At 46.2% G+C, this 144,179-nt stretch overlaps 1 protein-coding gene and 1 long non-coding RNA gene across 2 annotated transcripts; one reads left to right on the top strand and one right to left on the bottom strand.

Moving 5' to 3' along the window:
* The first annotated feature begins 46,423 nt into the window (after positions 1 to 46,423).
* Positions 46,424 to 81,551, top strand: LOC137340200 (transmembrane protein 26-like). Its single transcript, XM_068002605.1, has 6 exons — positions 46,424 to 46,669; positions 74,583 to 74,712; positions 79,802 to 79,855; positions 80,160 to 80,365; positions 80,460 to 80,536; positions 81,219 to 81,551. The coding sequence occupies exons 1-6, from the start codon at positions 46,479 to 46,481 to the stop codon at positions 81,542 to 81,544; spliced, it is 984 nt and encodes a 327-aa protein (XP_067858706.1). The 5' UTR covers positions 46,424 to 46,478; the 3' UTR covers positions 81,545 to 81,551.
* On the bottom strand, positions 79,857 to 126,151 carry LOC137340201 (uncharacterized). The gene is made up of 2 exons (XR_010966738.1): positions 125,896 to 126,151; positions 79,857 to 81,836 (listed from the first exon to the last, which is right to left on the bottom strand). It is a non-coding gene; the product is annotated as an uncharacterized lncRNA (long non-coding RNA).
* Between the last annotated feature and the right edge of the window lie 18,028 nt (positions 126,152 to 144,179).

The raw sequence follows: 144,179 nt of genomic DNA, 5'->3' as shown, positions 1-144,179 counted from the left end.
GTCGACAGTGCTATCAAGCAGCACTTACTCACCAATAACCTGCTCACCGATGCTCAGTTTGAGTTCCGCCAGGACCACTCAGCTCCAGACCTCATTACAGCTTTGGTCCAAACATGGACAAAAGAGCTGAATTCCAGAGGTGAGGTGAGAGTGACTGCCCTTGACATCAAGGCAGCATTTGACCGAGTGTGGCACCAAGGAGCCCTAGTAAAATTGAAGTCAATGGAAATCAGGGGGAAAACTCTCCAGTGGCTCGAGTCATACCTAACACAAAGGAAGATGACAGTGGTTGTTGGTGGCCAATCATCTCAGCCCCAGGGCATTGCTGCAGGAGTTCCTCAGGGCAGTGTCCTAGGCCCAACCATCTTCAGCTGCTTCATCAATGACCTTCCCTCCATCATAAGGTCAGAAATGGGGATGTTCGCTGATGATTGCACAGTGTTCAGTTCCATTCGCAACCCCTCAGATAATGAAGCAGTCCGAGCCCGCATGCAGCAAGACCTGGACAACATCCATGCTTGGGCTGATAAGTGGCAAGTAACATTCGCGCCAGACAAGTGCTAGGCAATGACCATATCCAACAAGAGAGGGTCTAACTACCTCCCCTTGACATTCAACAGCATTACCATCGCCGAATCCCCCACCATCAACATCCTGGGAGTCACCATTGACCAGAAACTTAACTGGACCAGCCATATAAATACTGTGGATACAAGAGCAGGTCAGAGGCTGGGTATTCTGCGGTGAGTGACTCACGACCTGACTCCCCAAAGCCTTTCCATCATCTACAAGGCACAAGTCAGGAGTGTGATGGAATACTCTTCACTTGCCTGAATGAGTGCAGCTCCAACAACACTCAAGAAGCTCGACACCATCCAGGACAATGCAGCCCGCTTGATTGGCACCCCTTCCACCACCCTAAACATTCACTCCCTTCACCACCGGCACACTGTGGCTGCAGTGTGTACCATCCACAGGATGCACTGCAGCAACTCGGCAAGGCTTCTTCGACAGCACCTCCCAAACCCGCGACCTCTACCACCTAGAAGGACAAGAACAGCAGGCACATGGGAACAACACCACCTGCACGTTCCCCTCCAAGTCACACACCATCCCGACTTGGAAATATATCGCCGTTCCTTCATCATTGCTGGGTCAAAATCCTGGAACTCCCTTCCTAACAGCACTGTGGGAGAACCTTCACCACACGGACTGCAGTGGTTCAAGAAGGCGGCTCGCCACCACCTTCTCAAGGGCAATTAGGGATGGGCAATAAATGCTGGCCTCGCCAGCGATGCCCACATCCCATGAACGAATAAAAAAAATATATATATCAAAAAAAGCAATAGTCCTAATACTGACCCTTGGGGAACACAACTGTATACTTCCTTCCAGTCTGAGACACAACTGCTCACTACTACTCCCTGCTTTCTGTCTTTCAGCCAATTTCCTATCCATTGATTAAGTTCTTTGAGAAAGTATCGTAGAGGGTTGATGTTGCGTATATGGACTTTCAAAAGGCATTTGATAAAGTACCACATAATTGACTTGTTACAAAATTGAAGCCCATGGGATTAAAGGGGCAGTGGCAGCGTGGATACAAAATTGGCTAAGAGACAGAAAGTAGAGAGTAGTGGTGAACGGTTGTTTTTCAGACTGGGGGGAAGTATACAGTGGTGTTCCTAGGGGTCAGTATTAGGACCACTGTTCTTTTTGATATATATTAATGACCTGACCTTGTATAAAGGGCATAATCTCAAAGTTTGCAGATGTTACAAAACTCGGAAATGTAATAAACAGTGAGGAGGATAGCAGCAGACTTCAGGGGGCCATAGACAGACTGGTGAAATGGGCAGACACATGGCAGATGAAATTTAGAGCAAAGAAGTGTGAAGTGATGCATTTTGGAAGGAAGAATGAGGAGAGGCAATATAAACTAAATGGCACAAATTTAAACGGGATGCAGGAACAGAGAGACCTGGGGGTGTACGTACACAAATCGTTGAAGGTGGCAGGACAAGTTGATAACGCTGTTAAAAAGCATTTGGGATCCTGGGCTTTATAAACAAGAGGCATGGAGTACAAAAGCAAAGAAGTTATGCTAAACCTTTATAAATCACTGGTTAGGCCTCAGCTGGAGAATTGTGTCTAATTCTGGACACCACACTTTAGGAAGGATGTCACAGCGTTGGAGAGGATGCAGAGGAGATTTACTAGAATGATACCAGGGATGAGGAACTTCAGTGGAGAGACTGGAGAAGCTGGGATTTTTCTCCTGAGAGCAGAGAAGGTTAAAGGGAGATATAATAGAGAGCAGGTCAGAGACTGGGTTTTCTGCGGCGAGTGACTCACCTCCTGACTCCCCAAAGCCTTTCCACCATCTACAAGGCACAAGTCAGGAGTGTGATGGAATACTCTCCACTTGCCTGGATGAGTGCAGCTCCAGCAACACTCAAGAAGCTCGACACCATCCAGGACAAAGCAGCCTGCTTGATTGGCACCCCTTCCACCACCCTAAACATTCACTCCCTTCACCACTAGCACACCGTGGCTGCAGTGTGTACCATCCACAGGATGCACTGCAGCAACTCTCCAAGGCTTCTTCGACAGCACCTCCCAAACCCACAACCTCTACCACCTAGAAGGACAAGAGCAGCAGGCACATGGGAACAACACCACCTGCACGTTCCCCTCCAAGTCACACACCATCCCGACTTGGAAATATATCGCCGTTCCTTCATTGTTGCTGGGTCAAAATCCTGGAACTCCCTTCCTAACAGCACTGTGGGAGAACCTTCACCACACGGACTGCAGCGGTTCAAGAAGATGGCTCACCACCACCTTCTCAAAGGCAATTAGGGATGGGCAATAAATGCCTGCCTCGCCAGCGACGCCCATATCCCATGAACGAATAAAAAAAATAATAGAAGTTTTCAAAATCATGAAGGGTTTTGATAGAGTAAATAAGGGGAAACTGTTTGCACTGGCAGGGTGGTCGGTAACCAGAGAACACAGGTTTAAGGAAATGAGCAAAAGAACCAGAGGGGAGATTTAGGAATTTTTTTTTTACACGGCGAGTTGTTATGACCTGGAATGCACTGCCTGAAAGGGTGGTGGAAGCAGATTCAATAGTAACTTTTAAAAGGGAATTGGATATATACTTGAAAAGAAAAAAATTCCAGGGCTATGGGAAAATAACGGGGGAGTGGGACTAATTGGATGGCTCTTTCAGAGAGCCGGCACAGGCCATGATTTATACAGCGCCTTTCACGACCTCAGGATGTCCCAATGCGCTTTACAGCCAATGAAATACTTTTTGAAGTTTAGTCAGTGTTGTAATGTAGGAAACGTAGCAGTCAGTTTGCGCACAGCAAGATCCCACAAACAGCAATGTGATAATGACCACATAATCTGTGTTAGCAATGTTGCTCGAGGTATGCCAGGACACCGGGATGAACTCCCCGATCTACTTCAAAATATTACTGTGGCGCCTCAGTTTAACATCTCATCCGAAGGACGGCGCCTCTGACAGTGCAGCAGTCCCTCAGTAATACACTGGAGGGTCAGCCTAGATTTTGTGCTCAAGTGGCTGCAGAAAGAGTAACATTTTATAATACAGGCTGTCCTGTGATGTTGATGGGGAGCTGAGGAGGAGGTCGGGCCATATGTATACAATGCCACAAGGGTGTCATTTTTTTTTCAGCCAGGTGTGTCATTTGGGACCTCTAAGGATGGAACAGTGAAGGAGAGTGGCTTAAGGGTGGGCAGGAGAGAGAGTGTCGCCTAGCTGGGGCACTCGAAGTGGACCTGCGAGGGAGGGAGCAGAGGTGGAGGTGAAGTAGCCAGAGCAGGTGCAAGAAGAAAGGAGCAGAGAATGTAGCTGGAGCGCTGAAAGTTCAGGAAAGAGCAAAGCAGATGAAGGCCCTTGAATCAAGTCAGAAACTTGGGGAGAGGCTCTACGTCAGGGTGAATAAACAGAGCTGCAGCTTTGTGCTGGTAAATCCACCTACTTGGAACAATGCCAGCAAGTCATTGCAGTTCTTCATGGACCATGTGGAGGCCAATCTGATACACGCGCTGCTCCCGCAGTTCTCACCTCCTGTATATCATGCTTGTCATGGTCTTGCACCCAAAGCTTCAAGAGCCAAGGGTGTAGGTTGGAATTGTATCACATTGCCCATGTCTGCCCTTCAGACACGCTGTCTTGCAATGCCAGGTTCTGCCCAGCGAAAGTGGCTGAAACCTTTCCAGAAAACTTTGCAGCCTGCTGTCTAACTAGAGCAAGCAGACCCACAAAAGAACTTGCTCTGTTCCCAGCCGATGTGTCTTTTTTGAGAACTGCCTTCCCCTCCGCTTGAGCAAGCAGGATGCATACAGCTATCTTGTCGCGAATGAGATGTGGCATTGATCAGTTATCGTATCACATTGGGTTGGTCGCCCCTGACGATCCAATAACGTTCTTGGGATAAAATGATTTTGTGAGCTCAGATTGCATTGCATAGTCAATGCTCTTCACCTTTCTCTACATGATCTTGCTTGTAGGATCAATTGGTGGGACCTCTGCCAGTCTATTGAGTTACCCAGACTTCTCTGAGCATCCATATACTGAGTGACATTTTGCAAGTCCTCCCACACCTCCGCTGTGTTCAGGGTCACTGCAGCAGGACCCTTGCCTCTGGACAATTTGGTCTCCTGACCTTGTTCAGGATGATGAAGATTCTGCTCCTACACAATGCCACTGGTATCCACCAAAACCTACTGTGCTGACTTTGCATCTGATTGTCTCTGTTTTCCAGCCCCAGCCCCTGTCAAATTCAACAAGCTAACTACAGATTCATCACCATTTAAATCAATTCCCCACAGAACATCAAAGGCATCAATGATGAAACTCTTACTTCTTTTTAACCCATTCACATTGGGTACTCTAGGCACACTGTGATCAAGGACATCTACTGTCCTCACAAAACCATGAGTCTGGGCACTTCTTCCCTTTAGATATTGCACCTCAAGTCACTGCCCATCTGGCAATCTCATATCTCACTGCAGCATTCAGTCTCCCCAACTGTGCCCCTGACTCTCTTTTGGCATATCGACTCTTTACTTATGGTCCCACCTTATGACATCTACAGCATTTGATTTCCCTTTAATCACCCCTTCGTGACCTGCTTGCCTGCACAAACACAGGTTCAAAGTACGGCAACAGGCCACCTGTTTCAGTGTCGGCCGTCTGCTGTCCCACCTGCTCATCCGTTCCCTGGTGCATGAGATGTTGTGTGGTGATCAGTTCACTCAGCCATCTGACTCGGGGTCCTGTGCACCAGATCAACCAACATATCCTTAAATCTGGAGTCATCTCCAGAAACATGTATCTCTCAATGATTATCAACACAAGAGCTGCCAGTGTCAGGATACCTAGACAGATAGTCTACCATATCAGGATACCTAGACACATAGTCTACCATGTCAGGATACCTAGACACATAGTCTACCATGTCAGGATACCTAGACACATAGTCTACCATGTCAGGATACCTCGACACAAAGTCCACCATGTCAGGATACCTAGACACATAGTCTATCATGTCAGGATACCTAGACACATAGTCTACCATGTCAGGATACCTAGACACATAGTCTATCATTTCAGGATACCTGGACACACAGTCTACCATGTCAGGATACCTAGACACATAGTCTATCATGTCAGGATACTTAGACACATAGTCTACCATGTCAGGATACCTAGACACATAGTCTATCATGTCAGGATACCTAGACACATAGTCTACCATGTCAGGATACCTAGACACATAGTCTATCATGTCAGGATACCTAGACACATAGTCTATCATGTCAGGATACCTAGACACATAGTCCACCATGTCAGGATACCTAGACACAGTGGGGGGAAAATTGGATAGGGCGTTTTTGGGTGGGAGTAGCATGATCCGCTATTACCCTGCACCCAATGGTCCCTGCGCAGGCAGGACGAGATTTTTGTCAGGCCTGAGGACTCACCTGTAATCTGCATTGGAAATCAGCGTTGAATAAGGATTCCATGCAATTCGCACTTTCTACCAGCAGTGGGAGCTCCAATCTCTTAAAGGCAGGCCGTCTGTTAGAAATCTCTTAAAGGTAGCTGGTACCAGTTATTTGCTGAATATAACAGCTTGCTGTCTGCACGGAGTCTGAACGGAGATCAGACATCACACACGTAAAGCACAGATGCAGGTCCCGTCTCTATGTTTAAAAACTGTTGAGTTATGTTAAAACATTGAATAAAAGTTGGGCATCACTAAATCCCACATCCTCCAATCTGCATGCCAGAAGGCAGTGGGAGACAGTGGGGGACGAAATCAATGCCAGGCACACAGCATCATGAACATGGATGCAGTGCAGGAAGAAGTTCAAAGCTTTGACATGAGTGTTCAAGGTGAGTGAGGTCAACTGTCAAATGGTGTCTCCTACCAACTGCATCACTCTCTACACCCCCCATCCCTCACATACCAACAAACTCTTTCCATCATTACTCAACTCTTCCAACCAAATGCTTCCTCACACCCTTACACATCACCACTGTTGCAAGCCGCCCACCCACAACTCACAGGCCACACACACTGGCAGGTATTCAACCATGACAGGCACATCACCCAGTCCCACTTTATTGCAGGAGAAGGTGGCGCATATCAGGAGGCAGTAAGTGGCCGTGGCATTTAGCCCCTCGAGCCTGTTCCGCCATTCAGTGATATCATGATGGACCTGTGACCTCACTCCATATACCCGCCTTAGCCCCATATCCCTTAATACCCTTGGTTCACAGAAATCTCAGATTTAACATTCACAAGTGAGCTAGCATCAACTGCCGTTTGCAGAACAGTGTTCCAAACGTCTCTCACTCTTTGCTTGTAGAAGCATTTCCTAACTTCACCCCTGCACGTCCTGGCTCTAAATGTTAGACTATGTCCCTACGTCCTCGTATTCAAGTGCAGGAGACCTCCACAAACAGCCAGAAGCAATAATCCAGCCACTAAACTGTAAATCCTGCATTGTCCCTTTAAATAGTGCCGTTGGGGCGTGTCCTGCGCTAACTCCTATACCAAGATGGCATCCGGCGCATGTCATGCTGGAAACGTGCGTGCGCATCCAAGACGCCATCTTAGATGTCAGGGAGGCCGTGTAGCACCGAAACAACGGGCGCTACATGGCCCAATTTAGCGAGTTGCAGCCGGCGGCCATTTGGACCTTTAAACCAGTGATTGACAAATGGGGATTAAAGGTGAGTTTTTGCAGCAGGGCAATCAATTCTCTCGGACAAACCTTTGGCTGGGAATTCTTTGTGTTTAGGCTGAGATTTCTTGGTTCACACTCAGAATTCTGTGTTCAGACATATTTACCTACATTTTGGACCCCCTCAAACTGACAACTTCAGGATGGGGGGGTGCAATGGATTTATCCCACAGTACATCTGAGGAGGAGGCACATCACCATCCTCGGCAGGCTCGGTGTGAAGTTCTGGGAGTTGCAGGTGCACGTGGCAGAGGTGCAACACAAGGACCTGGAGAAGAGCAGAGAGAGACCAACAAAGGGGCCAATGTCTCAGGAGGCACTACCCACGTGAGAGGGTCTACAGGCAGAGGCTGAGCTTCCTGGACCTCTCTGGGGAGCAGTGCCTTCACAGGCTGAGATTGAGTCGCAAGGTGGTCGCAGACATCTGCACGCTCCTTCATGCAGAGCTGCTGCTGGCTGGGACTGGTGGCCACGTATTGCCCGTTGCAGTTAAAGTCACCACTGCCCTCAATTTCTTTGCCTCCGGAAACTTCCAGGACGCCACCGGTGACATCACCCGGGTTTCTCAGTTGTCTGTAGATAAGAGTATACAACAGGTGATGGATGGCTTGTTTGCAGGGCACCGGACTACATCAACTTCCCCCGCAACGACATCAGCCAGACTGAGAGGGCCGTGGATTTCCACTCTCTGGCTGGCTTCCCATGGGTGCAGGACGCAATTGATTGCTCACACGTAGCAATCCGAGCACCTCCACATGAGCCAGGACTGTTCATCAACCAAAAGGGATATCACTCCATCAATGTTAGTTTGCGACCACCAGAGGAGGTTTCTCCAGGTGCGTGCCAGATTCCCTGGCAGCTGCCATGATTCCTTCATTTTGCACGAGTCCAACATCAGGGCCCTCTTCCACGCACAAAACAGACTTAAAGGCTGGCTCCTTGGAGACAAGGGATACCCCCTGCAGACGTGGTTCATGACATCTGTGAGAAACCCCATCATTAGCAGTACAATGACAGTCACATCACCACCACATCTGTCATTGAACAAGCTATAGGAATACTGAAGATACAATTCAGGTGGTTGGATTGATCTGGGGGAGCCCTTCAGTACTCACCGGCGAGGGTGTGCAGAATAATAGTCGTGCGTTGCATCCTGCAAAACATCGCTCAACAGAGAGGGTTACAGGTGGAGGAGGTCGAGTGCACTCACGAAGCATCCGCATCTGCCGGCAACATTGAAGAAGAGGAGGAGGAGGGGGAGGAGGGAGAGAAGGGGGAGGAGGAAGATGGGCAACCCATCGGCAGAGCAGCGGTGCACATGGCTGCACTTGATGCTAGGGAGTCATTCATATCTGATAGATACTCATAAGGAGATCTGCAAACTGAACCTGGAACAACCACCACCAACACCAGCACCATCCCACCCCCCGGCCCCCTCCGCTTGCACAAAACAGTCCTTCAACCATCCATACGCCCATTGTAAACATGCCCAATGGGTGGCATCAAGTCTTGGCGTTCATGATGAAGCACATGAAAGGGCACTTTCACAAAAGGGACTCAAGAATGGACAAGACGTGACAGTGGTGGTGACAATTATAACATTTAGTATGCATGTAAGAAAAAACAAATATAAATGAAAAACATGATATTGCGTCAGACACCCTTGTGCGTTCCCTTGGTGATTACAAAACATGCGCCTTCCTCTTCCTACTGCTTCTAGGTGGTGCATCTCCTGTGACTTTAGCAGAGGTAGTGGCAGGTGGCTGAGGTCCCTGCCCTGACTGCTGAGATGCTCTCGGCCTAGGTCCTCTGGGTTTTGGAGCCCATGAGGGCCCTGCTAAAGACTGCTCCATCTGCACCTGTGCAGGAGCAGACTCAGAGATCGGGAGAGGAGGCAGCATTGCAGGTACTGGTTGAGGCTGGGAGGGGGGGGGGAATGGGTAAGACGCAGGAGCGCTTTGAGTGGAGTCCCCCTTTCGGCATCATCCCTCACCTGGGCCAAGGCCACATCACTTCTGCCGTTCTGCTGGACAATTGCTTGCAGCACATCTGCGATGCGATCTAGGGCCACGGCTAAATATCTGTCTGCCTGTTTAAGGCGGCAAAAAAGTTGGCATCCTGAGTCCGCACGGCCGTTGTCATGGCCTGAATGGACTCATTTGTGAGCCGTGCTTGAAGCGCAATGGAGGCTGCCGTTCTCTCCATTGCAGGCATTCCCACAATTACCTGAACCACCATTCCACTAATGCCGGAGTTGGACTCCTCCAACTTCTCCGCTATTGTGGAGAGTGTGTGTGGCATGTTTTCCAGTACCTCTCAAAGGTGCAGCTGTACCTCTATCATTCTCATTCTCAACGATGGCCCCCGGCGTTCAGTATCTACGTCCAGCTGAGCAGAGCTTGGAGAGGAGTGCGCCCCTTGGTGTGGACTCTTCACAGCTGCCCCTGCCACCAGTGTCTGCTCGTGCTCACGTGTGAGTGGTGAATTACCAGGTAACAACCCAACTATCTGCCTTACACGACACACCGAAGTGCGAGTATCTGCGCTGGCGCATGGCTGGATATGATGTGACGGTGTGCCCTCAGAGAATGGAGCTCCTCTGGGGAATCACCCTCTTCCATGGGTGTGCCTCATCGTCAATCCTTGAAGGCCCTGGAGGAGAACATAAAGCAATATTAAGAAACATTGCAGAAGTTAGTTTGCAATGAGCACACTGAGGTGTGCAACAGGTCAATCATTGATAACATCAATTCATGATGTGTGTGAAGGATGTTAAAATTCTGTCACCAGCCATTTGCGGTTGCCAGCCTCACCATCTCTGATGGCCAGGCATTCAACCGTACTGCTAAGGTCCAAGACCTTCTCCTCTGCCTCTGTCAGGGCCACTATTTGTGGAGGCCCCCCTCCGGTATTATTCCTTTCCTGTGCATTTTGCGCTCTCTTCTGCAAAAGGGGAAAGAACAGATGAGTAAGTGAGAGTGAGGGTGACGGGATCACCTGATGAATGCATTGTTCTGGGTGAGGCTGCCAATGAAACAGATGCATCAGAGGGTGAGTATCAGACAGATTGATCACATTGCATCAGGATTGGGGTGAGTGAGAGAGGTGGGTTCATAAATGGGGAGGTGAGGAAGTGCACAGAAAGTGAAGGTAAGTTGATACTGAGCCTTAAGTGGGTGTGAGGAGTGATGTGATGAAATAGGTTTGGCAAGACAGAGTGAGGGGGATAATGTACACCACAGGATATAGGTGAATCAGTAACTGTACTCACTTTTCTTGACCTGGTTAGGTCATTAAAGCCCTTCCTGCACTGCCCCCATGACCGTGCCACGGTGCTCCTGCTGCTCAGCTCCTCTGCCACCACGAGTTAGGCCTTCTTGGTAGCAGAGGCAGGGAGCTTTCTCCGATCACCCAGGTACAGTATGACCCTCCTGCTCCTCACATTGGCCAGTAGCAACTCAAGCAAAGAGTTGTTAAACCGGAATGCTGGTTTAGTCCTTTGGTGATCCATATCTGCAAATTCCTCCTTTCTCCCTCAAAATCTATGGTTGCAATGGCCCTTTAAATACTCCAGTTCCCAGCACGTCATTTGGGTGCGCAATAGCCCGCTGCACAGCTTGGAGACAAGAAACCCGAAAGTTACATTAAGGGCATTTAATTGAGTCGCGATCGCTCGAGCCAACGCACACAAAATTTTTCAGGGTTTTCCCTCGCGACTGTTCACCACCCCACAGAGTTCCCACTGCCATGTTAAAATCATGCCCATAGTCTACCATGTCAGGATACCTAGACGTATAGAGGCTGTAAATTGGGCCACGTAGCGCTCGTTGTGTAGGCACTACGCGGACACCTAAGGATCCAAAACGGCGTCCGGAATGCGTGCGCACATTTCTAGCGTGACGTGCGCCAGACGCCATCTTAGTAAAGGCTCTCGCACACGCATAGATAACGAATGCCGGCACTATCTAAAGTAGGGAGACTATGCGGTAGATCAGTGCGCAACGCTGATTTAAAGGCACAGAGGCGATTTTGGAACTCAATGCTCCAGCCAATGCACTGTCTTAATCTCACACAGCTGAGCAGGTCATAAACAGCATGGAAGACCCCCCCCCCCCCCCCCACCAGCACTATTTAAAGGGAACATGCAGGAGGTACAGGTTAGTTGCTGGATTATTGCTTCTGGCTGTTGATGCATTTGTACCTATTTTTGGAGATCTTGTATACTAGGACTAGGGGACATAGCCTAAAAATTAGAGCTAGGACTTGCAGGAGTGAAGTTAGGAAATGCAAGGGTGGTAGAAGTTTGGAACGCTCTTCCGCAAACGGCAGTTCATGCGAGCTCAATTGTTAATTTTAAATGTGAGATTGATAGATTTTTGTTAGCCAAAGGTATTAAGGGATATGGGGCTAAGGCGGTTTATGGAATTAGGTCACTGATCAACCATGATCTGGAGGGGCTAAATGGCCTACTCCTATTCCTATCTTCCTATAGAATAAAATTTCAACACTCTACAGGGAGTGGGCTGGCTAGCTAACACGCAACAGCAAGGGCACTGGCGGAGTGGCAGGTGTGGGACAGAAATGCTGTCATCCTGAGAGAGGACAGCAGGTTCATGTTCCATGGAGCCACTGCCACTTGCTGCCTCCTGTTATGCGCCACCTTATCCTGCAAGAAAGCGGGACGTGTGTCGGTGAGTGTCCTGCAGGATGTTTGGGTGATGTGCCTGTCATGGTTAAATAGCTGCCAGTGTGTGTGACCTGTGACTTGTGGGTGTACGGCTTGCATCAGTGGTAATGTGTGAGGGTGAGAGGAAGCATCTGATTGGAAGAGTTGAGTACTGCATGAAAGAGTTTGTTGGTATGTGGGTGATGGGGGGTGTAGTGCATGGAGCAGTGGATGTGGCCAGTGGTACAGTTGGTAGGAGACGCCACTTGACAGTTGACCTTGCTCACCTTGACCACTCACGTCAAAGCATTGAACTTCTTCCTGCACTACATTCATGTTCGTGGTGCTATGCGCCTGGCATTGACTTTGTCCCCTACTGCCTCCCACTGCCTTGGGAGCATATGCCTGGAGGGCCTCTTGCCCCCTCCCCCCCCGCCGATATAGGATGCCCCTCCTTCTGTCCACCTCTTGCACCAAGGCCCCTAGTGCATCAGCAGAGAACCTTGGTGCACGCTGTCTCGCTGGCCTGGTACAAACTCAGATCGGCAGATTGGTGAGGTCTGGCATGCAGATTGGAAGATGTGGAATTTAGTAGCGCGCAACCTTTATTCAATGTTTTAACATAAATCAACAATTTGTAAACATAGGGATGGACCAGCATCTGTGTTTTATGTGTGTGATGTCTGATCTCTGTTCAGACTTCGTGTGGACCTGTATCTTATATTTTGCAAATATCGGAGTCCTGCAAACCTTTAGCAGCCCAGTTGTTACTCATTAAAAATTCCACATGTCCCATCATCACCATGCTGCATTATATTTCAGCACAGATTCACTTTTACGACTTCTTGCAGACACACTACACCTCCCCTTTAAGAGGTGCAGGCTGCCTTTAAATGGTGCTAGCCACTCGCGATATCGGGGCCCCCTGCTGGTGAGCAGCCACTCAACAGCGCAAGTAGCGCTGGCTGGATGCAGCAATCACGTAAATCATTTGGCAGCACGAATGTTACGAAGGTTACGTGCTGCCTGCATCGCAACAACCAGGTGGGGGTTAATGGTGCACCACGATCCCCGGACCCGGTTTCGGGAGTTTTCCAATATAACCCCCATAGTCTACCATGCCAGGATACTAGGACACATAGTCTATCATGTCAGGATACCTAGACACATAGTCTACCATGTCAGGATGCCTAGACACATAGTCTATCATGTCAGGATACCAAGTCACATAGTCTACCATGTCAGGATGCCTAGACACATAGTCTACCATGTCAGGATGCCTAGACACATAGTCTATCATGTCAGGAACACCTAGACACATAGTCTACCGTGTCAGGATACCTAGACACATAGTCTACCATGCCAGGATACCTAGACACATAGTCTACCATGTCAGGATGCCTAGACACATAGTCTACCATGTCAGGATACCAAGTCACATAGTCTACCATGTCAGGATGCCTAGACACATAGTCTACCATGTCAGGATACCTAGACACATATCTACCATGTCAGGATACTAGGACACATAGTCTACCATGTCAGGATATCTAGACACATAGTCTACCATGTCAGGATACCTAGTCACATAGTCTACCATGTCAGGATACCTAGACACATAGTCTACCATGTCAGGATACCTAGACACATAGTCTACCATGTCAGGATACCTAGACACATAGTCTACCATGTCAGGATACCTAGACACATAGTCTACCATGTCAGGATACTAGGACACATAGTCTACCATGTCAGGATACCAAGTCACATAGTCTACCATGTCAGGATGCCTAGACACATAGTCTACCATGTCAGGATACCTAGTCACATAGTCTACCATGTCAGGATACCTAGACACATAGTCTACCATGTCAGGATACCTAGTCACATAGTCTACCATGTCAGGATACCTAGACACATAGTCTACCATGTCAGGATACCTAGTCACATAGTCTACCATGTCAGGATACCTAGACACATAGTCTACCATGTCAGGATACCTAGACACATAGTCTACCATGTCAGGATACCTAGACACATAGTCTATCATGTCAGGATACCCAGATACAGTCTACCATGTCAGGATACCTAGACACATAGTCTACCATGTCAGGATACCTAGACACATAGTCTACCATGTCAGGATACCTAGACACATAGTCTACCATGTCAGGATACCTAGTCACATAGTCTACCATGTCAGGATACCTAGTCACATAGTCTACCATGTCAGGATACCTAGACACATAGTCTACCATGTCAGGATACCTAGACACATAGTCTACCATGCCAGGATACCTAGACACATAGTCTACCATGTCAGGATACCTAGACGCATAGTCTACCATGTCAGGATACCTAGACGCATAGTCTACCATGTCAGGATACCTAGACACATAGTCTACCATGTCAGGATACCTAGACACATAGTCTACCATGTCAGGATGCCTAGTCACATAGTCTACCATGTCAGGATACCTAGTCACATAGTCTACCATGTCAGGATGCCTAGACACATAGTCTACCATGTCAGGATACCTAGTCACATAGTCTACCACGTCAGGATGCCTAGACACATAGTCTACCATGTCAGGATACCTAGACACATAGTCTACCATGTCAGGATGCCTAGACACATAGTCTACCATGTCAGAATAGCTGAACAGATAGACAACCACTGTTGGTATGTATAGTTTTCTTGATTTACTCCTGACAGTAATTGGGCCAAATATATATTTGTGTTCACCCCTTGAAATGTGTGCAGCCAGCTTACTCATTCTCTGACCTTGGTCACACATTCTACAATAATAGGCCTTATCTGTTGGATTATCGGGCCATTAAAAATTTTGCACTTTGGGCCATAATTTTCCTCAGTAGGGCATCTAACGGCTTCTAGTTAGATTTGCCCCTGCATCCTTCAGCTCAAGATATTTTTGCTCACAAAGCTGCTGAAAGTGCGAGCTGATAACGTTGCAGCGAGCGAACCAGGGCACCAGGGACCTGAGTGAACAGGCCAAGCAACAGGGTATCTCCTTAACCAGTGAGATTTAAAGATTGGGAAATAAACAGTAGAAGGACTGAGAAGGAGGGTGAATCAAAAAGGGTGAATTCAATGTCAAATTAGGTACAGAAAGAGAAATAAAGAGAGGGAAAGAAAGATTAGATTAAGAGAGGGAGAAAAACGAGACAGAAAGGAAAAGAAAGAAAATTAATAAATTTAAAATGTGACATTTTTAAAATCTCCCCAAAAAATTCAAAACCTGAAGGAATGAGACTCCACACTTGTGATAGTTAATTTTTGGTGCCAGAGAGGTTGACTGGCATTAATTAACATTTATCACATTGTTAATAGGGTACTTAGACTGGAATGGACAAGACTTAACTTTCTGTGGCGAGTTTAATGCGTATCTACTGCACAAACATAGCAACTTCACGCCGTTCATTACATTTCAATGGTGAGGTGGACAGCGGGATATTGTTTGCACAAAGCTAACAGCGGAGTGGCGCAACTTTTGCATATTTGAATTTAACCGCGCATCAGCCCCTCGCCTGAAGTTGCTGTACCATTTACGTATAAATGTTTGTGATCACCATTAGCCTTACCAGTATTTTGACAGCAAAATCTCTCCCAATGTGTTGTTTCTGCAGTTTACCCCTTGGTGCCCAGCTAGTGGGATGGCATGAACTAATTCCAAATAACTGTCTGCTAGTTTCAATCTACACTGTCAAATCAAAAACTGTTCCTCCTGGCTATAAGAAGTCTACCATGTCTGGGAACCTAGACACATAGTCTACCATGTCAGGATACCTAGACACATAGTCTACCATGTCAGGATACCTAGACACATAGTCTACCATGTCAGGATACCTAGACACATAGTCTACCATGTCCGGGAACCTAGACACATAGTCTACCATGTCAGGATACCTAGTCACATAGTCTACCATGTCAGAATAGCTGAACAGATAGACAACCACTGTTGGTATGTATAGTTTTCTTGATTTATATACCGTTCACCTGAGGAAGGAGGAAGCCTCCGAAAGCTTGTGGAATTTAAAATAAATTTGTTGGACTATAACTTGGTGTTGTAAAATTGTTTACAATTGTCAACCCCAGTCCATCACTGGCTATAAGAAGGAAGGAACTTGCATTTATATAGCACCTTTCACAACCTCAGGACATGATTAATTACTTTAATTGAAGTATAATCACTATTGTAATGTGGGGAAACACACAACAAGGTCCCACAAACAGCAATAAGGTAAATGACCACTGTTTTAGTGGTATTGGTTGAGTGGTTAATATTGGCCAGGACATTAAGCTCTTCTTTGAATAGTTCCATGGGATCTTTTACATCCATCTGAGAGGGCAGATGGGGTCTTGGTTTAACATCTCACCACACAGATGGCACCTCCAAAGTGCAACACTCCCTCAGTACTGCACTGCAATGTCAGCCTAGATTATGCACTCAAGCCCTGCAGTGGAGCTTGAACCCATGACCTCCTGACTCAGAGATGAGAGTGCGACCAATGAGCCAAGGCGCTGGGTCCAGCCTAAATTCGGTCAGCCAGCTCTGTACTGTTCACTAAGATTCAGGGCCACCGCAGCAGTGACCTCCTCCCCATGGAGCAACACCACTAACCCTGGTTCAGGTTGTGAAGCTGCTTATTCTAGCACAGTGCAGTCAGTTTCTGCCGGTGGCACTATGGGAGTGCGGGCTGTCTTTGGTTTTTAGCCTGGCTCCGGGTAACCACGCCAGCTATCCCCACATCAAGACTGACATCTTTCCCTAGAAACATAATTACATTAGTGTATTGTCAACATCGACTACACATTCATCCATCCAAAATCGGGGACGAGTCAAATATGTTTACATTGTGATCCCTGTTAATCTCCAATAGCAACTAACTATAGGAGAGCCCAAATCTAACAACACACTCCGAGACCACAATAGAAGATGTAGACGCAGAGGTAGAAGAAGAAGAGCTTGGGTTTATATAGCGCATTTCACGACCTCAGGACGTCCCAAAGCACTTCACAGCCAATGAAGTACTTTTTGAAGTGTAGTCACTGTCGTAATGTAGGAAACAGGGCAGCCAATTTGTGCACAGCAAGGTCCCACAAACAGCAAACATAGAATCATAAAATGGTTACAGCAGAGAAGGAGGCCATTCGGCCCACTGAGCCCGGGCTGGCTCTTTGTAAGAGCAATTCAGTTAGTCCCATTCCCCCTCTCTTTCCCCGTAGCCCTGCAAATTTTTTCCCTTCAAGTATTTATCCAATTCCTTTTTGAAAGCCATGATTGAATCTGCTTCCACCACCCTTTCAGACAGCGCATTCCAGATCATAACTACTTGCTGCGTTAAAATATTTTTCCTCATGTCGCCTTTTGTTCTTTTGCCAATCACCTTAAATCTGTGTTCTCTGGTTCTCGACCCTTCCACCAATGGGAATAGTTTCTCTTTATTTACTTTATCTAAACTTGATTTTGAACACTTGTATCAAATCTCCTCTCAACCTTCTCTGCTCTAAGGAGAACAACCCCAGCTTCTCCAGTCTGTCCACGTAACTGAAGTCCCTAAACCCTGGAATCATTCTAGTAAATCTTTTCTGCACCCTCTCTAAGGCCTTCACAACCTTCCTAAAGTGTGGTGCCCAGAATTGGACTCAATACTCCAGTTATGGCTGAACCAGTGTTTTAAAAAGTTTTTACATAACTTCCTTGCTTTCATACTCTATGCCTCTATTTATAAAGCCCAGGATCCCGTATGCTTTTTTAACTGCTTTCTCAACCTGTCCTGCCACTTTCAAAGATTTGTGCACATAAACCCCCAAATCTCTCTGTTCTTGCACCCCCTTTAGAATTGTACCATTTAGTTTATATTACCTCTCCTCATTCTTCCTGCCAAAATGTATTACTTCGCACTTCTCTGCATTAAATTTCATTTGCCATGTGTCCGCCCAGTCCAACAGCCTGTCTATGCCCTCTTGAAGTCTATTACTATCCTCCTCACTGTTTACTACACTTCCAAGTTTTGTGTCATTTGCAAATTTTGAAATTTTGCCCTGTACACCCAAGTCCAAGTCATTAATATATATCAAAAAAAGGCGGTGGTCCTAGTACCGACCCCTGGGGAACAGCACTGTACACCTCCCTCCAGTCTGAAAAACAACCGTTCGCCACTACTCTCTATTTCCTGTCACTTAGCCAATTTCGTATCCATGCTGCCACTGCCCCTTTTATTCCATGGACTTCAATTTTGCTGACAATGCTATTATGTGGTACTTTATCAAACGCCTTTTGAAAGTCCATATACACAACATCGACTGCATTGCCCTTATCAACCCTCTGTGTTACCGCATCAAAAAACTCAATCAAGTTAGTTAAACACGATTTGCATTTAACAAATCCGTGCTGGCTTTCCAAGTGACTATTGATTTTGTCCTGGATTATCGTTTCTAAAAACTTCCCCACCACCGAGGTTAAACTGACTGACCTGCAGTTGCCGGGTTTATCCTTACACCCTTTTTGAACAAGGGTGCAACATTTGCAATTCACCAGTCCTCTGGTACCACCCCTGTAGGAGGATTAGAAGATTATGGCCAGCACCTCTGCAATTTCCACCCTTACTTCCCTCACCAACCTAGGATGCATCCCATCTGGACCGAATGACTTATCTACTATAAGTATAACCAGCCTTTCTAATACCTCCTCTTTATTAATTTTTATCCCATCCAGTATCTCAACTACCTCCTCTTTTACTGTGACTTTGGCAGCATCTTCTTCCTTGGTAAAGACAGATGCAAAGTACTCATTTAGTACCTCAGCCATGTCCTCTACCTCCATGCGTAGATCTCCTTTTTGGTCCCTAATCTGCCCCACCCCTCCTCTTGCTACCCGTTTACTATTTATATGCCTATAGAAGACTTTTGAATTCTCTTTTATGTTAGCCGCCAGTCTATTCTCATACTCTCACTTTGTCCGTTTTATTTCCTTTTTCGCTTCTATATTCAGCCTGGTTCTCACTTGTATCATCAACCTGACATCTGTCATATGCCCCCTTCTGCTTCATCTTACTCTCTATCTCTTTTGTCGTCCAGGGAGCTCTGGCTTTAGTTGCCCTACTTTTCCCCCTCGTGGGAATATACCTAGACTGTACCGTCTCCTCTTTAAAGACCACCCAATGTTCGATTGCAGTTTTGCCTGCCAATCTTTGATTCCAATTTACCCGGGCCAGATCTGTTCTCAATCCACTGAAATTGGCCCTCCTCCAATTAAATATTTTTACTCTAAATTGCTCTTTGTCCTTTTCCATAACTAATCTAAACCTTATGATTCTATGATCACTGTTCCCTAAATGTTCCCCCACTGATACTTGCTCCACTTGACCCACCTCATTCCCCAGAACTAGATCCAGCAATGCCTCCTTCCTCATTGGGCCGGAAACATGCTGATCAACAAAGTTCTCCTGAACACACTTCAGAAATTCCTCCCCCTCTTTGCCTTTTACACTATTACTGTCCCAATTTATATTAGGATAGTTAAAATCCCCCATTATCACTACTCTATAGTTCTGGCATCTCTCTGTAATTTCCCTGTAAATTTGCTCCTCTATATCCTTCCCACTAGTTGGTGGTCCTTAGAATATACCCAGTAGTGTAATGGGGAAAGGGCTCCTCCCCTGGTGCTCAGTGCCGTTCCTCTCGACTCCGCTCCACTCCCGCTTTTGCACTGATATCAATGTGATAATGACCAGATCATCTGTTTTAGTGATGTTGGTTGAGGGATAAATATTGGTCAGGACACCGGGGATAACTCCCCTGCTCTTCTTCGAATAGTGCCATGGGATCTTTTACGTCCACCTGAGAGGGCAGGCGGGGCCTCGGTCTCGGTCTCATCCAATAGACGGCACCTCCGACAGTGCAGCACTTCCTCAGTACTGCACTGGAGAGTCAGCCTAGTATCTGTGCTCAAGTTTCTGGAGTGGGCCTTGACCCCACAACCTTTTAACTCGGAGGCAAGATTGGTACCACTGAGAGCCACAGCTGACACTAGACGTAGACGTAGACATAGACATGGACATAGATGTGGACGTGCAAGTAGACGCCGGCATAAACGGCCCTCTTCAGGGCCTGTGGTTTTGGGGCGACAAGTGCCCCGCAGCCCTGATGGATCAACAGTAGCTCATTCTGTGCCCCGCCTTGTCAGAGTTGGAAAACCTTGGGGGAATTTTAACCCCCAAGAATGGGTGGGTTAGGAGCAGGTGGGAAGTCAAAATAATTGATTTTTCCAGTGTGACTGCAACCCGGCTCCAACGCGCCCACTTCCGGGTTTAACGGAGGCACGTTTGTATGCATGCGAGTAACTTACTCACCGGAGTCGGATCCCTAATTCGTGAAGATGGGCGGGTAGTTATCGGAGCAATTAATGTCATGATGAGATGTTAATTAGGTCTTTTTAAATTGATTTTCACAGACCTTTAAATTTAATGCCTCCAGCACAGGTTTCCCAGGGCACGTGAATCTCACTAGTGAAACGGAGTGAGATTGAGCCACAGTTCATGGGGTTATTTAAAGTTGTGATTTCCCCATGTGAATAAAAGCTCAGTGATTACAACTGGTGTCTCAGTTCCCTCTGGCTAACATTTGGCAGAGAGTTCTTGTGTTTATACAGCTTTTTCAGAACCTTGGAGCCTTTCTTTTTTTATTATTCATTCATAGGGTGTGGGCGTCGCTGGCAAGGCATTTATTGCCCATCCCTAATTGCCCTTGAGAAGGTGGTGGTGAGCCGCCTTCTTGAACCGCTGCAGTCCGTGTGGTGAAGGTTCTCCCACAGTGCTGTTAGGTAGGGAGTTCCAGGATTTTGACCCAGCGACTTTCGAACTGACAAGATCAGGATGGGGAGGGGGGGTGCAATGGATGTATTAGAAGGACATTGGAGGAGGAAGATAATCACCATCCATGCTGTGTTGGTCTCTGCAGGTGCACAAGAGAGAGGTGCATCACACAGATCTGGTGAGCAGGAGAGAGGGGAGCAATAGAGGGGCCGAGGTCGCAGGAGGCACTACCCACATGAGAGGGTATACAGACAGAGGCTCAGCTTCCTGGACCTGTCTGAAGACCAGTGCCTACTCAGGCTCAAATTGAGCCTGCAAGTGGTCGCAGACATCTGCAGCTTCCTTCAAGAAGAGCTGCTCCCTGCTGGACCTGGTAGCCACGCATTGCCGATTGCAGTAAAACTCACAACTGCCCTCAATTTCTTTGCCTCCAGCTCTTTCCAGTGCGCCATGAGAGACATCTCCAAGGTCTCTCAGTCGGCTGCACATAAATGTATAAGGCAGGTGACGGATGGGTTGTTTGCCAGAGCATCCACTTATGTGAACTTCCCCCGCGACGACAGTAGCCAGAATGAGCGAGGAGTCGGTTTCCCCTCTCTGGCTGGTTTCCCACGGGTGCAGGGTGCAACCGATTGCAAACATGCAGCAATCCAAGGACCACCACATGAACCAAGAGCTTTCATCAACTGCAAGGGATTTCACTCAATCAATGCACAGCTGGTGTGCAACCGCAAGAAAAGATTCATGCAGGTGTGTGTCAGTTTCCCTGGGAGCTGTCACAATGTCTTTATACTGCGGCAGTCCAACATTCCAGACCTCTTCCTACCAGGAGACAGACTTAAGGGTTGGCTCGTAGGAGACAAGGGATACCCCCTTCAAACCTGGCTCATGACACCTGTGAGGAACCCATCAGTCAGCTCAATCTGAGCCTGTATAGGCATTGCTCTTCAGATAGGATAGGAAACAATTATAAAAATCAAAAACCCATCAATTGGTCAAAGTTTTGTGCATTTAAGAAGGAAACAAGAGCGCTACAACAAGAGCCACATGACCATCAGGTATGTGATCGAGTAAGCCATCGGTTTCAGGTGCCTAGACAGGTCTGGAGGCACCCTTCAGTACTCGCCAGTGAGGGTGTCCAGGATCATAATGGTGTGCTGCGTCCTGCACAACATTGTACAGCAGAGAGGATTAGAAGGCGCTCATCAATCATCTTCTGACGACGAGAACATTGAAAAAGAGGACGTGGAGGAGGATGGTGAGCAATATGAAGATGGGCTACCCATCATCAGACCAGCCGCGAACATTGCTGCTCGGGATGCCAAGGATGCCCCCATATCTCAACGGTTCACTTAATCAGAGTGGGAAAAAATAAACATTAAAATACTCCAGCTGGCTCCCACTACCACCACCAACCCCCCACTTTTGCATAAAACAGTGCTTCAACCATGCATTAACCCACTGCACATTCGCCCAATTGGTCCCATAAGAACAAAAGAACATAAGAACATAAGAAATAGGAGCAGGAGTAGGCCATACAGCCCCATGAGCCTGCTCCACCATTCAGTAAGATCATGGCTGATCTTTGACCTCACCTCCACTTTCCTGCCCAATCCCCATATCCTTTGATTCCCCTAGAGTCCAAAAATCTATCCATCACAGCCTTGAATATACTCAACAACTGAGCATCCACAACCCTCTGGGGTAGAGAATTCCAAAGATTCACAACCCTCTGAGTGAAGAAATTTCTCCATGTTTCAGTCCTAAACAGCCGACCCCTCCAGCCAGGGGAAACAACCTCTCAGCATCTACCTTATCAAGCCCACTCTGAATCTTATACATTTCAATGGGATCATCTCTCATTCTTCTTTACTCCAGAGAGTATAGGCTCATTCTACTCAATACCCATCATGTAATGACATCCATCGTGAAGCAAATGAAAGGGCAAGTTGGCACTCTGAACGCAAAAATGGGCAAGACGTGGAAGTAGTGCTAATCAATAAATTTTATGTGCCGATATATAACAACATAACATTTCTTCAAACACCCATGTGCATACTCTTGGTGAATTACAATTGCTTTCTCTTACACTTCCTACCGCTTCTACGTGGTGCATCCCCTGTGGCTTCAGCAGAGGTAGAGGCAGGTCGCTCAGACCCTTGCTCTGACTGCTGAGATACTTTTGGCCTACGATCTCTGTGTGCTAGAGCCTGTGAGGGGCCCGCCAAAGAATGCTCCACCTGCACCTGTGCAGAGGCAGACTCGGCCATCGGGGAGAGGAGGCAGCATGTTGGGTACTGGTTGTGGGGTGGCGGGGGGTGCAACGGGTGAGACGTGGGAGCGTTTTGAGTGGAGTCCCCACTTCCATGTCCCCTTTCACCATCATCCCTCTTCCAGCCAGCGCAATATCACTCCCACCACTCTGCAGGACAGCGGCTTGGTGCAGATCAGTGATGCATTCTAAGGCCACGGATAAGGTGCACAGACTCACTTGAGAGCAATGCTTGAAGCTCCATGGAGACGGCCACTCTCTCCATGGCAGACATTCTGGCAATTACATGTGACCTCAATCCACTACTGTTCGAGCTGGACTCCTCCATCCACTTCGCTATTGTGAGGAGTGCGAGTGGCACGTTTGCCAGTACCTTGCAAAGTTCCAACTGTACTTCAATCATTCTCATTCTCAATGATGATCCCTGGGATTCAGCATCTGTGTCCAGCTGAGCAGAGCTTGGAGAGGAGTGCGCCCCCGATGTGGACTCTCCACAGCTGCCCCTGCCTCCAGTGACTGCTCGTGCTTAGTTGTGAATCACCAGATGACAACCCAAATATCTGCCAAACAGGACCCACTGAAGTGCAAGTATTTGTGCTGGTACATGGCTGTATGTCCTGTGACGGTGAACCCTCAGAAGGAATGAGGTCCTCTGAGGAATCGTTGTCATGAATCTCCGCGTATTCTTCTTGTACACGTGAAGGAATTCAAAAGAAAGCGATATGAATTAGTCCTGGCAAAGTAACAATCTTGCCAATGGTGAAATAAAGTCATCATGTGAATGAAAGATGTTTTAAAAAATTCTGTCACCAGACATCTGCGCATTCCCAGTCTCTCCATCTCCGATTGAGAGGGATGCAGATGTATCGCTTAACTCCATGGCCTCGTCCTCTGCATCAGTGAGCTGGACCATTTGTGCAGGGCCACCTCCAGTCCTTTCCCTCTCACTTCCATTTTTTTTTTATTTGTTCACGGGATGTGGGCATCGCTGGCGAGGCCAGCGTTTATTGCCCATCCCTAATTGCCCTCGAGAAGGTGGTGGTGAGCCGCCTTCTTGAACCGCTGCAGTCCGTGTGGTGACGGTTCTCCCACAGTGCTGTTAGGAAGGGAGTTCCAGGATTTTGACCCAGCGACAATGAAGGAACGGCGATATATTTCCAAGTCAGGATGGTGTGTGACTTGGAGGGGAACGTGCAGGTGGTGTTGTTCCCATGCGCCTGCTGCCCTTGTCCTTCTAGGTGGTAGAGGTCGCGGGTTTGGGAGGTGCTGTCGAAGAAGCCTTGGCGAGTTGCTGCAGTGCATCCTGTGGATGGTGCACACTGCAGCCACAGTGCGCCGGTGGTGAAGGGAGTGAATGTTTAGGGTGGTGGATGGGGTGGCAATCAAGCGGGCCGCTTTGTCCTAGATGGTGTCAAGCTTCTTGACTGTTGTTGGAGCTACACTCATTCAGGCAAGTGGAGAGAATTCCATCACACTCCTGACTTGTGCCTTGTAGACGGTGGAAAGGCTTTGGGGAGTCAGGAGGTGAGTCACTCGCCGCAGAATACCCAGCCTCTGACCTGCTCTCGTAGCCACAGTATTTATATGGCTGGTCCAGTTAAGTTTCTGGTCAATGGTGACCCCCAGGATGTTGATGGTGGGGGATTCGGCGATGGGAATGCCGTTGAATGTCAAGGGGAGGTGGTTAGACTCTCTCTTGTTGGAGATGGTCATTGCCTGGCACTTATCTGGCGCGAATGTTACTTGCCACTTATGAGCCCAAGCTTGGATGTTGTCCAGGTCTTGCTGCATGCAGGCTCGGACTGCTTCATTATCTGAGGGGTTGCGAATGGAACTGAACACTGTGCAGAAATCAGCGAACATCCCCATTTCTGACCTTATGATGGAGGGAAGGTCATTGATGAAGCAGCTGAAGATGGTTGGACCTAGGACACTGCCCTGAGGAACTCCTGCAGCAATGCCCTGGGGCTGAGATGATTGGCCTCCAACAACCACTACCATCTTCCTTTGTGCTAGGTATGACTCCAGCCACTGGAGAGTTTTCCCCCTGATTCCCATGGACTTCAATTTTACTAGGGCTCCTTGGTGCCACACTCTGTCAAATGCTGCCTTGATGTCAAGGGCAGTCACTCTCACCTCACCTCTGGAATTCAGCTCTTTTGTCCATGTTTGGACCAAGGCTGTAATGAGGTCTGGAGCTGAGTGGTCCTGGCGGAACCCAAACTGAGCATCGGTGAGCAGGTTATTGGTGAGTAAGTGCCGCTTGATAGCACTGTCGACGACACCTTCCATCACTTTGCTGATGATTGAGAGTAGACTGATGGGGCGGTAATTGGCCGGATTGGATTTGTCCTGCTTTTATGTGGACAGGACATACCTGGGCAATTTTCCACATTGTCAGGTAGATGCCAGTGTTGTAGCTGTACTGGAACAGCTTGGCTAGAGGCGCAGCTAGTTCTGGAGCACAAGTCTTCAGCACTACAGCTGGGATGTTTTCGGGGCCCATAGCCTTTGCTGTATCCAGTGCACTCAGCCGTTTCTTGATATCACGTGGAGTGAATTGAATTGGCCGAAGACTGGCTTCCGTGATGGTGGGGATATTGGGAGGAGGCTGAGATGGATCATCCACTCGGCACTTCTGGCTGCAAACGCTTCAGCCCTGTCTTTTGCACTCACGTGCTGGACTCCGCCATCATTGAGGATGGGGATGTTTGCAGAGCCTCCTCCTCCTGTCAGTTGTTTAATTGTCCACCACCATTCACGACTGGATGTGGCAGGACTGCAGAGCTTTGATCTGATCCGTTGGTTGTGGAATCGCTTAGCTCTGTCTATAGCATGTTGCTTCTGCTGTTTAGCATGCATGTAGTCCTGAGTTGTAGCTTCACCAGGTTGGCACCTCATTTTTCGGTACGCCTGGTGCTGCTCCTGGCATGCTCTTCTACACTCCTCATTGAACCAGGGTTGATCCCCTGGCTTGTTGGTAATTGTAGAGTGAGGAATATGCCAGGCCATGAGGTTACAGATTGTGCTGGAATACAATTCTGCTGCTGCTGATGGCCCACAGCGCCTCATGGATGCCCAGTTTTGAGCTGCTAGATCCATTCTGAATCTATCCCATTTAGCACGGTGGTAGTGCCACACAACACGTTGGATGGTGTCCTCAGTGCGAAGACGGGACTTCATCTCCACGAGGACTGTGCGGTGGTCACTCCTACCAATACTGTCATGGACAGATGCATTTGCGACAGGTAGATTGGTGAGGACGAGGTCAAGTAAGTTTTTCCCTCGTGTTGGTTCGCTCACCACCTGCCGCAGGCCCAGTCTAGCAGCTATGTCCTTCAGGACTCGGCCAGTAGTGGTGCTACCGAGCCACTCTTGGTGATGGACATTGAAGTCCCCCACCCAGAGTACATTTTGTGCCCTTGCTACCCTCAGTGCTTCCTCCAAGTGGTGCTCAACATGGAGGAGGACAGTACGTGGTAATCAGCAGGAGGTTTCCTTGCCCATGTTTGACCTGATGCCATGAGATTTCATGGGGTCCAGAGTCAATGTTGAGGACTCCCAGGGCCACTCCCTCCTGACTGTATATCACTGTACCGCCACCTCTGGTGGGTCTGGCCTGCCGGTGGGACAGGACATACCCAAGGATGGTGATGGAAGAGTCTGGGACGTTGGCTGAAAGATATGATTCTGTGAGTATGGCTATGTCAGGCTGTTGCTTGACTAGTCTGTGGGACAGCTCTCCCAATTTTGGCACAAGTCCCCAGATGTTAGTAAGGAGGAACTTGCAGGGTCGACTGGGCTTGGTGTTTTGCCGTTGTCGTGTCCGGTGCCTAGTGGTCCATCCGGTTTTATTCTTATTATGACTTTTCGTAGCGAGATTGTACAACTGAGTGGCTTGCTCGGCCATTTCAGAGGGCAATTAAGAATCAACCACATTGCTGTGGGTCTGGAGTCACATATAGGCCAGACCAGGTAAGGCATGGGTGGAGGATTGGTTATCAAACAGGAAGCAGAGAGTTGGGATAAATGGTTCATTTTCGGACTGGCAACCAGTAACCAGTGGTGTTCCACAGGGGTCGGTGCTGGGTCCCCAACTCTTTACAATCTATATTAACGATTTGGAGGAGGGGACCGAGTGCAACATATCAAAATTTGCAGATGATACAAAGATGGGAGGGAAAGTAGAGAGTGAGGAGGACATAAAAAACCTGCAAGGGGATATAGACAGGCTGGGTGAGTGGGCGGAGATTTGGCAGATGCAATATAATATTGGAAAATGTGAGGTTATGGACATGAAGCTGAGTTCGGATCGGTCAATGCCCTGTGGGTGGCGGAGAGGGCCCAGGGGCTATGTGGCCGGGTCCTGCTCCGACTTCTTGTGTTCTTTAGATTTGTGGTTGGGATCAGATCAGCCATGATCTTATTGAATGGCGGAGCAGGCTCGAGGGGCCGATTGGCCTACTCCTGCTCCAATTTCTTATGTTCTTATGTTCTTATGACAGCAGGTTTCCTTCCCGAAAGGACATTAGTGAACCAGATGGGTTTTTACGACAATCTGGTAGTTTCATGGCCATCATTACTAATACTAGTATTTTAATTCCAGATTTTTATTTAATTAATTGAATTTTTAAAATTAATTAATTGAATTTAAATTCGCCAGCTGCCGTGGCGGGATTTGAACTCATGACTCTGGATATTAGTCCAGGCCTCTGGATTATTAGTCCAGTAACATAACCACTATGCTACCGTACCCGGTCTCTTCTCCTACAAGGGGTGAAAGAACAGATCTGTGAGTGACTGAGGGTCACGTATTCACCCGATGGATGCAGTGCATTGGGTGAGACTGAATATCAGACAGATACATCAGATGTGACTATTGGATAGATGCATCACATTGCATAAGGATTGGAGTGAGTGGCAGCAGTGGGTGGATACATGGGGGGGTAAGGAGGTGCATAGAAAGTGAAGGATGGGTGCCGCTCATTAAGTGGGTGTGAGGAGTGATGTGATGGAGTAGGCTTGGCAAGACAGAGTGAGGGGCAGCGGGGGTTGTTCACCACAGGATGGGAGTGAATCAGCAACTGTACTCACTTTTCCTGACCTGGTTAGGTCATTAAAACGCCTCCTGCACTGCATCCAAGACCTGTACACCATGCTCCTGCTGCTCACCTCCACACCTCCACAGCTACCTCCAGCCATATCTTCTTGGCAACAGAACCAGGTTTCTTCCTCCCATTGCTGGGGTAAATTATTTCCCTCCTGCTCCTCATTGCAACCAGCAGTAGTCCAAGGGAAGCATCAGTGAATCTGGGTGCTGGCCTTGCCCCCTGTGAATCCATGCTTAACTTCTTCCTGTCTCCTCCAGATTCCATTTTTGCATTGGCCCTTTAAATAGTGGACTTCAGATCGGATGCGCAGTTTGCCCGCTGCGCAGCTTGGAGACGTGAAACCCGGAAGAAAAAATGTAATCCTTCAATTAAGTTGCGATCGCAGAGTCCAACCTACTAACTTCTCTTCCGGGTTTTGCATCCGATATACTTCCCCCCTGGCTCCATGTTAATATTGGAGTCCTTACATCCCTGGAATTACCTCTTCGAGATCGATTCTGTGCTGCAACTCCAGGCTCATGGTGCAGTGGTCGCTTCCCTGTTTGGGGTGGACCTACCAAAGTCTATCCACTCATTTACCAGCTCCCTGAAGCATAATGCTTGGCCTTTGAAGCTATCTCATTTTGTGGTTGTACTTGTCATCTAGCAATCATATGTGCAAATCGCCTGGGTCTAGAAATTGGTCTTTTAACATTAGTTCACTTCAAGAAAGAACTTGCATGTATGCATCATGTCCTCAGGACGCCCCAAAGTCCTTCACAAGCAATTAGTTACTTTTGAAGTGTAGTCACTGATGTTATTTAGGCAAACGTAGCAGCCAGTTTGTACACAGCAAGGTCTCATGAACAAAATTAACGACCAGTTAATCTGTTTTTGGCGGTGTTGAATGTTGTCCAGGACATCAGAGAACTCCCCACTCTTCTTTGAACAGTGCCATGGATCATTTGTGACCACCTGAAGAAGCAGACTGGGTCTTGGTTTAATGTCTCATCTGAAAGACAACAGTGCCGCACTCCCTCAGTACCTCACTGGACTGTCAGCCAAGATTACATGGCCAAGTCCTGGAGTGGGGCCTGAACCCATGATCTTCTGACTCAAAGGTGACAGACGTACCACTGAGTCCAAGCTGGCAAATAAATCTCCAGCAATAAAAACAGAAAATGCTGGAGAAGCCCAGCAAGTCAGGCAGCATCTGTGAAGAAAGAAGCAGAGTTAACGTTTCAGGTCGAAGACCTTTCGTCAGAACTGGAAGATGTTAAAGAGTTAACAGTTTTTAAGCAAGTACAGAGCTGGGGAAAGTGGAGGAGGGAGAGGAGAGGAGGAAAGAACAAAAGGGAAGGGTGCAGGGCAGGAATGATTAAATGACAAAAGGGATGAAGGTGCAAGGCAAGGAGGGTGGTAATGGGACAAGTTAAGAAACAAAGATGGGTCTAGAGGAGCTGTAAATGGCAACAGCAGAACCATTACCAGCAGCTGCGGTCCCACAGAAAAAAAATGGAAAATGAGAGCAGTGGTTATGATCTGAAGTTATTGAAATCAATGTTGAGCCTGGAAGGTTGCAAAGTGCCTAAATGAAAGATGAGGTGCTGTTCCTCGAGCTTCATTGGAACATAGAAACATAGAAAATAGAAGCAGGAGTAGGCCATTTGGATTTCGAGCCTGCTCCACATTCAATATGATCATGGCTGATCCTATACCTCAATACCATATTCCCGCTCTCTCCCCATACCCCTTGATGCCATTTTGTGTTTAGAAATCTATCGAGCTCCTTCTTAAATATATTCAGTGACTTGGCCTCCACAGCCTTCTGTGGTAGAGAATTCCACAGGTTCACCACCCGCTGAGGGAAGAAATTCCTCTTCATCTCAGTCCTAAATGTCCTACCCCGTATCTTGAGACTGTGACCCCTCATTCTGGACCCCCCAGCCAGGGGAAACATCCTCCCTGCATCCAGTCTGTCTAGCCCTGTCAGAATTTTAAATGTTTCAATAAGATCCCCTCTCATTCTTCTAAACTCGAGTGAATACAGGCCAAGTCAACCCAATCTCTCCTCATACGACAGTCCTGCCATCCCAGGAATCAGTCTGGTGAACCTACGCCGCACTCCCTCGATGGCAAGTATATCCTTTCTTAGGTAGAGTAAGAGGCCGAGAACAGAGAGGTCAGATTGTGAGTTGGACGGGGAATTAAAATGGCAAGCGATCGGCAGGTCAGGGTCACGTTTGCGGACTGAGCGGAGGTGTTCAGCAAAGCGATCACCCAATCTGCGTTTGGTCTCCCCAGTGTAGAGGAGACCGCATTGTGAGCAGTGGATACAGTATACTAAATTGAAAGAAGTACAAGTAAATCGCTGTTTCACCTGGAAGGAGTGTTTCGGGCCCCGGACGGTGGGAAGGGAGTAGGTGAAAGGGCAGGTATTGCATCTCCTGCGCACGCACGGGAAGGTGCCGTGGGGAGGAGAGCGGGTGCTGGGGGTAATGGAAGAGTGGACCAAGGTGTCGCAGGGGGAGCAGACCCTTCGGAAGGCTGAAAGAGGAGGGGAGGGGACAATGTGTTTGGTGGTGGCATCGTGCTGGAGGTGGTGGAAATAGCGGAGGATGATACGTTGAATGTGGAAGCTGGTTGGGTGGAAGGTGAGGACAAGGGGGATCCTATCATGGTTCTGGGAGGGAGGGGAAGGGGTGAGGCAGAAGTCGGGGAAATAGGATGGACACAGTCGAGGGCCCTCTCAAATATGGTGGAGGGGAGTCCTCGGTTGAGGAGAAAGGAAGACATATCGGAAGCACTGGTGTGAAAGGTGGTATCGTCAGAACAGATGCGACAGAGACGGAGAAACTGGGAGAAGGGAATAGAATCCTTACAGGAAGCGGGGTGGGAGGAAGTGTAATCAAGGTAGCTTTGGGAATCGGTGGGCTTATAATAGATATTGGTTGACAGCCTATCTCCAGAAATTGAGATAGAGAAGTTGAGGAAGGGAAGAGTCAGAGATGGACCATGTGAAGGCGAGGGAAGGGTGGAAATTGGAAGAAAAGTTGATTAAATTTTCCAGTTTGGGGTAAGAGCAGGAAACGGCACCGATACAATCACCAATGTACTGGAGAAAGAGGTGAGGGACTTGAGTAGGACTGGAACAAGGAATGTTCCATGTATCCCACAAAAAGGCAGGCATAGCTGGGACCCATATGGGTTCCCATAGCAACACCTTTTATTTGGAGGAAGTGAGTGGAGTCAGAGGAGAAGTTGTTCAACTTAAGAACAAGTTCAGCCAGGCAGAGGAGGGTGGTGGTGGATGGGAACTGGTTGGGCCTCCGTTCAAGGAAGAAGCGGAGGACCCGCAGGCCGTGCTGCTGGGGGATGGAGGTGTTGAGGGACTGGACGTTAATGGTGAAAAGGAGATAGTTAGGGCCGGGGAACTGGAAACTTTAAAGTAGTGGAGGGCGTTGGAAGAGTCGCGAATGTAGGTTGGAAAAGATTGGATAAGGGGAGAAAAAATAGAGTCGAGATAGGAGGAAATAGGTTCCGTGGGGCAAGAACAGGCTGAAACGATGAGTCTCCCAGGGCCGTCCTGTTTGTGGATCTTGGGAAGGAGGTAGAAGTGGGCTGTGCGGGGTTGGGGGACTATGAGGTTGGAGGCCATGGGGGGAAGATCTCCCGAGGAGACGAGGCAGTGACGGTCTGGGAAACTATGGCTTGATGTTCGGCAGTGGGGTTATGGTCCAGGGGGAGGTAGGAGGAGGTGCCGGAGAGTTAGCGTTCAGCCTCCGCAAGGTAGAGGTCTGTTCCGCTACACAACAACAGCACCACCCTTGTCAGCAGGTTTAATGACAATGTCAGGGTTGGACCTGAGAGAACAGAGTGCTGCGAGTTCAGAGAGAGGTTAGAGTGAGTGAGGAGGGTAGAGAAATTGAGACGGCCGATGTCACGCCGGCAGTTCGCAATGAAAAGATTGAGAGGGTAAGAGGCCGGCGGGAGGGGTGCAGGTGGAACGGGAATTCTGAAGACAGGAGAAAGGGTCTGCTGTGTGGGGAGAAGGCTCCTGGCCAAAGGAGTGGGCGCGGAGGCGAAGGCGATGGCGATGGAAGAAGAGCTCAGCGTCGTGTCGAGCTCGAAATTCATTGAGGTGGGGGCGTAAGGGAATGAAGCTAAGGCCTTTGCTGAGGACTGATCATTCAGGGTCAGAGAGGGGAAGGTCAGAGGGGATAGTGAAAACACAACAAAGGGTGAGATTGGAAGGAGGGATGGGGTCAGAGGAAAGTGAAGGGGAAGAAGGATCAAGAGGGGTGTTGGTATCTAAGAGTTGTTGAAGCTTGCAGTCCTTGACACCTGAAAGGAAGAAAAAAGCGCCGGATGAGGCGAAGGGTAAAATGCAACTGCGGACAAGTACAGCTCTGAAATAGAGTGAGTCAGTGCTGCTCATCTTCAGCAAACTTGCCTTCTAACCACATTTTCTAGGTTTCCTGCAAATTCAAAGTTACTTTTTCATAAGTACATAAGTAAAATCGGGTTGCGTCTTAAACGGGCGGCCAATGCGCTATCGCGCGTTTTGCGCTTCGGCCCAAGACAAATGTCACCGCCATTAAATGTAATTAGATTATTTCCAGTCAATTAGTTTGTCATTCTCTTGTAATTAGCCCCTTTAACAGGAAGTTAAGATGGATCAAGCATTCTTCCTCACCTGTATTTTCCTTGTGTTTTGGATTTTTGAGTTTAACTGCGCATCTGCCCCTTGTCTGAAGTTGCTGTATCATTTGCGCATAAATAACGGCGAGCCTGATTAGCCTTACTGTTATTTTGACAGCAAATTCTGGGCCACTGCTTTTAGAATCTCTATTAAATGTGGTACTATGAAAGTAATGGCTGTGGATGCTCAGTCGTTGAGTATATTCAAATCGATAGATTTTTGGACTCTAGGGGAATCAAGGAATATGGGGATTGGGCGGGAAAGTGGAGTTGAGGTCGAAGATCAGCCATGATCTTATTGAATGGCGGAGCAGGCTCGAGGGGCCGTATGGACTACTCCTGCTCCTATTTCTTATGTTCTTATGTTCTTAATGTCAGTTCTCCGCACTTTCATGCTAGAATTAATTTACTCACTCAGGCTATTTCATACCAGTTTTTTTTTCTATCGTAGTTGATCTAGTTCAGCAGAAATATCCCATTTATGTATTATAGCAGCAGCATCAGAAGGACCAGCCTTTCTAAGCGAGCGGGGGAAGACGTATGACCAATTGCTGTGCATGACATGCCCAGTATACCAATCAATTGGGCATGTAAGCCAGCTAGTTGAAACTGTGTTGGTTCTGCCCTTATTAATCCTTTAATACTATATAATTTCACTTGGTATGAGCGCCTCTTTGATTTATTCCATTTTTAGATTACATGATGGTAGTTGCCAGGGTCAATGCCCAGGGTGATGGCATTTGCTGGGTTAGGTTTGGAGGTCGGTCAGATAGCAGGCCTGGGTGGGGAGCTGGGTTGATTTTCCTAAGAACGACAATCAAATAAGAAGGGTAAGCCCAGGAATGGAGCAATCTGGGGATGGGAGGGGAACAGACAAAAGCCCAAATATTGAATACAGGCACAGCAGGTCCAGGTTTGGGAGATGAATCTGGGCTCCTTAAAATCAGGTCCAAGACTTGTGGAGGCACAAGCATCTTTATATTAAAAAAGCATAAGAATATTAGGAACAGGAGTAGGCCATTCAGCCCCTCGAGCCTGCTCCGCCATTTCATTAGATCATGGCTGACCTGTACTTCAATTCCATTTACCCGCCTTTGCTCCATATCCCTTCACACCCTTACCTAACAAAAATCTATTGATCTCAGTCTTGAAAATTCCATTTGACGCAGCATCCACAGCCTTTTGGAGGTGGGGGGGGGGCGAGTTCCAGATTTCCACTATTCTTTCTGTGAAAAAGTGCTTCCTAATTTCACTCCTGAATGGCCTAGCTCTAATTTTAAGATTGTGCCCCCTTATTCTGGATTTCCCACCAGAGGAAATAGTTTCTCTGTATCTGCCCTTTTTTAAAATTCGTTTATGGGATGTGGGCATCGCTGGCGAGGCCGTCATTTATTGCCCATCCCTAATTGCCCTTGAGAAGGTGGTGGTGAGCCTCCTTCTTGAACCGCTGCAGTCCGTATGGTAAAGGTTCTCCCACAGTGCTGTTAGGAAGGGAATTCCAGGATTTTGACCCAGCGACGATGAAGGAACGGCGATAGATTTCCAAGTCGGGATGGTGTGTGACTTGGAGGGGAATGTGCAGGTGGTGGTGTTCCCATGTATCTGCTGCTCTTGTCCTTCTAGGTGGTAGAGGTCATGGGTTTGGGAGGTGCTGTCGAAGAAGCCTTGGCGAGTTGCTGCAGTGCATCCTGTGGATGATACACACTGCAGCCACAGTGCGCCATTGGTGAAGGGAGTGAATGTTCAGGGTGGTGGATGGGGTGCCAATCAAGCGGGCTGCTTTGTCCTGGATGGTGTCGAGCTTCTTGAGTGTTGTTGGAGCTGCACTCTTCCAGGCAAGTGGACAGTATTCCATCACACTCCTGACTTGTGCCTTGTAGATGGTGGAAAGGCTTTGGGGAGTCAGGAGGTGAGTCACTCGCCGCAGAATACCCAGCCTCTGACCTGCTCTTGTAGCCCTATAGAATTCTTTTGCTATTTTAAACACCTCAATCAGTTCATGCCTCAACCTTCCAAATTCATGGGAATACAAGCTAAGCTTATGCAACCTAGCCTCATAATTTAACCCTTTAGGCCCCAGTATCATTCCGGTGAATCTGCACTGTACCCCCTCCAAGGCCAATATACCCTTCCTGAGGTGCGGTGCCCAGAATTGAATGCCTTATTGATTACTTTTTGCACCCGTGCATGAGCTTTTAGTGATTTGTGAACATGGACACCCAAATCCCTTTGCTCCTCCACAGCTCCTAGTCTCTCACCATTACGAAATGTTTGTCATGCTCAAATATTTGTCAGCTGTGAAGTCATAGCCCGTGGACGGTTAGCTGCAGACTGCTATGCAATTGTGCAAGAGCAAAGCGGGGAAAGGCCACAGGAATATTTCCTTTTGGCCCTTTGGCCTAGACATCCGTGACTCACACTTTGGCTCAGTGCCTTTTTGTTTGTCTTTTCCCATCTCCTCTCCATTTGGTTCAAACCCTATTGTTCATTTAATGAAATTTTACAAATTTAGATTTGCACAATTTGCAAAGTCATTCATACATAAGCTTGAGCACAGAGGTTGGTAAAGGCAGAGAGTGAACCTCTAGCAGAGTGAATTGCTGACAGAGTGAGGACTTTCAATTGGGAATTTGGCGAGTGTGGGAATTAGGTACTGAGATGCTAAGTGATTTAAACCAAGGGACTATAAACTAATCCATCAATTTTTAAAACTTAAATAAACATTTTTAAAAAAGACTGAGTTACTACAAATTATTTGAAATCAAGCTAAATCCATTTACTAAATATAATCTAGATCTCAAGTGATTCTGTTCGTCCTACTGATTAAATAAATAAAATCTGGAGATGGCAGTACAGGCTGTGTATCGGGACATAGCTCGACTATGTGGGAGTTGTTTGTAGACAGCGAGACTGTCCCAAATTGCCACATCTGCAGTAAATGTCTTCGGCTTGAGACACTCCAGCTCAGAGTCTTTGAGCTGGAGTGTGAGTTAGAGACACACCCACACATAAGGGAAGGGGAGGTAGAGAAGGAGGTCCTGCAGACACTGGTCCTATCCAACAGGTACGAGGTACTTGATATCTGTGAGGATAAGGATGAAGGCTGCAGGGAGGATGCCCAGAATGCTAAATATGGCACCGTGGAGCATGAGGCAGTCCTGGGAAATCAGAACAGAAAGGTTGTAGTCATAGAGGATTCTATAATAGAGGGATAGATAGCGTCCTCTGCAGTCGCAACCGAGAGTCCAGGAGGGTGCGTTGCCTACCTGGTGAAAGGGTAAAGGACATCTCGGAGCAATTAGAAAGGGAGGGGGAGGATCCAGTTGTCCTGGTCCATATCGGCACCAATGACATAAGGAAGAACAAGGAGGAGGTCCTGCTAAAAGGAATATCAGAAGCTAGGAACTAAATTAAAAAGCAGGACCTCATGGGCTAGGTTTACTAGGTTTACTACCTGAGCCACGTGCTAATTGGCATAGGGATAGGCAGATCAGAAAAGTGAATGCCTGGCTGAAAGAGTGGTGTGGAAAGGAGGGCTTTCATTGCATGGGACTTTGATAGGAAGGAGCTGTACTGCTGGGACGGGCTCCACCTGAACTCCCCCCCTCCCTTTCCCTGGCTTTGTACTTGCTTAAAAACTTTAACTCATTTAACATCTTCCAGTTCTGATGAAAGGTCTTTGACCTGAAACGTTAACTCTGTTTATTTCTCCACAGATGTTGCCTGACTTGCTGAGCTTCTCCAGCATTTTCTGCTTTTATTATAAAGTTAACATAATAGTCAAGGAACAAATACAGTTATAAAAACAGAAGTATAAAAGGACTGTTAAAAATAAAGCAAAAGGAACAATTTTAAAGATGAATTAAACTGCAATGTACACAGTGTCCAAAATAAAACAGGGGAACTGGAGGCAATAATCCGGAGTGAGGAACCAGATGTAGTAGGAATAAATGAAAGGCGGCTACATAAAGAACAGGATTGGTAATTAAATATTGCAGGTTATAACATAATCAGAAAGAATAGAGATGGAAGAAGGAGGGGGGTGGAGTAGCTGTACTAATTAGAGATAATGTAATGACAGTAGAAAAAAGGGGCATAACTAAGAGAAGGATAGAAACAGAATCCATATGGATTGAAATAAAAATAAGAAGGGATCGATCACGCGACAGACCATGTAATAGTGGAAAGGAGGTGGAGGAAGAAATATGTAAGCAAATATGGGAAATGAGTAAAGGACATAGAATAATAATCATGCGATATTTCAACTATCCACAAATAAACTGGCTAGCAGTAGGTAATGGGGTACAGGGAATTGAGTTTTTACAATGTGTGCTGGATTCCTTTCTTACTCAGTATGTAAAATGCCCAACAAGAGGGGAAGCACTGCTGGATCTAGTAATGGGAAATGAACTAGAACAGATAAGAGAAGTAAGCGTAGGAAAACATCAAGGCAATAGCGATAACAAGATAATAAGGTTTAAGATAAAGATTGAGAAGGACATAAGACCAACAAAGATCAAAGTAATAAATTGGAACAAAGCTGATTTTCAGGGGATGAAAATGGAACTAGGGAAAATAAACTGGAAAAATTTACTGATAAACAAAAAAATAGAACAGCAGTGGGAAACATTTAAAACGGTGATCAATAGAGTTCAGGAGAAATATATCCCAATAAAAAGCAAGAACTAACTAGCCAGTAATGACATGCCATGGATGAATAAAGCAATAAGGGCAAAATTGAAACTAAAGAAAAAGGCATACACTAGGTACATAGACAACAAAGGGAATATGAAAAGGTTAGGAAAGAAGTTAAAAAAAACAATTAGGAAGGCAAAGAGAAACTACAAAATTGAATTATCAAGGAATATAAAAATAATTAGTAAAGTATTCTACAGACACATAAATAACAAAATAAAAATCAGGATAGAGATACATATGATAAACTCACAGGTAATGAGAGCAAAATGGCAGAAATATTAAATAATTACTTTGCCTCAGTATTTACCAGAGAGACTAACATGGTGGACATGACATAAGAGTAAGGGATCAAAAAAGATATAAAGACATTTAAGATAGAAAGGGGGGAGATAATTGATCAACTAATCAAACTGAGAGAGGATAAAACCCCTGGTCCGGATGGATTGCATCTGTACATATTAAAAGAAGTTAGAGAAGAGATAGCAGAGGCACTATTACATATATATATAAACATTCATTGTAAAAGGGAATAGTTCCAGAGGACTGGCAGACAGTTAATGTGATTCCTATATTTAAAAAGAGAGATAGAACAAGTCCAGGGAACTATAGACCAATTAGCTTAACGTCACTGGTAGGAAAGATAATAGAATCCTTACTCAAAGGTGTAATAGGAAAATATCTAGAAACCGAAAATATAATAAAGAATAGTCAGCATGGATTTCAAAAGGGAAGGTCATGCTTGACCAATCTTATTGAATTCTTTGAAGAAGTAACAGAAAGGGTAGACAAGGGTAATGTAGTAGATGTAATATATTTGGATTTTCAAAAGGCCTTCGATAAGGTATCGCATAGGTCAGAGCATGTGGAGTCAGGGGACAAGGAGCAGAATGGCTAGCAAGCTGGCTACAAAACAGAAAACAGAGAGTCGGGGTTAATGGTGGTTACTCACACTAGCAAAAGGTGGTGTTCACCATTTACATAAACGATTTGGACTTGGGAATCGGAAGTACAATTTCAAAATTTGTGGATGACACCAAATTGGGGGGTATAGTTAATACCGAGGAGGACTGCAACAAAATACAGGAAGATATTAATAAACTTGCAGAATGGGCATGTAATTGGCAAATGAATTTCAATATAGATAAGTGTGAGGTATTACATTTTGGTAGGAAGAATAAGGAGGCTACATACTGTTTGGATAATAAGGGTCTAAATGGGGTAGAGGAGCAGATGGATCTGGGGGGACAGATACACAAATCACTAAATGTAGCGACGCAGGTTAATAAGGCCATAAAAAAGCAAACCAAGCACTGGAGTTCATTTCTAGAGGGATAGAATTGAAAAGCAGAGAAGTTATGTTACATAGAAACAAAGAAACTAGGAGCAGGAGTAGGCCATTCGGCCCTTCGAGCCTGCTCCACCATTCAATACGATCATGGCTGATCCACTATCTCAATACCATATTCCCGCTCTCTCCATACCCCTTGATGCCTTTTGTGTCTAGAAATCTATCTAGCTCCTTCTTAAATAGATTCAGTTACTTGACCTCCACAGTCTTCTGTGGCAGAGAATTCCATAGGTTCACCACCCTCTGAGTGAAGAAATTTCTCCTCATCTCAGTCCTAAATGTCCTACCCCATATCCTGAGACTGTGACTCCTTGTTCTGGATCCCCCCAGCCAGGGGAAACATCCTCCCTGCATCTGGCCTGTCTAGCCCTGTCAGAATTTTATATGTTTCAATGAGATCCCCTCTCATTCTTCTAAACTCGAGTGAATACAGGCCAAGTCGACCCAATCTCTCCTCATACGACAGTCCTGCCATCCCAGGAATCAGTCTGGTGAACCTTCACTGCACTCCCCCTATGGCAAGTATATCCTTTCTTAGGTAGCGTAAGAGGCCGAGGACAATACTCCAGGTGTGGTCTCACCAAGGCCCTGTATAACTGCAGTATGACATCCTTGCTCCTGTACTCAAATCCTCTTGCAATGAAGGCCAACATACCACTTGCCTTCCTAACTGTTTGCTGCACCTGCATGTATGCTTTCAGTGACTGGTGTACAAGGACACCCAGGTCCCTTTGTACATCAACATTTCCCAATCTATCACCATTTAAAGAATACTCTGGCTTTCTATTTTTCCTTCTGAAGTGGATAACTTCACATTTATCCACATTATACTGCATCTGCCATATATTTGCCCACTCACTCAACTTATCTAAATCGCCTTGAAGCCTCTTTTCATCCTCCTCACAAATCACAATCCCGCCTAGTTTTGTGTCGTCAGCAAACTTGGAAATATTACATTTGGTTCCCTCATCCAAAGCATTGATATATATTGTGAATAGCTGAGGTCCAAGCACTGATCCCTGCGGTACCCCACTAGTCACTGCCTGCCACCCCGAAAAAGATCCATTTATTCCTACTCTCTGTTTCTTGTCTGTTAACCAATTTTCAATCCATGCCAGTATATTACCACCAATCCCATGTGCTTTAATTTCGCACACTAACTTCTTATGTGGGACTTTATCAAAGGCCTTCTGAAAATCCAAATAAACCACATCCACTGGTTCTCCCTTATCTATTCTATCAGTTACATCCTCAAAAAACTCCAGTAGGTTGACAAACATGATTTCCCTTTCATAAATCCATGTTGACTTTGCCTAATCCCGTTGATATTTTCTAAGTGTCCTGTTATCATATCCTTTATAATAGACTCTAGCATTTTCCCTACTGCTGATGTTAGGTTAACCGGTCTGTAGTTCCCTGTTTTCTCTCTCCATCCTTTTTTAAATAGTGGGGTAACATTTGACACCCTCCAATCTGCAGGAACTGTTCCATAATAGATAGAATTCTGGAAGATGACAACTAATGCATCCACTATTTCCATGGCTACCTCTTTTAGTACTCTGGGATGTAGATTATCAGGCCCTGGGGATTTATCGGCTTTCTGTCCCATTCATTTCTCCAGCACTAATTTTTTTTACTAATACTAATTTCCTTTAATTCCTCCTTCTCACTAGTCCATTGGTTCTCTAGCATTTCTGGGAAGTTATTTGTGTCCTCTTCCGTGAAGACAGAACCAAAGTATTTGTTTAATTGCTCTGCCATTTCCTTGTTCTCCATTATAAATTCTCCCGTTTCTGACTGTAAGGGACCTACATTTGTCTTCACTAATCTTTTTCTTTTTACATACTTGTAGAAGCTTTTACAGTCCACTTTTATGATCCTTGCAAGTTTACTCTCATACTCTATTTTTCCCTCTTAATCAATCTCTTGGTCCTTTTTTGCTGAATTCTAAACTGTTCCCAATCCTCAGGCTTGCCACTTTTTCTGACTCTTGCAACTTTATATGACTCCTCTTTGGATCTTTTTTTTAAAATTTTTATTCGTTCACGGGATGTGGGCGTCGCTGGCAAGGCCGGCATTTATTGCCCATCCCTAATTGCCCTTGAGAAGGTGGTGGTGAGCCGCCTTCTTGAACCGCTGCAGTCCGTGTGGTGACGGTTCTCCCACAGTGCTGTTAGGAAGGGAGTTCCAGGATTTTGACCCAGCGACAATGAAGGAACGGCGATATATTTCCAAGTCGGGATGGTGTGTGACTTGGAGGGGAACGTGCAGGTGGTGTTGTTCCCATGCGCCTGCTGCCCTTGTCCTTCTAGGTGGTAGAGGTCGCGGGTTTGGGAGGTGCTGTCGAAGAAGCCTTGGCGAGTTGCTGCAGTGCATCCTGTGGATGGTACACACTGCAGCCACAGTGCGCCGGTGGTGAAGGGAGTGAATGTTTAGGGTGGTGGATGGGGTGCCAATCAAGCGGGCTGCTTTATCTTGGATGGTGTCGAGCTTCTTGAGTGTTGTTGGAGCTGCACTCATCCAGGCAAGTGGAGAGTATTCCATCACACTCCTGACTTGTGCCTTGTAGATGGTGGAAAGGCTTTGGGGAGTCAGGAGGTGAGTCACTCGCCGCAGAATACCCAGCCTCTGACCTGCTCTCGAAGCCACAGTATTTATCTAATACTATCCTTAATTTCTTTTGTTAGCCATGGTTGGACTGCTTTTCCTTTTGTGTTTTTGTGCCTGAAAGGAATGTATAATTGTTGCAATTCATGCATTCGTTCCTTAAATGTTAGCCATTGCCTATCCACCGTCATGCCTTTTAATGAAAATTCCCAATCTATCATAGCTAACTCATTCCTCATACCATCGTAGTTTCCTTTGTTTAGATCTAGGACCCTAGTTTCAGATTGGACTACTTCACTTTCCATCATAATGAAGAATTCTATCATGTTGTTGTCACTCTTCCCTAAAGGACCACACACGACTTGTATAGAACCTTGATTAGACCACACTTGAAGTACTGTGAGTAGTTCTGGTCTCCATATTATAAAAAGGATATAGAGGCACTGGAGAAGGCGCAAAAAATATTGATTAGGATGATACCAGAGCTGAGAGGGTATACCTATCAGGAAAGATTGAGCAAGATAGGGCTCTTTTCTCCAGAAAAGAGGAGACTGTGAGGTGACCTGATAGTGGTCTTTAAGACTATGAAAGGGTTTGATAGGGTAGATGTAGAGGAGATGTTTCCACTTGTTGGGGAGACCAGAACTAGGGGCCATAAATATAAGATAGTCAATAATACATCCAATAGGGAATTCAGGAAAATCTTCTTTACCCAGAGAGTGGATAGAATGTGGAACTCGCTCCCACAAATGATAGTTGAGGTGACTAGCATAGATGCATTTAAGGGGAAGCTAGATAAACACATGAGGGAGAAAGGAATAGAAGGATATGCTGATAGGGTTAGATGAAGTGGGGAGGGAGGAGGCTCGTGTAGAGCATAAACACCGGCATGGACCAGTTGGGCCGAATGGCCTGTTTCTGTGCTGTATATTCTATGTAATTCTATGAAATGTAATGTCATCCTTAACCACACATTTAAAACTCTGTTTATTATAAACAGGGCAGAGTTAATTTACTTACTCTGAGGAAATGCCTGACCTTTAGCTAAACAAAAACACCCTTGGTCAGCCGAATTCTTCTCTGGTGTAATTATTGATGATGACTCTCCAAGGGCTGGTCTCCCAAGTAATATTCACAAAGCACATGCAATTCCAAAGCGTTTCATCACGCACAGCTGTGAAAGGGAGACAGCTGACCAGTCAACTTCCTCATAACACAGTTACTGACAAAATTCGTACAACTCCCTACTTTTTGATTATAATTTGAAAAAAATACGAGTTTCCCTCAGATCATTTAGTTTTGTTTCACCTGATATTCACCCTCTTTTAGTTTGTCATTTTATTATCTCGGATTCAAACCTATCCCCCTCCCCCCCACACCGGCTATTTAGTTTACTTGGATCTGAATTGCAAGTGTTGTTTCAGGCTCCCCCCACCCCCAATAAAATGTCGGCTTTTTCCTTCCTGTCCTGCATTTGATTCATTCCTGCTCCTGATGACTTCAAACCACGGTACTTCTGCTAGTCCCCCTCCCCCTAAGAGTCTGGGGGGCTGCAGAGTAAGATTTGGGGGGCACGCTGCTTGTCCAACAGCAGAATCTTCCTCCAATTAAATATTGGGAAGACCGAAGCCATTGTTTTCAATCCCCGCCACAAACTCCGTTCCCTAGCCACCGACTCCATGCCCCTCCCTGGCCACTGTCTGAGGCTGAACCAGGCTGTTCACAACCTCGGCATCCCAGTAGACCCTAAGCTGAGCTTCCAACCTGATATCCTCTCCATCATCAACACTGCCTACCCCCATCTCCATAATATCACCCGTCTCTGCCCCGCCTCAGCATATCTGCTGCTGAAGACTCATCCGTAAATTTCAGCTCATTCAAAGCCACTGCTGCCCGTATCCTAACTCGCACCAAGTCCTGTTCACCCATCATCCCTGTGCTCACTGACCTACATTGGCTCCCCGTCCAGCAACGTCTCAAATTTAAAATACAAACTGTGTTCAAATCCCTGCAAGGCCTCGCCCCTCCCTTTCTCTGTAACCTCCCCCAGGCCTGCAACACTCCGAGATCTTTGCGCTCCTCCACTTTTGGCCTCTTGTGCATCCCCAATTTCCTTCGCCCCACCATTGGCGGCCGTGCCTTCAGTTCCCTAGACCCTGTGCTCTGGAATTCCCTCCCTAAACCTCTCCGCCTCTCCACCTCTCTCTCCTCATTTAAGACGCTTAAATCCTACCTCTTTGACCAAGCTTTTGGTCACCTGTCCTAATATCTCATTATGTAGCGTGATGTCAAATTTTATCTGATAGTCGCTCCTGTGAAGCGCCTTGGGATGTTTTACTATGTTAAAGGCGCAATGCTAACTAATTAATCAATAATTTACAACATTAATATTCAATCAGTAATTTACAGTAGCAATGTATTAATCAACAATTTGCAATAATAATTTATTAAGAAACATAGAAAATAGGAGCAGGAGTAGGCCATTCGACCCTCCGGGCCTGCTCCGCCATTCAATATGATCATGGCTAATCCTCTATCTCAATACCATATTCCCGCTCTCTCCCCATACCCCTTGATGCCATTTGCGTCTAGAAATCTATCTAGCTCCTTCTTAAATATATTCAGTGACTTGGCCTCCACAGCCTTTTGTGGTAGAGAATTTCACAGGTTCACCACCCTCTGAGTGAAGAAATTTCTCCTCATCTCGGTCCTAAATGTCCTAACCCGTAACCTGAGTCTTTGACCCCTCATTCTGGATCCCCCAGCCAGGGGAAACATCCTCCCTGCATCCAGTCTGTCTAGCCCTGTCAGAATTTTAAATGTTTCAATGCGATCCCCTCTCATTCTTCTAAACTTGAGTGAATACACAGGCCGAGTCGACCCAATCTCTCCGCATACGACAGTCCTGCCATCCCAGGAATCAGTCTGGTGAACTTTTGCTGGCAAGTATATCCTTTCTTAGGTAAGGAGACCAAAACTGCACACAATACTCCAGGTGTGGTCTCACCAAGGCCCTGTATAACTGCAATAAGACACCCTTGGTCCTGTACTCAAATCCTCTTGCAATGAGGGCCAACATACCATTTGCCTTCCTAACTGCTTGCTGCACCTGCATGTTTGCTTTCAGTGACTGGTGTACAAGGACACCCAGGTCCCTTTGTACATCAACATTTCCCAATCTATCACTATTTAAATTACTCTGCCTTTCTGTTTTTCCTTCTGAAGTGGATAACTTCACATTTATCCACATTATACTCCATCTGCCAAGTATTTGCCCACTCACTCAACTTGTCTAAATCGCCTTGAAGCCTCTTTGCATCCTCCTCACAACTCACGATCCCACCTAGTTTTGTGTCATCAGCAAACGTGGAAATACTACATTTGGTTCCCTCATCCAAAGCATTGATATACATTGTGAATAGCTGGGGCCGAAGCACTGATCTCTGCGATACCCCACTAGTCACTGCCTGCCGTCCTGAAAAAGTCCCATTTATTCCTACTCTCTGTTTCTTGTCTGTTAACCAATTTTCAATCCATGCCAGTATATTACCCCCAATCCCATGTGCTTTAATTTCGCACACTAACTTCTTATGTGGGACTTTATCAAAGGCCTTCTGAAAATCCAAATAAACCACATCTACTGGTTCTCCCTTATCTATTCTATCAGTTACATCCTCAAAAAACTCCAGTAGATTTGTCAAACATGATTTCCCTTTCATAAATCCATGTTGACTTTGTCTAATCCTGTTGATATTTTCTCAGTGTCCTGTTATCACATCCTTTATAATAGACTCTAGCATTTTCCCTCCTAATGATGTTAGGCTAACTGGTCTGTAGTTCCCTGTTTTCTCTCTCCCTCCTTTTTTAAATAGTGGGGTTACATTTGCCACCCTCCAATCTGCAGGAACTGTTCCATAATCTATAGAATTTTGGAAGATGACAACTAATGCATCCACTATTTCCATGGCTACCTCTTTTAGTACTCTGGGATGCAGATTATCAGGCCCTGGGGATTTATCGGCTTTCTGTCCCATTCATTTCTCCAGCACTATTTTTTATTAATACTAATTTCCTTTAATTCCTCCTTCCCACTAGTCCCTTGGTTCCCTAGCATTTCTGGGAAGTTATTTGTATCCTCTTCCGTGAAGACAGAACCAAAGTATTTGTTTAATTGCACTGCCATTTCCTTGTTCTCCATTATAAATTCTCCCGTTTCTGACTGTAAGGGACCTACATTTGTCTTCACTAATCTTTTTCTTTTTACATACTTGTAGAAGCTTTTACAGTCCACTTTTATGATCCTTGCAAGTTTACTCTCATACTCTATTTTTCCCTCTTAATCAATCTCTTGGTCCTTTTTTGTTGAATTCTAAACTGTTCCCAATCCTCAGGCTTGCTACTTTTTCTTGCAACTTTATATGACTCCTCTTTGGATCTAATACTATCCTTAATTTCTTTTGTTAGCCATGGTTGGGCTGCTTTTCCTTTTGCGTTTTTGTGCCTGAAAGGAATGTATAATTGTTGCAATTCATGCATTCGTTCCTTAAAATGTTAGCCATTGCCTATCCACCGTCATGCCTTTTAATGAAGCTTCCCAATCTATCATAGCCAACTCACTCCTCATACCATCGTAGTTTCCTTTGTTTTGATCAATAATTCGTAATACTAATTTACTAAATCAACAACTTACAGTACTAATTGATTAAATTAATAATTCACACTTGAAGTAATGCGCTCAATCGTTTTGCAGTTTGCAATAACCTTTTTTTTGGTCTTTCCTTTGTAATCTGCCGTGACTTCCCCCCGGGCCTCAGAAGACTTCGGGGGGGGAGGAGTGCAGAGGAGGGCAGTGCTCCCAGCGGGGCAGGTTTGACCGAAGATAAAAACTTTCCCCGTTTGCTTCATTGAGTCAAGACTCAAACTGAAACAAGGAGACTTTTGAATCTGACTCCGGGACGCACTGGGAGGACGATGGTTTTGCTGGTATATCTGAGCGCTGTTGTTCCTAGACTTGTTTTTATGTTTCACACTGTGTTAGCAGTTTGGCGAGTGACTTTAGTGAAAAATGATCGGATGTACTGGCTCCTGCTGCTTTTGATTTTACTGATCTGTATCGAGATGATAGTCACTCTAACCATCCAGAAAGGGACCGATTACAAAGGGTAAGGGCGATTCTAAATTAAATGATCGAATACGAATTCTGTTACAAAAAAAGTTACTGAAACTGACTGTTTAAATTGGGGAAAATAAACATTTTTTTCCCATTTGATTAAACTCGGTACCTTGTTTATAAATCACTGCAACTAGACAAATCCGGTGTCCTTTACAGCAGTAGAATAGCTCATTTCAAACAAGAGTTGACTGTTTTATTTGATCCGCAACCCACAAGTGTTCCCAGTCTGGCGATTTAACTGGGCTAGGTTCCTGGGAAAAAATAATAATAACTCTCATACATTTAGTTCAGGATCTGATTAAAAACAAAACAATAACACGAACAGGAATTCACAACTTGCACAGCTAAAGTTGAACGCCCAAAGTTTATCTGAAGGTAAAGCGACGCTGTGTGTCATTTCAATCGATATTTCGCATCCTATACCAGGTCATGGGGACAAAACTCCAGCATGGGACCCGTTCTCAGCTGAGAGCACCAAACTCCTGAGATGCCAAGAATAGACTGTCTCACACCGATTTGAGAGAAGCCAGCTTACTGATACCAGGGCTTAAAAGGGTTAAATTATGAGGACAGGTTGCATAAACTTGGCTTGAATTCCCTTGACTTTAGAAGGTTGAGGTGTGATCTAATAGACGTCTTTAAAATGTTAAAAGGATTCGATAGCGTAGAACCAGAGAAACGGTTTCATCTGGTGGGGGAACCCAGATCAAGGGGCCACAATCTTAAAATTAGAGCTAGGCCAGTTAGGACTGAAATCAGGAAGAATTTTTTCACACGAAGGGTAGTGGAAATCTGGAATTCTCTCCTCCCAAAGTCTCTGGATGCTGGGTCAATTGAAAATTTCAAGACTGAGATCAACATTTTTTTTTAGGTAAGGGTATCAAGGGATATGGATCAAAGGCAGGTAAATGGAGCTGAGGTACGGATCAGCCCTGATCTAACTGAATGGTGGAACAGGCTCGATGGGCTGAATGGCCTACTCCTGTTTCTACGTTCCATTGGTTGTGCTTCTTCCATATGTGGGGTAATTTTGCATGCAATTCCCTCACATACAAATAAGCAAGAGAAAGTTATAATGTGAGGCAAATGAGGTTAAAATAATTACCTGGAAGGTGAAAGTCTGTGGGGGTGAAACTGATCTTCACCAGTAGTGTGAAATGGGCTCAGCGAATCGACAGCCCATGTTGCACCCACCACGTCTGATTTTCTTTTCCGATTTGCTATGATCCCATTTTGTGCTGCTGGCAAAGACCAATTTCACCCGCTCTGTGTCTAAAAAATCTTTGTAGTGAGGATGAAGTAGTTATGCTTATTCACCAATATGGTGATATAATTTGAGGTGTAACTATTAGCCTAAAAGAAATGGATTATAAGACGGGCTAGTCAAGTCATTTTTAAAAATTCATTCATGGGATGTGGGCATCGCTGGCAGTGCCAGCATTTATTGCCCATCCCTAATTGCCCTTGAGAATGTGGCGGTGAGCCGCCTTCTTGAACCACTGCAGTCCGTATGGTGAAGGTTCTCACAGTGCTGTTAGGAAGGGAGTTCCAGAATTTTGACCCAGCGACGATAAAGGAACAGTGATATATTTCCAAGTCAGGATGGTGTGCAACTTGGAGGGGAATGTGCAGATGGTGTTGTTCCCATGTGCTTGCTGCCCTTGTCTTTCTAGATGGTAGAGGTTGCGAGTTTGGGAGGTACTGTCGAAGAAGCCTTGGCAAGTTGCTGCAGTGCATCTTGTAGATGATACACACTGCAGCCATGGTGCACCGGTGGTGAAGGGAGTGAATGTTTAAGGTGGTGGATGGGGTGCCAATCAAGCGGGCTGCTTTGTCCTGGGTGGTGTCGAGCTTCTTGAGTGTTGTTGGAGCTGCACTCATCCAGGCAAGTGGAGAGTATTCCATCATACTCCTGACTTGTGCCTTGTAGATGGTGGAAAGACTTTGGGGAGTCAGGAGGAGAGTCATTCGCTACAGAATACCCAGCCTCTGACTGGCTCTCGTAGCCACAGTATTTATGTGGCTGGTCCAGTTGAATTTCTGGTCGATGGTGGGGGATTCGGTGATGGTAATGCCGTTGACTGTCAAAGGGAGGTGGTTAGACTCTCTTATTGGAGATGGTCATTGCCTGGCACTTGTCTGGCACGAATGTTACTTGCCACTTATCAGTCCAAGCCTGGATGTTGTCTAGGTCTTGCTGCATGCGGGCACAGATTACTTCACTATCTGAGGAGTTGCAAATGGATCTGAACACCGTGCAATCATCAGCGAACATCCCCATTTCTGACCTTATGATGGAGGGAAGGTCATTGATGAAGCAGCTGAAGATGGTTGGGCCTAGGACTACTGCCTTGAGGAACTCCTGCAACAATGTCCATGGGCTGGGAGGATTGTCCTCCAACAACCACTACCATCTTCCTTTGTGCTAGGTATGACTCCAGCCACTGGAGTGTTTTCCCCTGATTCCTATTGATTTCAATTTTACTAGGGCTCCTTGATGCCACACTCTGTCAAATGCTGCCTTGATGCCAAGGGCAGTCACTCTCACCTCACCTCTGGAATTCAGTTCTTTTGTCCATGTTTGGACCAAGTGTGTAATGATGTCTGGAGCCAAGTGGTCCTGGCGGAACCCAAACTGAGCATCGGTGAGCAGGTTATTGGTGAGTAAGTGCTGCTTGATAGCACTGTCGATGATATCTTCTATCATTTTGCTGATGATTGAGAGTAGATTGATGGGGCGGTAATTGGCCGGATTGGATTTGTCCTGCTTTTTGTGGACAGTACATACCTGGGCAATTTTCCACATTGTTGGGTAGATGCCAGTGTTGTAGCTGTACTGGAACAGCTTGGCTAGAGGCGCAGCTAGTTCCGTAGCACAAGTCTTTAGCACTAAGCCAGAATGTTCTCGGGGCCCATGGCCTTTGCTGTATCCAGTGCACTCTGCCGTTTCATGATATCACGTGGAGTGAATTGAGTTGTCTGAAGACTGGCTGCTGTGATGGTGGGGATCTCGGATCTTTGAATAAGAAATGTCACAATAAATTGTGTGACAGTGTAATCCAAAATTGCTAAAAATAATATCCGCTCTTATGTATTCTAAGCAGCGCCAGGAAGATCCGTTCTGTTGAAAGGATGTATCTACATCCTGTTATAAAGGCTACAAGATTATTTTACAATTAGGCCCTATGGGGAAGTGACACGATATAACTAACTCTGTGAGGTACATTTTCAAGTAAGAGCAATTGCAGCTTGATTTGCATAAGGACAGAATATTTATGGAAGAAATATAGGTGCTGTGGAGCCAGGAAGACTGAAGCCAGGCTTACTTAATGGAGCAATAGATAGAGCAGTGTGGTCCAATATGTTAGCCCGTGGCCAAAAGTGGCTCATTGGGAATCCAGATGTGGTGAATTGCATTTCTGATCAGAAAATAAAAGATGAGTAATAGAAACCATCGTTGGACATGTGCTCTCAATACTCATGTACGCACGGCGTGTTCACATGAACTTTAACTTTTGTGTGTTTGTTGTTAAAATGGTAAAACGAAAAGCAGAGTGTATGAGTGTGTTTTGATCATTGTGAGTGTTTTATTTCCTTGGTCACAGAATGGTGGCAGATGTTTGTTAAGTAAATATACACATGTGAAGCACATTTACCTGTATTGTGCGTAAGGCGTTTTCGACAAAAACTAGTGCATGTGGCTAAAACGGTGCCGCCATAGCCTCTACTGTAGCTAGGCAGCGATTTCTCATTCTCTCTGCTCCCAATTCCCCTCTCAATCAGTCCCCAATTCCCTACTCCCTGTTTTGCATTAGCTGATAATTCATAAGGGCTGATTCCCTGGTCCTGTGGGCAACTGGAGCAGAGGGAATGGGGAATTGGGGGCAGAGGGAGTGGGGAATTGGGGGCAGAGGGTGTGGGGAATTGGGGGCAGAGGGAATAGGGAATTGGGGGCAGAAGGTGTGGGGAATTGGGAGCAAAGGGAATGGGGAATTGGGGGCAGAGGGTGTGGGGAATTGGGAGCAGAGGGAATGGGGAATTGGGAGCAGAGGGAATAAGGAATTGGGGGCAGAGGGAATGGGGAATTGGGAGCAGAGGGAATAAGGAATTGGGGGCAGAGGGTGTGAGAAATTGGGGGCAGAGGGAATAGGGAATTGGGGGCAGAGGGAATGGGGAATTGGGGCAGTGGGAATAGGGAATTGGGGGCAGAGGGTGTGGGGAATTGGGGGCAGAGCGAATAGGGAATTGGGGGCAGAGGGTGTGGGGAATTGGGGGCAGAGGGTGTGGGGAATTAGAAACAGAGGGATAGGGGAATTGGGAAGAGAGGGAGTGGGGAATTAGGGCATCAGGAGTGGGGAATTGTGGGCAGAGGGACTGGGGGAATTGGGGACAGAGGGAGTGGGGAATTGAGGGCAGAGGGAATCAGAAATTGGGGGCAGAGGAAGCGAGGAATTGAGGGCCCAGGAAGTGGGGAATTGGCAGCAGAAGAAGTGGGGAATTGGGATCAGAGGGAGTGAGGAATTGGGGGCAGAGGAAGTGGGGAATTGTGGGAAGATCGAGTGGGGAATTGGGAGCAGAGGGAGTGGAGTATTGGGGGCAAGGGGTGTGTGGAATTGGAGACAGAATCAGTGGGGAAATGGGGACAGAAGGATTCTGGAATTGGGGGCAGTGGTAGTGGAGAATTGGGGACATAGGGAGTGGGGTAATGGGGATAGAGGGAGTGGGGAATTGGCAACAGGGGAAGTGGGCAATTGGGAGAAGAGGCAGTGGGGGAATTGATGGCAGAAGGAATTTGAAAATGGGGGTAGAGGGAATGGAGAATTGGGATCAGAGGGAGTGTGGAATTGAGGGTGGTGGGAGTGGGGAATTGGCAGCAGAGGCAGTGGGGAATCGTGAACAGAAGGTGTACAGAATTGGAAGCAGAGGGAGTGGGGAATTGGGAGCAGAATGAGTGGGGAATTGGGGACTTTTTTTTATTCGTTCATGGCATGTGGGCATCACTGGCGAGGCCGGCATTTATTGCCCATCCTTAATTGCCCTTGAGAAGGTGGTGGTGAGCCGCCTTCTTGAACCGCTGCAGTCCGTGTGGTGAAGGTTCTCCCACAGTGCTGTTAAGAAGGGAGTTCCAGGATTTTGACCCAGCGACAATGAAGGAACGGAGATATATTTCCAAGTCGGGATGGTGTGTGACTTGGAGGGGAACGTGCAGGTGGTGTTGTTCCCATGTACCTGCTGCTCTTGTCCTTCTAGGTGGTAGAGATCGCGGGTTTGGGAGATGCTGTCGAAGAAGCCTTTGCGAGTTGCTGCAGTGCATGGAGTGGGTAATTTGGCGCAGGAAGTGGGGCATGGCGAGCAGAGAGAGTGAGGAATTGGGAGCAGAAGGAGTGGGCAATTGGGGTAGAGGAAATGGGGATTTGGGAACAGAGGGTGTGGGGAATTAGAGGCAGAGGTAGTGGGAAATATGGGGCAGAGGGGGCCGATTTTTGGATGGTCGAGCGGGTGCGTTGGGGGCAGGGGCTCCTAAAATGGTGGAATCCCAGAGCAGGGTTCGGAGCCCGGCTCCAACCCACTCACATCCGGGTTCCCCAATGATGCATTTGGGTACGCACACAGCTCCCACATGCGGGATGACCACCGGCAATTAAACCCAGCGAGATGATAATTTAGATACTTATATAGATAGTTGAGGGTACTTGACAGACCTCATTGACAGGAGATTTTGGCAGGGGTGCAATTTTGAAGGATCCTCAGTGTGTTTCCTGTACTGTGGGAAACACTCCCTGTTGGAGCAGACATGTGGGAGATGCAAAGGATTTTTTGACAGTTGGGGGGAAAAGCTCATTTATTGCAGCAGGGCACTCTGTCACTTCAGACAAAGTTTTGGCTGCAACACCTTTGTCTTTCCACTCAAAATTATTACTTTATACCCTAAACTCTGCTGTGCAAACACATTTACCTACTTTGCAGACCCCCTCAAACTCACACCGTCAGGATGGGGGCCGCCATGGCTGCATTCACTTCATCCGAGGACAAGCAATATCACCAGCCTCGCCAGGCACGCCGTCCACCTCCGCCACGGGGAGCTCCACAACACAGTGCTGTGCCACAGGCACCTACACAAAATAGTCGTGCAACTACACATACACCCACTGTAGAGTGACCCAATGGGTGGCATCAAGTGTGGGTGTTCATGGTGAACCTCATGAAAGGGACTTATTACACAAGCCAGTCAAGAATGGCCAAGACGTGGCAGTAGTGGTGACAATATAATATTTAATATGAGTTGAACGAAAATGAAATATAAATAAAAAACATGACAAAGCGTCAAACACCCTTGTGCATCCCCTTTGTGCTCACAAAACCTTTGCCTTACGCTTTCTACTACTCCCACATGGTGCTTCCCCTGTGGCTGCAGCAGAGGTAGTGGCAGGTTGCTCTTGTTCATGCCCTGACCGATTAGATGTTTTGGGCCTACGCTTTCTGGGTTTGGGTGCCCGTGAGGGCCCCTCCAAAGACTACTCCATCTGTATCTGTGCAGGGGCAGACTCGGCCACCTGGAGAGGAGGCAGCATTGCCTCCTGGAGAGGGGGCAACGGGTGAGACGTGGGAGCGCTTTGAGTGGCGTCCCCACTTCCATGTCCCCTTTCGCCATCATCCCTCTCCTGGCCAGGCCCATATCACTCCTACCACTCTGCTGGATGACAGTTTGGAGGACATGTGTGAAGCCTTGTAAGGCCAGTGCCAGAGTATCTGCCTGCCTGTTTAAGACGGCAGAAAGTTGCTCGCCCTGAGTCCGAAGGGCTATTGTCAGGGCCTCAATGGACTCATTGTTGAGCCGTGCTTGAAGCTCGATGGAGACTAGCCTTCCTTCCATCCCAGACATTCCCGCACTTACCCGCGACACTATCTCAGAGATGCCCTCACATCCCTGTGACAGTATTTCAGAGATTCCCTCCTGTACCTGTGCCACCATTCCACTCATACAGGAGTTGGACTCCTCCATCTTCTGCGCGATTGTGGAGAGTGCGCGTGGCACCTGTTCCAGCACCTCGCAAATGTGCTGCTGCCCCTCGATCATTCTCCTTTTAAAGGATGGCCCCCAGGGTTCAGCATCTGTGTCCAGCTGAGCAGAGCCTGGAGAAGAGTGCTCCCACTGAGGCGGACTCTTCACAGCTGCCTCGGCCACCAGTGTCTGCTCGTGCTCACATGTGTGTGGTGACTCACCATGTACGACCCCAACTAACTGACGACGGGGACCCACCGAGGTGTGTGTATCTGTGCTGGTGGATGGCTTGCTCAGATGTGACAGTGCCCTCTCAGTGGCCGGCAGGTCCTCTGAGGAATCGCCCTCTGCTGTCACGGCAGTCGCTGAAGGCCCTGTAAGAGAACAGAAGGCAATATTAAGCATGAAGACAGATGTTGAGGTGCTGAAGATGGCAAGGCATGTTAACATCATTTGCTATTGTGAGTGCTGAATGTTAAAGTTCTGTCACCAGCCGTTTGTCGGGTGGCAGTCTCGGCGTCCCCGAAGGACAGGCACTCGAGGGTGCGGCTTAGTTCAAGAGCCTCCTGCTCTGCATCCGTGAGGACGACCTGATGTTGCAGCCCCCCTCCGGCCCTCTCCGTCTCCCGTGCATTCAGGGCTCTCTTCTCCTATAAGGGGAGAAAGTAGAGAGGCGTGAGTGAGTGGTGGTGATGTGGCCAACCGCTGAATGCATTGGTTTGGGTGAGGCTGACCATGAAAGAGATGCGTCAGAGGATGACTATGAGACAGAGCCATGAGATTGTATGAGGATTGGGTTGAGTGATAGTGGTGGGATGAGTACTGGGGAGGTGAGTAAGTGCAAGTAAGTTGAGGATGAGGTTTGAGTGGGTGTGAAGATTGATGTGATAGAGTAAGGCTGGCAATGCAGAATGAGTTGGGGAACGGGGGCGGTGATGTGGAAGATGGAGTGTAGGGGAATGAGTAAGTGTGCTCACTTTGGCTGACCTAGTTAGGCCATTGAAGCGCTTCCTGCACTGGACCCAGGTGCGGGAGATGTTGCTGCTGCTGGTGACCTCCTCTGCCACCTTGAGCCAGGCCTTCTTGGTGGCAGAAGCAGGCCACTTAATCCCGTCCGCCGGGTAGAAGATCTCCCTCCTCCTCCTCACCCCATCAGTAAGACCTGGAGTGAGGCACCATTAAACATGGGGGCAGCCTTTCCCCTGGGCTGCTCCGTGGTCCTGTGTCGTTGTTTGCTACAGGATCAGTCATTGGAGGTGTGCCCCTTTAAGTAGAGCTCCTCCAGCTGACAGCCTGTGATGCGGATGCGCAGTCCGCCCGCTGCGCAAGTTTCCCACGGCAAACCCGGAAGCCACATTAAGTGGCTTCAATTTACCTGCGATCGTGTGGGGAATGGACGGATTTTACTGGGCGGGTTTCCCACGCGCCCAGTCGGCCCTGCCCCCCCGCTGCCAAACCGCCTCCCTGGTAATATCGGGGCCATGGAGTGGGGAATTTGGAGCAGGGATTGGGGAAATGCAATCAGAGGGAGTGGGGAATTGGGGGCAGAGGGAGTGGGGAATTGCAGGCTGAGGGAGTGGGGAATTGGGGGCAGGGGGAGTGGGGAATTTGGGGCAGAGTGAGTGGGGAATTGGGGGCAGAGGGAGTGGGGAATTGGGGGCAGGGGGAGTGGGGAATTGGCAGTAGAGGAAGTTGGGAATTGGGAACAGAGTGAGTGGGGAAATAGGGGTAGAGGGAGTGCAGAATTGGGGACAGAGGGAGTGGGGAAATAGGGGCAGAGGGAGTGCAAAATTGGGGACAGAGGGAGCAGGATAATGGGTACAGAGGGAGTGGGGTAATGGGGTAATAATTTTGGGGGGAAAAAATTGCTGGCCTTTTTTTGCTCAATCCTTAAGTTACATTTGTGATGAAAGCGCCTACATTTCATATAGCAGGTGGAACAAGATGAGAGAAGGCATGCTAGGGAGAGCAGCAGGCACCAGTCCTTAGCAACACTACTTGCCAATTACGTAGGATAATTGAAAGAAGAATGAAAGAACTTGCATTTATACGGCATGTTTCACGACCACAGGACTTCCCAATGCGCTTTACAGCCAATGAAGTACTTTTTGAAGCTTGGTCACTGTTGTAATGTAGGAAACATAGCAGCCAAATATGTGCACAGCAAGGGCCCGCAAACAGCAATGAAATAATGACCAGATAATCTGTTATAGGTGTTGGTTGAGGGATTAATGTTGGTGACGACACCAGGAGAATTCCCCAGCTCTTCTTCGAAATGGTGCCATGGGATCTTTTACATCCACCTGAGAGGTTTAGGGCTCAATTTGGGGGGGCAATTGCAGGTGCATTGGGGGCGGGGGGGTCTCCAAAAATCGCAGAAATCCCATTCGGGTTCAGAAGCCGGCTCCAACCCGCCGACTTCCGAGTTTCCCAGAGACCCACCTGTGTGCGCGCGGGCGACCCGAAAACGGAAGTTCCACCGGCAATTAAAGCCGGCGGGATGATAGTTAAAGAGCCAAATGCACCTCATTGAGGTACTTAAGGCACTTTACCAGTGACAGAGTAAGTAATTGTAATGATTTTTAACTTACCTGGGCGGCTTGCCCACCGGTTCTGGTGAAACCAGGCGTGAATGGCCGGAGCAGGGAAAAAGAAACTAAATAAATTGCATAAAACACCATAGAAGGAAGTTAAAACACAAAATGAACCTACCTTTGCACCCTGCTCCGATGTCTGATGTCTCCCCGATCTCCCCCTCTTCACCCCCCACCGATGTCCCCCTCTTCACCCCCCCTGATGTCCTCCCGATGTCCCCCTCTTCATCCCCCCCGATATCCTCCCAATCTTCCCCTCTCCCCCCGCCGATGTCCCCCTCGTCGCCCCTGATCTTTTCCTCTCTCCCCCCATCTTCCCCTTCCCCCCCCCCCCCCGATCAGCCATTTTCCCCCCCCCCCCGATCTTCCCCTCTCCCCCCGTGATCTTCCCCTCTCTCCCCTCCCGATCATCCGTTCTTCTCCTGGATCTTCCCCTCTCCCCCCGTGATCTTCCCCTCTCCCCCCGTGATCTTCCACTCTCCCCTCGTGATCTTCCCCTCTCTCCCCTCCCGATCATCCATTCTTCCCCTGGATCTTCCACTCTCCCCTCGTGATCTTCCACTCTCCCCTCCCCCCGGTCTTCCATTCCAGCACCGGACAACGTCTCGCTCTCTCTCTCTCCCCTCCCCCCTGTCAATCAGGCTGGCTGCCGGTCCCGAAACCTGGAGAGGACGTTAATCACCATCAATCAATATGCAGTCACGTCGGAAACTATAAGTTTTGTTCTTGCGGGTTTGCCACGCACACCTTCACCGCCACCCCCACCCACTGCCAACCCGCCACTATTGCAAAATCAAGCCCTTAACGTCTCATCCTAAAGACAGCACCTCTCACGGTGCAGCCCTCCCTAAGTACTTATGTGCTCAAGTCTCAGGAGTGAGTTTGAACCAACAATCATACAATCATAGAATCTTACAGCATGGAAAGAGGCCATTCAGCCCATCAAGCCTTTGCCTGCTCTTTGAAAGAGCTATCCAATTAGTCCAACTCCCCTGCTCACACTCCGAGATAAAAATGCCACCACTGAGCCAAGTCTGACCTTTAATGTAATGTAATCATAAGCACTGACAGATAGGTAAGATTGAAACTATGAGCCAAGAAGGAGGTTCTCAAATATTTATGCTCAGGCAGCAATAAGGGTACGACAAGTGGCTTCATTGTCCCAGCTAACATGGTACTTCATTCACATTTTTACCTTTTTGTTATTTCTTCTAACCTTCTTACCCTAGATTATTTTAGCTTTCATATCTTGGATTACCCTCATTTATAAGTTCCAACTCCCCAAACCTTCAGTAATGTCCATCCCAACCTGCGATCTAGGTAAGCATTTGGTAACGCGTCCAGTAAATCAATCACAAATCCTTTGGTAGATTCCCGTGTTCACCGTCTCGGTGCTGATCTGGTGGAGTGGATCGTCACCTTGAATCACTGCAGTCCAGGCGGAATCCTTCGTAACGGTTTGATAAAACTAAGCGGTTTGCTGGAACACTTCAGAGGGCAATTGAGTCAACCACGATGTTGTGGGACTGGAGTCACATTTAGGCCAGGACGGCAGGTTTCCTTCCCTAAAGGACATTAGTGAACCAGTTGGTTTTTATCACATTTAAGCCTAGAAATTCATTCTTGGGTGTGGGTGTCGCTGGCATGGCTGGAATTTATTGCCCATCCCTAAGTCTCAAGAGACCACTTTCAATGGATTTTGGGGGCAAAGCATTTGCCACTGGCAAAGTTAATGCTAGATGGTGCATTATGGACTGGTGATTGAGAGGCAGGAGGCATAGTGACATCACTGTAAGATGTATTACTAGGTGTTGACGTGAATCCAGATGCGGAGTAGCTTGTGCGGTTAGTCGGAGGGAGGCAAGATCTGAAAAGCACAACCAAGCCAATAATAGCCGTCGCTGGCTGCAATGCATGTTAGTAGTGTTGTGCAGGAGAACAGGGCTTCCCCAACTCCAACCACGCAAGGGGCAAAGTCTAGCTGGGAAAGAAGGACCTTGTGCAACAACTACAAGCGCAACGGAGGCAAACAGAGAGAAAGCAGATTCTCTGAGCCATGACAGCTGTCCTAGGAGTAGGATTACCAATTCCGCTTGGACGTATTCCTGGAGGTTTCATCACGTGACCTTACGCCTCCAACCGCCCCGCCCCCACACTCTTTCCATCGGTCGCCCAACACGTCTATCCTCACAGTGCAACACTTTCCCAATCCATGTCTCAGTGGTGAAAAGCTTCTGTCTAATCCTTTGTGCTATCCAGTTCCCTTCACAAATTATGATGAGAAGACAGTGATAAAATCACAGCTGGTTGTCTGGATTTAATAATAAAACTGCATATCATTACACAGAGTATCAGTTCTAAATGCCTCAATGTATCTTTGGTCTGAAAAGGTCATTCAGCAAGAACAAAGAGTTTCCAATGCAATACTGTACATCAACCGTGCCAACTTCAGTTTGACATGTTTCCATTAGTGCCTGGCATTATGACAAGTGTAAGCCCTTCTAATCATAATAAAGACATAACAAGTGTTTTGTTGCTAAAATATAAAACTGACTTGATTGAATAGACTAATCGCCAAGAGGTGTGGTATTCCTTACTTACTTTCAACAAATATTGGGTTATTTATGACAAGTTGCTTGTCACTGTTTGGGCTGTTGCAGAGTAAAAAGGCAGTATCCATGTGCAAATTGAATCTCCTAAAAAAATTGAAACCTGAACCCTTAAACGTGTCCTAACCCAGGATAGTATGCCCAGGGTTAACTCTTATTCCTTAGTTATTGTATGTAGTGCAATGGGGATCATGTGGGATGACACTGCATTCTCCTGTTTGTTTTAAAAGGCCAAAAATACTTGTTAGACCAGTGTGTGCAGGTTAAATTTAATAGTCGGATTTATTTATGGGTACAACGACACACGGAAGCAACAAGCTGCAACCAGGTATGTAGGAGCCACTCCTGCTCCTCCTGGCTCTACAAAAATAATGTTAAACTTATTGTTTCCGGGCCTCTTCTGACCAGTTTGCTCCTAAAATGGCAATCGGAATCCTAGCTACGTCAAAGGACCCCGATTTGCATGAAATAGGCCGCCATGGGGTAGGGCTCTTTCAAAATGGCGGCGGCTACAATGGGGGTGTGAGCAGAGTGGTAAGTACATGTTAAAATGTCAGTCAGGACATGTTAAGATCGGCCCCTTATAATGGAAATTGCTTATGTAAATTTCTCATGTTGTAATTACATCCTTCCACCAGTTGTGGTGCTGTAGCACCCCCGTTTTGCGTCTCCCAGCTCCTCAGCCTGTGCTGCAGAGGAAATGCTCCAACCAACTCTACTTCTCTGCTTCCAAAATTGCCATCAATTTTTCAATCTAACTACACATAATATCAAATCAAAGTATTGTATAAAAATAAGGACAAAATATGCAACTTTAAAATGGAGATTGTGTGCCCTGGTTCAATTTTCCCTCACCCTTGAGCCCAGCTTCAGCTGAAGACTATACTTGGTCTTGACTCACAGTGTGCAGCGCCATGGCTGATCAACCAGTTTCTATCCATAGTATATTGCACTTGTAGTTGGCACAGTTAAAGTAATGTTATGTGACTCACTAATTTACAATGGCAGTACAACCCCAACATCATGTGACCATCAATCAACTGATCTTAAGCCGTTTTCCGTGACACCTCAGTGCGATGTGTGACTTTGTCCACTGTGTGATGCTGTAGCGAATTCTTTCCTTGCAGAACAGCGGACATGTTGGTACAGGTGAGTAAAGGTAAACATCATCAGTTTGTCAGCTGTGGCTCAGTGGTAGCACTCTTGCCGGTGAGTCAGAAGATTGTGGGTTCAAATCCTACTCCAGAGACTTGAGCACATAATGCTAGGCTAGTGAAGTACTGAGGGAGTACTGCATTGTTGGATGTGCCGTCTTTCAGATGAGAAGTTAAACCACATTGGGTGCTATAAAATGGGGCAGAACCTGCTTATGCCTGGATTTCACCCTGTGTTTTCCATTCTGGGATGGTAGGAGGGTGTGAGGCCACGGGTGGATCTTCCACTCAGCCCCATTATCTAAGGAAATTCTCGGCCTACCTCAAGAGTTCTGCCCTTTAAGCCTTCCATAGGCATCATTGGAATGCGTGCCAAACCCCAAATCTTTACTAAGGAAAGGTAATCGATGCTGGAAGGGAGTGATTAACTTCCCAAAGAGGGACGCTTGCCTCATTGGGAGTAGAGCAGAAAAAAAACGATTACCTCTGGGGCCTCCTCTTCGCTGTCTATGTGGAATGGGATTCGGCACAGTGTCTCTAGCCTCAGGCTAGGGCAGGAGGGGGTTCTGTTCTGCTGTACTTGCACTCCTGGAGCAGACTCCCAGAAATTTCGGGCTTTATCTCTTTAGTATCTTGGGCCAATGGCTCCTCGCTGGCCGGCTTCTTAAAAGAATATATAAATTTCAGTCATTTTCCAGTCAAAAAGAAATGAAAACCTTCGCACCTGCGACCTCCTCCGAGCCCACAGCCCACTCCTTGCTGCCTCTGGAAAACAATGTAAAGATTTGGCCCTATATCATATTGGGTCCCACCTCGTACTCTTTCCGTGCTCCCAGCTGTAAAATAATATTTTAAAGTCCGGTTCTGTTGGGACCTGCTCCTTGATCTTTCCAGTTCCAGCTGGGAAAAAATAAAGTCAAAACATAGCCCTGGACCCGAGCTGTCCTCCAAGAGAGTTAACTGTGCAGGCCTGCTTCCCGCTCTTCATCTGTCCCACCTCTGAACCGTGGTAGTATCCAGCCCTGTTCCCCACTCCTCTTCACTTTGTAAAGCACTCCGAAAGTAAAACTATGGCTCACACCCAGGCGTGCTCTCTCTCCTTCTGGCTTTCAGGACTTTCAACCAGGAATTTGGTAAGTGTGGGAATTAGGGTTAGGATTAGGGTTAGGGCTAATGCAGAGGGTGAAGGAGATGCTAAGCAATTTAAACCAAGGGACTATAAACTAACCTGTCAAATTTTAATACTTCAATAAAAAATACACAACATTTAAAGAAGACTAAATAATTACTAATTGTTTTGAAATCAAGCTAAATCCATTTACGAAATATAATTTAGATCTCAAGTGATTCTATTAGTCCTAGAAATAAACTACTGATTAAATAAATAAAATCTAGAGATGGCAGTACAGGCTGTGTGTCGGGACTGTAGTATGTGGGAGTTTGTGGACAGCGAGACTGTCCCAGATTGCCACATCTGCAGTAAATGTCTCTGGCTTGAGACACTCCGGCTCAGAGTCTTTGAGCTGGAGTGTGAGTTAGAGACACACCGACACATAAGGGAAGGGGAGGTAGAGAAGGAGGTCCCGCAGACACTGGTCCTATCCAACAGGTACTGGGTACTGGGTACTTGATACCTGTGAGGATAAGGGTGAAGGCTGCAGGGAGGATGCCCAGAATGCTAAACATGGCACCATGGACCACCTAACACTGCAACACAGACCATCAGCCAGCTCGCAAAATTGCATAGTTTGAAACGACTTTGCATGCCTCTATCAAACAAAACAGATGATGTGACTCATGAGTATGATTCCGATAAGGAATCTGATGAAAGAGGGAGGGGGGAGGATCAGGCTATAACATAATCTGAAAGGATATGGAAGGAAGAAGGGGGGTGAAGTTGCTGTACTAATTAGAGATAACATAAGGACAGTAGAAAAAAGGGACATAACTAAGAGAAGGATAGAAACAGAATCCATATGGATTGAAAGATAGGGGTATACTACAGACCACTTAATAGTGGAAAGGAAGTGGAGGAAGAACTAAGTGAGCAAATATGTGAAATGAGTAAAGGACATAGAATAATAATCATGGGAGATTTTAACTACCCCCAAATAAACTGGGAAGAAGAGGTAGGTAAAGGGGTACAGGGAATGGAGTTTTTACAATGTGTGCAGGACTCCTTTCTTACCCAGTATATAAAAAGTCCAACAAGAGAGGAAGCACTGCTGAATCTAGTAATGGGAAATGAACCAGAACAGATAAGAGAAGTAAGCGTAGGGGAACATCTAGGCAATAGTGATCACAACATAATAAGGTTTAAGATAAAGATTGAGAAGGACATAAGTAGGACAAAGACCAAAGTAATAAATTGGAAAAAAGCTGATTTTCAAGGGATGAGAATGGAACTAGGGAAATATTTAAATAAGATAAACAAAGAAGTAGAACAGCAGTGGGAAACATTTAAAACGGTGATCAGTAGAGTCCAGGAGAAATATATCCCAATAAAAAGTAAGAACAAACTAGCCAGTAATGATACACCATGGATGAATAAAGCAATAAGGGCAAAATTGAAACTAAAGAAAAAGGCATACATTAAGTACATAGACAACAAAGGAGAGGATGACAAAAGGGAATATGAAAATGTTAGGAAAGAAGTTAAAAAACATTAGGAAGGCAAAGATAAACTACAAAATTAAATTATCAAGGAATATAAAAAGAAATAGTAAAACATTCTATAGACACATAAATAACAAAAGAAAATTCAGGAATAGGGATAGGGCCACTAAGGGATACAAATGATAAACTCACAGGTAATGATAGCAAAATGACAGAAATATTGAATAATTACTTTGCCTCAGTATTTACCAGAGAGACTAACAAGATGGGCATAACATTAGAAGAAGAGATCAAAAAAGATATAAAGACATTTAAGATAGAAAGGGGGGAGATAATTGATAAACTAATCAAACTTAGAGAGGATAAAACCCCTGGTCCGGATGGATTGCATCTGTACATATTAAAAGAAGTTAGGGAAGAGATAGCAGAGGCACTATTACATATATATATAAACATTCGTTATAAAAGGGAATAGTGCCAGAGGACTGGCAGACAGTTAATGTGATTCCTATATTTAAAAAGAGAGATAGAACAAGTCCAGGGAACTATAGACCAATTAGCTTAACGTCGCTGGTAGGAAAGATAATAGAATCATTACTCAAAGGTGTAATAGGAAAATATCTAGAAACCAAAAATATAATAAAGAATAGTCAGCATGGATTTCAAAAGGGAAGGTCATGCTTCACCAATCTTATTGAATTCTTTGAAGAAGTAACAGAAAGGGTATAGAATCATAGAATCATAGAAGTTACAACATGGAAACAGGCCCTTCGGCCCAACATGTCCATGTCGCCCAGTTTATACCACTAAGCTAGTCCCAATTGCCTGCACTTGGCCCATATCCCTCTATACCCATCTTACCCATGTAACTGTCCAATTGCTTTTTAAAAGACAAAATTGTACCCGCCTCTACTACTGCCTCTGGCAGCTCGTTCCAGACACTCACCACCCTTTGAGTGAAAAAATTGCCCCTCTGGACCCTTTTGTATCTCTCCCCTCTCACCTTAAATCTATGCCCCCTCGTTATAGACTCCCCTACCTTTGGGAAAAGATTTTGACTATCTACCTTATCTATGCCCCTCATTACTTTATAGACTTCTATAAGATCACCCCTTAACCTCCTACTCTCCAGGGAAAAAAGTCCCAGTCTGTCTAACCTCTCCCTGTAAGTCAAACCATCAAGTCCCGGTAGCATCCTAGTAAATCTTTTCTGCACTCTTTCTAGTTTAATAATATCCTTTCTATAGTAGGGTGACCAGAACTGTACACAGTACTCCAAGTGTGGCCTCACCAATGCCCTGTACAACTTCAACAAGACATCCCAACTCCTGCATTCAGTGTTCTGACCAATGAAACCAAGCATGCCGAATGCCTTCTTCACCACCCTATCCACCTGTGACTCCACTTTCAAGGAGCTATGAATCTGTACTCCTAGATCTCTTTGTTCTATAACTCTCCCCAACGCCCTACCATTAACGGAGTAGGTCCTGGCCCGATTCGATCTACCAAAATGCATCACCTCACATTTATCTAAATTAAACTCCATCTGCCATTCATCGGCCCACTGGCCCAATTGATCAAGATCCCGTTGCAATCCCAGATAACCTTCTTCACTGTCCACAATGCCACCAATCTTGGTGTCATCTGCAAACTTACTAACCATGCCTCCTAAATTCTCATCCAAATCATTAATATAAATAACAAATAACAGCGGACCCAGCACCGATCCCTGAGGCACACCGCTGGACACAGGCATCCAGTTTGAAAAACAATCCTCTACAACCACCCTCTGTCTTCTGTCGTCAAGCCAATTTTGTATCCAATTTGCTACCTCACCTTGGATCCCATGAGATTTAACCTTATGTAACAACCTACCATGCGGTACCTTGTCAAATGCTTTGCTGAAGTCCATGTAGACCACGTCTACTGCACAGCCCTCATCTATCTTCTTGGTTACCCCTTCAAAAAACTCAATCAAATTCGTGAGACATGATTTTCCTCTCACAAAACCATGCTGACTGTTCCTAATTAGTCCCTGCCTCTCCAAATGCCTGTAGATCCTGTCTCTCAGAATACCCTCTAACAACTTACCCACTACAGATGTCAGGCTCACTGGTCTGTAGTTCCCAGGCTTTTCCCTGCCGCCCTTCTTAAACAAAGGCACAACATTTGCTACCCTCCAATCTTCAGGCACCTCACCTGTAGCTGTCGATGATTCAAATATCTCTGCTAGGGGACCCGCAATTTCCTCCCTAACCTCCCATAACGTCCTGGGATACATTTCATCAGGTCCCGGAGATTTATCTACCTTGATGCGCGTTAAGACTTCCAGCACCTCCCTCTCTGTAATATGTACACTCCTCAAGACATCACTATTTATTTCCCCAAGTTCCCTAACATCCATGCCTTTCTCAACCGTAAATACCGATGTGAAATATTCATTCAGGATCTCACCCATTTCTTGTGGTTCCGCACATAGATGACCTTGTTGATCCTTAAGAGGCCCTACTCTCTCCCTAGTTACCCTTTTGCCCTTTATGTATTTGTAGAAGCTCTTTGGATTCACCTTTGCCTGATCTGCCAAAGCAATCTCATATCCCCTTTTTGCCCTCCTGATTTCTCTCTTAACTCTACTCCGGCAATCTCTATACTCTTCAAGGGATCCACTTGATCCCAGCTGCCTATGCATGTCATATGCCTCCTTTTTTTTGACTAGTGCCCCAATCTCCCGAGTCATCCAAGGTTCCCTACTTCTACCAGCCTTGCCCTTCACTTTATAAGGAATGTGCTTACCCTGAACCCTGGTTAACACACTTTTGAAAGCCTCCCACTTACCAGACGTCCCTTTGCCTGCCAACAGACTCTCCCAATCAACTTCTGAAAGTTCCTGTCTAATACCATCAAAATTGGCCTTTCCCCAATTTAGAATTTTAACTTTTGGGCCAGACCTATCCTTCTCCATAGCTATCTTAAAACTAATGGAATTATGATCACTTGTCCCAAAGTGATCCCTCACCAACACTTCTGTCACCTGCCCTTCCTTATTTCCCAAGAGGAGGTCAAGTTTTGCCCCCTCTCTAGTCGGGCCATCCACATACTGAATGAGAAATTCCTCCTGAATACACTCAACAAGTTTCTCTCCATCCAAGCCCCTAATGCTATGGCTGTCCCAGTCAATGTTGGGAAAGTTAAAGTCCCCTACTATTACCACCCTATTTTTCTTGCAGCTGTCTGTAATCTCCTTACATATTTGCTCCTCAATTTCCCATTGACTATTTGGGGGTCTGTAGTACAATCCTATCAAAGTGATCTCTCCCTTCTTATTTTTCAGTTCTACCCATATAGACTCAGTGGGCGAACCCTCGGATATATCCCCTCTCACTACTGCCGTGATGTTCTCCCTAATCAAGAACGCAACTCCCCCTCCTCTCTTACCTCCTGCTCTATCTTTCCTATAGCATCTGTACCCTGGAACATTGAGCTGCCAGTCCTGCCCCTCCTTTATCCATGTTTCAGTAATAGCTATAACATCCCAGTCCCATGTACCCATCCATGCCCTGAGTTCATCTGCCTTGCCCATCAGACTTCTTGCATTGAAATAAATGCAGTTTAATCTAGACTTCCCTTGGTCTTTGCCCTGCTTTCTCAGACCATCTGTCCGGTCATGTTCTGTACACTCTCCCTTACTGCCTTTTGTTTCTGTCACCATTTTATTTCCCACTGACTTCCTGCATCGGTTCCCATCCCCCTGCCACATTAGTTTAAACCCTCCCCAACAGCACTGGCAAACACTCCCCCTAGGACATTGGTTCCAGTCCTGCCCAGATGCAGACCGTCCAATTTGTACTGGTCCCACCTCCCCCAGAACCGGTTCCAATGGCCCAGGAATTTGAATCCCTCCCTCTTGCACCATCTCTCAAGCCACGTATTCATCTTAGCTATCCTGTCATTCCTACTCTGACTTGCCCGTGGCACTGGTAGCAATCCTGAGATTACTACCTTTGAGGTCCTACTCTTTAGTTTAACTCCTAACTCCCTAAATTCAGCTTGTAGAACCTCATCCTGTTTTTTACCTATATCGTTGGTGCCTATATGCACCACGACAACTGGCTGTTCACCCTCCCCCTCCAGAATGTCCTGCAGCCGCTCCGAGACATCCTTGACCCTTGCACCAGGGAGGCAACATACCATCCTGGAGTCTCGGTTGCGTCCGCAGAAACGCCTGTCTATTCCCCTTACAATCGAGTCCCCTATCACTATAGCTCTGCCACTCTTTTTCCTGCCCTCCTGTGCAGCAGAGCCAGCCACGGTGCCATGAACCTGGCCACTGCCACCTTCCCCTGGTGAGCCATCTCCCCCAACAGTATCCAAAACGGTATACCTGTTTTGGAGGGAGATGACCGCAGGGGACCCCTGCACTGCCTTCCTACTCTTCCTCTGTCTGTTGGTCACCCATTCACTATCTCCCTCAGTAATTTTTATCTGCGGTGTGACCAACTCACTGAACGTGCTATCCACGACTTTCTCAGCATCGCGGATGCTCCAAAGTGAGTCCATCCGCAGCTCCAGAGCCGTCAAGCGGTCAAACAATAGCTGCAGCTGGACACACTTCCCGCAGGTGAAGGAATCAGGGATACAGGAAGGATCCCTGAATTCCCACATCCCACAAGAGGAACATGACACGGCTCTGGGATCTCCTGCCATGACTTACCCTTAAGTTAGCTTAACAACAAGGGTAATGTAGTAGATGTAATATATTTGGATTTTCAAAAGGCCTTCGATAAGGTACCGCATTGTAGACTCATGTCTAAGGTCAGAGCATGTGGAGTCAGGGGACAGGTAGCAGAATGGCTAGCAAGCTGGCTACAAAACAGAAAACAGAGAGTAGGGGTTAAAGGTAGTTACTCAGACTAGCAAAAGTTGGGAAGTGGTGTTCCACAAGGATCGGTGCTGGGACCACTGTTGTTCATCATTTACATAAATAATTTGGACTCAGGAATCAGAAGTACAATTTCAAAATTTATGGTCAACACCAAATTGTGGGGGGGGTGCAGTTAATATCGAGGAGGACTGTAACAAAATAGTGGAAGGCATTAATAAACTTGCAGAATGGGTGTGAAATTGGCAAATGAATTTCAATATAGATAAGTGTGAGGTATTACATTTTGGTAGGAAGAATAAGGGGGCCACATACTGCTTGGATAATAAGAGTCTAAATGGGGTAGAGGAGCAGAGGGATCTGGGGGGACAGATACACAAATCACAAAAAGTAGCGACACAGGTTAATAAGGCCATTAAAAAAAGCAAACCATGCACTGGGGTTCATTTCTAGAGGGATAGAATTGAAAAGCAGAGAAGTTACATTAAACTTGTATAGAACTTTGGTTAGACTATACTTGGAGTACTGTGAACAGTTCTGGCCTCCATGTTATAAAAAGGATATAGATGCACTGGAGAAGGTGCAAAAAAGATTTATTGGGATGATACCAGAACTGAGAGGTTATACTTATCAGGAAAGATTGAGCAGGCTGGGGCTCTTTTCTTTAGAAAAGAGAAGACTGAGAGGTGACCTTTAAGATTATGAAAGGGGTTGATAGGGTAGATGTGGAGAGGATGGGGGAAAAGTTGGATAAGGGTCCGTTCTGGGTGATGGTAGCGCATCGCGCCCGACAGACCCTACGCAGGCAGCACATGAACTTCGTGCTGCCTGATATTTACCATGAAATCTCTGTGCAGCAAGTGCAGCCCTCGCTGCTGTGAGGCTGCACGGAGAATGAGGAAGTTGGAAATGGGGCGTGCACAGCGCACGTCATCAACAGCCTGCACTACTTAAAGGTGCAGGCACATTTCAAATGGCAGGTACACAGCCAACCAGGAGAAGGGAAAATGGCCATGAGAGTAGCTGCACCAACAAGAGAGAGGGCTCCACGCTTCTCCGACGATGCTCTCGAGGCCCTGGTGGAAGGCGTGGACCAAAGGAGGGCAAACATGTAACCGTAGGGTGGCTGGAGACCCTCCAGACGACAGCTGCGTAGGCATTGGCAGGCTGTGGTGCAGGAGGTGAATGCCAGGAGCATTGCATCACGCACGTGGGTGCAGTGCTGGAAGAAGTTTAATGATTTGACACGAGTGGTCAAGGTAAGTGAATGCAAGTGTCAAGTGGCACATCCTACCAACTGCACCACTGCTCCACGCACGACACCTCCTGTCACTCACCCACCCACCAACAAACACTGCCCATCCATACGCAATGCTGCATCTCACCCGCACACAGTAACACACTTGCAGGCCACACAACCACCACTCACAAGTCAAAAACTGGCAGCTATTCGACCATGACAGGTACATCACCCACACATCTTGCAGGACACTCACTGACACATTGTCCTCTGTCTTGCAGGAGAAGGTGGCGTATAATACCTGGCAGCAGGAGGGACCTGAGGCTGGACGGGCACGTCTGCACGTCCTCATCCCCATGGAGGAGACAGTGCTACGGGTCATTGGGCAGGCCATCGCTGCAGCTGTCACAATATGCCACGCTGGAGGTCCCGGTGAAGGGGGTCTCTGCATATCTAATGCTCCTTCTCCTTTTTCACATCTCCCTCCTCCCATAATCTTTTCTCACTCACGTGCTGCACATGCTGTCAGCACACACGTCTTACTTGCTCCTCTCCCCACTCCACAACTCAACCTGTTTCCCTTTGTCATTGCAGATACCCAAGAACATGTGATGGCACCGTCCGAGGAGGAAGAGGAGGAGGAGGAGGGGGACACTGAAGCCACACCATCACTCGATCTGACACTTGCTTCCACCAGCTCAGAGACTGACACTGCGCGTCCTTTAGAGGTTAGGTTAGAGGAGGGATCTGCACGTGGTGAGACACCGGGCACAAGTGCGCAGGAGCCGGGGCGGAGGGAACGGATACCACAGGTACCAGCTCTCCGGAGGGTGAGGTCACTCACTAGTTCTGCTGCAGAGGAGTCAGATGAGGACTTCGATGGGCCAGGCTACAGAAGACGGCTGATGGGCGTACACCACCAAATGCTTGGGGCACTGGAAAGCCTGTCAGAAAGCATGGGCACAATGAGAAGGGGCATGGAGGAGTCCAGCTCCATCTTGGCGCAGGACTTTGCGCAGAGCTTGGAGCCCATCCTTTCCAACATGGAACGGGTGGTCACCTCCATCAGCGCACCTGTGGAACCCTCCATGATGCAGCGTCTGATGACTGATGTCACAGCTTCCATTGCAGCACAAACATCTGCCATCCAAGATCTGACTGCTGCATTTGCAGCTCAGACTGCTGCCTTGGAAGCTCAGACTGCTGCTATCGTGGCTCTGGGGACCACTGTGGAACGGGGCTTCCGGGGCGTCAGCACTCCAGCAATCCGTTCTCCAGCTGATCACCAGGATTGCTGAGACGTCGTCCCGGGAGAGTGGCAGTGGTGCCATGGCAGTCAGACCTGCTGACCTCTCTCAGGACGACAGCCTTCCTGCTCCCACCCCTGCCACTCCGCCAGTGCCCCTGTTGTTGCCTGTCGGCAAGCCGGCCAGACTGCTGCAGCCCATGCTGAGATGGTGCAGTCTGAAGCCGGGCCCTCCCGGTCCAGAGCTGCTCGAGGTCATCCTCCAAGTCCATCTGCACGCTCCTCCATTAAAGGCCAGCAGCCTCCCACCACCCATGCTCCAGCCACTGGGGAGGTACCTCATAGGAGCACTAGGATAGGTAAAGGCACACGAACAACAGGCACTAAGGGAATGCATAAGGGTGAGAGTTTGATTTTGCATTTGGTGGTGGTTTTTATTTATGCAATGAGCTGAGAGGGACACCAATGTGTAATTAGATGGAGGTCGATTTGATTGTCTTGTGGGAGGGGAAAGGTGGGGAATGTAGGACTGTTGGTGAGTTGGGGGATGTAGTTCAAATTATTGATAGCGGGCACGGATTAGGCGAGCACGCAGAGCCCTTGCAGACAAGGCATGTGGTTCCTGCTGCACCCTTGCGTCTTCCTCCACTTCCTCTTCTGGCTCCACCCCCTCCTCCTACTCCTCCTCAGCCTCTTCCTCCTCCTCATCCTCCTGCTCCTCCTCCTCCACTCTGGCTCAGGATCTTCTGCAGTCATTGGTGGCAAAGGCTGGTCCCTCATGATGGCGAGGTTCTGCAGCATGCAGCAGACCACCACAAATCTGCCCACCCGCTCAGGGGAGTACTGCAGGGCTCCTCCAGACCGGTCCAGGCAGCGGAAACGTTATTTGAGGAGGCCTATGGTGTGCTCCAGGATGTTGCGTGTGGCAGCTTGGCTCTCATTATAGGCCTGCTGTGCACGTGTGCGTGGGTTCCTGATTGGTGTCATGAGCCACGTCGTGAGGGGATAGTCCTTTTCGCCCAATAGCCAGCCTTTGACTTGCCGAGTCGGGTGAAAGATAGCTGGCACGTTGGACTGCCGCATGACAAAGGCGTCGTGACTGCTCCCAGGATAGCGGGCATCGACCTCCATAATTCGATGGGTGCGGTCGCACACCAGCTGCACGTTGAGGGAGCGGAAGCCCTTTCGGTTGACGAAGACGGCCGAGTTGATGTGCGGGGCACGCAGGGCAATATGCATGCAGTTCATGGCTCCCTGCACCATGGGGAAGCCAGCAATGCGAGTGAAACCCCCGTGCTCACTCGTTCTGCTTGTCTCTGTGGAGAGGGAAGGTGATGAACCTGTTCCACATCTGGTACAGTGCGTCTGTGACCTCCCTTATGCAGCAGTGCACTGCATACTGCGAGATGTTGCACATATCGCCAGCAGAGGCCTGAAATGCTCCTGAGCCGTAGAAATTCAGTGACGGTGATCTTCACAGCCACAGGCAATGCTGTCCTCGCCCTGCTCTGAGGCTGCAGTTGTGGCCGCACCAGTTGACAGATCTCGGTGACGGCTTCCTTGGTGAACCTCAGGCGTCGGATGCAATCTTCCTCGGCCATGTTGAGGTAAGAGAATTGGTCCCGGAAGGCCCTCATTGGGTAGGGCCTCCTGCTCGGGGCCTTGATCCTCCTCGTCCTCCATCTCCTCACAGCTTGACCTGCTGGGCGTGGCCTCTCTGCATGCTCCCAGTCATGCTCAATGCCCAGCGGGAGCCCTAGCAGACCACCCATGGTTGGCAGGAATGTTGTTCCACCAGGGTTGTAACTTTCCGACCTGTAAGGCAGTACCTGCCAGAGCACTCTCAAAAATAGTGTAGGAACTCTCAGTAAGAATAGGGAGCTTCAGAAAACACTTGCCACTCCTCCAGCAGCCAGAAGCAATAATCCAGCAACTAACCTGCAACACCTGCATGGCCCCTTTAAATAGCGCTGGTGGTGGTCCTCCAGGCACTGTGAGAAACGTTTCGATGGTCAGGGATAAGACTGTGCGTTGAGTTGAGCGTTAAGGTCGAAAATGGTGTGTATCACTTTAAATCAGCGTTGTACACTGATTGCATGCATTTTCTCCCTACTTTACATGCTTCCGGCGTTCGGTGTTAGCGCACGCATTAACTCCTATGCGAAGATGGTGTCTGGCGCACGTCACACAGGAAACGTGCGTGCGCATCCAAGACGCCATCTTGGATGTCAGAGAGGCCGTGTAGCGCTGAAACAACGGGCACTACACGGCCCAATTTAGCGCCCGATGTTTCCACTTGTGGGGGAGATCAGAACCAGGGGCCATAAATAAAAGATGGTCACAAATAAATCCAATAGGGAATTCAGGAGAAACTTCTTTACCCAGAGAGTGGTTAGAATGTGGAACTCACTACCACATGGAGTAGTTGAGGCGAATAGCATAGATGCATTTAAGGGGAAGCTAGATAAACACATGAGGGAGAAAGGAATAGAAGGATGTGCTGATAGGGTTAGATGAAGTAGGGAGGGAGGAGACTTGTTTGGGTAATGAACACCAGCATGGACCTGTTGGGCTGAATGGCCTGTTTCTGTGCTGTACATTCAGTGTAATTCTATGACTTTTCACTGCAGTTGCGTTGAGCTTGAAAAAGTGTTTGATAATTCAAAATTTTTTTTAAAATTGTGACCCCCATTCCTGTCTGCAATCTCTGATGAAAGAATTGTCATACAACAACCTTACTATCATGAAATCATGAATGATGCCACTGGACATCTACTATTATATTTATTAAATTATTATTATGATTTATGTGAGTAGCCACTTTAAATTTACTAAAGACTTGGTGACCTATAATTTTCACTTCTGCACTCCCTGATTGCAAATGCCTGCCCATAAAAGTAACAGCTGGACTATCAAAGACTGTTTTGTTCTGTTAAAGGCCAGGCTTTTGTTCGATGGATGACAGCCTCCAATGCTTGCAAAAACTGAACCTAGGTAATCTGGATCTCATTGCATTGGATATCCTACAGGATGTCTCTGGGGAAAGGCATTGAATAATAGATTCATAGAATCATATAGTGCCGAAGGAGGCCATTCGGCCCATCGTGCCTGTGTCGGCTCTTTGAAAGAGCTAACCAATTAATCCCACTCCACTGCATTTTCCCCATAGCCCTGCAAATCTTTCCTTTTCAGGTATATCCCCAAATTCCCTTTTGAAAGTTACTATTGTATCTGCTTCCACCACCCTTTCAGGCAGTGCATTCCAGATCATAACAACTTGCTGCGTAAAAAAAGAAATTCTCCTCATCCTCCCTGGTTCTATTGCCAGTTATCTTAAATCTGTTTCTACTGGTTACTGACCCTCCTGCCAAAGGAAACAGTTTCTCCTTATTTAATCTATCAAAACCCCTCAGAATTTTGAACACTTCTATTAAATCTTCCCTTAAACATCTCTGCTCTAAGGGGAAGAATCCCAGCTTCCCTCGTCTCTCCACATAACGGAAGTCCTTCATCCCTGGTATCATTCTGATAGCTCCGTGCCCAGGCAGAAACATATATTTAGCAGCCATTCCTATTGTACTGCAGTCTGTGTAAAGATAAGCATTTGATGACTACGTGGAGTAGACTCAACATCACATATAAGTTTTGCTTTGTTGATGCTAATACAAGTCTAGTGATATTGAGGGAGATAGGGAACAGATGAGTTGTAAGTTAAAGGTTGTAAGCTGATGGAATCTGCTGTATTGGTCTTTTTACTTTTGATAAACCATAGATTGCAACCTAAACCCTGATGTCTGGCCAGCTGTTCTTCCATGATCCAAGAGGGTTTGTGCTATTTACAGTGAGACAATTACAGTAACAGTGAGACAATTACAGTAGCCCTGGGCAACGCTATGTTACCAGATCATTTGTGTGTAAAGTCATTCTTTGGTTCATCATGAAGGAGGACTCGCTGGTAGGAGCGGGGCTTGGTCTGAGACAAATATCTGAAAATTGTAACACATTTCCTCAAGCATTCTAACATCAACAAAAATTAACTTGCATTTATAAAGCGCTTTAATGTAGTAAAATGACCAAAGGCACTTCACTGGAGCGTTATCAATCAAAATTTGTCACTGAGCCACATAAAAAGATATTACAACAGGTGAGCAAAAGCTTGGTCAAAGAGATAGTTTCTCCTTATTTAAGGAGCGTCTTGAAGGAGGAGAGAGAGGTGGAGAGGTTTAGGAAGGGAATTGCAGAGCTCAGGGTCTAGACAGCTGAATATTTATCTTTGAACCAAGCCCCACAGTTGATTTGAAGTAAGTTATCCAATCTCATCAACTGAGCAGAACTGAAATTATGTCATTAATGTACTGAAGTCAATGATAAATTCAGCACTGATAAATTCTGCAATTAACTTTACAAATTGGATTCCACCACACATTTTAAATGTGATACTCATATGAAATTTTCATTATAATGAAATATGGATGAACGGAAATTAACCCTGAAAGGACAGGAATGATTGTTAATGATTGTGTTACTGTACTCTAATATATTTGTATGCTCACTTGAACAGCTTTTCTCCAGCACTCTTTTTTTATCTAATCAATATAATACCTCCAGTGTGGATCCTTGAAATTTATCAGCTTGATAAACGGATATGCAGCAACGAATGTATTCCAATGAACTACTCTCTTAAGTGCACGGTATGTCCTTCCTATTTGTTTGTATGACAAATGTTTGTATTTAATTTACTGAATTTGATACAGATATTACATCGAGTTACATCAAAACTACAGCTCAGAAACAGGCCATTCGGCCCAATTAGTCTGTGCCGGTGTTTATGCTGCACTCGAGCCTCCTCCCACCCCTCTTCATCTAACCCTATCAGGATACCCTTCTATTCCTTTCTCCCTCATGTGCTTATCTATCTTCCCCTTAAAGGCATCTCTGCTATTTGTGGTAGCACCACAATTACTCTTCGTGATAGTGCATTCCACATTCTTATCACTCTTTAGCTATCTCATTGGATAGCCACTAAGACAGATTGTTTCCTCTTGTTTAATTGGCCTGTAGGTTTCTTGTTGATCCTGTTGCAAATGAATGATATTTCTGTTTAGATTCTACAGCCTACTTTCAATGCATCATTTCGTGCATTTAATGTATTGCAACGTTAACTAACATTGCTACAGCAATTCATCTTCCAAAAAGCATTAGAGTAAATACAAAGCAGCCAGCTAACCAATAGCATACACAGCAGGTACATAATAGGGAGGTCCTTAGGGTAAGATGGGCAGTGTTGCTATCCCCAATGGAATGATAATTCACCAATGAGGCAGTCAGCCAGGATAATCTATCTATCTATTGATATCTATAATATATTAAGTCTTGCACACAGCACACCCTTCAAAAAGCAATCAAAAGGGCTAATGGAATGTTGGCCTTTAAGTCAAGGTGGTTGGAATACAAAGGGGATGCAATTGATGCTTCAGTTGTACAGAGTCTTGTTCAGACCCTACCTGAAGTACTGCGTTCAGTTTTGGGGACAGCAGCTCAGGAAGGATATATTGGCCTTGGAGGGGATGCAGCACAGCCATTTTTTTCACCATTTTTTGGCGGGTTAAAAGGATTAATTTATGAGGACAAATTGCCTAAACTTGGTTTGTATTCCCTTGAGTTTAGGAGATTGAGGGGCGATCTGATTAAGATGATTAAAGGATTTGATAGGCTAGATATGGAGAAACTATTTCCTGTGGTGGGGGATGCCAGAACAAGGGGACCTAATCTTAAAATTAGAGCTAGGCCATAAAGGGGTGAAATTAGGAAGCACTTCTTTACACAAAGGGTAGTGGAAATCTGGAACTCTCTCCCCAAAAGGCCATGGATACTGGGGGTCAAATGAAACTTTCAAGACTGCGATCAATTACACTTCCTGAAGGGGGAATGTCCAAATTTAAATTTTAACTCCCACTCTGCTGTCATAGCAACGCTGTAGGCTAGGAACACATTGGCAATCAAGATAGGTTTTGGTCTTGGACCAATGGTGTCTCTGACAAATACTTGGAATCCGCTGGTACGACTACGTCAGGAACGTGGAGATCAGAAGGTACAAAGTACAACCCGCTGTCTCTGAAAACATCAGTCTCTAGCGACGGCAAATATTGGGGCATGTCGCCCGGTCAGATGATAACTTTGATGTGAAGAGAGCCCTGTAGATATCCCAATCGAGGCTCCCTGCAGATGGTTGGAGACCTCAAAGCCAGCAAAGAACTACTTGGGCCCATGCAGTCATGCAGGACCTAAACTAGCTCAACATAGGCTTCCACGTTGTATTACATAGAATTACATAGAATGTATAGCACAGAAACAGGCCATTCGGCCCAACTGTTCTATGCCAATGTTTATGCTCCACATGCGCCTCCTCCCACCTTACGTCATCTAACCCTATCAGCATATCCTCTATTCCTTTCTCCCTCATGTGTTTATCTAGATTTCCCTTAAATGCATCTATGCTATTCACCTCAACTACTGCATGTGGTAGCGAGTTCCACATTCTCACCACTCTCTGGGCAAAGGAGTTTGTCCTGAATTCCTTATTGGATTTATTAGTGACGATCTAATATTTATGACCCCTAGTTTTGGACTCCCCCATTAGTGGAAACATCTTCTCTACATCTCCCCTGTTGAACCCCTTCATAATTTTAAAGACCTCTATTAGGTCACCCCCTCAGCCTTCTCTTTTCTCGAGAAAAGAGCCCCAGCTTGGTAAGACTTTCCTGATAATTATAACCTCTTGGTTCTGGTATCATCCTGTAAATTTTTTTTTCTCCAGTGCCTCTACATCTTTTGTGTAATATGGAGATCAGAAGTGTGGTCTAACCAAGGTTCTGTACAAGTTTAACATAATTTCTTGTATGGCAGATGATCAGTAGTAGCAGTAGTAGTAATAGTAGTATTATTATTAGTAGTGTTATTATTAGTAGTGTTATTATTAGTAGTATCATTATTAGTAGTGTTTTTAATAGTAGTTTTATTATTAGTAGTATAATTAATACTAGTATTACTGGTAATATTATTAATAGTATTATTAGTAGTAGTGTTATTAGTTGTGGCAGCATTTCCAAGGTGTTAGTATTGGGAAATGCATCATTAACACATTATTTGAATACACCCAGAGTTTCCTTCCCAGCACTTCAAGGCAGCATTTGACCAAGTGTGGCACCAAGGAGCCTAGTAAAATTGAATTCAATGGCAATCAGGGGGGAAACTCTCCAGTGGCTCGAGTCATACCTAGCACAAAGGAAGATGGTAGTGGTTGTTGGAGGCCAATCATCTCAGCCCCAGGACATTGCTGCAGGAGTTCCTCAGGGCAGTGTCCTTGGCACAATCATCTTCAGCTGCTTCATCAATGACCTTCCCTCCATCATAAGGTCAGAAATGAGAATGTTCGCTGATGATTGCACAGTGTTTAGTTCCATTCGCAACCCCTCAAATAATGAAGCAGTCCGTGCCCGCATGCAGCAACACCTGGACAACATCCAGGCTTGGGCTGATAAGTGGCAAGTAACATTTGTGCCAGGCAATGACCATCTCCAACAAGAGAGAGACTAACCACCTCCCCTTTGACATTCAACGGCATGACCATCGCCGAATCCCCCACCATCAACATCCTGGGGGTCACCATTGACCAGAAACTTAACTGGACCAGCCACATAAATACTGTGGCTACAAGAGCAGGTCAGAGGCTGGGTATTCTGCGGTGAGTGACTCTCCTTCTGACTCCCTAAAGCCTTTCCACCATCTACAAGTCACAAGTCAGGAGTGTGATGGAATACTCTCCACTTGCCTGGATGAGTACAGCTCCAACAACACTCAAGAAGCTCGTCACCATCCAGGACAAAGCAACCCACTTGATTGGTACCCCATCCACCACCCTAAACATTCACTCCCTTCACCACCAGCGCACTGTGGCTACAGTGTGTACCATCCACAGGATGCACTGCAGCAACTCGCAAAGGCTTCTTCAACAGCACCTCCCAAACCCACGACCTCTACCACCTAGAAGGACAAGGGCAGCAGAACACATGGGAACAACACCACCTGCACATTCCCCTCTAAGTCACACACCATCCCGACTTGGAAGTATATCGCCGTTCCTACATCGTCGCTGGGTCAAAATCCTGGAACTCTCTTCATAACAGCACTGTGGGAAAACCTTCACCACACGGACTGCAGAGGTTCAAGAAGGCAGCTCACCACCACCTTCTCAAGGGCAATTAGGGATTGCCAGCGACGCCCACATCCCATGAACAAATAAAACAAAACTTCTAGAACTAGCATCAACCTTACAGATACCACCACATTCCAAGAGCAACCTCCACATTCTCAGCACTTCACCCCCCCTAGTGTTTCCAGACACTAGAATCCCCGTCCCTCCCTGATCCTAGACCCAAGGATCCCCATCCTCAACATGCCCGGACTCCAACACCCCTCTTATAATCCACCTCCCACTGTTCCCAGACTGCTGGATTACCTTCCCCAGCAATCTGGAATATCTTCACTATCATCTCCCTATGCAGCCTAGTCTTTAAAAAGGTAAAATGTAAAACTGAGCACATAGCTAAACACACATATAATAATAATAATCAACCAGGTCACTGATTTACAATTTGCATGAAAATATAGATGTAATTATGTAATTTGAACTCAATAATACTGCTAGTACTACCCTAACCCTAACCCTAACCCTATTACACTTCGCAAACAAAACAGAATTTCTCTCATTCAATCACCATAAATCATTGGCCCTTATAAATCTACTATACATTGCAAAGTATAAACAGGTGCCTATTATAAAATTCAGTCTCGGGATGTGGGCGTTACAGGCAAAACCAGCATTTATCGCCCATCCCTATTTGCCCTGAAAAGGTGGTGGTGGGTCTTCTTCTTGAACCATTATTCTTCATAGGAGTTCGATATAATGGAGTGGCTTGCTCGGTCACTACAGAGGCCATTTAAGAGTCAACCATATTGGTGTGGGACTGGAGTCACATATAGGCCAAACTGGGTAGGTCAGCAGAGTTTCTTCCCTGAAGGACATTAGTGAACCAATTGGTCACTTTTACTGATACCAGCATTTGATTTCCAGGTCCTCAAATTCTCAAACTGCCACGGTGGGATTTGAACTCACGTTCTATGGATCATTAGTCCAGGCCTCTGAATTAGTAGTCCAGTAACACAACCATGATGCTACCGTACCCCGGATCTGTATATCTGTCTGAGATGCCCGTCACAATGTCCTCTATTCACATGTTCATTACCTCCTTCCCCACCTGTCAATTTCTTTATTCCTCATCTTCATCTTCAAAACACACTCGTCCTCCAACAGCTAGGGTAAGTGTGGGATCCGTTCCACTGCACTTTCGTTGTCAGTTTGTAGGCTGACAGGTGGGCAGGGCAGGTGGACAGGGTAGGTGGACAGGGCAGGTGGGAAGGGCAGGTGAGCAGGGCAGGTGGACAGGGCAGGTGAGCCAGGCAGGTGGACAGGGCAGGACATCAGACAGGGCGACAGTCAGAGTGACAGGCTGGTCTTGTGAGGACCAAATCCCTGGGCTCAACAGTTGAAGGTGCCCTCGATCTGTCCCCTATGCCCAGTGGTTTGTGTGACTTGTCCCCTGATTTTCTGACCCACACTCGGAGGGATCACGGAGTTAACCCTTTGATCTTAGAGTTCTGCGATGTGTGGCTTTCTAGAGTCGCAAATAATACAGATAATCTGTGAAAATTTATTTACAGCTTGAAGACCAAGCTACAGAAAGGTCCAAGAATTCCAATAATTCAAACAATATGGTAAAACTATTTGCTTTTATTATACTTTTTTCTGCCTAAAACACCAATGCTGCATGTGAATTTCCTATCACTTCATATATCCACCTGTGCTAATAAACAATAAAATACTTCAACAATCATATCAATGAAAAAGATGTGCACAAACAGAATTCTACTTTGAGATCTCAGATTTCTGTGTGAATATTATTCCCTAAATCTACTGCATCTTATTTGTGTGAGCATGAACATGTGATGTCATTGCATTTATCTCTTAAATCTCTTGGATTCTCTTTTGTCTCACTTCTTGTTTTGAATCATTTATCAGGTGACCAACCTTTGGTATACCACGCCCGACTGGACTCTAGGTTTTCACCAGACCCTCCTGATCCTACTTATAATAGGGAAATGGATACTCCCTTTGGGAGTCGGCATTAACCGAGACCAACTCTCCCAGCTCCTCCTGATGTTTGTGGGAATTGCGGCTGATATTTTGGAGTTCAAGAGCGAAACCCTGTCGGAGAAGAGGGTCAGGTGGGCTTTATAATCAGCAGAAAATAGCACTAGTGTTAGTGGAGCTGTGCATGGTGCGTCATCATTAACTAACTGGTTGTAATACTGATTTCAGATGCCATCCTGAGCTGGTATATGCCATTCTGGCTATTTGGACATGGAGTATGCTGCAGTTTCCCTTGGACCTTACAGGTAAAACTCAATGGCGCTTTCTTCTCCTTCTGAGTATTTTGCAAATGTGAAAGTTGATTGTGCTCATGTATATTTTCAGTTTTGGCAAATGCTATTTTTGTTCCCTAAGTCTGTACATGGTGTGGTGTTAATTCATGTAGTGAGGTGTGATGGGGACTTGTTTTGTTTTATGCAGTGTGATATGTTAGTTCATGCGGTGAGGTGCGAGGGGACTTGTTTTGTGTGGCGTTAGTTTGTACAGTGAGGTGAGAGGGGGACTTGCTCTGTGTGATTTGGTCTCCTCCATTTCTGAGTCAGAAAGAGCAGGGTTCGAACCCCTTTCCATACAATCCTGGTGAGTGGAGACTGGAGTTCCAGCTCTGAATTCTGGTTTAACATCCAGTGAGATACTTATGTCCAGTGGGTGTGAGTGCCCGCTCCACCCTCATCGAATGGGTTGTGAGCCCATAAAACTCTCCCCTAGTATAGGATTCACCACCCTATCGACTGGTATATAGATGGTTACAGCCATGGAAGGAGCAGTCACGTTGCAGCCTGTCAGACTGTTAATCAGTCTGCGACTCCTTCCACTACTTCACACTATTCTCTAGGGGGAGAGTGCGAAGATACAAAAAAAAACAACCACAAAAAGCAAGTTAATTGAAAGCTGTTCTAAAATTGATGTTTCCTCATTGAATTGCAGTGCAACAGAACACAGGAGGACAGGGGGACACACCAGCACGGAAGACACAGCTGTACAAATACAGCGCAGACCTGTGGAATATTACCATAAGTATACTCATACAAGACGGGCCGTTCTTCATTTTCCGATTGTTCCTAGCTTTCAATTATAAGATCATCCACCAAATGCTGCTGTTCTTCACGATCAAGAATACCTTGGTGCTGACACTGCAGATATACCGTCTGGTGGTGATATATTTAGAAATTCGGCAGTCATACCGGCAAAGTTTGAGCACTGAGCCCAATATCTCCCCGAGTACCATGGAGTTGGATCCAATCCCTGAGTAGCTGTGCCTCTGGGTGGGGATGGGGATGGGAATGGTGGGGGGGATAGGGGTAGAGTGAGGGGTGGGATGGGGGGGGGATGGGGATGAGGTGGGGACTAACAGCACTTGGACTCAGGAAGGGTGTCTTCAGGAATCAAGTGAATGTGCACAACTGTTTCTGATACAAAGCTTGCCAGTCAGGGTCAGATGCAGCGCTTAACAGCAAATTCCGATAAGCCAGGATGGCAGCACAAGATGGCGTAGGTCCACGGGCAAGTTTAGACACTGAGCCTGTGCTGCCCTATTCTGCTCATCTGAAAAGAAAGATTGACTTGCATTATTATAGCACTATTCACAACCTCAGGACATCCCAAAGTGCTTCATAGCCAAAGAAGTACTTTTGTCACTGTTGTAGGGAAACGTGGCAGCCAATTTACGCACTGCAAGGTCGCACAAAAAACAATGCTACAAATGACCAGTTAACCTGTTGGTTGAGGGATAAATATTGGCCAGGACACCGGGGAGAACTCCCCTGCTCTTCTTCCAATAGCGCCATAGGGTCTTTTACATCCACCTGAGAGGGCAGACGGGGCCTCGGTTTAACGTCTCATCTGAAAGACGGCACCTTCGATAGTGCAGAACTCCCTCAGTCCTACACTGGGAGTGTCAATCTGGATTATGTACTTAAGTCTCTGGAGTGGGGCATGAACCCCTGACTTTCTGACTCAGGCGAGAGTGCTACCCACTGAGCCACGGCTGACATATAGCGTGTTGGAAAGTATTGCGCCCTGTTTGTTTTATCCTGTTTAAAGTATCTTATAAACCTTTATAAAGTCTGCCCTGAGATGCCTCTTTCCGAAGCTGGGTTGAATTAGAATCGCCATTTCTTTGTCAGGAATCAGGGGGAGAAAAGACAAAATGGTAATAATTCATGTCTGGTTTATGATGCTCAGAGACGGTGCTTAAAAAAGACAGACTTGAATTACTGCTTAGCTGAATAAATGTCACATTCTGTGCTTTCTCACACTGTGCTGTTGCAAAGCAATGATTAGATTGAAACAAGTCTGTCATGTGATAACAGAATCTGCACGTTTTGTGAATATTATAAAACACATGGTATATCTTCAGTGCCAACACAGTGTGCAGAACAAATAAAACTTTGCAATGATGCCATGAATATTTTTTTTTAAACAAAAGGCTGTTGCATAAATGGCAGTGGAGCAGGAAGCCCCAGCTCAGACCCCTCCGCCCCTCAGTGAACGGCTGATGTCAGCCTAGCTGAAATGTGCCAAGTGAAGGCTCATCGCCTCCTCACGAGACTGTGGGTGAAATCAAAGGGATGGCTGTTCTCACTGGGATGAATTGGTTTTAAGGGAATCTAGTGCAGTTAGAATTAAACTCACTATAACATGCAAACAAACACATCAACGTATGAAATTGATGAGCAGGAAAAGACTGGTTGGTCCATCAAGCCTGCCCCACAATTCATGATGCCTGGTGCATTGTGACCACTTCCTTCCCTCCCGCAGCCATGTAACCTACTGGGAGAGGCAAAAAAAAACAGATAAAATCCCAGCGCCAATAAGGGAAAAAATACTCTGCAAAATTCCTCTCCAACTCCCTCAGGCGATCAAAAACCAGTATGGGAGATAACAATCGAAAGCATGTTCGAGTCTTGGCTGCCAATGATCCAGGCACCAGAAGGTCAGAAGTAAAAGTATATTCACTTAACAAATAATTTGTATTTTTGTATTGCTACACTCAGCACGTAAGGAGTTAAGATAGGATCACACACATATTTCTCAAAGGAAAACACATTCGTTCCGTTCCACAGGAGCTGGCTGTGGTGTTTGTCACAAGTGCAGGCTGATAAAAATGCATTCTTGGGATGTGGGCGTCACTGGCAAGGCTGGCATTTATTGCCCATCCTGAGTTGCCCCTTGAGAAGGTGGTGGTGGGCCTTCTTCTTGAACCACTGCAGTCCGTGTTTGTAGCGGTTTGATACAACTAAGTGGCATCATACGCCACTTCAGAGGGCAGTTAAGAGTCAACCACATTGGTGTGGGACTGGAGTCACATATAGGTCAGGTAAGGACGGCAGGTTTCCTCCCCTAAAGGACATTAGTGAACCAGTTGGGTTTTTACGACAATTTGACAGCTTCATGATCACTTTTACTGGCACCAGCTTTTTATTTCCAGATTTTTCAAAAACTTAATTCAAATTCGCAAACTGCTGTGGTGGGATTTGAACTCATGTTGTCACTTGGCCACCTTTATTTTAAAAGTCTACATTCAGAGAGAAAGCGAGTGGCGTCTTTATTATTTTCATGCAACGTGGAGTCTACGGAAACGAATATTTCGCTATGTTTTACTGTTTAGTGTTCGTTTATCTGTCTTATGTGATTAAAAGCACATTGTTCCAAAGCATGGGAAGAGTGTATATTCAGTCTGCCTTTTGAAGAGCGGGGAATCACATGGTGCATGTGTTACATTCCAGCAGCGAACATACAGGGTAAAGGTTCCCTGTTATAGTCTCAGGGTTTTGCTATTGTTTGCCTAGGGAATTGTGCAGTAAAAGATATTCACTGAACATAGGGGATATGAAATTCACATATAGGATAACCGCTGAATCTATAGCCAAGAAAATATCTCATATTGAAACCCAAACACATGGCAGCTGTGTAGGCTAGAAGTTACGGCATCTGAAGTTAGCATAGATTTGTTTTAAATGGTTAATGTTTCTGTTAAATTGGCAAACCAATTAATGTCATGGGAATGTATTAAGCTATTTTGCCTAACGTACATTCTAAGGTTATATTTTGCCTCCTTTTTCTGCTAGTTTTCTCTCCTTCCCTCCTGATGGCTTTAATTAGGGCATGGTTCCCTCCAGTACCTAGCCATTCTTCATATGTCAGCCTAGACAGTAGTTGTTGGCAAGCTATTTGACTGCAGGGAGCAACACAATCAATCCTATTCCTGTCCTCACAGACTCACTTCCAGTAGGGTTCACTGAAGACCAATCCGAAGTAAGTTCCCTGGCCAGTATTTATTGTGTACCCATTAACTCAGTGTGGAATAAGAATCAAAGCTGGTATCTCCCTGTTCTATATGCCTCAGCTCCTCACTGCCTTAACTAGCTGATGCACCAGTGGATCCATACATCCATCTAAATTGATCAAACAATGATATCTGTCTTCCTCTCAATCTACTCCCAGTTACATCTGGGTAATAAAGAGATTCCTAGCTCTTTGGCATAGCCACTGGAGTTGAGGTGAATAGCCCTTGAGGAGAGCTACACACAGGAGACAGCTTAGCACAGCTTCCGCGCATCTTGGTCTTTCCCCCTACTTCTCTGGCACCTTCTCCTCCTTCAACCACCTCACCTTGTTCCACCCATCTCGCCTCTCCTTTAAAATCCTTGTTGATTATCGGCCCCCAAGTCCCAACCTGAGTTTCTCACTGAGATATCCTCATTGCTTTCCTCCCTCAGCCTCTGCACTGAATGATCCTCGATGATCCCATTTCCACTAAACTGCTAACCACCCTACTTCCGTTCCTGACCCCCATATTATCTGACATTGTAAATGGTTCCCACTCCTCAGGTACTGACCTCCTCCCTTTCAAACCCACTTTATCACCCCCCTCCGCCTCAAACAACCTTGACACATCCATCCTTGTAAACTACCACCCCATCTCCAATTTCCTTTTCCTCTCCTTGATCATTTTTTCGCCTCCTAAATCCAAACCCATCTTTTCTGCAACTCCAAGTTTGAACTTTTCCAACCATGTTTCTGTCCCGCAGCACAACCAAAACTCTCCAAACCAAAGCCACAAATGACATCCTGTGTGACTGTGACCGTGGTAAACTATCCCTCCTCATCCTTCTCGATCTGTCTGTAGCCTCTGTCATGGTTGACTACACCTTCCTCCTCCAACGCCTCTTCTCCGTCGTTGACTGCCCTCATTTGGTTCCATTCTTACCTATCCAACTGTAGCCAGAGCATCTCCAGCAATGGCTTCTCTTTCCGCTCCTACACAGTTACCTCCGGAGCCACCCAAGGATCTATCCTTGGCCCCTTCCTTTTCCTCAGATACATATTGCCCCCTCAGCTTCATCATCTGAAGACATGGGTTCAGCTTCCACATCTACACTGGTGACATCTCCACCATATCACTCAACCCCATCCCTGCCTCCCTACTGTCAGACTACATGTCCGCCATCCAATCTTGAATGAGCCGCAATCCCTTCCAGTTAAAACATTGGGAAGACTGAAGCTGTACAATTTCAAAATTTGCAGACAACACCAATTTGGGGGGTATAGCTAGTGCTGAGGAGGACTGCGACAAAATACAGGAAGACATTAATAAACTTGCAGAATGGGAATGTAATTGGCAAATGAATTTCAATATAGACTAGTGTGAGGTGTTGCACTTTGATAGGAAGAATAAGGGGGCCACATACTGCTTGGAAAATAAGAGTCTAAATAGGGTAGGGGAGCAGAGGGATCTGGGGGTACAGATATACAAATCACTAAAAGTAGTGATAAAGCCATAAAAAAAAAGCAAATGAAGATTTCTACGAGAATAGAATTGAAAAGCAGAGAAGTGATGTTAAACTTGTGTAGAACCTCGGATAGACCAAATTTGCAATATTGTGCACAGTTCTGGTCTCCATATTATAAAAAGGATATAGGAGCATTGGAGAAGGTGCAAAAAAGATTCACAAGAACGATACCAGAATTGAGAGGTGAGAGATTATACTTATCAGGAAAGGCTAAGCAGGCGGGTGTTCTTTTCTCTAGAAAAGAGAAGGTTGAGGGGTGACCTGATAGAGGTATTTAAGGTAATGAAGGGGTTTGATAGGGTAGATGTTGAGGAAATGTTTCCACTTGTGGGGGAGTCCAAAACTAGAGGACATCAATATAATACAATCACCAATAAATCCAATAGGGAATTCAGGAGAAATGTCTTTAGCCTGACAGTGGTAAGAATGTGGAACACACTACCACAAGGAGTAGTTGAGGCAAATAGCATAAATACATTTAGGGGAAGCACATGAGGGAGAAAGGAATAGAAGGATATGCTGATAGGGTTAGATGGAGAGGGATGGGAAGAGGCTCGTGTGCAGCATAAATGCCGGCGTAGACCAGTTGGGCCGAATGGCCTGTTTCTGAGCTGTAGTCTCAATGTAACTCAATGTAAGTCAACAAACATGCCACTAAGGAATTGCCCCCAAACCCATTTACAACAATAGGGGTGATTTTAGGGGGCAAATGCGGGTGGGTTTGGGGGGGGTCTCCGAAAATTGCGCAAATCCTGTTCGGGTTCGGAAGCCGGCTCCAACCCGCCGACTTCCGAGTTTCCCAGGGACCCACCTGTGTGCACGCGGGCGACCCGGAAACGGAAGTCCCGCCGACAATTAAAGCCGGCGGGATGACAGTTAAAGAGCCAAATGTACCTCATTGAGGAACTTAAGGCACTTTACCTGTGACAGGTTAAGGGATTAGAAAGATTTTTAACTTACCTGGGCGGCTTGCCCACCGTTTCTGGTGAAACCAGGCGTGAATGGCCGGAGCAAGGAACAAAAAACTAAATACATTAAATAAAAAACCATGCAATGAAGTGAAAACAATAAATGCACCTACCTTTGAAACCTGCTCCGATGTCCGCTGTCTCCCACTCTGATGTCCCCCTCTTCAACCTCATGATGTCCCCCTGATCTCACCCTCCCGATCTTCCCCCGATCTCACCCTCCCGATCATTCCCTCTCCCCCCGATCTTCCCCTCTCACCCCGATCTTTCCCTCTCCCCCCGTTCTCCCCCGATCTTCCCCTCTCCTCCCTCATCATCCCCTCTCCCCCCGATCTTCCCCTCTCACCCCCCGATCTTCCCCTCTCACCCCCCCGATCTTCCCCTCTCACCCCCCGATCTTCCCCTCTCCCCCCTGATCTTTCCCTCTCCCCCCCGTTCTCCCCTGATCTTCCCCTCTTCCCCCGGTTTGCCCCTCTCCCCCCCCGATCTTCTCTCCCCCGATCTTCCCCTCTCCTCCCCGATCATCCCCTCTCCCCCCGATCTTCCCCTCTCACCCCCCGATCTTCCCCTCTCACCCCCCGATCTTCCCCTCTCACCCCCCGATCTTCCCCTCTCCCCCCTGATCTTTCCCTCTCCCCCCCCGTTCTCCCCTGATCTTCCCCTCTTCCCCCGGTTTGCCCCCTCCCCCCCCCGATCTTCTTCTCTCCCCCCGATCTTCCCCTCTCCCCCCGATCTTCCCCTCTCCCCCCGATCTTCCCCTCTCCCCCCGATCTTCCCCTCTCCCCCCGATCTTCCCCTCTCCCCCCTGATCTTTCCCTCTCCCCCCCCGATCTTCCCCTCTCACCCCCCGATCTTCCCCTCTCCCCCCTGATCTTTCCCTCTCCCCCCCCGTTCTCCCCTGATCTTCCCCTCTTCCCCCGGTTTGCCCCCTCCCCCCCCGATCTTCTTCTCTCCCCCCGATCTTCCCCTCTCTCCCCCATCTTCCCCCTCCCCCTGATCTGCCATTCTCCCCCTCGATCTTCCCCTGTCCACCCCCCCCCGATCTTCCATTCTACCCCCCTCCGCCCCGGTCTTCCAGTCCAGCGCTGGATGATGTCTGGCTCTCTCTCTTTCTTGCCCCCCCCAACCCTCGCGTTGCAGCTCCTGACAATAGCCAGCCTATCAATCAGACTGGCTGCCGGGTGTGAAACCCAGAGAGGACGTTAATCATCATCAATCAATGTGCGATCGCGTCGGAAACGGTACGTTTGGTTCATGTGGGTTTGCCACGCGCCCAATCGCACCCCCCCTCTGCCATCTCGCCTCCCCGCTAATATGGGGGCCAATATGTCTCAGTTCAATCACCTGCAACTCTCTCGGTTAATGTTACTTTAGGAACCCAGCCCAGATTTGTGTTGCCCTGTCTCCTTTTGCATCATTCAAATGTCTCGCTTCCCACCCCAACGTCAGCAGCAGCTAAAGTAAATACACTCACCTGGCACAGGAGTCTTGAGGAGTAATTCCCTACACACATGTGCTCTTTTGACGGTATCTTGCACACAACCAGCCGTGCAGTTTATAGGCCCACTGTGCACTGCACGTGGACACCAGTTAAAATTGAAGGTAAGTTCTGGGAGCTCCTGGCTCCTTCACTCATTCTGGCTGCACTCCCTCCCTCTGCTTCCCAACATCAGCTGCACCCAATTTAGTGTTTGGTTTGAATCGTCCCCTTTAACCTTTAACCTCCAACTTTCGTCTGTAGAAAAATGTTCTTCGTCTCCTTAACCTTTCCAATCTGTGGGATCGACTGCTTCTCTGACGCGTGCTCCGACTGCTACTGCGAGATCTACTTGTTTCCTCATGAGTTTTCTGACTTTCACCAGAAGGGGCCGACCCTTTATAAGAGTACAGTTCCATGGGTTCTGATTACTCTCCAGTATCCCATTTCAACGACCATTATCCAGGACAGAGCCCCACCGATAAGTTTTGGAGACTATTCGCCATCAGGGGGCATCATGGCCAATCCCGGTCCTGTCCTTTAACATCTGCATGCACACTTCTAGCACCATAGAAATGTACAGCACAGAAACAGGCCGTTCGGCCCATCAAATCTGTGCTGGTGTTTTTCTCCACGAGCTACCCCTTGCTGTAATCCCTACTCTCTTGCTTGCTCCCTATACTCCTTTTGAAGAAGTTGTCAAATTCACTTTTAAAAGAATTGATGGATTTGACTTCAACAGTGGGTTTGTGGCAGAGAATTCCCCTTTCTAACCAGTCTCTGGTTAATTAAATGTTTCCGAACCTCCCCTTTCATTCTTCTTGTGATTATCTTTAATCCAGTGGGTAGTGATCACGAGGTGGAGCCTAGGCCAATTCTCCTCTTCCTAACCCAGCAACGATGAGGCCCGACTGCAGTGTCCTCACCGCCAGTCGGTGCTGAGACCAATTAGCTCAGCACAGAGCGCAGATCGAGCCTGGGCACTTCCTGGTCAGTACGGGTCAGCTTCCCGCGAGGTAAGCTCACTGGGTCATCAGCCACCGTCTGGAATCTAGTGTCCGAGCGGCTTCGGTGGAAGGGATGGGAAGACGTCACACATCTGTCCCTTCAGCTGAGGGTGGGGAGGGGCGTCGGAGAACCAAAAGACCGGACAGAGAGACAGACACTTTTTTAAAGAAGGAGTCGTCATTACAAAAGGAGCGAGCCTTCGGCCTAGTGGAAGCATTCACAGCTCTGAGTCAGAAGGTGCAGGATCTGAATTCTGGATTAGCATCCAGGAGGATCCAGTGGGTGTGAGTGCCCCCCGCACCCCCATCATATGGGTTGTGAGCCCATAAAACCCTCCCCCACTATAGGACTAACCACCCCATCGGCTGGTATAAAGATGGTTACGGCCATGGAAGGAGTGTTCAGGTCACAGCCAATCAGACTTTTAATCGGCCTGTGAATTCTTCCACTACTTCACACTGTTCTCTCCGAGGGGAAGCGTGTGAAGATGCAAAATGAGGATCGATGACCTTCAAAAAATTGCATTTCATGTTTAGTGACTCCTACAATGTAACTGTTGAATTTTATACAAGTCTGTGGCACATGACGCCCTATCTGGGAACTCAAAACAAAAATGAAACTAGTGAGATTTTGGACTTGCAGTGAGATTCGAGGAATACTGCAAGACTCTGTGAGATGTGCCATAAACTGCCCCTTTGACTCTTTGTGGAGCAGGTACATTTCCAAATAAAATGTATAATCTTTTTCTGCCAATTCCCAAACACCACCACTTCAGCCCAATCTAGCTGACTGGACTCAATATAGCCGAGAGTTCCCCCACTATGTTCACTTGCCCTTATCTAAACTTTACCAGACCACAGCAGCCTTGACATGGAGATGGAGTTGTGTTGAGTCTAGACATTGAATGAAAGTTTAAATGCAACCAGGCTTCTCTAATTCATTTTGGTTTTCTACCTATAAGACATTAAGCTAAAAACAACAGAACTGGAAGGTCTCATGTGTGTCACTGCTGCCTTTGATGTGTCCATCGTAATTTACATTTATATACCGCTCATTACATACAGTGAGAGGTCTTAAGAGTGTTTTGCTGGATGACTTCATCTGCCTGATATTTAATAGATATTTAGGTGGAAATTGGACCTAGTGGCCCTCATTTTATGGGCACAAAACGGGTGCAACGAGGCCCAATTTCGGGCACCAGCGTCCTGCGCCCAAAGCATGCCTGAAAAATCTCTGACCCGAAATTGGGCCGGGCCATCTTTCAGGCGTCCAGGCAGCCGCCTAAAACAGGCATTAGACCCTTTACATTTGTAAATGAAAGGATGCCGAGCAGGCGGGAGAAAGGGAAAAGGAACAGAAGGGAGCAAAATCCCCGTGGAGGAAAAGGGTCTTAAGGAGGCTTTTGAAGGCAGGGAGGAAGGTGGCAAGGCGGAGATGCCAAGGGGGAGATGCCAAGGGGGGGGAGTTCCAGGGGGCAGAGGGTAACAGTGGCCACTAACAATAGAGAGGTGAGTATGGTGTTGGAGGTGCAGAGTCCATGCAGGGACAGAGGGCTTGAGGGGATAACAGAGGCAGAAAGGGGGGTGAGACCGTAGAGAGATTTGAAGGTGGGGACGAGAGGCTGATGCTACCAAATCTCGGTGTTCTGGTTTTAGCCTTTTCCACCAATGAGACAACAGCCCTTTCCAAACCTCCGGGGCCCACAGAATTCAAACAAAACACTGAACAAGAACTAGAAGTGCTGTAAAGAACTGAGCTGCCTGGACCCAGAGGGCTTGGGGGCTGCATGTGGATGGACATCCCTGCAATAAGGCACCTGCTCATCACGCGAGTCACATTCACCATGACGCTCGAGTTGATGGAAACCATTGTCACCACTAGATGGCACTGTACTACTATCCCCTGATTTCAAACGGACACCAAGGGGTGGATTTTGACTTTGTGTGAAAGTGTAAAATGGGTGACAGCGAGTCAGCAGCCCGTTTTACAGCTCTCCTGATTTTTATTTCACTATTGCACAAAGTCAAGATCCACCCCCAAGAGAGAAAGAACGTGTATTTATATAGCGCCTTTCACGATCTCAGGAAGTCCCAAAGTGCTTCACAGCCTACTTTTGAAGCGCAGTCACTGCAAAAAAAACCGGCCAAACAAGTGGGGCTGATGGTTTTCAAAGTTTCAACACTTTAGTGTGTTCTCCCTGTTCCGGCCCTATTTTAAATCTATCCGGCTACAACATTATTTTCCTTAAAAAGTAGCAACCAAATGTGACCTAAAGTATCGGGTTGGACTTTAGTTTGAGTTGTCAGTCGGAGAGCAGCTTCCTGGCGTATCTATCTTTACAGGGCAGGGGGGAGGGATCACTGCCCTCCTCACATTCCCTTTTGGAAGAAGCAAGCATACTGGCTCCCTGCAGGGATTCACTGACAGTCTACTGGGATTCTGCTGCCCATAGACAACCTTCTGGTAAGCATTGTGTGTCGACTATGCCCAGCGGAGAGCTGGTTGCCTGGTTTGCCCGCTTTTTTGCACCTCAGCCGTTAATTGCGCGGGATTTGGCTTGGATATACCCTCAGCTCGAGTGTCGGCCATCTCATCTGTGATGACTGTGGGCGTGTCACTCCTGCTGGGCACTCCTTCCACACGCCCATTGATCTGGACTTTGCGTGGATCTCTGGTCTGTAAATCCTTGCTGTCAGGCTGTCTGTGTCTTATCTTGAAACATTGGTGAAGACGGCCAAGGTTGCATGTTACAGATTAGGACCCAAGGACTCTATAGAAGCAACATCAGAATTGCCTTACAGAGCACCTCCGTTCAGTCTGCAAGCGTGACTCTGAGCTTCCAGTCGCTTGCACTGGGAGCACTACCTAAAATGTTTAAAATGAGCTGCCTCGTGCCATGGTTTGAGGTCATGTACTCGACCCCAGTGTGTGTGCAGTGCCCATCGCTGGGCCTGTATTATCAGCCCTGATGGATTCCCAGCTTCAAGGGAGGTGCTGTAGGTCTGAGATTTTCAATCAATTATGAATTCAGTGAATCAGTTAAATTATTTTATGTACACCATATAAAGAAAATACGATTCCCTCACATCTGATTACAACCAGTGATGGGGCAGTTTGGATGAAAATAGAGCGCACCCTTACAACAGGTCACTAGTGAAGCAAGTAGCATCTACTTTCATAGCATTTTGGGTTTAGTGCACTGACCTACAACTAACTTGAAAGACCAAACAGCCCATAATTCACTCTTCAAACAATCCTGCTCCGAGGCACACAAAAGGCAAGATTGACATTAACACTATTGACAAGAGTTTCTGATATATATATTCCCCATGTCCTTTTCCATCATGGTAAACATGTAAGTAATAATGAAATATGCATCTAGTCTCTATACAGGTTGTAATGGTCTTTGTAATAATCATTATTTACTGTCATACTCAGTGGTAGCACTCTTGCTCTAAATCAAAAGGTCATAGGTTCAAGTCCCACTCCAGAGACTTGATCACACAATCCAGGCTTTAATTCCAGTGCAGCACTGAGGGAGTGCTGCTTTGTCAGAGGTGCCGTCTTTTGAATGGGGCATTAACCTGAACCTTGTCTGCCCTGTCAGTTGAACTTCCTTTTCAAAGGAGAGCAGGTGGGGTTGCCCGGTGTCCTGGCTGATATTTATCTCTCAACCAACATCACTAAAACAGATGAGCTGATCAATTATCACATTGCTATTTGTGGGAGCTTGCTGTGCGCAAATTAGCTGCTGCGTTTCCTACTTTTACAACAGTGACTACACTTCAAAAGTACTTCATTGGTCGTGAAGCACTTTGGGGCGTTCTGAGGTTGTGAAAGATGCTATATAAATGAAAGTTATTTCTTCCTTTACACTCTTCAAATAGATTGTAATAATCTTTGCATTAACCAGTTTAATTTTGCTTGGCAGCACTTCAATGGGAGCTCCCATTTATATTTTAATCTATGAGCGCTACTTTTTATATTTTACAACCTGAGTGCTCCCTTTCATATTTCAAGCTCAGTTCTCCTTTTATATTTTACTCTTTCAGTACTCCCTTTTTTTTTATTCATTCATGGGATGTGGGCGTCGCTGGCAAGGCCAGCATTTATTGCCCATCCCTAATTGCCCTTGAGAAGGTGGTGGTGAGCCGCCTTCTTGAACCGCTGCAGTCCGTGTGGTGAAGGTTCTCCCACAGTGCTGTTAGGAAGGGAGTTCCAGGATTTTGACCCAGCGACGATGAAGGAACGGCGATATATTTCCACGTCGGGATGGTGTGTGACTTGGAGGGGAACGTGCAGGTGGTGTTGTTCCCATGTGCCTGCTGCTCTTGTCCTTCCAGGTGGTAGAGGTTGTGGGTTTGGGAGGTGAGTGCTCCCTTTCGTGTTCTACTCTCTGAGTGTTCCATTTGATATTTCACTTCTCTGTGTTCTCCTTTAATATTTTACTCTCTGAGTGCCCCCTGTTATAGTTTACTCACTGAGTGCCCCCTGTTATAGTTTATTCTCTGAGTCCCCCCTGTTATATTTTACTCTCTGAGTCCCCCCTGTTATATTTTACTCTCTGAGTCCCCCCTGTTATATTTTACTCTCTGAGTGCTCCCTTTTATGTTTTATGGTCTGAGTGCTCCTTTTAATAATTAACTATCGGGACGCTCTCTTTTATATTTCAATTCTCAATGTGCTCCCTTTTATATATTACTCTCTGAGTGCTCCCTTTTATAGTTTACTGTCTGAGCACTCCCTTTTATAGTTTACTCTCTGAGTGCTCCCTTTTATAGTTTACTGTCTGAGCGCTCCCTTTTATAGTTTACTGTCTGAGCGCTCCCTTTTATAGTTTACTCTCTGAGTGCTCCCTTTTATAGTTTACTGTCTGAGCACTCCCTTTTATAGTTTACTCTCTGAGCACTCCCTTTTATAGTTTACTCTCTGAGCGCTCCCTTTTATAGTTTACTCTCTGAGCACTCCCTTTTATAGTTTACTCACTGAGTGCTCCCTTTTATATTTTACTCTCTGAGTGCTCCCTTTTATATTTTACTCTCTGAGTGCTCCCTTTTATATTTTACTCTCTGAGTGCTCCCTTTTATAGTTTACTCTCTGAGTGCTCCCTTTTATAGTTTACTCTCTGAGTGCTCCCTTTTATAGTTTACTGTCTGAGCGCTCCCTTTTATAGTTTACTCTCTGAGTGCTCCCTTTTATAGTTTACTCTCTGAGTGCTCCCTTTTATATTTTACTCTCTGAGTGCTCCCTTTTATAGTTTACTCTCTGAGTGCTCCCTTTTATAGTTTACTCTCTGAGTGCTCCCTTTTATAGTTTACTGTCTGAGCGCTCCCTTTTATAGTTTACTCTCTGAGTGCTCCCTTTTATAGTTTACTCTCTGAGTGCTCCCTTTTATAGTTTACTCTCTGAGTGCTTCCTTTTATAGTTTACTCTCTGAGCACTCCCTTTTATAGTTTACTCACTAAGTGCTCCCTTTTATATTTTACTCTCTGAGTGCTCCCTTTTATATTTTACTCTCTGAGTGCTCCCTTTTATAGTTTACTGTCTGAGCGCTCCCTTTTATAGTTTACTCTCTGAGTGCTCTCTTTTATAGTTTACTCTCTGAGTGCTCCCTTTTATATTTTACTCTCCGAGTGCTTCCTTTTATAGTTTACTCTCTGAGTGCTTCCTTTTATGTTTTATGGTCTGAGTGCTCCCTTTAATAATTAACTATCGGGACGCTCTCTTTTATATTTCACTTCTCAATGTGCTCTCTTTTATATTTTACTGTCTGAGTGCTCCCTTTTATAGTTTACTCTCTGAGTGCTTCCTTTTATAGTTTACTCTCTGAGTTCTCTCTTTTATATTTTACCCTCTGGGAGCTCTCTTTTATATTTTACCCTCTGGGAGCTCTCTTTTATATTTTTATGTGCTGCAATGTACATTGTGTAATCATTTTTTTTCTTATGATCCTCAGTAGTTATTCTTTGCCAGTACCACTTACTGGCTAAAGTAATTCAGTGCTGGGGCTTATTTCATGCAGCTTTGGGCACTCAGTTTCAGAGTGGTTTTAGAGTACTCACAGCAGGCCCTTCTGTGATCACATTGAAGTAACAATGCAGGCTTTGCACAATCCTGTTTGTGCTACAACTCAGAGCTGTGTAACACCGAAATAATGTTTTTTATTCTTGCAACAGCGCTGTGACAAGCTGCACTTAGTAAACATAAATTAATTACTCAAGGCTTCACACTGTTCTTTTCTATCAACTATTTATCATTTGGGCGAGTAACTAACCCAGTGAAGTTAATGGAAGAAAACAATCAATTTTCAGACTGCTTACATCCCAAAGAAGTCCAGCCTGCCCTGGCCTTGGCCCTGGTCCTGCCTGTGAGTCTGTCTGAGATCCCACTTTCTGCCTTCCACACTCCAATGGCACAGGCACTTTGCCCGAGTCACTTCAAAGCCATTCAATGGTGCCAGCATTGACGTCAGTAGCAAGTAAGAGTTGACAAGAGAGATGGAAGCCTTTTGTTTTGTAGAGTATCACTGTCTCCTAACGCTGTCACTGGCAAACGTACCGTAAATTAAATTCAGATCGGACACAAACCATGATAGTGTCAGAGAGAATCGACTCATTTACTGCCTTTTGCGGAACTAATTTTGAACTAAATCCTTCGTATAAAGTGGATAATCCCATAAGCCGCAATCGAAAAAATAAACTCAAGTCGCTGAATTATGAGACGGTCTTTTCTCCTTGGACACTAAGTGATTCACGTGATGCTTCATTTCCATCAAATCTAACTTCCATTTGAAAGTTTAACCAAAAGGAAAATGGATGAACTGGCTCATTTGAGCTCATGACATTAGCATTGTACAGCCTGGTCACCCTTTATACTCAGCTAAACAGTCCAGTGTTACTCAGCAACATCAAAGTCCAGCCATCCATACCCTGTAACGAGAGTAAACAATACAATGGCGCACTCCCAGTATCTTTTAGGATCGTAGAATGCTATGACACAGAGACCGCTGCACTCAGGTCTGTGCCAGCGTTCTCATCCACATCCCTCGTCTAATCCCACTCTCCTGCAGGTTCCCCGTCCCCTTTAGTAGTCCTTTTTCAGACAGCTGTCTAATTCCCTTTGAAAAGTCACTGTGGACTCTGCTTCAGCGACGGTCTGTGCAGAGAAATCTGCATTCTAACCACCCTCTGTGGACATACGCTTTCTCCAGCCCCCCCTATCCATTTTCTTCTGTCTACCACACATCAGAGGGCCAATTTTCTAAGTGTACACTGTTGGCAGAGAGGCTGTGAGTACCGGGAAATCGAAGGCCGTGCTTGGAGAATTTGAAGTGTTGTCGCTGTTGTAATGTGGATCTATTCTTGGCAGGTTATGGAGGTTCGAGAGTGAGTTATGAGCTCATTCCAGTATCATGGCTATCTACCCCCACCCCCAGTAAATTAATAATTTTAACTGCCCTGAATAAGTAGATTAATGTATTTGAGCATTAAAAGGGCCACTGTCATTCAGAATTTATGACCTGCAAAGTTGCCACATTTAGTATTTGATCACCAAACGCATAGCTGGCTGAAGGGACCTAGTTAGCTCAAATTGCCAGACGACCAAATTAGGTTTAAGTAAGATTTTTCAAATTCAGGTTTGGTCTTCAACAGAAAGTAAAGAAGAAAAAAAATCAAGTCCACACAGAATGGGACAAAAATGCATATTTTCAGGCAAAGACAGTTTGTAGAAAACTTTAAAGTCTGTGTTTGATGCCTTAGCAGAGTACATCAAGTTCCCCGGTGAGCTAGCGGAACATAGGAACAGGAGTAGGCCATTCAGCCCCTTGGGCCTGCGCCGCCATTCAATGAGATCATGGCAGATCTGCACCTCAACTCCATTTTTTCCGCCTTTGCTCCATATCCCTCGACACCCTTGGCTAACAAAAATCTATCAATCTCAGTCTTGAAAGCTCAAATTGTCCCCCAGCATCCACAGTCCTTTGGGGGAGAGAATTCCACATTTCCATCACCCTTCGTATGAAAAAGTTCTTCCTGATTTTGCTGCTAAATGGGCTAGCTCTCATTGTAAGATTCTGTCCCCTTGTTCTTGATTTCCCCCATCAGAGGAAATATGTTCTCCGTATCTACCCTACTGAATCCTTTTAGCATTTTAGACATCTTGATCAAATCACCCCTCAATATCCTATGCTCAGGGAAATACAAGCCAAGTTTATGCAACCTGTCCTCATAATTTAACCCTTTTAGATTCTGGTGAATCTGCACTGCACCCCCTCCAAGGCCACTATATGCTTCCTGAGGTGCAGTGCCCAAAACTGAACACAATACTCCAGATGGAGTCTGACCAAGGCTCTGTACAACTGAAGCATCACTTCCTCACTTTTGAATTCCAAACTCCTTGTGATAAAGGCCAACATTCCATTAGTATTTTTGTTTGCTTTTTGTACCTGTCTACTGGCTTTCAATGATTTGTATACTTGGATTCCCAAGTCTCTTTGTTCCTCTACAGTTCCTACTCCAATTTATCTTTCTTGGGTCCAAAGTGGCTGACCTCACACTTGCCCACAGTGAACTCCATTTGCCACAGTTTTGCCCCCTCACTTAATCTGTCTATGTTCCTTTACAACTTCTTGATCCCATCTGCACTACTTACTGTCCCTCTTAATGTAATGTCATCTGCAAACTTGAATATACAACTCTTTATTCTTTCATCGAAGTCATTAAAAAATATGGTGAAAAATTGAGGCCCCAGAACATATCCCCGGGGAACACCACTCGTCACATCCTGCCAATCAGTATACTTACACTTTATCCCACTCCCTGTCTCCTACATCCCAACCAATTTCCAAACTACGTCAAAAGGCTGCCTCCAATTCCGCGCGCTCTCATTTTTGCTAATAATCTCTTGTGTGGAACCTTATCAAATGCCTTCTGGAAGTCCATATAGATAACATCTGTAGACACTCCCTTATCTACCTTATTAGTGACCTCCTCACAAAATTCAACTAGATTAGTCAGACATGACTTACCCGTAACAAAGCCATGTTGGCTCGCTCTGATCAGCTCACATTTGTTCAAGTGCTCAGTCACTCTATCCCTAATGACAGATTCTAGTAGCTTTCCCACAACTGACGTTAAACTGAAAGGCCTGTAGTTCCCTGGTTTCTCTCTCCCACCCTTCTTAAATAAAGAAGAGACGTTAGTAAATTTGCAGATGCAAATTTCAAAATTAACTGCGCAATTCCCAAATCAAGAGAACTTTGAAAGTTTCTGACAATGCTTCTGCAATTCCTTCAGTAATACCTTTTAATACTCTGAGGTGGAAATCATCAAGTCCTGGAGATTTATCTATTTTAAGTCCCATTGCTTGACAAGTGGAACTTTTGCTTTTATGGGGTATGTATTGATATTGTAATGTACTAAATACTTCTTTGACTCCTCCCACTGTTTGTCTGTACATTTACCTGTTAACAGTTCAGCCCAGTTTAACGTGTTCAATTTACGTGCTCATTCCTTCAAAGTCAGTCTTACTTAAGTTTAAAACCTTGTTTATGTGTGATCTTTACTCAAACTTAATGTCAAACTCTATCATGTTATAGTCACCGTTTGCAAGATGCTTCTTTACTGTCAGATTATTAATTAATTCTGGCTCGTTACCCATTACTAAACCCAGTATTGACTTTGCAGCACGTTATTTTTTACGTGTGATATCATCCTTGACCAACAGGTGGCCTTTGACCACTGAAGAGAAAAAGTCTGGAAAATGGTTCAACCCTTTGAGTGCGATAACCTGCACAGCTTTCAAAATGACTGTTTTCTCTCCCCTTTTAAACGTTTGTCAGAACTGGAATCCAAAATATTTGTAGTTTATTATTATGAAATAGCTTCACATACTTTGTAAATTACAAATCATAAAGCCAACATCCAGGGCTGCCTGTCACTCATCTGGGAGAGCTCCAGCAACTCCCATCTGGTCACCAGACAGAGCAAATTGGTCAACCCACTTCAAAAAGGGACATGTGTGCATTGGTGAGAGTGCAGAGAGGAGCACAAGAATGATTCCAAGTGTAAAGGGGACGGCCTTTGAGGGAAGATTAGAGAAGTTGCAGCTCTACAGAGAGAGGAAGGGTAAGGGAGACCTCCCTGAGGTGTATAAAATATCAAATGACATCAATAAAGTCAACCCGGAATATTACGTCATGGTACGTCAGGCCAGTGGGATCAGAGCATTTAAATTTAAAATAGTGAAATAATGTTAAAACAGATAGAATCATAGAATCGTATAGCACAGAGGAGGCCATTCAGCCCATCATGCCTGTGCCAGCTCTTTGAAAGAGCTATCCAATTAGTCCCATTCCTCCTGCTCTTTCCCCATAGCCCTGAAATTTTTTCCCCCTTCAAGCATTTATCCAATTCCCTTTTGAAAGTTACTATTGAATCTGCTTCCACCGCCCTTTCAGGCAGTGCATTCCAGATCATAACAACTCGCTGCATTAAAAAAAATTCTCGTTATCTCTCCCCTGGCTCTTTTGCCAATTATCTTAAATCTGTGTCCTCTGGTTACTGACCCTCCTTCTAGAAAAAACAGTTTCTCCTTATTTACTCCATCAAAACACCTCAGAATTTTGAACTCTATTAAATCTCCCCTTCTCTATTCTTGGGAAAAAAATTCTTTCCTCAAAGAGTGATAAACCTCCGGAGTAAATGATCAGGTACGGTAGAAAAGTCAAAGACAATAGGGGAATTCAAAAGGCAGTTGGGCCAAAGAGTGGAATTAGTGGCGGGATAGGTTGAATGGGTGGATGGCCTCTTCCCGTCCTTGACATCTTATGTTCTTGTGTATATCATATCTCACCTTTTTTTTAATCACAAAGAGGAAATGGCATTTTTGCTGTGCCAAGCAAGGACATTATCTCTCAGCTACACTCTGGAATCCCGATGAGTCAACATTTAAGCATGCTAGAAATAGATTCAGTGCTTGTAATGCAGGGGGAGTCATCAGGTCTCAGAGTCTGCAAAAAAGCCTGAACCAATACTAGAATCATAGAATCATAGAAGTTTACAACATGGAAACAGGCCCTTCGGCCCAACATGTCCATGTCGCCCAGTTTATAGCACTAAGCTAGTCCCAATTGCCTGCACTTGGCCCATATCCCTCTATACCCATCTTACCCATGTAACTGTCCAAATGCTTTTTAAAAGACAAAATTGTACCCGCCTCTACTACTGCCTCTGGCAGCTCGTTCCAGACACTCACCACCCTTTGAGTGAAAAAATTGACCCTCTGGACCCTTTTGTATCTCTCCCCTCTCACCTTAAATCTATGTCCCCTTGTTATAGACTCCCCTACCTTTGGGAAAAGATTTTGACTATCTACCTTATCTATGCCCCTCATTATTTTATAGACTTCTATAAGATCACCCCTAAACCTCCTACTCTCCAGGGAAAAAAGTCTCAGTCTATCCAACCTCTCCCTATAAGTCAAACCATCAAGTCCCGGTAGCATCCTAGTAAATCTTTTCTGCACTCTTTCTAGTTTAATAATATCCTTTCTATAATAGGGTGACCAGAACTGTACACAGTATTCCAAGTGTGGCCTTACTAATGTCTTGTACAACTTCAACAAGACATCCCAACTCCTGTATTCAATGTTCTGACCAATGAAACCAAGCATGCTGAATGCCTTCTTCACCACCCTATCCACCTGTGACTCCACTTTCAAGGAGCTATGAACCTCTACTCCTAGATCTCTTTGTTCTATAACTCTCCCCAACGCCCTACCATTAACGGAGTAGGTCCTGGCCCGATTCGATCTACCAAAATGCATCACCTCACATTTATCTAAATTAAACTCCATCTGCCATTCATCGGCCCACTGGCCCAATTTATCAAGATCCCGTTGCAATCCTAGATAACCTTCTTCACTGTCCACAATGCCACCAATCTTGGTGTCATCTGCAAACTTACTAACCATGCCTCCTAAATTCTCATCCAAATTATTAATATAAATAACAAATAACAGCGGACCCAGCACCGATCCCTGAGGCACACCGCTGGTCACAGGCCTCCAGTTTGAAAAACAACCCTCTACAACCACCCTCTGTCTTCTGTCGTCAAGCCAATTTTGTATCCAATTGGCTACCTCACCTTGGATCCCGTGAGATTTAACCTTATGTAACAACCTACCATGCGGTACCTTGTCAAAGGCTTTGCTAAAGTCCATGTAGACCACGTCTACTGCACAGCCCTCATCTACCTTCTTGGTTACCCCTTCAAAAAACTCAATCAAATTCGTGAGACATGATTTTCCACTCACAAAACCATGCTGACTGTTCCTAATCAGTGCCTGCCTCTCCAAATGCCTGTAGATCCTGTCTCTCAGAATACCCTCTAACAACTTACCCACTACAGATGTCAGGCTCACCGGTCTGTAGTTCCCAGGCTTTTCCCTGCCGCCCTTCTTAAACAAAGGCACAACATTTGCTACCCTCCAATACTGATGGTGTAAGCATGCCCAGATCTCTGTACTCCAAACTATCTCCGCTGGGCGCTATGGTGAGTTTGTTATTGTGCATTCTTCTGTTTGAATCAGTACTGTATCCAGAATCCGCTGGGGGGGGGGTGTAATTTTATCCCCCAAGAATGGTTGAGCTGGGGGCTGGTGGGTAGTAAAAATTATTGATTTCTTCAGCAGGTCTGCAATCCGGCTCCAACGCGCCCAATTCCGGGTTTGACCCAGGTGCGTTTGGATGGGCTCGCGCTTCCGAAACCCAGAAGTCCCGTTCCCACTTAAAGCCGGCGGCCGGCTTGTTATTGGGACCATGTAGGTAATTTAAACAGTTGAGGTACTTAATTTTTTGTGGATTCTGAACCTGAAACAAATTTGACTTCACCTGCATGGATTTCCCGTGGCTTCTCAAACTCGTCAGTGAAACGGAGGAGAGATTCATGCAGAAGTTGATTTGGCCCTTTAAACCTGTGATTGACACATCGCAATAAAAGCTCAGGCATTGCAGCTGGTCTCTCAGTTGTCTCAGGAAAACATTTGGATGAGTGTTGGGTCCCTATTCGCTCTTCCAGACATCACTCAATTAAATTAAATATTCAGAAAGTAATCAGTTGTTTACATCCTGAATCAATGTTGAGTGTATGCACAAGCTCATATTTTTAAGAATGATGACAATATCTGAAATATTGGAATATTCTGCAATCAAGTTACTTGAAAGAATCCTAACATTTTATAAGAACTTGGCTGTTTGGCTAATAAAAATTATAGAATTCCAAATGTGTTTCCAATTCTCATCCATTATTTACCTTTGTGTGGTCCATCTCTTCCCTTCTTTTTCTGTCTTTCTCTCTCTCTATCTTTGGCAACAGGCTTTCCATAGATATTTATTCCAAGCTCGGACTCCCACAACTATTCTTCCCACCCCACTTCCAGTAAATACTTCATCCCTTTCTCTAATTTTCTGCTTCTCGGTCACATCTGCTCTAATAAATCTATTTTCCACACCAGAGTTCCGAAAGATCCTTCTTTTTCCTCAGCTGACTCTTCCCTCAGTGGTGGTTGACAGGCCCTTTGATTGAATCCACCACATTTCCCATATGCAGCGGAATATAACTGTCAGGAACATCCGTTATGGTTTTCATCTTTAAATGCTAATACTGGTGCTGGTGCTGTCAGGAAGTTCAAAAAATGAATGTTACTTATATTGTACTGATCATGAAATCGTTTCTCTCCCTCTCCAACTCATCTTCCTCTCTCCCCCTCCCCTCCCCCTGCTCCCTCTCTATTTCTCTCCATCTCTTTCATTTTCCCTCTCTCCTCTCCCTTACCATCCTCCTCACCCCTCATCTCTCCCTCACCCCACCCCTGTCCTCACCCTCTATCTGCCCTCTCTCCCCTCCCCATTCCTCCTCCTTGCTGCCTCTCCCTTCCCTACCCTTCCTCTCCCACTCACTCAGTCTGCCTTTACCGTTCTCGCCTTCTCCCTTTATCTCACCCCTCCCCTCCCTGTCTTGGTTCAACTATCTCCCTTGGTTGATGTGAAATGTTTCATTGGTTTTAACTCCCCATGTGCAATGCCAGGGGAGATCAACTAGCAAAAACTGCAACCAATGAAAAGAAATCTCTCCCCGCAGCACCACCATTTCATCACGTCCTACATAATAAACATGGCCCCCACTCAACCGAACAAACAAATCAACATCAAAACCCACCCACTGAGAACAACCCCCCCAAAAATGACCATAAGCCCAAATGCATCCCCACAGCATACGACCACAAACACAAACACATCACTGAGCAGAAATTCTGGCACCCGCGACTACCCCATCTCAGAAATTGCTGGTTAGGACATTAAACCAGCATTCACGCTGAGACACCCCCCATGATGGTCGAGACCCATGCCCCCCCCACCCTGTGGTCGAGACCCCCCCCCAGGATGGCCGAGACCCCCCCCCATGGACAACACCCCCCCCCCCCGCATGGTCGACAATCCCCACCCGCAGTCAAAACCCCCCCAATGTGGAGATCCCCCTCAATAGCTGCCTCCGGCATCAGTCCCCTCACCCCCCCCCCCCCCGCTATGTCCCCCACTGACCCCATCCCTCTCCCCACCCACTGACCCCATCCCTCTCCCCAACCACTGACCCCATCCCCTCCCCACCCATTGACCCCATCCCCCTCCCCAACCACTGACCCCATCCCCTTCCCCACCCACTGACTCCAAACCCCCAACCCAATGACTCCATCCCCCTCCCCACCCACTGACCCCATCCCTCTCCCCACCCACTGACCCCATCCCCCTCCCCAACCACTGACCCCATCCCCCTCCCCACCCACTGACTCCAAACCCCCAACCCAATGACTCCATCCCTCTCCCCACCCACTGACTCCATCCCCCTCCCCACCCACTGACTCCATCCCCCTCCCCACCTACTGACCCCATCCCCCTCCCCACCCACTGACCCCATCCCCCTCCCCACCCACTGACCCCATCCCCCTCCCCACCCACTGACTCCATCCCCCTCCCCACCCACTGACTCCATCCCCATCCCCCTCCCCACCCACTGACCCCATCCCCCTCCCCACCCACTAAATTCATCCCCCTCCCCACCCACTAAATTCATCCCCCTCCCCACCCACTGACTCCATTCCCCTCCCCACCCACTGACTCCATTCCCCTCCTGACCACTCTGTAAGGTTGAACTATACCATTAATAATAGTGGAATCCTATCTTTAACTGAGCTTTAAACCCGATAACCTATCCCTTACCGAGACCACTTACTTCCAGCTCCAGAACATTGCCCAATGCTGCTTCTACCTCGTCCTCCCCCCTGCTGAAAACCTTATGCATATCTTTGCCATCTTCAGACTCAACTAATCAACTGTCCTCCTTACTATTTCACATTCTGCACCTTCCATAAACTCCAACTTGTCCAAAGCTCTGCCACCTGTTTTGTACTAAATCTCACTCGCCAAGCACCCCAGTTCTCACTGAACTACACTGGCTCCCCATCCCCCTACACAGTAAATTCCAAATCCCTGCACTTGTTCTATAAAACCCTCCATGGCCTTGCCCCACCGAACCTCTACAACCTGTTCCAGATATATCTCCTCCCAAACACCCTGTTCTTCTACCTTGGGCCTTCTTTGCATCCGCCTCCTCCTTTCACCTCTCTATAAATGACAGCCACATTCCCCCTACTCTGTAGAAATCTCTTCCTAAACCTTTACCCCTCTCTCTAGCTTAAAAATCCTCCTCAAAAACCCATCTCTTTAATCTGGTCCTAAGCCACCCTCTTGAATCTCTCCCTGCCTAGCTCAGTTTCTGCTTTTCTTATGTCTGATTGCGAAGCGCCTGGGATTTTTTTTTAACGTTAAAGGCACTAAATAAATCTGTTGCTGCTGTTGGCTGTGGCTCAGCGGTATCATTCTCACCTCTGAGGCAGATGATTGTGGGTTCAAGGCCCCACGCCAGAGACTTAAGCACATAATCTAAGCTGACACTTCGATGCAGTACTGAGGAGGTGCTGTCTTTTGACTGAGACATTAAACCCGAGGCCCCGTCTGCCCTTTCTGGTGGACGTAAAAGATCCCATGGCACTATTTGAAGAAGAGCAGGAGAGTTCACCTGGTGTCCTAGCCAATATTCGTCTCTCAACCAACACCACCGAACACAGATTATCAGGTCATTTATTTTATTTGCTGCTTGTGGGATCTTGCTGTGCACAAATTGGCCACTGTGCTTGCCCACATAACAACAATGACTGCACTTCAGAAGTACTTCATTGGCTGTGGAGTGCTTTGGGATGTCCTGTGGATGTGAAAGGCGTTATGTAAAAGCAATTTACTGTATCACTCTACTGTATTTTGAGATTTCAGTTACGAAATTCCACCTCTCACGACCCAGTTTAAGTGTTGAATGGGTCATTTTATCAAATGAATGAGTCACTGAACGCAATCTGTGCAGCAGCCTATCAGTGCTCACGGTGACAATGGTCCCAACACACACACACCAAATAAGATTCAGTTCACAGAATAAACAAAAACTTGAACCCATTTTGGAAAAGCTCATTTCAGTGCTACTTGAATAGCTTAAATTATTTAGACCCACTATTGTGGCCATCGAAGGGTTAAACGGATGACGTGCAGGCTCCCTAGATCTAAGGGCAACCTGGAGATACAAGTCTGGACTGCTCCATTTCCATTGGTCCGCTTTCCTCTCGGATGATTTGAAATGTTTGTGGAGGGTTAATGGGGTCTGACATAGATTCTAACCACTCTACGAGATCTCCGAAATTCCAGGGCAACGACCTTGAATGAGCCTGAAGCAAGTGTATCTAATCATAACAGATAAATCGCTCCAGTAAAAGTTGACTTCTTAATTAAACACTGAACCGATCTAGTCTGAAACTCTAGCCCTTTTAAAGAGACTGCCTAATTAAACTTGTTAATTATTTATGGCAGTTTTGCTGCATAAATCTCATGCAGCGTTGCCATGGACGCGGCTTGGAATTCTGGCTTCAGTTTGGCCGCAGTTTTCAAACACCTGAGGCCCCAATTTTAACCCTGCCCGCCCGACGGGAATGGAGCGGGCGGGTAGTTAAAACAGTGGCTGAGGACTTTACGCTATGTTCCCGATGCGCTTACGCCCACTGCCATTTTAACTGCACACTTTTTGGAGGCGACCAAGGAACCTGGTGAACATATTAGAAACTCGGTCTCCTATGACGCAGTTAGCACCCCGAGGCCATGAAAATCGCCCAGCCTGCCAGTAAAACCTAACAGGATTGGTCACTGAGAGCCGCTGAAGCAGTATTTAAAGAGGCACTCACCTGCAACTACAGGATCTTTGTGCTATTTGGATTTTCAGGAAAGTTTCCAGCTTCCAGATCACTTCTTCCTCACTTTTTTTTGCCTTATCGCCTTCAGTAAGTTTTATCTGCTTAAAAAGGCTGCTGTTATTGCCAGTTTCATTTGGATGGAGGGAGAGTTTGGAGGAAGATGAACAGCAGGAGCAGAAGCCAGGCCTATCAGAAGACAGCAGGTGAGGGGGGGCGAGGGTCTGCTCATAGTGGGACATACCCACCACACAGGGTGGACAGATCAAGAGTCACTCTTGGATCTATCTGAAGAACAGTGCCTCAGGAGACTGTGTTTCTCCAGGCAGAACTCTGCAACCCCCTTCAACGCAATCTGCTGGACCAAGGGATCTTGCCTTACCGGTGGCTGTCAAAGTCACCCCATCCCTTAACCTCTCTGCCACTGGCTCCTTCCAGTCTGCTACAGGAAACATCTCCCTGATCTCCCAGTCCACAGTACACTGCTGCATTAATCAGGTCACCAATGCCCTGTTTGCCAGGACTGACCAGTACATCACCTTCCCCACCGACCTCAACCTCAACCCCTGAGAGAGCTCAGGGATTTGCAACAGTGGTTGGCTTCCCTCACGTCCAGGGCGTCATTGACTGCACACAGATTGCCATCGGGGAACCAGTCAGCAGCATTTGTCAACGAGAGGGGCTACCACTCAATTAATGTCCAAGTAGTGTCTGATCACAGAAACAGGATCATGCAAGTTTGAGCAAAGTACCCAGATAGATATCACGATGCATTTATCCTGTGACAGTCAACCACCCCCCCCCCCCCAATATTTGACCCTCCCAGTGATAGATTGCTTGCTGGGGGACAAGGGATATTCCCTGCACACAGGGCTCATGACACCCCTCCGCTGCCCTACCACGCCTGAGCAAGACAGGTATAATCAAAGCCAGGGAACCACCAGGACCATTATTGAGCACACCATAGGGATGCTGAAGTGTGTTTCATGTGTTTCGACAGGTCTGGGGTATCCCTACAACATACCCCACAAAAAGTCTCCCACATTGTAGTGGTTACTGCATGCAGCACAACCTCGTATTACAGAGAGGCCTGCATTTGGAGGAGGCAGAGCAGCAACAACAGTCCTCATGGACGAGAAAGACCAGGGGAAAGGAGGGGAAGCAGCAGAGGAAGGACGATCACCTCAACGCCTTGTAGCAAGAGATATGAGAGATGAGTTACTTGCTCAGTGATTCCACTGACCTGCTCATTCCCCTGCCCTCAAAACTTAAACGGAGCCCCTCTGCATTAACAGTCCTTGATACCTTCTTCACCACTCCATTAATCCTGCATTAACGACCATTCAAACCATCACCAGCTTCTACATCAATGACATACTGACAATGCTGAGTTAGAATCTGCTATTAAACCACACTGAAGACCAAAGTACCAAATGTGATAAAAGTGATGAATTTAGTGGCAAGCATGATAATTGCCTTCCATTCATTTCTCACCCAAGTGATCAACCCATCGTGCTTTTCTTAAAAGGCTTCCTAATTTTACTACTCCTACGAGATGCTCCGCTAGTGGCCTCAGCAAAGCTCGTGGAAGGCTGCTGTTCGTCACGTTGGGACCCTTGAGATGCTCCTGGCCGGCTATTTCTGGATGCCCGAGCCTGTGAGGGCCCGGCTGCAGACTGCTGCCCTTCGACTTGCTGGCACCATGGCAGGTTTTGGCAGAGAGGGTGGTGAAGGAGCAGATGTGCTGACATTCTGAGAGAGGGCAACACATACTGCTGAAGGTGAGTGACGCGTTAAAAACCCCCACCTATTCGGTCCACCAATCTGTCCAAGGTGGACGCCTGTCTCTCCAAGATGGAGCCCAGATCCTGCAAGGCAGCTGTTTGAGCTTCTACCGAAGCTGCAAAGGCCGGTGACACTGATTCCTTTTGTGAGGGCCCTACGGCAACATCCCCGGAGGTGACCACACTCACCAGGGTAGACTGCAGAGGGCTGATGCCATGGGAGGGGCCATCAGTCAGGCTAGAAGCGGACTCCTCCATACTTTCAGCCATAGTGTTGAAACTCCTTGGCGACCTTCCAATACCTGATATAGCTGCTGATGAGAAGCAAGCAGTTTTCTTTTCATAGCTGGGGCCCTGAAATCCTCACCTCTGCCCAGCTCAGTCGAGCTGGGAGAGAACCTCACTTTCCTGCGAGCTGTCTCCAGGGCTGTCCGTGCCACCAGTACCTGCTGCTGCCCACTGTTGCTGGGTGTTTCACCACGTGCAGACCCCTCTAGGATCACTATCTAACCCAGAGTGCCAATGTCTGAGCTGATGCTTAGAAGGAATGGAGCACATGACAGTGTATCCTCAGGAGGAATGTCCTCCTCCAAGGTGTCTTCTGCAGGATTTGTGAAAGGTAGGTCGTGCCTCACAAACCTGATTGAATTTTTTGAAGAGGTGACTAAAGTAGTGGACAGGGGAATGTCAATGGATGTTATTTATATGGACTTCCAGAAGGCATTTGATAAAGTCCCACATAAGAGACTGTTAGCTAAGATAGAAGCCCATGGAATTGAGGGAAAAGTACGGACTTGGTTCGGAAGTTGGCTGAGCGAAAGGCGACAGAGAGTAGGGATAATGGGTAGGTACTCACATTGGCAGGATGTGACTAGTGGAATCTCGCAGGAATCTGTCTTGGGGCCTCAATTATTCACAATATTTATTAACGACTTAGATGAAGGCATAGAAATTCTCATATCTAAGTTTGCCGATGACACAAAGATTGGTGGCATTGTAAGCAGTGTAGATGAAAACATAAAATTACAAAGCGATATTGATAGATTAGGTGAATGGGCAAAACTGTGGCAAATGGAATTCAATGTAGACAAATGTGAGGTCATCCACTTTGGATCAAAAAAGGATAGAACAGGGTACTTTCTAAATGGTAAAAAGTTAAAAACAGTGGATGTCTAAAGGGACTTAGGGGTTCAGGTACATAGATCATTGAAGTGTCATGAACAGGTGCAGAAAATAATCAAGAAGGCTAATGGAATGTTGGCCTTTATATCTAGAGGACTGGAGTACAAGGGGGCAGAAGTTATGCTGCAGCTATTCAAAACCCTGGTTAGACCGCACCTGGAGTACTGTGAGCAGTTCTGGGCACCGCACCTTCGGAAGGACATATTGGCCTTGGAGGGAGTGCAGCGTAGGTTTACTAGAATGATACCCAGACTTCAAGGGTTAAGTTACGAGGAGAGATTACACAAATTGGGGTTGTATTCTCTAGAGTTTAGAAGGTTAAGGGGTGATCTGATCGAAGTTTATAAGATATTAAGGGGAACAGATAGGGTGGATAGAGAGAAACTATTTCCGCTGGTTGGGGATTTTAGGAGCAGGGGACACAGTCTAAAAATTAGAGCCAGACCTTTCAGGAGCGAGATTAGAAAACATTTCTACACACAAAGGGTTGTAGAAGTTTGGAACTCTCTTCCGCAAATGGCAATTGATACTAGCTCAATTGCTAAATTTAAATCTGAGATAGATAGCTTTTTGGCAACCAAAGGTATTAAGGGATATGGGCCAAAGGCAGGTATATGGAGCTCGATCACAGATCAGCCATGATCTTATCAAACGGCGGAGCAGGCACGAGGGGCTGAATGGCCTACTCCTGTTCCTATGTTCCTATGTTCCTAGGAGCCTCTTAGTACCAAGAAGGACCCAGAGAAAAGAGAAAAGGGACAAGCGTTAGGATGCCACAGAGAAGCTGAACACTAGCAGGTGACATTCTTGAGAAAGCAGCTTGAAGGTGTGAAGCTTGAAGCAGATTTGCTGAGGTGAATGAAGAGTTACAAGTAACATGCAGACACCCTGCTCAGGTAAACTGCCAGCCTTGCCTTCCCCGATGCTCATAGGTCTGCCTGGGCCACCAATCTCCAGGGCTCCTTGCTCCATTTGGGTGAGGGCTATGAAGTTGGGTACTCCTCCGGCCATGTTGTTCCTCTCCCTGTCATTATACGCTGTCTTGTCCCACAGAAAGAGAGGGTGAGAGTTAGCGAGTGGCTGTTGAAAAGGTGAATGGAGATGTGTGGGGCTTGTGCATTTAGTGCATGTGGTGAGAGGTGGAGAAGAAGCGAGATGGAATGAGAATGGGGAGGTGATGAATGTAAAGCCAATTGTGTGGAAGTGAAGTGAAGACGGAGCTGCTGGGGAGGAGCTGGTGGTTGTGCAAGTGCTAGGATGTGGGAAGAGATTAGTGTTAGTGTGTGGTTCAATCTCATTGAAACATATAAAATTCCGACAGGGCTAGACAGACTGGATGCTGGGAGGATGTTTCCCCTGGCTGTGGGGGGTCCAGAACAAGGGGTCAGAGTCTCAGGATATGGGGTAGGACATTTAGGACTGAGATGAGGAGAAATTTCTTCACTCAGAGGGTGGTGAACCTGTGGAATTCTCTACCACAGAAGGCTGTGGAGGCCAAGTCACTGAATATATTTAAGAAGGAGCTAGATAGATTTCTAGACACAAAAGGCATCAAGGGGTATGGGGAGAGAGTGGGAATATGATATTGAGATAGAGGATCAGCCATGATCGTATTGAATGGCAGAGCAGGCTCGAAGGGCTGGATGGCCTACTCCTGCTCCTCTTTTCTATGTTTCTATGTGGTGTGAAGAGGGCAAAGGAAAAGGTGAGTGCGTTTGGAATGAGAAAGAAAGGTGTTGCAGTCTGCCCTTGTGATTGTATGTTGAAGGATGTGACGGAGGGAAGGGAATGGTTGAGAGTGGTGGGGTGGGGGGGTGTGAAAGGAGTGTTGTCAGGTGTTGCTGAGATAGTTGGAGAGGTGAAGAGCTGTACTCACCATTGTGAGGTCACTGAACCTCTTTCTACATTGAACCCAGATGGCACCGGCCCTGTCAGCCACCTCTGTCCTTGAGGACGTTCCTGCGGTTGCTGGGGAACAGCACCTCCCTCCTTGGCCTGACTTCCCCACCAGGACCTCCAGGAAAGCATCGGAAAATCTTCGCCGGGGTGGGGGTGGGGGGTGGAGAAGGGGGAAGCCCTCTGACTCATCTCTGCTGCCACAATATTTTCTAGTGTTCTTCAAGCAGAAATCAAAGCAGGGAATGCAACCTCACTTTAAGACGCTTTTAATAGGCAGCCCAATTCCTGACGCGATGGGGCAGGCAGCTCGTCAATCAGACGGAAATGGGGCCCGGGAGCTAAAATCGGCCCAGGCCTCACGCTCAGGACATCATGGGGGCTTCCCGCTTGCTACGCCTCTCTCCCTCCAACCTGATTAGCGCCCTGAGTTAAAATCGGGGCTAAAATCTGTGTGGAGGGGGAAGGTGGTTTCCAGCAGGAACGTTGCAAATATCCATTGTGTCCTTCAAATTTTTTTGATATGAAAAGGACTGAAATAAAATGAAGTGAAAGCATGACGTTATAGAGACATGAAACGTAACCTGCAGCAGGCACCACGGTGGGCACCTCACATGACAGCTGGACGTCAACATGACGTCCCCTAAGTCTTAACTGACACGTAAGCAGAAAAGTCTGACAATAGACTAGGGTTGCGATGGCAGCGGGTATTCGACAAGTACCCGCTGGCGATGGGCAAACTCGCCCGCTGCCGGTGCAGATCGGAAAATCGCAGGCAGTTCCACCTATTGATTTTAGGCTATGGGCTGGCGACAGGCCAGGTTGCCCAGCGCCTACTCGTATATACCACCCACTCCCCGCAATCCACAGCAATGTTATAGACCCCCCAGCTAAATACAGTGACCAGGAAATCAAGAGTGCCACGAGTCGGCTGTGCTGATCCCCTCACCCAGTTCTGCAATCCGTACCCGCGTTAACTGGAGCTCCATTCTGGAAGTTACGCCTCACAATACCTACTCCTATATAATCACACATATCAATGATTTAATTTTTAGACATCACCAAATGAATTTAACACACATTCTATAAAGCGAAAGAAGATAAGCAATTATAAAAAGAAAAAAATAAGAAAGAACTTGTATTTCCACAGGGCTTTTCACAACCTCAGGATGTCCCAATGAGCTCTACAGCCAATGAAGTACGATTGAAGTCACTGTTGTGATGTAGGAAACGTGGCAGTCAATGTGTGCACAGCAAGATCCCACAAAAAAGCAATGAGATACATGATGAATGAAAAATCTTTTTTTAGGTGTTCGTTGAGTGATAAATATTGACGAGGACACCGGGGGGACCCCCCACCACGCTCTTCTTTGAAGAATGCTATGAGATATTTTACATCCACCTGAGGGCAGAACAGACCTCGGTTTAACATCTCATCTGAAAGACGGCACCTCTGACAGTGCAGCACTCCCTCAGTACTGCAGAAGTGTCAGCCTAGATTTTGTGCTTAAGTCTCTGGATTTGGGGCTTGAGCCCACGACCTGCTGACTCAGAGGTGAGAATGCTACCTCTGAGCCCAGCTGACACCTAAGCTGCTGTAATTACTTTTTACAGACTCTGAACTAAAGAATATCTCATTTGGTGGTGTTTTTGTTGCAGGAAATAATTAGTTTGGGTTGGTTAAAGTGTTATCAGACTTGTGTTTACAGTATGCCTGTTGTTCTTATGAATTACTAACATGGGTGAAAGTTTGTTGATTGTGTGATCAGTAAAGCAGGTTTGTACCGCTCTTGTTTTTGATGCTATCTAAACACAGGTGGCAAGTGGCTCAACCCAGCATTAAGAACCACTAGCGGGTTCAAGAGTATTATTTACTATACGACATCCAATTGCTGGCGAATGATTGCAAACTTAGAGCTGGCTGTAGTGAGAGATAAGGTAAATTACCTTACACTGGGTCTCCTTGAAGCTAAGGAAGCAAGAACCCCCTGCACATGGAGGCTCCAGCTTTGGTCTTGCCCCCTCCACATCCATAGCCTTGTTTGAGGTGGGCAGAGGTTTTGCCCCGAAATAAGGCCACAGGACATTCATCGCAAGTCCGGGACGCAGTGTATCCGGTCCCAGCCGAGTTTGCAGCTGTTCCATTGGACTCCTGCCATAGTTCTGGCAATTTCAGGACCCTTGTGTATTATGACTAGATTTAAAGGGACAGCCACCAAGTCAAAACTAGAAAACCAAAACCAGTTAATTTTTGTCATAATTTTGTCTTGTCTATGTTCACCCATCCTCCATATTGATTGGATGAGATTCCCCCATGATACCACATGCACTCTAGCTGTGGGTTGGGTGTTGCTTGATTGGAATCCCTCGGTTGGTTATTTTTATGTTCAAGTTTCTAGGTGCTTATCTCATCCTCCTTTGCCCCCCCCTCCCAACCCACACACACCTGTGAATTGTGCTGGTCTGGGTGCTGAACGTTCCTTATCACTTGGGGTGTTGAACCACTGATGGGCATGAGCTATCTTGGCCGATTACCTCATCGTTTGGGAGGTGGACAACATCACAATTTTTTTTAAAAAAATTTTGTATGACCAAAAACTATTAAAATAAGGACTCCACGTTTTAAAATGTTAATTTTTAGTTGTTTGGCAATCATTAAGACTTACCACGCTATTAAAACTTAGTTTAGACCTGTATTTTTAAGCATACCTGTTTTGAGACGTAATTAGTTACTTCCCAGCTGGACAGATAAGCAAGTTTGCACTTTTTCATGATTTCTCTGATTGCAGCGTGTGATGTACCTTTAATTCGAAGTTGTCATATCGCCGGCGAACAAGTAGGAGCGAGTTCCGAATTTCCGCGTTTCACTGCGCTGCTGAGCTCTCCGTTATTTCGCGAGCGATTGCTGCCCCATGGTTAACAGTAATTTCTAGGGCCCTGTCTGTAGAACCAGTTCAATCCATTTGTATAATTGGCTGACCTCCTTACGTTCTAGCTACCTAACTCCAGCAACTACAACAGGGAATGTAACACTAAGGATAGAGAGATGCCTGGGGCTAGAAAGCAAAGAGAAGGGAACAGTGGAGTTTGTTGCATTGGTAGATGTCGATAGTATATTCCGGGGATCCATCCTTGCACCTCTTTATTACAAATAATTTGGACATAGGCAAAAGAGGAATGATGTGGAAGATTGCTGCTGATACCAAAATAAGGAGCGTGGTAAACTGTGCGAGGAATGCATGAGATTGTCAGAGGGCATAGACAGATTACTGGAGTGGTTCAATGCAGAGAAATGTGAAGTCGTACATTTTGGGGAAAAGAAGAGTGAAATGAAGTATACCCTAAATTGTAAGACTTTTAACGGAGAGGAGGAACAGAGAGATCGAGGGGTGCAGATACACAGACCATTAAAGATGGGAGTGCAGGTAGAAAGGATAAATACTTGGTTTGATACATAGAAGCATTGAATATTAAAGCAATGAAGCAATGTTGAATTTGTACAAGATGTTGGTTTGGGCACAGTCGGAATATGTGTGCAGTTCTGGGCACCTCCTTACAGGAAGGATATTAAAGACCCATGGAAAGGTCATGGTGAAGATTCAATAGAATGATATCTGGGATGAAAGGTTATAGTTATGAAAGAAAGCTTGAAAAGTTGTAGTTTTTTTTACACACACTGGAACAGAGACGATAAATGAAAAGAGAGAAAGAACTTGCATTTATATAGAGCCTTTCACGACCTCAGGATGTCCCAAACACTTTACAGCTAATGAAGTACTTTTGAAGTAAAGTCACTGTTGCAATGTAGGAAATGAGGATCTGATAGAGGTTTTCAAAATTGTGAAAGGCCATGAGAGGGCAAATAGTGAAATATTATTTCCAATGGTTGATGAATTGGTAACAGGGAGTCATTGACTGAAGGCTGTCACTGGAAGAACCAAGATGAACAAGGAATCTTTTACCACAAGTGCCTAAGGTGCAGCAATTTTTCTGCAAATATTTGCTGCAATGGACAGGGGGTAACGTACCTGAAGCCTGCTGCTCCTGTCCAGGCCCAGGAGTGCTGGTATTTCTTGTCCTTGGGCACTCCTGGTACAGGTCAGCTCATAATGGAAGCCTTGAAATCATAGGCAATGTGTGTCCATATTTCTGATACATGGTAAGTGAGGCACTCGATCGGGATCGGGATGTGAGGAAGTTGGAAAAGGACGTCTACTATCCAGGCCCGTTCATAAAGAAGGCTCACTTGGGAGAGGTTCCACGGGGCAGCCAGCACTTAGTGGACCACAGCCCACCAAAGGACAGTGCCTTCGGCAGATAAAAATGAAAAATGAATAAAAACAAAAGTTTCCCACCAGAAAGAATTCCGGTTTATCTGTGTGTTCAAGTTTGGTGTCTTCAGTAACCTATCCAACAGTGATTCAGCTACTTGGCTGAAATTTCATGCACGCCCTTCTACATCTGAAACACATCCAAGTTTTAATGATCCAGTTGGGGCCAATCTGCTACTTTGCCGCCATTAAATCTGGCTAAAGATACAATTCCATCAGGAGGGATACATTTATTGGCGAGCCTTCTCCTTCCAGGCAAGATTTCAAAGTGCTTGTGAGTTTGCCATCTTTCTTTCTCAGTGTGATTTTATAGTGCGTTTTCTGCTCTTTTTAAATATATTGTGAGCAATGTAGGGCTCTCAGAGGGTAATTGTTCCGTGTGGAATGGCCACATTGTCATATAGACCAAGGAGGTTTGATCCATTGTTTATGGTAAGTCAACCAATTGTAGCTGGGGCCGCAGTGGAAACGACAACAATTGGGCTGTGGGTGGAACAAAAAAGGCCCTGCTCTTGAAACAGCAACCCCTACCAGAAGAATAGATGTGTAAACAACACAGGCTCAGCTGTGAGACTTTCCTTACTCAATAAGCCAAACAACACTCTCCAGCTCGCCGGCAATGGCCCTCGGGTAAGCCCCAGAGTGGGGGTGGTGGGGGGGGAGATGACAACAGGTGGGACGGGGGGGGTGGGAGGCGATGCGATCACGATTCAGCAGCAACCCTGCTCCTACTGGATTCACATCAAACTTTTAAAAAAAGTACACACCTTTTTGATGGCAGTTGCTAGGCCGCATCCACGCTCAGGGCAGCCCGGTTTCTAAGAGGGGTCCTAAAACAGGTGTTAGGGCTCTCATTAGCATATGCAAGGGACCAACGCCTGTTTTAGGCAGTCACTCTGAATGCCTGAAAATCGTCAGAGGCCAATATGGTGTTGGTCGATTTTTTAGGCCACCTTGAGGTGCAGTTCCTAGCCCTGTAAAATTTGTCATTTTTGTCCCTGCCTGGAAAACAGGCACCACAATGACCAATTGGGGCTTCAGCCCACAACCTTCTGACCGAGAGAACTACCTCTGAGCCACAGGTAAAGCGTGGAGAAAGGTACATCCAATTTTAGTTGATTACCTGTGGGAGAAGTCCGAGAAATCTCTGCTTCAGGACCAGTGGGAAGGGAAACTATTATGGGTTTTGCCTCAAACTCTGGAGGCAATGGGAAATAAGGCATGGAGTCCAACTTTGTGAAGAAATGACCAAACACATCCACAGTTTTCAACTCTTTCTACAAGAGAAGAGGTCTCTGAATAAGTGTTTGTGCTGCAGCTGATTCAGAACAAAGAAATGGTGAAGAGGAATCTGAACGAGATGCTGCAGAGTGTTCAGCACAATGGTGTTTTGGACAGAAAGAGGGAATTGGTTATGTGCTGTAACGCACTGGGATACTACTCTGACTAAAGTGAAGGATTTTGCAAAGTTAAATATTTTTAAGAAGACTGCAAGTTTTCTTAAAATTCATTCTGGGGATGTGGGCATTGCTGGCAAGGCTGGCATTTATTGCCCATCCCTAGTTGCCCTGAGAAGGTGGTGGTGGGCCTTCTTCTTGGACCGCTGCAGTCCGTGTGGTATGTAGCGGTTTGATACAACTCAGTGGCTTGCTAGGCCACTTTGGAGGGCAGTTAAGAGTCATTGGCGGGAGACTGGAGAAAGGATGCTAGGTTCCCTGCCCTAAAGGACATTAGTGAACCAGTTGGGTTTTTATAACAATCCGACAGCTTCATGGTCACTTTTACTGATACCAGCTTTTTATTTCCAGATTTTTAAAATTGAATTCAAATTCTCAAACTGCCATGATGGGATTTTGAATGCTCTTTATCTGGATTACTAATCCACTAACATAATCGTTACACCACTGCACTCCTACTCTCACATTATTAAGGATCAGGCTGACACTGAAAGGAAGGAAAAGCACTTTCATTTATAAAGCACTTTTCATGCCCTCAGGACATCCAAAAGTGCTTCACAGCCAATAAATTGCTCCCAATTGCCGCGACCGTCTTCTTCCACCGCCCCCCAAGCTGCAATGGCCGACCATCCCACGTCCCAATTGCTGTGATCGCCAACTTCCCTTCCCCTACCACGTTGGCCGACCTTCACCCCTCCTGATTGCTGGGGACAGTCCCCAAGGATCCCTGGCTGCGGCCTCCAGCTGCCGGTCTTCTGTCCTGGCTGCCGGCCAGGCTGTCAATTTGGCTGGCTGCTGGGCAGGAAACGGATCATAGAATCATAGAATCATAGAATGGTTACAGCACAGAGGGAGGCCATTTGGCCCATCGAGCCCGTGCTAGCTCTCTGCAAGAGCAATCCAGCTGGTCCCACTCCCCTGCCCTTTCCCCGTAGCCCTGCAAATTTTTTATAGATCAAAAAATGATAATGAGATCCAGCCATTAAATTCGGCAGGACCTCCATGTCCCTGGGATTTCCAGGTCCTTTGGCCGTTTTTGGCCTCCCCTGCATCCTCCCCGCCTCCCAGTAAATATCGGGGCCATAATGTCACATTTTCCTCGGTCCAGAATAAAGGCTGAAAGCTACAGAATGTGCTGTATCATTTCAGTATAAAGATTTTTGGAATGAAAGCTCAGATCAAGGACTTGGCAGTGAAGTTAAGTTTGATCAAGACTGTGAGCCTGGTGGCCAAAGCTATCCAACCCAATTGAGAAGAGCCACCTACAAATTCACAAAGGCTGAATTGCTGACCTACATGCAGGAGCTCAGCAAGGCTGAGTCGAAAGAAACAATAATGACCTCCGTTCTAAAGTCTGAAGCCTTTATTAAACGATGACAGTGAATTTATTGAAATATGCCTGAATGGTGTTTTCAGCTTGAGACATTTAGAAGCCAGCTGTGCCAATGAAAGCAGAGCATAGACATGGCAGAGGCAGATGCTTTACAATGAGACAATGGTCTCTCTACAGGATCTTCTGAAGCAATTCTTACTTTTGGATTTGTCATCTAATGGACTTTGGTCTATATTTAAGAACATAGAGATTTGGACACAATCCCCAAAGGACTATGAACGAGAAAAGGAAATGGAGACTACTATACAGGTGCTGAAAATTTACCTGGGAAAACTTTACAATAATAGTAAGGTTCCATCCCATAACTTGGCAAATTTTATGTTTAAATTATTGTATTAGTTGTATCTCCTCACAAAGTGGGCACTGGTAGAATTGTTTTTCTGTTGATGACACTGGGGCAACCCAGTATCACCCTAATCGGTCAACTCAAAATGGGCATAACTTGTCAGCTATTATTGGATGTGTGGTGCTTCAATTGCGCAGACCTGTCACTTGTAAGGGAGACAGCCACTGAAAGTTTGTACCTATTACTTTTTATCCAATGACGCTTCAATAGGTTTCCTGTGGATCATAAAGATATCGAAGTGAAGAATCTGAAAGCCATTATAGTTGAGTTAAATCACCTAAACAGGCAAGCCTCTTTCAAACATGCACTGACGTTGGCAAAACTCCCTCTAACTACATTGCTGATGACCAGTTGGACATCCTAGTCTTCATGTTTTTAAAGGACTTACTGAGTTCTTGCATTGAATCTTAGAATCTTAGAACATAAGAACATAAGAAATAAGAGCAAGAATAGGCCATATGGCCTATTCAATAAGATCGTGGCTGATCTTTAACCTCAACTCCACTTTCCCATCCGATCCCCATATCCCTTGATTCCCTTACAGTCCAAAATCTATCAATCTCACCTTGAATATACTCAACAACTGAGCATCCACAGCCCTCTGGGGTAGAGAATTCCAAAGATTCGCAATCCTCTGAGTGAAGAAATTCGTCCTCATCTCAGTCCTAAATGTGCGACCCCTTATCAAGGGAAACAGCACAGCAGAGAAGGAGGCCATTCAGCCCATCATGCCTACACCAGCTCTTTGAAAGAGTTGTCCTTTTTAATACCACACCCCAGCTTTTTCCCCATAACCCTACCAATTAGTCCTCTTCAAGTACATGTCCAATTGCCTTTTGAAAGTTCCTATGGAATCTGCTTCCACCACCCTTTCAGTTAGTGCATTCCAGATCATAACAACTCTCTGTGTGAAAAAATTTCTCCTCATTTCCCCTCTAGTTCTTTTGCCAATTATTTTAAATCAATGACTGCTGGTTACCAACCCACTTGCCACAGGAAACAGTTTCTCCCTACTTGCTCTATCAAAACCTCTCATAATTTTGAATACCTCTATTAGGTCTCCCCTTAACCTTCTCCGCTCTAAGGAGAACAATCCCAGCTTCTCCAATCTCTCCACATAACTGAAGTCCCTTATCCCTGGTATCATCCTGGTAAACCTCCTCTGCACGCTCTCAAAGGCCTTGACATCCTTCCTAAAGTGTGGTGCCCAGAATACTCCAGCTGAGGCCTAACCAGTGATTTGTAAAGGTTCAGCATGACTTCCTTGTTTTTGTATTCAATGTCCCTATTTACAAAGCCAAGTATCCCATACGTTTTCTTAACCACCTTGGCAACTTGCCCTACCACCTTCAAAGATTTGTGAATATGCACCCCCAGGTCCCTCTGCTCTTGCCTTGTTTGTTGACCATGGTTGCTCAACTGCTCAAAATAGTCCCATTTAGATTATTGCCTCTCCATGTTGTTCCTCCTAAAGTGCATCACTTTACATTTATCCACATTAAATTGCATCTTTCATGTGTCTGCCCATTTTATCAGTCTGCCTATGTCCTCCTGAAGTCTGCTGCTATTCTCCTCACTATTTACTACTTTGCCAAGTTTTGTATCATCCACAAACTTTGAAATTTTATTCCCTATACCCAAATCCAGGTCATTTATATATAACAAGAAAAGCAATGGTCCTAATACTGATCCCTAGGGGACCCCACTGTATACTTCCCTCCAGTCAGAAAAACATTCGTTCACCATTACTCTCTGCCTCCTTTCCCTTAGCCAATTACGTACCCAAGTTATCACCGTCCGTTTAATCCCATGTGCTTCTATTTTCTGAATAAGTTTGTTATGCGGTACTTTATCAAATGCCTTTTGAAATACCAAAGATACAATATCTACTGCACTACCTTCATCAAACCCCTCTGTTACTTCATCAAATAACTCAATCAGGTTAATCAAACACGATTTGCCTTTAACAAATCCATGCTGGCTGTCCTTTATTAACCTGTGCTTCTCCAAGTGAGAATTAATTTTGTCCTTGACAATGGTCTCTAATACTTTTCCCTCCACTGACCATTAGACTGACTGGCATGTCTTCCATTGTCATGAATGTCCTCATTACAAAACGTGGAGCTAGCCTTGCAGATGTCCTTGGAATAATCAAAGGACAATACAATCAATTGCAGTCAATTACTCAGCCACAGATGACAAATGCAGTGACACATTCAGACTCCCCTCTGGCTTCACAGAATATGCCAGTGGTTTTTGTCCTATCTCCTCACATACCCTATTCCAGTTGCCAAGTACATTTGTGACATACGGCAATCGCTACTGACAGACAATACACTAGCCTCAGCTGTAATTAAATACCTACTGGATAACTTGAAGGATCCCTTGTCAAACATGTGAAAAACTCAGATGCCTTTAGCTGTTCTTTGTGCTCTCCCTGAAATGATACATAACCATGGCTCAGAAACAGTGATAGACAGCCTTACCCCCAGTCATTCAACGCCCTTCTGATTCATCTCTGCTACAAGTGTCTGGGTCCAGTTTCCTAGTAATTTTCTTAGTATTCCAAAGGATAGAAAATCCTTCAGCCTGCCTCTAAAACCTAATAACATTGATGCTTACAATGCCTCTGCTGAGACACTTCAAGTTGTCCTGATACAGGGAAAGGGATATACTACCAACATAAAAAGAAAGGGAGATTGGGATCTGATCAAGAGTCCATAAAAGCACCATGCTTCTGGCAAGAACTAGAATTAGTTAACAATCTGACTGTAAGGGACTATCTCGGGAATAGTGACCATAGTATGATCGAATTTGATTTCCACTTTTTCTTGCAATTGTGTAAGCCTTTTCTTTAACTTTGATACTGTCTCTGAGAGGGGGAAAGGAGAGTCAAAAACCAAGGTTTTAAATTTAAGTAAGGCAAGCATCGAAGGGAAGAGAAATAAATTGACCAACAGTAAACTGGGCTGAGCTGTTAATGGGTAAAGCTACAGACAAACAGAAGGAAGTATTCAAAGAAGTATTTGGTACGATACCAAACCAGTACATACCCCAACAAGACAAAAGCTCCACTTGTGCAGTTGAGCAACCATGGTCAACAAACAAGGTAAGAGAACAAGCTAAAAGAAAAGGCTTACACAAATGAAATCCAGCAGACTGGGACAGTTTGATAAGCAACAAAGGGATATAAAGAAAGTATTAAGAGCATCAAAAAGGAATATGAGAAAAAAACTTACAAGAGATATCAAAGCTAACAGCAGAAGTTTTTATAAACATATTAAGAGAAAGAGTGTGATATGTATTTTCTTAATGGTGGGAGACTAGGAGCTGTGAAGGAGCAAAGGAATTTGGGTGTCCAAGTAAAAAAACACTAAAAGCCACAGCACAGGTACAAAAAGTAATCAAAAAGGCTAATGGAATGTTGGGCTTTATCACAAAGGGGCTGGATTACAAAGGGGAGGAAATGATGCTTCATTTGTACAGAGCCTTAGTCAGGCCCCATCTGGAGTACTGCGTTCAGATTTGTGCACCAAACCTCAGGAAGGATATACTGGTCTTGGAGGGGTACAGCGCAGATTCACCAGAATGATACCGGGGCTCAAAGTGCTTTCTGTGCTGTATGATCCTATGATTGTCAACATTAGTGATTATTACCACAATCTGACTTCACGAGGGACTGTTATTGCAACAGCGTGGTTGCATCATGCGTGGAGATGCTTATCATATCAGAATGGCAGAAGCTGATAATATCATGCTGACTGGAAGAATACAGACTGCTTTGACCCCTGTGCACCAGGTGAATTTATACTGCCACAGATTGAATCAAAGATTGGTGAACTCCTTCAGACACAGGAGATGAAAAATCATGAGGGCGTGAAAAAAAAAATTGTGTTTTAAACATTTTGGTAAAGACGTTTACGCACGCACAGATAACGAACGCCGGCATCATGTAAAGTAGGGAGAATATGCGTTAGATCAGCGTGCAATGCTAATTTAAAGGGACAGATACGAAATTGGATCTCAACACTCCAGCTAATGCATTGTCTTAACCTCGCACAGCTGAACAGCTCATAAACAGCATGGAGAACCCCCCAGCAGCGCTATTTAAAGGGACCGTGCAGGATTTACAGGTTAGTTGCTGAATTATTGCTTCTGGCTGCTGATGGATTTGTACCTATTTTTGGAGGTCTCCTATACTTGAATACTAGGACTAGGGGACATAGCCTAAAAATCAGAGCCAGGAATTGCAGGAATGAAGTTAGGAGACGCTTCTAAAAGCAAAGGGTGGTAGAAGTTTGGAATGCTCTTCCGCAAATGGCAGTTGATGCTATCTCAATTGTTAATTTTGAATCTGAGATTGATAGATTTTTGTTAACCAAAGGTATTAAGGGATATGGGGCTAAGGCGGGTATATGGAGGGTTAGGTCACAGATCAACCATGATCTCATTGAATGATGGAACAAGTTTGAGGGGCTATATGGCCTACTCCTGTTCCTATCTTCCTATCTTCCTATAATTAAATTTCAACACTCTACAGGGAGTGGGCTGGCTAGCTAACAGGCAACAGCAAAGGCACTGGCGGAGTGGCAGGGGTGCTGTCACCCTGAGAGAGGACAGCAGGTTCATGTTGCATGGAGCCACTATCACTTGCTGCCGCCTGTTATGCGCCGCCTTCTCCTGCAAGAAAGCGGGACGTGTGTCAGTGAGTGTGCTGCAGGATGTTTAGGTGATGTGCCTGTCATGGTTGAATAGCTGCCAGTGTGTATGACCTGTGACTTGTGGGTGTGCGGATTGCATCAGTGGTAATGTGTGGGGGTGAGAGGAAGCATCTGATTGGAAGAGTTGAGTACTGCATGAGAGAGTTTGTTGGTATGTGGGTGATGGGGGGTGTAGTCCATGGACCAGTGGATGTGGTCAGTGGTACAGTTGGTAGGAGACGCCACTTGACAGTTGACCTCACTCACCTTGACCACTCACGTCAAAGCATTGAACTTCTTCCTGCACTGCATCCATATTCGTGGTGCTATGCGCCTGGCATTGGCTTCATCCACCTACTGCCTCCCACTGCCTTGGGAGCATATGTCTGGAGGGCCTCTTGCCCCCCTCCCCCCCTGCAGATATAGGATGCTCCTCCTTCTGTTCACCTCTTGCACCAAGGCCTCTAGTGCATCATCAGAGAATCTTGGTGCACGCTCTCTCGCAGGCCTGGTACAAACTCAGATCAGCAGATTGGTGAGGCCTGGAGTGCAGATTGGAGGTTGTGGGATTTAGTAGTGCGCAACCTTTATTCAATGGTTTAACATAACTCAACAGTTTGTAAACATAGGGATGGGACCTGCATCTGTGTTTTACGTGTGCGATGTCTGATCTCCGTTCAGACTCTGAGCGGACTTGTATCTTATATTTTGCAAATGAGAGGTGCAGGCTGCCGTGCACAATATCAGAGCCTCCCTGCTGGTGAGAAGTCACTGAACAACGCAGCTAGGCCTGGCTACTCACCGGAATCAGGTAAATGACCAGGCAGCACGAATCTCACGTGCTGCCTGCATTGCAACGACTGGGCACGGGTTAATCGCACACCCACGACCCCTGCGCCCGGATTCGGGGGTTATGGAATTTAACCTCCTGCATGTGTACATTTGCATTCAAGGTCCATGGTGTGCGGTTTTATCTTGTAGAGTGGTTATTTAAGTAATTAGGCGGAACAAAGCCAAAGGTCATGAGACAATAAAATGGCTCCACACACACAGACTAAACTCTGCACTCCAGGCCGTTATTTCTTTCCTGAATGACAGTTTTTTCCCTTGCCTTTATTCCTGACACATTAGGGGCTCTTTTTCCCACTCTGCTTTTGCCCCTTGCAGCGATTTTAATGCAGGGCGGTTCAGGCATCTCCCTAAGTCAGGCGGACACCTCATTAATATGTGTTAATTGGGGTCCTATTGCTCAGATGCAATTTTAACTGCCTACAGGCCGGACCGACCACTGTGGTTGCTTCAACCAGACACCCACCGGAGACTCCGAAAGATGAGTAAAAAGCTTTTCTTTGTGGGGCAAAGAGGATCAGGAATGCTCCTCCCAGCCCCACAAGGAAAGCCTGGGCCTCTATCTACCCAGGCTCCCCTCCTTCCCACGCATGAACATTGCCGAATTTCTGTCTCCTCCCCCTTCCCACACGCAAAACCTGCCAAATTCCTGTCCCCCCAACCTCCCCCTTTCTAGGGTTGCCAACCCGCCAGGAAAGACCTGGAGTGTCCAGGAATTGAAGATTAATCTCCAGGACACTGCTGTGAGAAACCCAGGAGAAAAATCATAGGGGCAATAATAAAGAATTGTGTTTTTTTTTCATTTTCTTTGAAGACTAGTTATAAAAATACTGGAGATGGGGAAAAATAGTTGTTTGTCTGAGAGTCAAGAGTCATCCCATTGGGTAACGAAGAGTCTGTTTGTTTACCAATTGGCCGTGGGAAGGTGGGGCACCGCGAGGATGGCCGTGTTGGCCGACCAATGGCGCGAACGTGAGGGTCGGGGCGGTTGGAGGTGGGAGGTCATGTGATGAAACCTCCAGGAATACGTCCAACCAGATTTGACAACCCTTGCTCCTCCCCCCCGACTTACCTGAGTGCCAGTTAGAAGCCTCTGGACCTCCGGATCTTCACATGCCAGCAGCCTGCTTATACCCATTTTGGCCGGCGGGATGTTAATAAGGCCTGGCTGTTAAAATGGGCCTTCCCACAGCGACTCCTGAGCGGGAGGTTCTGTGTCCCCCGCCCCTGGCTTTCCATCTGAGAGTTAAAATTCCCACCATTGTCTCCTTTCTAAGTGTACTATTCCACAGGCACCAGTACTTCACTCGAGCGGCCATAATTCATTGGTGAGCCTTAACCACTTAATTATTTCTTGCACAATGTATTTCTGACAGCATGAGGGTTTTGTGGAAAATATATTTTTCTTGTGGAAAATTCCAGAGCCAGGCCCTCTCCCTACTAACCACACGTGACCTGGTAATGGGAAGATCAGATAATGGTTGCTGGGCATTTTTTTCCTAATGGATAGTTAATTGGTGAGTTCAGTAACTTGACCTTTGCTGACCTTCCATTCGAGGTACTTCAGTCCACGATTATCTCCAGATTAATATTTTTTTAATTATTTACTTACAACGTCTCTGACGTTGTTGTGAAAAAAATGGATAATCTTGGTGAATAAAAAAACTATTCAGGCTGAACTTACACAGTAACAGGGTGTGGAAACAAAAGGTTTTTTTAGAGAGTATTTTGGAAATCCATAATTCTCCTGTCAGATGCTTCTCACACTTACTATTTGCAAGAGAAAAAAAAATCATGGCCCCTCGATCTACCTCAGGACAGATGGTGGGTTTGGGATCTTCCTGGCTTGTGTGGCTCAGTCCCGCACGGTGTGGTGCATTAACCTTACTGAGCCCACTAGGCAAGCAGCAGTGTCAGACTATCGCCAAATTAACTGAGCATCTTCCACACAAACCCCACCCATTTCCTTTTAAAAATCAGCACGCTCAGAACCGCACGCGTGGCCTGTTTTTGTTACCTCAGTAACTTTTAAAAACGCCATCAGATTTTAACTAAGCTCCTCAAATGACACGGGGCTACAATTGAAAATTCTAATCATAACTTCAATAATAACGGAGAGACCTGGGGGGTTCACATGCACAAATCTTTGAAGGTGGCAGGATAAGTTGATAAAGCTGTTAAAAGAGCATACGGGATCCTGGGCTTTATAAATAGAGGCATAGAGTACAAAATCAAGGAAGTTATGCTAAACCTTTAAATCACTGGTTAGGCCTCAACTGGAGCATGTGTCCAATTCTGGGCACCACACTTTAGGAAGGATGTCAAGGCTTGGGAGATGGTGCAGAGGAGATTTACTAGAATACTACCAGGGATGAGGGACTCCAGTTATGTGGACAGACTGGAGAATCTGGGGCTGTTTTCCTTAGAGCAGAGAAGGTCAAGGGGAGAATTAATCGAGGTGTTCAAAATTATGAAGGGTTTTGATAGAGTAAATAAGGAGAAACTATTTCCACTGGCAGGTGGGTCGGTAACCAGAGGACACAGATTTAAGATAATTGGCAAAAGAACCAGTGGGGAGATGAGGAGAAATTCTTTTACGCAGCAAGTAGTTATGATTTGGAATGCACTGCCTGAAAGGGTGGTGGAAGCAGATTCATCGCCCCATCGTCTCCTTTGTCTCTGGTCCTCGGTGCTGCTCCATGTACCTTTTGGGCCCCATTTACACGCTGCCGGGCCGTTTGTAGAGGTTATGCTGCAGTAAGGCCATGGAGGGATTTGCAAATGAGCAGCAGGATTTTGAAATCAATATACTGGGGAAAGGTGAGCAAGTGGAGATCAGTCGGAATGGGGCTGAGTGGTCTTGGCACACGATAGGATGCAGGTGGTGAGGCTCTAGATGAGTTGGGGTTTGTCAGTGAGGGAAGGTAGCTGAGAGGTGAGAAGTTGCATCAGGAAGGGGTTAAGCGTACCAGGTGGTGGTCCTCATGAGTCTGATGATGACTGGAAGGAGCTAGGGGAAAAGCTAAGGAGTATGGTGGAGTTGGACTCAGGTGAAGCATCTTGGGACTGGGGGCGGGGAAGTTGGTGGAGCTGCCCTATAATTGGTCACTAGGATTTGTACGAGAGCCTAGGCAAACTTGTCACCTCATTTTCCTTCCCTGTCTCTGGGGGAGCGGCTAAACAATAACACAGGGAACTCAAGTCTGTGAAATCCCACAGGTTTGTACCTGTGTCCCAACCTCCGTTGCACAGTGTGTTGATATACCGTCTGTCTGTCCATTGTGTTCTGCCCTAGGGCAGGTCCTAACTCAAATCTCACACAATACATAAAATTACTTAGAACTTACAGCACAGAAACAGGCCACTCAGCCCAACAGGTCTATGCCGATGTTTATGCTCCACACAAGCCTCTTCCCACCTTAAATCATCTCACCTTATCAACATATCCTTCTAATCCTTTCTCCCTCATGTACTTTTCTAGCTTCCCCTTAAATGCATCTATGCTATTCACCTCAACTACTCCTTGTGGTAGCGAATTCCACATTCTAACCACTCTCTGGGTGAAGAAGTTTCTCCTGAATTCCTTGGATTTATTGTTGACTATCTTATATTTATGACCACTAGTTTTGGACTCCCCCACAAGTGGAAACATCTTCTCTATGTCTATCTCATCATAATTTTAAAGTCCTCTATCAGGTCACCTCTCAGCCTTCTTTTTTCTAGAGAAAAGAGCCCCAGTCTGTTCAGTCTTTCCTGATAGGTATAACCTCTCAGTTCTGGTACCATCCTTGTAAGTCTTTTTTGCACCTTCTCCAGTGCCTCTATATCCTTTTTGTAATATGGAGATCAGAACTGTGCACAGTACTCCAAGTGTGGTCTAACCAAGGTTCTATACAAGTTTAACATAACTTCTGTCAAGAGGTCCTTGAGCTACTTACTAGGAAAGAGTAACTGAGGTGGTTTCCCGTTGCCTTCCTCACAGTTTTTATCTTCAGAGTACCTTCCCCTAGGTGGGCTACAACGGAGGCTAAAGAGCCCCACCTACCCTTTACAATGTGGTGGGGGGCATTCACACCTATCGGACGCAAGGATGTCAACCTTGCGTCCGACGAAGGAGAAAGCCTCCGAAAGCTTGTGATTTTCAAATAAAACTGTTGGACTATAACCTGGTGTTGTAAGATTCCTTACATTACTAGTGCACAACTCACAAATAAAAATAGTGTGCAACACAATATTAGTGCTATGCATGTCAAAACCTGGTGCCCTCTACATGTCTATATACATATCTAAGCATGAACTATTTACACTGGCTTCTTTCGGAGCTGCAGTTCAGCTGCTAACATTTCTAGTTTTGTTGCTATGTCATTAACGTGCTTTGTTTATAAAATAAGGTGGCACCACAAACAGTGCAAACCCCATAGAGAATTTTTGATGTTCTCCCTAGCAACAGTACAGTGCTCTGGAGCTCATCAGTGGGATGTGTCAGGTAGCATTTTGCCTTCACAGAATTGGGTATCATCGGATGTGAAACACTCTGGGATGTACTGAGGACACAATAAGACGCTATATAAAGTGCAAGTTCTGTCCTTCTTCCTGTATTCTTAAAATTTGCACGTACTGACCAGAAGTATATCCACTGAAGTGCTTTTTTTTTTAGTGAGTACTCTTCAAGGTAAAGATGCCATAGATTCATAGTATCATACAGCACAGAAGGAGGCCATTCAGCCCATCGTGCCTGTGCTTTCTCTTTGAAAGAGCTATCCAATTAGTCCCACTCCCGCTCTTTCCCTATAGCCCTAAATTTTTTCCTTTTCAAGTATTTATCCAATTCCCTTTTGAAAGTTACCATTGAATCTGCTTCCATCACCCTTTCAGGCAGTGAATTCCAGATCATTACAACTCGCTGCGTAAAAAAATTTCTCCTCATCTCCCCCCGCCACCATAGAGCAAGCACAGGCACGATGGGCTGAATGGCCTCCTTCTGGCAGAGAATTTCACATTTTAACTGCCCTCTATGTAAATAAATAAATATATATATAATGGGTAGAGAATAAATTAGATACAGGGTAAACCTCTCTTGGCTTTATCCCAACAATACTTGGGTTTTCTGATTGGGTTTACCCAATTAATGGATGTAAATCAGGTGAACCTAATCGGAGGAGTGAGTGGGCGATAGTGTTGGATCTCCAGCCATTTTACTGACACGTGGAACACTGGAGACAGGGGGCACCGAGCACAAACAGGCAAGGACTTCATTTAAATCTTAAAATGTGTTTGGAACATCCTACCCGCCATTTTCTGATGTTTACACACGCAAGGCATCCATTCCTAACTATTCCCATGGTTGTGGACAAGTGCTAGGCAGACGTGCATGGAAAGAACATACAGTAATGTTAAGGTGACTGTATTTCAACCATTTTGTGGACGGTTTTGTTCTTTTGTATTGTTTTGTTTTTCTTGCTGGCAGTTAGGTCCTCGTAAGCTTTTATGCCAATAGTTGTACTGCGTCTTTTTTTTCCCATCAGCACCGCTGGTGCCGCCAACGGATTTCTCAACGGAAATCCCCCGATCTGATCTATTTGGAAAAGAAGAGTGCCAATGGAAGGATTCCAGGTAGGTCAGGCTGCCCTTGAGGTGTTCTGTGCCAATCTGCTGATTCCCTCAAACACCCGCATGTACAGGTTGAGGTGAACTTACCCCGCTTTGAGAGAAGCTCTCTTTTAATTCATTCTCAATGTGGGCATCGCTAGCAAGGCCGGCATTTATTGTCCACCCCTGTTTGGCCTGAGGGAAGGTGATGGTGGGCCTTCTTCTTGAACCACTTGGTAGCGATTTTGATAAGCTGAGTGGCTTGTTAGGCCATTTCAGAGGGCAGGTAAGACTCAACCACATAAGGGTGGGTAAGGACGGCAGGTTTCCTTCCCTAAAAGGATATTAGTGAGCCTTGTGATTTTTACAGCAAACATTAGGTCAGTTTAAGGACTTCTCCTTTAAGAAACCAGTGAATTGTGTGTACTGAGGGTGACATGGAACTGTAAGCATCAGGAAATACTGCATAATGCTGTAACATATGCAAACTTTCAAATGAAGAGTGATTGTGTATGACAGGAGACAATTATACACTGACTCTGCTGCAGCTATCAGTGTAAGCCTATAAAGAGTAAGCCATATGCTACCTCAATACCATCGGAGTATGATTAACTCTTGCTGTGCTTCCTTTTCAAATGCTTTAACTTCGCTGCTGACAAAATTTATGTATGAAAAGGAAAAGTTTACAGGGCTATGGGGATAGAACAGGGGAGTGGGATTAATTGCATAGCTCTTTCAAAGAGCTGGCACAGGCATGATGGGCTGAATGGCCTCCTTCTGTGCTGTATGAGTCAATGATTGGGACATGTACTGTGCAAGCCCCTTGCCTGTATTTTTAATAGCTCACTGCACTCTAGGATGGTTCCCGTAGACTGGAAGGAGGATAATGTAGTCCCCATCTTTAAAAAAGGAGACAAGACGGACCTGGCTAACTACAGACCCATTAGTTTGACATCAGTAATAGGAAAGGTGCTTGAGAGAATCATTAGAGATGTAATATATGACTACTTGAATAGAGATACTGGGAACACCCAACATGGCTTCAAAAAAAAAATCATGTCTAATAAATTTGATTATATTTTTTGAAGAAGTCACCAAGTTGGTGGGTGAGGAAAGCCCAGTAGACATTGTCTACTTCGGCTTCCAAAAAGCTTTCGATAAGGTACAACACAAGATGCTTTGATTGGTATTAGTGGTAATATATTGAGCTGGATTGAGAACTGGCTGGAAGGATGTAGGCATAAAGTAGTTATAGTTGGATTTAGATCTATTTGGAGACCGGTCACCAGAGATGTCCCACAAGGATCGGTGTTGAGACCACTGCTCTTTACTACTTTTATTTATGATCTAGATGTAGGTGTTGGGGGTACAATCTGGAAATTTTCAGATGATACCAAGATCTGTGCAAGTGTCAGGACTGTAGATGATGCTCGACTGCTTCAGGCAGATCTTGATGTGTTGGGGGACTTGGCTCGTGACTGGCAAATGATGTTTAATTTGGAGCAGTGCTGTGTTATGCACGTGGGCAGGACAAATACTCAACATACATACACCCTTCAGGGAAAAGCATTAAAGCAGGTGGAGAAAGAAAGAGATCTGGTTGTTCTAGTGCATAGGTTTCTCAGGGTTCATGAGCAATGCTGTGAAGTGATAGCTTGAGCAAATAGGGTGTAGGGTGCATTTATAGGACAATTGACCATAAGACCAAGCATATTATTTTGTCCTGTACTAGACCTTGGTCAGGCCTCATTTGGAATACTGTGTCCAGTTTTGGACTCCTCGCATGGTGGGTGATATTGAGGCTTTGGAAAGGGTGCAGAGGAAAATCACTAGACTAATTCCCCATTTAAAACATCTTAGTTATCAAGATAGGCTAAAAGAGCTGGGACTCTACACTTTAGAGAAGCGTAGACTTAGGGGTGATCTGATCGAGATTTATAAGATGATGACGGGAATAGATTGTGTTCCAGTTGACAGTTTGTTCCAATTAAATACGTTCGGGAGGAGCAGGGGTCACAATTTTAAGTTGTACAGGATCAGATCGAGGTTAGATGTCAGGAGGTGGTCCTTTTCCCAGAGAACACGGGACCTCTGGAACAGGCTGCCGGCTCGGGCGATGGATGCCCATTCGCTGAATTTGTTCAGTCGAGAGCTGGACCTGTTTCTGGCTGGGGCGGAGATCACCTCTTAGAAAGGGTAGATAATGTAATGCATAGAATTATCAGGGCCAGAATGATCTCCTGGACTAGTTTCGATCGCCAAAGGGGTCGGAGAGGAATTTCCCAGATTTTTCCCCCAATTGGCCTGGGTTTTTATCTGGTTTTTGGCCTTTCCCAGGAGATCACATGGTGTAGGGTGGGGAGTGTATATATTGTGATACACAAGGTATGATGATTGTGTGGTACAGGCTGGATGGACCAGAGGATCATTGTTGGTATGTTCGTATGTTCCTATGATTCTATCATCTGCAAATAGAAGGGAGCTGTATACACACTGAAACATGACCATAACTTGCAGGCTAACATTTGGTGCTCACTATAGATTGTATTTGCCCGAGCCATCTCCAAAATGATCAATGACTGCGTAGGAGTCACACATAGCCTGTCTGGCCATCATTCAGAAGCAGCAGAATCAGTTTTCACAGTCAGGTAACACATCAGCTGCATTCAGATAATACTTGCTCACTATGTCCTTCATCATAGGGAAAACCACCTAGAGTAACCAGCTGTGCTTATAAAAAAGTGACAGTTAGGCTTCAGTTTAATAAGAGACTAATAAAACATCTAAACTTCCATCATTCCTATATTTGTTTACGAGGGATTCGTAAAATATTATACCTTTCCTTGGCAAAACAATGGGACTTCGATTTTTTTTGTCAGCAAGACAATTTAACCTGCATCGGGCATATTATAGGAGCTACTTTATTCAGCAAACGGTTGACGCCTTAACAATCAAGATGCATTATTTTCACATGAAAGGAAGATTTGAAAAATTAACCATTTTAATTGACTGATCTTTATGCATGTGTGATCTCTACCTGCATGAGTGCGCTGGTTATTCTAGTTGCAGCCTTTGCTGCAGTTATCAGATTTAATTATTGGACTGCTGAATGTAGGTCAGCACAACACTGTTATATCCCCTTGACTTAAGCGGTTATGCTTGAATGCTGTACTAAATATATATTTGACCTACTTGTAATTTCTTCTCCTATATTAGTCATGTTTTCCTCAACTTTTTGGCTTTTATCACCCAAGATGGTCAGACTCCTATTTTTATTGCTTTGTTATTCATAAAAAGAAGTTCATTACGACTAAAAACTATCGCTCATAATTATATCAGATATTGAAAAATGGCATAAAGGTTTTTGCTCTTAAGTATGTTTTAAACACCTTTCAGATCATACCTTAAAATCCTAAGTGGTAGTGCACTCGCCTCTGAGTCAGTCTGTCCTTTATTCTCCTGCACTGTCCATCTTTTGTTTCTCTCTGCTCTGTTCAAGGTTTTTGGGGTAAAGGGAAAAGACAGTTATAAGTTACTGGAGCAGTTGAGCATCTGACAACATAACACAAAGGTAGTCAGTGTACAGTGAGTTAGAATCCCATGTATTCTACAAGCATGAAGACCCTTGTAAATAAGAGCTTCCGTTTTAATGATATTTAGGCTCATGGCAGATGGAAGAGTTAAATAGTTCCTTTGTCTTTCTGCAATCACATCTTGCATTTTGAATTGTACTGCTGGATTTTTGTAACAAAACATGTATTACAGTACTGGCCGTGGCTCATTGGGTAGCATTCTTGCCTCTGAGTCAGAAGGTCGTGGATCCCAGTCCCACTCCAGAGACTTGAGCACAAAATCTAGGCTGACATTCTAGCGCAGTACTGAGGGAGTGCTGCACTGTCGGAGGTGCTGTCTTTCGGATGAGATGTTAAACCTTGTCTGCCCTCATAAAAGATCCCATGGCACTATTTCGAAGATGAGCAGGGGAGTTCTCCCCAGTGTTCTGGCCAATATTTATCTCTCAACCAACATCACTAAAACAGATGATGTGGTCATTATCACATTGTTGTTTGTGGGAGCTTGTTGTGCACAAATTGGCTGCTACGTTTCCAACATTATAACAGTGACTGTACTTCAAAAGTACTTCATTGGCTGTAAAGCGATTTGGGATGTCCTGAGGTCGTGAAAAGTGCGATAGAAATGCAAGTTCTTTCTTTTCTTTCACTGTGAGATTCCAAACCTTGCTTGCAGCCAATGCCATAGTGATAAAATAATTGACAGAATAGGAAAGAATCACACAAAGTGATACATGAGTCCTTTGACAAAGTGTACATCCATTTGTACAGTGGCTTTCTTGACTCACATTTCCTGAAGATGAATGGCCCATTTATATATCCGCCATTCTTATCATTCACTAAGTGATATTTATGTGCCATTTAAACTAAATGTAGTACATAAACAATATTACCAAACAAGTTATATTAATCCAATCTATTTACTGTGCTAGGCTGTTACATCAGTTTTGATTTTTTTAAAATTTCAAAATATACTTTATTTCATAAAATTTAAGGATACTTGCAGTTCGGTATAAAATATCACAATCACAATTCAAAAACAATACAACACAGATCATACACAATACGATTCCATTATTACAATTTAAAACACATTATATAGAGGTAGAAACCCTCAACTCATGTAAAAAGTACTTGGATGTGCACTTGAAGTGCGTGGCCTACAGGGCTACAGGCCAAGTGCTGGAAAGTGGGATTAAGCTGGATAGCTCTTTTTTGGCCGGCACGGACATGTGGGCCGAATGGCCTCCTTCTGTGCCATAACTTTCTATGATTCTATACATATCTTCTAATACATGCTGTACAATACAAGGTGAAATGGCCTTACACAGTGGCCATTGCGAAGGCCGCACTTTGCTTCAGTGTGTCCCGCAGCACGTACTCTTGGACCTTGGCGTGTGTCAGTTGGCAGCACTCGGTTGTGTACAACGCCCTCAGCTGGAAGACCAGCAGGTTTTGGGCGGACCAAAGGGCCTCCTTCACTGAGTTGATGGTCTTCCAGCAGCAGTTGATATCTGTCTCGGTGTGCATCCCAGGGAACAGCCCGTAGAGCACAGTGTCCTGTGTTACCGAGCTGTTGGGGATGAACCAGGACAGATACCAACGCATCTCTCTCTACACCTTCTGTGCGATGGGGCAGTCCACCAGGACAATCTCGTCCCCACTGCAGCCTCGAGGGCAACTTGCGGCGGTGCTGGATTCCGTGAGTGCCCTTCTCACCACCATCCAGGCTACATCCTGGTGCCTGTTGGTCAGTTCCGGTGGCAAGACGTTCTGCCAAATGGCTTCGACTGTCTGGCCGGGGAACTGCCCGACCGGATCCATCCTCTCCCTTCCCTGTAGGACTCCTGGAACGTTCCGTGCCAACCATTGTCTGACGGCCTTGTGGTCAAAAGGGGTTCCTCTTCAGGAACTTCTCCACTTAGGACAGGTGGTGGGATCCGGTCCAGCTGGACGGGACTTCCTGCGTCTACTCGGCCAGCGTGGCCAGGCCCAACCTTCTCAGTGTGTTGGACAGGTAGAAACTCAGCACGTAGTGACACTTGGTATTCATGTACCAGAGCACATCCTGAGGCAGCCACACACAAACGTCCAGGAGCACGTGCTGTGGGACGAATGTGCGGGCCTACGCAAAGACCCTATGGGGAAAGGCTACCGTGTAAGGCCATCCCACCTTGTATTGCACGGCATGTATTAGAAGATATGTACTGTGTTTTAAATTGTGATAATAGAATCATATTGTGTGTGATCTATATTGTATTGTTTTTGAATTGTGATTGTGACATCTACATTGAACTCTGTGTACCTTTAAATTTTATGAAATAAAGTACGTTTTCAAATTAAAAAAATCAAAGCTGATGTAACAGCCTTGCACAGTAAACAGTAGTGCAACACCGCGAGCACCTCGCACTTTATCACCAGGTTTCTGCCAGCCGTGGAGCGAGAGAGCGTCCTCCCCCGCCCCATCCCTCCACATACCAAGCTTCTGTTTGGCCTTGACAACCCATTCCTCCAGATCTTGGTGCAGGCATGGAGCCCCCCGAACCAGATCCCTCGCACCTTCAGGTAGTCGAATCTGACAGTGAAGGGAACAAAGGATCGGGTCTCCCACCTGCCAAAGAACATGGCCTCGCTCTTACTGCGGTTCACTCTGGCCCCTGAGGCCAGCTCGAACTGATCGCAGATGCCCATCAGTCTGTGGACCGACCGCTGATCAGAGCAAGAGACAGTGACGTCGTTCATGTGCAGGGAGGCCTGCTGCCTGGGATCACCACCACCCAATACCTGCGTTCTTCCTGATAGACGCAGAAAACAGCTCGATACAACACACGAACAAGATCGCAGAGAGAGGACAGCCCTGCCTGACTCCAGCTTTGATAATGCTGTTAGCTCAGAGATTAACCCTGTCATTTGGAATAAGCTCTTATGGAGGCTGCAGGTAAGCCTATCTTACCCTACTCACTTTATAGTAATTAGTGCGAAGCAGTAAGAATTGCCGATCCTATCACTTGAAATGTGATCCATAGGTTTGCCAGAGGCTGCTCGACAGGTGGGGCCCTGCCTCACCTATACTTCCAGTGTGTAAGCTGTAGTTGTACCTCGGACGCAGAGCGGATGACAGTTCTGCCTTTTGATGGACAGTTAGCTTCCAGCACAGTTGGTTCTCTTTTTTATTTTGCAGTTTCATCACGAAAACCACCCGAAAATGGCAGGCAGATTACCGGCCTGTGTCCTGCCCGAGGGGCCTGTTGCCATGGGAACAAGCTGGCTTGGTTAGGCATGCATTTGCCTCACCTGTCCAAAAGTTCACCAGCCGCCACTGCCATTTGCCATGTATTGCATTATTGTTCCAAATTCACTTGTCTGCTTGGTACTAACCATTCCCTGGGTGCAAAGGTCAGGAAAAAGGGACGGATACATGTCATATGAACATAGGAAATTGACGGGCAGGAAAAGACCAGCTGGTCCATCAAGCCTGCCCCACACCATGATGGCCGGAGCATCATGACTAGACATTTCTTCCCACCCGCCACCTCCCACCCACCCCCTGCAGCCATGTAATCTCCTGGGAGAGGCAAAACAACAGAGAAAAGGCCCAGGGCCAAAAAGAGAAAAAATACTCTGGAAAATTCCTCTCCGACCCCCTCAGGCTGCCCAAACCAGTCCAAGAGACCACATAGACCAAGTGTTATCTATAAAGACACTTACCTTCTGTATGATGTGATCTCTGCCCCAGTCAGGAACCGGTCCAGCTCCCTCTTGAAGACATGTGCTGATCGGGGAGCGCAACCAGGCCACCGCCTGCAATAGGCTCATTGTTCACATGTAAGGTGGGAGGGGGCGTTCTTGGCCTACTGCCTCTGTTTCCTGTTGCAATGTCCATCGGGGGAGGGGCCCAGACACAGGAGTGCCCTAAGAAGCTGACAATGGACTTCTGTCAAGATCTCCATCAGACCTTCTTGTCTAAGGGGTGAAGGGTGTGGGAGGGGGGGGTTGGTGGGTATTGCATCAAGCCAAAGGAGGCTGAAAAGGTAAATCCCAAACTACTTCCCTTGTGACGCAGCAGATCTTGAGGGCATCTGGATGCTGTTTTCCGGCAGTAGCCAGAAGGCCCTGAAGCCAGCGAGCAGGACCATAGCTGCAGACCTCTACACTTTTTGTTGGCCACGGCGTAGGCCTGCACCAGCAACCGGGCCATATTAATGGCCCAGGACACCAAAATCGGTGGCAGCTTGGCCTGGACAGGCCATGGTGGGTCGGACCAGGAGAATCCAGGAGACCCCATGATCTTCAACAGAGATTCCACAGTGTTGTATAGTTTAAACTTTGTGTCTTTCCTACTGCACGACAATGAGCAGATATACCCGGAACTATAAACTGTTTGCTTTCAGTTAGTGGTGGTGGGCGGGGGGCGTGTGGTTTGGGCTGCAGACTTTTCCATTGGCTCTTAACGCCACTGTGATTAGCAGACGAGAAGCACGCCTGTCTGGACACATCTGGTCTCACACTGAGATTCACAAAATTCTCCACTTCATGATGTAGATGTGAGCGGATTGAAGGGGAGTAAAGTCTGAGTTACTGCTAGGACTGAGATTTGATCATAACCCTTCTAAATGGGAATCCGGTCTACATCACCCTCACCCCAGGAAGGTTTTTCAAACTGCTGCTATGCATAGAACTAGGACTTCAAATATGTGTATGTATACACTGCTTAGAGCACCAGTAGTCATGTGTATAATCAGATGTGAGACGGACTTCAACGTTTCTAGCACACAACTGATTTAGCCATCCATCGCCATATCTATCTGGAGCACTATTGGGCCTTGCTCTCCTCTGCCAAAACTGCTCACTCCTCCAGGATCACCCTGGAAAACAAAGATATCCGCACCTCTCCACTACCTACCATCTCCTTAAACCCCACTCCCTTGCAACCTCTACCCTCACCTCCAACAACAAGTGCGAGGAGCTCATGGACTTCTTTGTCACTATTCGTTCAGCTGCCTCTGATGCATCACCCCCTTTTCCTTGCCCACCAAGCCAAACTTCCCCCACAGTTTCCTTGCCGTGAACCTGCATCTTTCTCTAGCTTCTCGCCTATCTCAATATGCAAAAACAATAAGACAGTAATAGTAGGGGATTTCAACTATCCTAATATTGACTGGGATACAAACAGTGTGAAGGTATAGAGGGCACAAAATTCTTAAATTGCATTCAGGAGAACTTTTTTAGCCAGTACGTAGCAAGCCCAACAAGAGAGGGGCAGTTCTGGATTTAGTTTTAGGAAATGAAGCTGGGCAGGTGGAAGGAGTATCAGCAGAAGAGCATTTTGGTGATAGTGATCATAATTCAGTTAGATTTAGCATAGTTATGGAAAAGGACAAAGATAGAACAGGAGTTAAAGTTCTCATTTGGGGAAAGGCCAATTTTACTAAGCTGAGAAGTGATTTAGCAAAAATGGACTGGAAACAGCTACTTGAAGGTAAATCAGTGACAGAGCAGTGGGAGGCATTCAAGGGGTTCAGAGTAAACATGTTCCCACAAAGAAAAAGGATGGGACTGCCAAATCTAGAGCCCCCTGGATGTCAAGGAGCAAAAAAGGGAAGCTTATGTCAGACACCGAGAACTCAATACTGCAGAAAGCCTAGAGGTGTATAAAAAGTGCAGGGGTGAAACTAAAAAGGAAATTAGGAAAACAAAGACAGGGCATGAAAAAATACTGGCAAGTAAAATCAAGGAAAACCCAAAGATGTTTTATAAATAAATTAAGAGCAAGAGGATAACTAAGGAAAGAGTAGGGCCTATTAGAGACCAAAAAGGTAACCTATGTGTGGAGGCGGAAGATGTGGGTATGCTTCTTAATGAACGCTTTGCATCTGTCTTCGCAAAAGAGAGGGACAATGCAGACATTGTAGTTAAGGAGGAGTGTGAAATATTGGATGGGATAAACATAGTGAGAGAAGAAGTATTAAGGAGATTAGCATCTTTGAAAGTCGATAACTCACCAGGCCCGGATGAAATGTATCCCAGGTTGTTATAAGAAGCAACGGAGGAAATAGCGGAGGCTCTGACCATCATTTTCCAATCCTCTCTGGATACAGGCGTGGTGCCGGAGGGTTGGAGGACTGCTAACGTTGTACTGTTGTCTAAAAAGGGAGCGAGGGATAGATCGAGCAATTACAGGCCAGTCAGTCTAACCTCAGTGGTGGGCAAATTATTGGAATCAATTCTGAGGGACAGAATAAACTGTCACTTAGAAAGGCACGGATTAATCAAGGAGAGTCAGCATGGATTTGTTAAGGGAAGGTCGTGTCTGACTAAATTGATTCAATTTTTTGAGGAGGTAACAAGGAGGGTCGATGAGGGTAGTGCATTTGATGTCGTCTGTATGGATTTTAGCAAGGCTTTTGACACTGTCCCACATGGCAGACTGGTCAGAAAAGTACAAGCCCATGGGATCCAAGGGAAAGTGGCAAGTTGGATCCAAAATTGGCTCTGTGAGAGGAAGCAAAGGGTAATGTTCGACAGGTGTTTTTGTGACTGGAAGGCTGTTTCTAGTGGGGTTGCGCAGGGCTCAGTACTAGGTCCCTTGCTTTTTGTGATATGTATTAATGATTTGGACTTAAATGTAGGGGGCATGATTAAGAAGTTTGTAGATGATACAAAAATTGGCTATGTGGTTGATAGTGAGGAGGAAAGCTGTAGACTGCAGGAAGAGATCAATGGACTGGTCAGGAGGGCAGAAAAGTGGCAAATTGAATTCAATCTGGAAAAGTGTGAGGTAATGCATTTGGGGAGGGCAAACAAGGCAAGGGAATATACAATAAGTGGGAGGATACTGAGAGATGTAGAGGAAGTGAGGGACCTTGGAGTGCATGTCCACAGATCCCTGAAGGTAGCAGGATAGGCAGATAAGGTGGTTAAGAAGTCATACGGGATACCTTCCTTTATTAGCCGAGGTATAGAATATGATATATGTAGAATAGGAAGGTTATGTTAGAACTGTATAAAACACTAGTTAAGCCTCAGCTTGAGTCCTGCAGATAGTTCTGGTCACCACCTTTCAGGAAGGATGTAATTGCACTAGAGATGGTACAGAGGAGATTTATGAGGATGTTCCCAGGACTGGAGAATTTTATCTAAGAGGAAAGATTGGATAGGCTGGGGTTGTTTTCTTTGGAACAGAGGAGGCTGAGGGGTGATTTAATTGAGGTGTACAAAATTATGAAGGGTCTAGATAGAGTGGATAGGAAGGACCTATTTCCCTTAGCAGCGAAGTCAATAACCAGGGGGCATAGATTTAAAGTGATTGATAGAAGGATTAGAGGGGAGCTGAGGAAAATTTTTTTATCCAGAGGGTGGTGGGGGTCTGAAACTCACTGCCTGAAAGGGTGGTAGAGGCAGGAACCCTCATCACATTTAAAAAGTACTTAGATATGCACTTGAAGTGCCGTAACCTACAAGGCTAAGGACCAAGTGCTGGAAAGTGGGACTAGGCTGGGTGGCTCATTTCTGGCCAGCACAGACACAATGGGCCAAATGGCCTCCTTCTGTGCTGTAAATTTTCTATGATTCTATGATCTCCCCTCATGCCCTCTCCGAACTCATTTTATCCAAGAGACACACCTCCTGATCTCTAAACTACATTCCCACCAAACTGCTGACCACTCAACTACCCTCCCTGACCTCCATGATAGCTGACATTGTGAATAGTTCCCTCTCCTCAGATATTATCCCCCTTCCTTTCAAAACTGTCATTATCACCCCCCTCCTCAAACCCTCAAACCCTTTGCTCTTACAAACTACCACCCCATCTCCAACCTCCCTTTCCTCTTCAAAGTCCTTGAACATGTTGTCACCTCCCAAATCCGGGCCCACCTTTCCCACAACTCTATGTTTGAATCCATCCAATCAGGTTTCCGCCCCTACCACAGCATTGAAACTGTCCCTGATTAAAGTCACAAATTACATCCTCTGTGGCGGTGACAATGATGTAATTTCTCTCCTCATGCTCCTCAACCTCTCTGCAGCCTTTGACACGTTTGACCATACCATCCTTCTCCAATGCCTTTTTAAAAATTTATTCGTTCATGGGATGTGGGCGTCGCTGGCAAGGCCGGCATTTATTGCCCATCCCTAATTGCCCTCGAGAAGGTGGTGGTGAGCCGCCTTCTTGAACTGCTGCAGTCCGTGTGGTGACGGTTCTCCCACAGTGCTGTTAGGAAGGGAGTTCCAGTATTTTGACCCAGCGATGATGAAGGAACGGCGATATATTTCCAAGTCGGGATAGTGTGTGACTTGGAGGGGAACGTGCTGGTGGTGTTGTTTCCATGTGCCTGCTGCTCTTGTCCTTGTAGGTGGTAGAGGTCGCAGATTTGGGAGGTGCTGTCGAAGAAGCCTTGGCGAGTTGCTGCAGTGCATCCTGTGGATGGTACACACTGCAGCCACAGTGCGCCGGTGGCGAAGGGAGTGAATGTTTAGGGTGGTGGATGGGGTGCCAATCAAGCGGGCTGCTTTATCTTGGATGGTGTCGAGCTTCTTGAGTGTTGTTGGAGCTGCACTCATCCAAGCAAGTCGAGAGTATTCCATCACACTCCTGACTTGTGCCTTGTAGATGGTGGAAAGGCTTTGGGGAGTCAGGAGGTGAGTCACTCGCCGCAGAATACCCAGCCTCTCCTTTGTTATCCAGATAAGTGGGATTGCCCCCAATTGGTTCCACTCTTACCTGTCAAATCGTAGCCAGCAATGGCTTCTCTTCCTGCCCCTGCACTATTACCTCTGGAATTGCCAAGGATCTATCCTTGGCCCCCTCCTCTTCCTCATCTACATGCTGCCCCTCGGTGACATTATCCAAAGTCATGGGCTCAGGTTACACATGTATGCTGACGACACCTAGCTCCAATTTTCCATCACCTCTCTCAACACATCCACTGCCCTTGTGTTCTCAGACTGCTTGTTCAACATCCAGTCCTGCATCATCCGCAATTTCCTCCGGTTAAACATTAGGATGATGAAAGACATTGTCTGCGGCCCCTGCCACAAATTCCGTACCCTAGCCATCGATTCCCTCCCTCTCCCCGGCCACTGTCTCAGGTTCAAGCCAGACTGTTTGAACCTCTGCGGCCTATTTGATCCTGAGCTGACCTTCCGACCCCATATCCTCTCCATCACAAAGACCGCCTGCTTCCACCTCCGTAATATCGACCATCTCCGCCCCGCTTCAGCCCATCTGCTGCTGAAAACCTCATCCTTGCCTTAATCCCCTCTAGACTTGACTATTCCAATGCTCTCCTGGCCGACCTCCGATCTTCTACCCTCCCGAAACTGCAGCTCATCCAAAACTCTATTGTCTGCATGCTATCCTGCATTAGGGTCCCACTCACCCATCACCCCTGTGCTTGCTGACGTACTTTGGCCCCAGCCCCCATTGCCTCTGGAATTCCCTCTCTAAACCTCTCTGCCTCTTCATCTCTCTCTCCTCCTTTAAGACCCTCCTTAAAACCCACCTCTTTGACCAATCCTTTAGTCATCCCTCCTAATATCTCCTTCTTTGGCACATTGTCAATTTTATTTCGTTACGCTTCTGCGAAGCACCCTCGCTGTTTTTTCCACATTGAAGGCACTATATAAATGCAAGTTGTTGTTGTGAATCAGGTTTCACAGATCAATCAGTAAATAGGACTGCTGATTAATGGAGCAGGACCATTGTCCTAACGTTAGATTAGAAGGGTAATACATTTCATGAAAAAGAGGGCTCAGGTGATCTAAAGTTGCACAACTGCATTCATGATGTTAATTATAAACTGATCTTCTGTTGACATATTCCTGAATCAGGTTAAGATATTCAGCCGCTTGCTGCTAACTGAAGAGTGAAACCAAAAACCGCAGTGTTTGGGTGTTGTATTTTTAAACTGTGGTCAGTTCACTTAATGCCCTGCATTTTGATCCCTAGCTACTGATGTGACCCTGTTATGTCCTTAACTTACTGCTACATTATTCCTTCTCGAAGTGCAGCATATGTCTGACAATAAGTTGAAATAAGACAATTATCTTATAGCCACAATGATACTTGTCATAAATAGCCACTTAATGGCTTTTCAACATTTTTGCTCAACCAAAAAAGATTATTGCTGCGTCCCTATTATGAAGCATTTTCATATTTGTAATTAAATATTGTCTTCATCTCTAATCATCATTA

Source organism: Heptranchias perlo, chromosome 21 (genome assembly GCF_035084215.1).
Source record: "Heptranchias perlo isolate sHepPer1 chromosome 21, sHepPer1.hap1, whole genome shotgun sequence".
Taxonomy (NCBI): domain Eukaryota; kingdom Metazoa; phylum Chordata; class Chondrichthyes; order Hexanchiformes; family Hexanchidae; genus Heptranchias; species Heptranchias perlo.
This window is presented reverse-complemented; position numbering and strand designations above follow the sequence as displayed.

What these genes read in the sequence shown, in the direction of transcription:
- LOC137340200 (XM_068002605.1), top strand. Translation starts at nt 46,479, where the DNA reads ATGGTTTTGCTGGTATATCTGAGCGCTGTTGTTCCTAGACTTGTTTTT. An exon ending in CCAATAATTCAAACAATATG is followed by an intron (nt 79,856 to 80,159) that starts GTAAAACTATTT and finishes ATCATTTATCAG; the next exon opens with GTGACCAACCTTTGGTATAC. An exon ending in GTTTCCCTTGGACCTTACAG is followed by an intron (nt 80,537 to 81,218) that starts GTAAAACTCAAT and finishes ATTGAATTGCAG; the next exon opens with TGCAACAGAACACAGGAGGA.